Source organism: Biomphalaria glabrata, chromosome 16 (assembly GCF_947242115.1).
Source record: "Biomphalaria glabrata chromosome 16, xgBioGlab47.1, whole genome shotgun sequence".
In the NCBI taxonomy this organism is placed as follows: Eukaryota; Metazoa; Mollusca; class Gastropoda; family Planorbidae; genus Biomphalaria; species Biomphalaria glabrata.
The window spans coordinates 22,612,372-22,717,112 of record NC_074726.1 but is presented as its reverse complement, the minus strand read 5'-3'; the positions used below and the strand labels follow the sequence as shown (position 1 = coordinate 22,717,112).

Genomic DNA, 104,741 nt, shown 5'->3' with positions numbered 1-104,741 from the left:
GAGGCTGCATGCAACCAGGTGCTCTCTTCTATGTCAGCCAAAGTAAACGCCTAAGCTGGTCTTTGAAGCGTTTCCGTGGGGCGCCTCTGTTACGTCGACCACCTTTTAGCTTACCAAACAAAGACTGCCTTTGGCATACGTTCATCTCCCATACGGGATACGTGCCCTACCCAGCGTAACTGCCGGACCATAAGAAGTCCCTCTATACTGTCCATACCGGCGTTAACAAGGACATCGCTGTTTGTAGTGCGGTCTTGCCATCGTATGTCCATGATGGAGCGCAAGCATCTTTGGTGGAAGCGCTCAAGAAGTTGTAGTTATCTTTTGTATAGTGTCCATGTCTCAGAGCCATATAGAAGAGTTGAGAGAATCACCGCCTGGTAGACATTGATTTTTGTAGGCAGGCTGAGCGATGTGATGTACTAAACAAATAAAAGGTGGTGGGAGTTTTTCATTTCTACCTTTGGAGATATACATGGTATTTAGCCATGTAGAGGTGTGGCTTTAGGTGTATACAGGGGGCGGCCTTCGCAGAGTGCGAGTGCGAGTGTCATAAACACAGCTTGGTGTTGAACCGAATAGATGTTGGATATCAACAGCCAGTGCTTTTTATGACTGAATAAGAGACATTATTATAAGAGCACATTCTTAAAAGCATGGGATGAAACGACATTATTAATAATCATCTTTTCGTTTTAGGACACATTAGGAAGTAATATTTAAGCATTGGTTTCAAAATCAACCACCGCAAGAAAATAAACAAATAAACTTGGAATGGATGGTTTTGAGGTCATACGATGAGAATACGTGAAATTGGCATCGTATTGGTTTCAAAATCAACCAACGCAAGAAATGAAAGAAAGAAAAAAAAACTTGGAATGGAAGGTTTTGAGGTCATACGATGATAATACGTGAAATTGGCATCGTATTGGTTTCAAAATCAACCAACGCAAGAAATGAAAGAAAAAAAAACTTGGAATGGATGGTTTTGAGGTCATACGATGAGAATCCGTGAAATTGGCATCGTATTGGTTTCAAAATCAACCACCGCTGGAATCCGCTGTTGGAATAATTTAAATCGGCACTCGCTGAACCTCCAAGAAAACATATAAAACATCTATATTTCATTTGTCCTTGACAAAAATTGTTTAGTATGACGTTCGAACCCAGAACTTGTGTGCCACTAGCGAGACGCTCAACAACCAATCATTCAAATATGTGCAGCATTTTATCTTTGAAATTAATGATTCAGTCTTTAGTCTTTTACAATACCTAGATCTGCATGTGTCTAAAATGTTGTTACTAGAACCTGGTTTATTTCTTTTCTCTTCTGAAACATATTGTCAAATTTGAGTTTGTGATTTTGACCTATAGCCTTCATGACCAATCTCCCCGCTGTCTCGCGCCCCCATCCCCAGGAGCTTAACGTGTAGGACAAAAGGTTGGTTGCCACCTAAAACTAACGAGTTCTTACTGCTCGAGAGAGAAGGAAAACTCAGAATTTAAACTTCCGCTGCCTCCAGATAAATATGATTTTTTAGATTCAGGCATATTTGAAATGAGATACAGTCGCTTTTTTTTTGTCGGCGCTATTTTAAAGACACCAGCTCGTCGGCGCTACATTGTCGTACGAATGTTTGGCGTGTAACCCAATACTCCAGTTATGTGTGCCTCTTAAAATAAGATTAATTCTAGGCAGTGCTATTTATTATTCAAGTCTATCTTTGTTCGTCCATGCTCGGTATGAGTATGAAAAGAAACACATAATGTTGCTGTCTCTTTGTTTCAAGTCTAAAACTATAAACTCCAGAGGCGGCCTTATCTGAGTGCGGGGCTCTGGGCGAGTGTCTTTTTCAGGGGCCTGAACTGTATATAACGTACCACATCACGCTAACGGGCTCGTCCGCTTCTAACGCTGTAGGCTTTATTTTTACTTGAATACATAGTACCTTACGTAGGTAGTGTACGATTGGCCTTTCACTATTTACATATTGTATTGGAATTGTTCTGCATGAAATAGTTCGCCTTGTATGATTAATAAACTTAACTAAGAATTCAGAAACATTTTGCATGAAGAATCGTCGAACTAGCAATTTATAATTTCTGCTACGCAAGCTGGAAAGTAACTGCTAATTGCGGCGGAATACCAGGAGACTAGCAATAACCAAATAGTTGATTAGACGGCCATAGAAGGATTCAGTCACGGAACTTTCCTGGCTTGTTGCTTTGCACTAATAATAATATATTGTATATGTATGTATCTTCTCTCCCGATGCGCGGTCCGAATGCCGAATCCAAATTGATGTTCTTTACGAACAAGGTGTGCGATAGAAGCTACAGTAGTCCCTTGACGTTTCGCGGAAAGTCTACACCACGGGTTTTCAAAATAAAGAATGAAAAAGAAATATCCCCGCACACACGGCGACCTGATGTATATGCACAGTAGCCTATTGTAAAAAAAAATTTAATCCGTCATCGCCAAACATTCTGGGTGCTGATTGATTAAAATTTTTTTTTTCAAAAGTCGCAGTTATGTAACAACACTATAAATAACATACGACTCTTTCATGTAGAAATAACTATAACTGTTAATTCTTCGCTTCCGGCTACTTGTTTTTATTAATGCCAAGGTGAACTGTTAAACAATGATAGCCTGTTAGAATCGACAGGTCATAAGATGCTGTCTTAACCAAAACTGAACGGTATTTGAAACCTAAAATGTCGTGTTAAGAGCTTGAATGGTAGGCCTCATTGGTATAGAGATGCCGGGAAGACTTCCAAAATATTGAGTAACAAATCCTAGTTAATGTGAACTGATCTGGATTGCGAAGCAGAAGGTGACAAGGACATTACGAGCGCGGGGCTCCCATCAGGCGCGGGGCCTGGTTGGTTGCCCCACAACAAAGCTTATACCAACAAAGCTTATACCAACAAAGCTTATACCAACAAAGCTTATACCAACAAAGCTTATACCAACAAAGCTTATACCAACAAAGCTTATACCAACAAAGCTTATACCAACAAAGCTTATACCAACAAAGCTTATACCAACAAAGCTTATACCAACAAAGCTTATATCAACAAAGCTTATACCAACAAAGCTTATACCAACAAAGCTTATACCAACAAACACTGGCTATATTTCTCTCTGCTGCACTGCAATGATGATCCCCATCCCGCAACATCTATCTCTCTCTCTCTCTCCTGCTCTTTCTCTATACTTCTATATATATCTCTCTTTCTTTCTCTCCCACTCCCACAACATCTCTCCTTCTCTCTCTTCTTCCTTTTTTACTTCTTCTCTCATTTTCTTTCTCTCCTTCTCTTCTCTCTCATTCTCTCCTGCTTTCTCATTTTCACTCTAACTCTACTTGTCTCTCTCCTTTTTTCTCTCATTATCTCTCTCCATAAATCTCTTTCCCTTCCCTTCTCTCTGTTCTTTTTGTTCTCTCCTCCTCTTCTATCTCCCCTTCTCACTCTCTCTGCTACTCTCTTTCTCTCTTCTTCTCTCTCATATTCTCTGTCCTTTTCTCTCTCTTCTTCTCTCTCTTCTCTGTCTCCTTCTCTGTTTCTTTTTCTGTCTTCTTCTCTCTATCTCTCACATTCCCCATCTTTCAATCTTTCTCTCTCCATCTCTCCCATTCTCATTGTCCTTCTCTCTCTCCATCTCTCTCTTTTCAATCTCTCTATCTCCTTCTCTGTCTCCTATCTATCTCCCATCTTTTGTAACTCTCATTATTTTTTTAATCTCACCTTCTCTATCTCTTCTTCTCTCCTTCTCTTTTCTCCTTCTCTATCTGGATCCCCAACCAGCATACCGTAGTGTTCTCCGACATAGACTTTTGACAATTGTAAAGATCATTTGTATAACGCCACCTCTCCCATGACAATTCTCAACTTAAATACGTGTTATCCCTTACTTCTAGTCTCAGAAAGTAGACGCTGTATATTCTTCTTCTTCTTCTACTTCTAGCCAGCTTTATTGCTGCTGAGCTGTGAGCTCTTTTGCAGACTGTGCCAAGGAAAAAAAGTGTGCTGTTTTCTTCAGTTGTTCAGCACTGCCGTACAGGGTGTTGGTTATATTGGACTGTAGTGGAAGTAGGGTCTGCCTAAGGTGGATTAGGGAGGGGCATTCAAAGAGGATATGGTTTACGGTTTCAAAGGGGTGGGCGCAATGTCTGCAAAGGGGTAGTTGTGTGGAGTTTATTTTGTTCAGGTGGTAATTTAATAGTGGTGTGTGTCCTGTTCTTAGTTGGAAGATTGTAGATTGTTCTTTGCGGGGGAGGAAGTTAATACTGTCCAGTTTGTTAGGCGTAGTCATTTCTCTGTACATGGCTCTGCCTGTGTTTCCTGATGCCCATTGGTTGAGCCACTTCTCTTTGTGATTGTTGACTAACATTGACCTTAGGGTGATGTAGTTAACAGGTCTATCTGGTTGTTCCATAGATGAACCTGCCTTTGATAGCTTATCTGCCTTTTCATTTTCCATGATGCCAATGTGTCCAGGGATCCACTGTAGTGTGATATTGATATTTAATTTTGATATCATCTGGTGGATTATCACAATGAGTGTTGTCAACTCTCTTGGGCTGTTTGAGGTGCTGCTGTTAAGTGCTTGCAGAGTAGATTGGGAGTCTGTAAAGACAACAATATCTGATGGTGGTTGCACTCCTTCATATAATTTGTTTTCCACTGTCTGGAGTGCTATGGTAATTGCCTCAATTTCGGCTTGGAAGTTGAGCAGTAGACGCTGTATATAGAAACTAGCAGGAAAAGTGGACAGACTTTTTGCCTTTTATGGAGCACCATACAATAAGCTTTGTATGCAAATGTTTGAAGCTGTTTTTAAATGACTTAACATTCAACAGCATTTTGAAATCAAAAACATAAACCAATATGGCGGATTTCTTAGTTTGAGCCCCCCACAAAAAGTTTGCTAAAAAAAAAACGCCTAGAGATTAGAAAATGGTCGAGAATATTTACCAAGATGGGACAAGAAAATTCTCACATTTTAAGTAGTGAAATGAAGCCTTTTTTTTCGACGTTGCTGAATGCTTAAAAAAGGGTTACTATCAGTGATGGAAGAAATGTGTCATGGAAATAAGAATGCTGTTGAATGCGGTACGAAAAGCAGTTTAAAAATCATAGAAGAGATACCTTCTATCAGGCGCGTGCATGGCCAAGACCTGTTCAAAGAAGTCGTAGAGGATGTTTCTATTCTTTGAAAGAAGTGAGTGAGAGTGACTACTGATACCGTCAGAAGTATGGCTAAATGACATATTTAAAAAAATGTCAAGTCACATGGAATCTCTGCGGCAAGGTGTTGAATCAGAACCATGTGTTGATGTGTTTAGCACTGTAAATTTTATCAAGCGTTGAACCACAAAACGTCTAAGAATTTTCTGACTAAAATAGAGTCTGAACATAAAGACGCAAAGATTATAACACTTTACTTTTTTCTATGAGACATGAAACAAAAATTTTTTTCTATGACGGTTAAATGAAGGTAACGTCCATAAATGGCTGTGGATAAACTTCTGACATCTCATGAACTAATGTATGTATTATATCCACGTGTTAGGCGTGCTGACTGAACTAAGGGGTACGGGTTCGAATCCTGACAAAGACTAAGATTTTTCATTTCGGGATCTTAAGGGGCGCCTCTGATTTCACTCAGCTCTAATGGGTACCTGACGTTAGTTGGGGGACAAAGGCGATTGGTCTTTGTGATGGCTAGATGACACCCTCGTTAACCGTGGGCCACAGAAGATGATTACCTATACATCATCTGCATTGAGATACCCCCCCCCCCTTTCCGATAGTAAGTTCTGAAAGAGAAACTTTAAAAATTATATCCTCCGGTTTCTAATAAAATGCTTTATTTTTTTATTTTAATGTTTGTGTGTGTGTATCTTGTCTATGATGTGGTTTAGGACACGAGTGTTTGAAATTCAAATGACCCAAAGGCCGAATAAGCTTCTGCATCGTTCTATTATCTAATTAACTCTTTCTCTCCGTAATTATGTACCACATTCTGGTGGGATCAACTTGGATATCGTCAGTTAGGAGACATAGAGTTAATAGTTGAATGAAACATCATAACAGATTTGGCTATTATCTAATTTCATAACATCGAACCGAACCGAACTTGAACTTTAGATCTGACCGAACCGGACCGAACCCGAACTATACTCGTCATCGAACCGAACCGAACACTAAATCTCTGTTGTTATAGAATGTGTTGACATATTTGTGCCCACATTCCTATTCACAGCTTTCTTATGCATGTAACACACACAAACACACACACAAACAAACAATTACACACTTCGAAAACACTACACTTAGAAAACAGTCAACTGTAGCAAGCGGTACAATCGTTATCAGAAGTCACTTATCGTGTCCAGTTACTGAGATCTCATTGGTGTGCTTGTGTGTGTGTGTGTGTGTGTGTGTGTGTGTGTGTACGTCTAGAAGGTGTGTAGTGTCAGATATAATTTACAATATGTGCAATCATCGCCATCTTAACACGTCCTGTCACTGTTCACCCTTCAATTTTTTGTTTCTAAATGTTGTGTAGTGGAAATAATAGATTTGTATTTCAAAATGGATGTAGGTTATAGCAATTCTTTTATTAGCTGCAGTAATTGGCAGTAATACTCCGTGGACACTGAATATTCATTTTTTTAAATAGTTTTAACAGAAGGAACAATATCAGGAACTAACTACCTTCAATTAGTAAGTACTTAAATAATGATATGAAACTTAATAAAACATATCATAGAACATCAATTCAATATTCACTTAAGACTCTTCTTCTTCTTCCTAGTTCTCATTGTTATGTTGGATCGATCAGAAAACTAGATCAATATATGAGATGAACTGCGCAGTGCTTTCCAATTCAGGAAGCTCTCCATATATTCTTCTTTCTATTGGGGTATTTTGGGGCCAGTGTCTTGTACGGGCCTAGTGGTAAAGAGAACAGTTTTGACAGACATGGTCAGCATTCTCTGGTGACACTCCACATGGGCAGATTTCACTGGTTCCAATTTGGAGCTTCTGGTACATATGTTGTCTCATTCTGTTGTGTCCGGTTCTGAGGGGAAAGATAAGATGTTGATCATGTCGGGATAGCTTATAATAGGAATCATCTTTTTTGTGATTCGGATGTGACCTTGTCCGTTTCTCATTTATATTATTCACTATTAGTTTCTTCATTTCTTATGGATTTAATGCTATGTTTAGTTTTGTGTTTGTTCTCCCACACTTGGCAGTGTGTCAGCCTTCTCATTTCCTTCTATGTTGTTTGCTGTTATTGTATAAAACTCTGACTATCCAGATGTTTTATAAGTTTACTAAGTAAAAACAAAAACAGGCTGTGGTTACCATATCACTTGTAGTTTTGATATGTACAACTACAACATAAAGGGATTCAGTCTGCGCTCTTTGTTTTGTCCGTACCTTATCTCCACTGGGTGATAAAATAGTTGTGAATCAAAGTGTTTTGATACGATATGTGTGATTCTAAGCTAGACTATGTCAACTCAGCCTGTTATATATTTCAACGTCTAGGAGTACAGTCACAGAGAAACGCGAATACAGGGACTTTCAATACTTCACTGCATTACAATGTACACAATATGTTATTGATTAAAAAAGAATAAAGTTACACATTAATTGTAATTAAAAGAATCCTAAATATACAGTAATCCTAACAAAGTACAATATATTCGGAAAAGGAAGTAATTAACTACCCTAGTTTGAACACTATCACGCATTTACAATATAAAAAGAATAGAAGGAAAAGAGGGCAACAAGGAGGAATATTCATTAAACAGTTGTCGTGAAATGGTTCGAAATTATAGTTAGACCCACTGAGGTGGAAGAAGTCTTTCAATTAGTTTCATGTCGAAAAAAAAAGCCCCTTGAGAGTTAATTTTGACAAGTTATTGTGTTTGTTGTGAGTTCTAGGCATTTTCCATAATTAAAATATCAGAATTGAGAAGAATGTTTGACATATAGTTGTTTATATTTGTTAAATACATATATTAACACTTGTGGGCAGAGAAAGCAAGATAAAAATAAATGAAAACAAATGATATGTCAAGCTCGTGGCTGGCTATTCGCTTGTAAAACTGTTATAGAAATTTTCAAATCAGCGGACTGTCAACGTTATGTATTTTTATTTAAGTAATTTCAATTGTTTCAATTTCACATACGTGATTGTATATCTGGAATAAGCTTTCAAAAAAGTAAAGTTACCCCTTTTAGACCTTGTGATCTATAGATGATGTAAAGTATTTTTGTTCTGTTGACAACGGTTAACGAGGGTGTCATGTGGCCAGCACAACAGCCAACCCTTTTTAATTTTTCCCCAACTAATTTCAGGTACCCATTAGACCTGGGTGTCCTATGGTTCTCCAAATTAAAAAGTTCCAGTCTTCACTGAGATTCTAACCCGGGACCCGGGTGTGAAACAAAGCCTTCTGGCATAGCATGTGAGCCTAATCTGTTTCTGTGTCCGAGGGTTAACGTGGGGTTTCATGTTGCCCGCACAACGACCACACACCTTTACTTTGCCCAACCAACGTCAGGTACCCAAAAGAGTTAATAACACTTGAGATCTTTTTGAAATCAAGAAGATAGCTATATACCATTCTTTCGGGGATTGGAAATCTTGTAAACCAGTGATGCCCAAGGAACGGCCCGCGGGCAAGATGCGGCTTCGACATGGTTTCATTCGGCCGCAGAAATGCAGATACAGACTGTATAAAATTCCCTCTCCCCCCCCCCCAATAAAAGGTTGAAAAATGTAACTTTACCTAAGTTAGGGCCCTTATTTTTTTTTCAAATTGATGGGTACCACGATCTATTAACTTTACTTTAATGTCAAATGTACCTAGAAAAGTGAATGGATCTGTACTTTTTGCGTGGAACATGATAATAAGCCAACATATTTGTGTTATTAAGAAAGTGTGGCTGTTAAAAAACAAAACAAACAGCATATAAACAACATTATGACACACAATATCTCGGCATTGATTGGAATATTTGACAAAAAGAGACACGAAGAGGAGTCGGTGGTAAGGCTTTCTAAAAGAGTGCTCATATTTAAAGAAGAGAATAAACCCTTTTTCCGACGCGTGAAAAAAAAAAAGATAACCTCAAATATACCATTAGTGAAAAGGCCTTGGCTATGTTTTATCACGCTCACATCTGCAATATTTTAAGTTTTAATATGGTTGCCTGGTATGGCAATCTGAGCATTAAAAATAAAACTAAACTCCATAGAATCCTAAATGCTGCTGGTAAAGTTATTGGCAAAAAAAACAAACCCCATTTGGGCAGCTGTTTGAGACAAACATCCATAAGAATGCTAAAAATAAAAAAAAATAATTAAATAGAAATAAATTGAAATAAACTTTTCACATGTAAATTATGAGTGAGTCAAGTGTGAATGTAGATTTTGTTTTTTTCCTAGTTACAATGTTTTGTTTGGTGTAATGCACAAATTGTAACACATAATTACGATTATTATTATTATTATTAATTAATTAATTAATGTGAGTACTAGATCCACTGGTTTCTCATAAAATTAGTTTTAAGTTAATTTCATTTCTTTTTTTTTTTACCTTATCGGTCATGTGGCCCACGAAACGAGTGTCGAAAATTAAAATCGCCCGCAGTTCGAATGAGGTTGTGCATACACTATAGCACTCAAACCCATGCTCTGTTATGATCAAGAAAGTAAAGCTTCCCGTTCAGAGCTTGTAATGTATAGGGCATATGCTGTAACTCTGTTTTATGTTCCATCATGGACATACGGTGGCAAGGCCGCACTACAAACAGCAATCTCCTTGCAAAAGCTGGTATAGACAGTAGAGAGGGAATTCTTTTGGTCCTAAAGTTACGATAAGCAGGGCATGCATCCCGTATGGTGTACGAACGCATGCTAAAAGCAGTCTCTTTTTTTTGTGGTGAGCTGAAAGGTGGTCAACGTAACAGACGTGCATCACGAAAACCCTTAACTCTTTCTCTTTGTAATTATTTACCACATTCTGGTAGAATTAACGCTGGTATCGTCAGTTAGGAGAGAAAGAGTTAAAAAAGACGAGCACTAGCGCCAACTTGTTTTAACTGACAGAAGAGAGCACCTGATTGCAGGCGGCTTCAGAACGAGACAGCTGGATTTAACATACACATTTCAGACCAAAAGAAAATCCGCTGCCGAAGGCAGACGTAGACACCTAAGAAGAAATATAAATTAATCACCGGCGGACAATGCATCGATAGTGGTAAAATATGTAGGTCACAGTTGGGGCTGCGTAGCCACTAGAAATACTGCATTCCTCCTTAAGCTTCGGTCTGGAAGACACGCTTTATTATTGTTATTATTATTACTATATCTAAATATTTTTTGTGTTTTTAACCTTTAAAAAATCTTTTTGGTAGTGTCGTGTAATAGATTTAAATAGACAAGAACATCTGTCATATGAAATAAGCTGCCATTTTGTTGTATCAGAGCACTGATAAGTACATTACTAATGACACAATGTACTGAACATTGGTACTATACTACGTGTGTATCGTGTGTAGTGAACAACCAGCCACACCGTGTTTCATGTACGAACACACTTTCATTCAAGTGTACATGTATGTGTACAACTAGAAGTACAGACCACTTGTGTATCAACAGTTGATCATGGCCTTGCGGGGTCACTTCAAGTTAAAAATTACAATATCCGGGAAGTCAATGAAAACATATGTTACAAACCGTACATAAAATTCATAGATCTTATAGTCTAGCAAGGTAAGAACTCTTTTTTGGTATTTTGAGTTTAATTCAAAATACTTGTAACCATGGGCGTAGCAACTGCAATAAATAGGGTCCATTGAACCTGGGCATGGGGCTACTAGAAGCTTAAAGAGCCTTTAAAAAAACGTTTTATTGTATGAATAGACATGTGTCCAATGTCTTACTAGCTAGAAGCCCGTACATAATTGAATGCTATGACGCTGTAGGAAATGTTCAAACATGGAGGAAAAACTATCAATAGCAAAGCTTTTTGGTGTATCGGGGTATAAAATAAAAAAGTGCTAATCAGCTATGTTTTTTTTTTTTAAATGTACATGAAATATTTTTTAGCACTTTTTAGCACAGTAGAATCAAATCTACTAAAACTCTTCCATTTGTAACACAAAGTAAGTTCAATGTAGAGAGGTCACTATACTTGCACTCCTGACTTAAAACTTAACTAAAAAAAAAGTAACTAACTAGCGGTTATAAAGAAGAATTGATATCAAGATGCACTCCACGCTTTGTGGTTCAATTCTTAACTCAATTTTTATTTTTCATTTCGATGGCAAAAGTTAAGTTCAATTAAGTAACCTTGACATTTGATAAGTTGACCTTGAAAATCTCCAATAGGGTAGTACATGTATTGGAATGTGTATTTTGTAAATGAATCGATACACACAGGATAACTACGGGAAGGGGCCCCACCACCATCCTATTCATTTAATAAGGCAGGGACTTCTTGCTACTGCTCGGAGTTAAAAAAAATCGTGAACAAAAATTAATGGAAACTATGTCTGTCATTAGTGTCAGAAAACTGGCCGAAAGGGGAGGTTCTTAAGTTGGCCATCATTCTGCTTAAATATGAAAACAGTATTTCAATCAGGTGCAACAAAACTCAAACAATATGTGGAGGAGGAAGAGTTACTTTTTGTTACAAAGTTACATTTACTTTTGTTCCCAAAGAACTAATCCAAGTTTTTTCAAGTTTTTTTTTTATTACATAATGTGTTTTTTTTTCTACACCAGAACTCGTTTTAATTTACTGTAAGGAATTATGTTATTGATGTCTAAATATATACATTTTGTTTACAGATATGTCAGAATCGAACACCGCACCGACTCGCTCGTCATACCGTGTCGTTTTGCTAGGCGACCAAGGTGTGGGAAAGTCCAGCATCTCCCTCAGATTTCTCAGAGATGAATTCCACGAGCACAATGCGCCGACAATTGGGGGTAAGTATTTTATATATTTTAATCTGTACACAATTCTTTAAACCTCTTCAATCACATAAACTTAGTTAAATCTTCTGTACATGGCTAAAACATGATTTAAATGGTGTCAATCAAGCTAGAAGGCACTAATTCATGAGAATGGGAATTTTCGTTATCCTAGTGTGGATTAGTACTTCCTCAATTACTTGAAACTGAGTTTTTTCCTCAACAACATTGGGTACTTTTGTTGCAGTATTTTCGGCCACAGTTTCGTCACGTTGTGGATATTAGAGGAAAATAGAAAAGAAAAAAAAAACAACAACCTAAGTAAGCTCAAAAAAAAATTCTTTCTGTTTTACTTATTGGGTTGTTGAGGCAAATAACTTTTTTTTGTGGAGCCACTATAGAAATATACTGTAACAAATCTAGGGCGAATACGCATGTAGGAGTCACTGTACTGCCACTGGCTTCCACTAACATACAAGGTTCACTGTTGCTGCCTATATCTTAACGTTCCTACAAGGTTCACTGTCTTGCCATTAACATACAAGGTTCACAGTTGCTGCCTATATCGTAACGTTCCTACAAGGTTCACTGTCTTGCCATTAACATACAAGGTTCACAGTTGCTGCCTATATCTTAACGTTCCTACAAGGTTCACTATCTTGCCATTAACATACAAGGTTCACAGTTGCTGCCTATATCGTAACGTTCCTAAAAGGTTCACTATCTTGCCATTAACATACAAGGTTCACAGTTGCTGCCTATATCGTAACGTTCCTACAAGGTTCACTGTCTTGTCATTAACATACAAGGTTCTCTGTTGCTGCCTATATCGTAACGTTCCTAAAAGGTTCACTATCTTGCCGTTAACATGGGGTCTCAGTACGTGCCGCTGCTCACTATCTGCTCGTTGTCTCAAGACCAAATAGTCTTCATAAACTAACAGAAATGTGTTCCAATGACAGGAAAGACCGTTGCTGGCTTCCTCACAAGACTTCATCCTGACGAGAAAACCTACATTGCATCTCACTTGCTGGCCACACTGGAAGCGATCCGTTCTACATGTAACTCGGGCGGCTCTAGTTCTGTTTCTCTCTATCTACTTAGCCGGAAATAGTCAGCCATTTTGTCTCTACATTTGTTCACACATCTTTAACTGTGCACTTCACACGTAGGGAGCAGAGATATAACAATAGATATACCCTTAACTAATGAGAATTTATATTTCTATTGCAAACAAAGTGTATGTCATTTAGATGGCATGTAAATTATAGACAACTATATGTTATAGGCCAGTGATGCCCAAAATACGGCCCGCGGGCCACATCCGGCCCTCTGTGATGAAATCCGGCCCTCTGTGATTAACGTCGGCATGAAGTGTAGAAAATCACCTCTCCACACAAAAAAAAATAAAATAAAATAAAATTTTTCCCTACTTTAGGGTAAATGGATTGGTACAGAGAAAGAGGGGCTCTTTTTAAAGAACACTCAACAGCTTGATGAAAATCATGAATTATAATGCAATCACTAGATTTACTTGTTTCTAATAAAAATGGTTTATTGTCTCTTTCCTTTCTCTTTAACCTTTATGTTGATTTGGTCCGAGACACCAGTGTCTGAAATTAAAATGGCCCGCCGGTCGAATAAGGCTGAGCATCACTGTTATAGACCATCTCTGAGACATTTCTTGAGATACAATTGTGGTGACAACATTTGTAATCACAAGGCGCTGTAGCACTTTCACCCTACTTTCTACTTCTGGTGTGTACTCCTTCTAAAATCCATGACCATTCATTTTTTTTTGCTTGCTCTCCATCTGGATATATCCAGTGCTTCCTTTTCCAAAATGTTTGTGTCAATTTTATGTAGTTTCATTTCATGCTTGCATAAATCAATACAACTTTTGAGACCGACGGCTCTCCCAGGAGTCGACCTTGTGGCATTCTGTGAACACGTCCAAGCCAACCAAGGCGTCTACTGCTGATAACAGTATATTTAAAAAAAAAGGGAGATAGGTGTCACTGTAAACAATTAATGATTTCTCTCATCAGCATAGCTGACGAAAATATTCGATAGAGTGATACTATCCTAGCTGTTAGTAATAGCCTCTAGAACAGGGGTTGTCAACCTGTGGCTCGCGACCCCCCTTTGGGGTCGAATGACCAATTGTAGGTGGTTGTCTAAGACCACCGGAAATTTTACATTCTATCTATTTATCATGTTGTTGTTTTATTGTCGTTTCTTGCAAGCGTATTTGTACCATAGTTGGTATACATTAGATTTGTGAGAATAAAACTGTGACATTGCTCAGATTAATTTTCTTTTAGTAAATTATGAAACGATTGTCAAACATAAATTTAATAAACTCAAAAGTGAAGGTGACATGTTGAAGACGGCGGATATTTTGTTGGAGACACTTTGAGTTAGTGAGTGTTACATCATTGTTTAAAGGTAGACATGTTTTGTTTTTTTCCATTGATACTTACTTCTTTGTACTGAGTTTGATGGGTTCAACGTGTTCTGCTATTTTACACTGATGTAACGAGGTGGTCGAGAGACAAACTTGTAAAAAAATATTTTTTTAAAATCTCCGTCAAGAAGTTGTTTTTTTTTAAATCAGAAAGCAAAAATAAGTAACCTAGTCCACCTGGTAGACATCTTTGTAATCTTAAAAAATTAAATTGTTCAATGGTTGGGGTCGCTGCCTAGAAAGGAATCGTAATAGGGGGTCGCGGCACTAAAAAGGTTGAGAAGCGGTGCTCTAGAACCTACATATTATCCAGTCTCAATTTTACATCAGTAGTGCCCCTACTGACATACTATTATCTCTAAGACTGCAGCTGGAGAAATTTCAAGAGTGACAGACCCCCCCCCCCCCCATACATCATATTTGTTGATATAGCGAAAGTCTTTGACATGGTATGCAGAATTGGCCTTTTCAAACTCTTTACAAAATTGGGATTCCCTCCCAAATTACTCAAATTCAAGAGAGCCAGTAAAATTTAAGGAAACCCAATCAGCAGGTTATAAAGACATCAATGAAGTAGCATTCCTCCATACAAGATCTTCTGAATAACGCTCCCGTGTGTCCAGATTGAGGAGAAACAGCAAAGACATGGACCATGCGTTTAAAATAAACTGTTTTCTTAGAATTTAATATCGATATAAAGATTGTAGTGTAACAATATATCGTCACCATTTATCGCACATATCTATCTGTCAATCAAACAATCAGTCTGCCTGTCTGTCTGTCTGCCCGTCTATCTATCTATCTATCTATCTATCTATCTATCTATCTATCTATCTATCTATCTATCTATCTATCTATCTATCTATCTATCTATCTATCTATCTGCCTAACCCTAACCCTACCTCTCCAACCTATCTGCCTTCTTGCCTACCTACGTAATATATATATATATATATATGTATGTATGTATGTATGTTATTTCTGCTTATGTAGCTGCATTTATTTATTTAATAATAAAGGCTCATTCATCGTCGTGTGAGTCTAAAGATAAAGGTAGTCAGGTTTTTATTTTCTTAAATATCCAGACGTAACCTTCATAGTTTATCACAACTGGCACATACATTAGTTAGGATAACAATCATAACATACTTCTAAAGTACTTTTGTACACTAGTAGTATCATAATGTTTTAAATGGGTGACAAATGTATCGTTAGAATTTATGTAATTATTTTAAGCGTTTTTTTTTTGTCTTTTTTTGTACCGCAATTTATTCCTACTTGCATTATTGGGAATTACACTTTATTTAGGTTCATGTTATGATTTCTGTGTTTCAGCGGCGTACTTGACACAAACTCTCAAGGTGGGTGACAGAACGGTAAAGCTTGACCTCTGGGACACTGCCGGACAGGAGAGATTCGCTTCTTTAGCGCCGATGTACTATAGGACAGCGCAGGGCGCCATTGTGGTGTATGATGTTTGTTCCAAAGTAAGTAATGGGTTCAACAGATTGAAAAGGAAAACCAAAAGAAAACTTAATTTTGGTTTGTATATCTATCATAGTATTGGAGCTATGATTTAATTCTGTATCTGGAAGCTTAAACAAGTAAAATAATATATATATATTTATATATATGCATTGTATACATCCACATAATAACAAATCTACTCATATTTATTATATATATCTAAATACCTTAAAATAGAGAAAAAAAACTAAATCATTTATACAAGGGAAAGAACTGCATAATCACTGACATATCTTTCAAAACTGCAAGGTTTACCTCCACTTCTGTATGTAATTCAATAATTATCACTAATTGATAAAATAATTATAATGCATTTATTCATGTATTGTCTGTAACTGTGAATAATTTTGCAAAATTTCCGAGAATGGGAAATGGGCAAAACAACCTGTCAACGATGTGAACGAATCCACCAAGACAGACACAGTGAGTTCGTATGATTGTTCTTTATTGAGTGAAAAAAACTTCTCCATTAAACAAATACATTTATCTTCACAAGCTCTCAGTAGCAGATTTGTCATAAAGCGGCCTTAAGGAATACATAGGCAGACCCACTGCCCATGAAGGAGAAAGTGTATCTCTGCCCTGTAAATGATTTCAAGTTGAGGCATTAAACATTGTTCACATTTGTTCTCCATTCAATTCATCATTTATTCGTAAGTTTGTATGTTTAAACCAGTGGATACGAAGAATTGAATTTAATTGCTGGATACAAATCCCAATTCACTATACAACAAATAGAGTGACATGTTCACATTTAATGCCATTTCTTTTGTTTTTGTTTGGGATAGTAGACGTCGAAGATTGAACACTTTGCCTTTCGAACGAAACCTGATGTAGATGCCTTCGTGCGATCGCAGCCTCATTTGATCCAAGATTACAACAAAGGGCGGTACTGCTGCAGACCTGCCACATCACCAGAAAATTTCTCGGTGAAAACTGATAAAGGGACTATGATGAATTTTGTTTCCCTTTAACGAAACTCGACACTGGCTGCGCCACAGAATTTCTAACATAATAATAATAATAATAATAATAATCTCTATTGTCCTTATGGAAATTTTAGGGCATCTATACATTGTAATGTTATGTGTATTTCAAAATTCATTATAATTGTCTCTCAATGTCATTTAGGCTTCATTTGTCCGAGCCAAAGATTGGGTCAAAGAGCTCAAGACACAGGCCCCTGCTGGAACTATCGTCATGCTGTGTGGCAATAAAATTGATATTCCCGATGGTAGGGAGGTCTCCATCGAAGTAAGTCAAACAATACACTTAAGTTATAGAACAAAAAAATTACTTTATAAAAGATCTAAGGGAAAGAACTGCTAATTACTGCCATTATCTAAAAATTGCAAGGTTTAGCTTATTCTTTTTGCTAAATAAAACAAGATTAATTAATTAGTGCTAATTGATTAACTATTTGGTTAATTGATTGATTGATCTGTGTATTGTCATCGATTTAGAATAAATAAGCAAAACTTAATCCCAGAAGTGGAAGAAAAAACTTGTCAAAACGTATGAAGGGGATGAAATCTATATTTACATCCACATCTCTCATTGAATAGCATTTATTCCCCTTATTTTAGTATCAAACAAAATTAATTAATCACCAAAAATAAATTTACTAATTGTTTATTTTTTATTGATTCAGATTGTGTCAGGTTCAAATGTGCAAAGTTTTAACTTGATCCGAGAATGGAAAAATGAAGAAAAAACATGTTCAAACTTTTTTACAATACAGACAGACACACAGACAGACAGAAAGAGTAACGTGATACAAGCTTTGCAATCACTATTAATGAAGTCATTGCAGCTGACACAAAGATTCGCCAAAAAGAAGTGTTTCGTGTATGGTGACATAAATGCATTTCTCACAAACGTAGGGTTTCGTATCAGGTGCTTTTTACAAGGAATCCCAATAACTATTGAAAAAGAAAAAAAAACAGAAACTGGAATATCATTTTATTTTAACTCAAATTGGTTTTGGTTAATTTCAGCTTTTACTAAATGTGAGAATGCTGACTTATGCATTAGTTTAATTTCTATTTCTAAAATATATAAATAACCAAGTAATTCAATTCGTCTATTGTACGTACAGACAATCTTCTCATTACATTCCAAATAATTTTATCAATATATTTCAATCCTAGGATGGTGTGCAGATGGCCAAAGACAAAGGTTTGATTTTCGCCGAAGTGTCTGCCAAATCTGGCCAAGGTGTTAAAAGTATTTTCCAGGCTATAGGTATATAGATATATTTAAACAAATTTAATGACAGATAAACATAGTAAGACAATCAATTTTTTTTCGAAATGTGTTTTAAGAACATTGCATTTCTCTTGTTTGAAAATGTTGACTACCTAGGTATTTCAAGGGAGGTAACATTTTTAATGTATATGCGCATGTTTTGTTTCAGTAGCCAAAGCCATATATTTTTTTTAGCTTATGTAAACTTTCTAGATCGTAAAGACTAAGGCCGCTATTCAAAAATTAAAAGGACTTATTCCTTTCCTTTTAAGTTGATAATGTCTTCTTTATTTCAAATTCATATTATATATATAATGTAAGAACTATAAATGAATAAGTAATTTACATATAAATTGTTAACAACATACTTTTTCTTAGTTGCTGTCGAGTTAATAGTATTAAAAACAACTGCAGTTTGTAAATGATAACAAAGGCAGACATGTTTGCAAAGTATTCATTATAATAAGTTATATTATCTGGTAATAGTCTTGTGAGATGTATATTCAATAAAAGTTCCCGTGCGACCTGTTGTTACTAAAGAGTTCCTATGTGAACTTAAGTTATGATTAGGTTATTTATGATTAGGTTATTTATGATTAGGTTATTTATGATTAGGTCCCTACTTTTTATAGGCTCCTACTTATATTCCTTGCGTTAAGTATTACCTCTAGGTATATAATTACACTACTCGATGCAAATCTTAAGACTTAGCCAAGGTAAACATATACACAAATAGTATATTTACAATAAGAGTCAAATAAATGTGGCCGTAAACTCACAGGCCTTCTCAACAAGAAGTAAACAATCTTTAAATTACGCACTCCAAACTAACATGATACATTGCAGAGCCATACAAAAATCATCACATAACAATCATATGCCATATGGAAAATCCTAGAACACAAAATATGTTGCAACATCATAAACCACTTAGACAAACATAATGTCCTCACCCCATACCAACATGGCTTTAGGAAATATAAATCACGCAAAACACAACTAATAAGGCTAATTGATAATTTTTCAAAAGGGTTAGATTATAATGAGCAAATAGATGCTATCTTATTACATTTTCCCAAGGCTTTTGAAAAAAATCACCACCAAAGTTTTCTTTAAAAATTAAAAGATTTTGGCATTCATGGTCCATTGCGTCAGTGGCTTAAGGTTTTTCTGATAGGGAGAGAACAAACTGTAATAATAAATGGCTATAAATCAACTCCAATAACAGTAAACTCAGTTGTACCTCAAGAAACAGTTTTAGGTCCACTACTATTTTTAATTTACATAAATGATTTATCAATTGCATTAGTTCATGAGCAAAAGTCAGATTATATGCAGACGAATGCATAATATATAGAACAATACTAACAACACAAGGTACATAAATTTTACAAAGCGAATTAGATGAATTACAGAAATGGGAATCAAATTGGAGCATGTCTTTCTACCCATAAAATGTCAGTTATTAAAAAATTAATTGCACTTATCTTATTCATAGTAAACCAGTAACACAGACTAAAAACGTAAAATACCTAGGGTGTTATAATAAATGAAAAACTGTCATGGAATCCACTTATTGATGAAACTATATTAAAAAAAACAAGATTACAAAGAGAGTTTGTGTTACACAAACTCAGAGGCGGCCCCCGTCGAAGTCGGATCCCTGTCGGATCTGCATATTCGCAAATAATATTCAAGAGGTGATTTAATTTTGATGTAAAATGTTTTACACGTTTCGGATGTTCCTTCAGAGTTGAAGATAATTACTTCCTAGTCCAAACCTCCCGCAGGACGACGGGGGATGGGAGCGGGCAGGGTTTGAACCCTGGGCCATCCATAAATCTGAACGACAGTCCAGCGCGCAAACCGCACGACCAGGCAGCCATCCGATGGTCAAAAGTAATAATGTTTCAAAGATTCATTTGCCGTAAATTTAAATTTAAATTTAATAAAAAAATAGTAGATTAGTTTTAGTATATTAAAACATTACAATATTGATCAAAACGTTTGGAAATGAAAATCTACACTTTTTTTTTTACACTTTAAGTTTAGAAATTGAAATTCTACATCTTAATCTAGTCTATTTTAGTCTAAACTAGATCTAGAAATTCTAGATCTAGACTCTAAAATAATTTTAATTAGAATATAAATCCAGATCTAGATATACTGTAATAAAAATCTAGATCTAGTTTAAAAAATCTAGATTAGATCTATATCAAGATATCATTCCTTTTTTAAACGCGAGTCACATAACGAGGCTTAAAAAAACATTACTATACCGAGTTCTTTTTTCATTTCATTTGAAGAATTAATTCCATATAACGTCAGAGGGAAAAAAAAACACTACGTCACACGGCCTAGCTAGAATAAAAATCGCCTTCATCTATAAGAGCCATTTATCGAGTGTTCATAGACTTTGGTGCACCGAGTGCGTTCTTTAAGCATTTCATTTAAAGAATTCATTCCATATGACGTCAAAGGAAAAAAAAACACTACGTCACACGGCCTAGCTAGAATAAAAATCGCCTTTATCAACACGAGCCATTTCTCGAGTGTTCATAGACATTGGTGCACCGAGTGCGTTCTTTTAGCATTTCATTTAAAGAATTCATTCCATATGACGTCAAAGGAAAAAAAAACACTACGTCACAAGGCCTAGCTAGACTAAAAATCACCTTTATCAACACGAGCCATTTCTCGAGTGTTCATAGACATTGGTGCACCGAGTGCGTTCTTTTAGCATTTCATTTAAAGAATTCATTCCATGTGACGTCAAAGGAAAAAAAAAACACTACGTCACACTGCTTAGTTAGACTAAAATATGTTTTCATTGATACAAGCAATTTTTTCGAGGGTTAATAGACATTGGTGCACCGAGTGCGTTCTTTTAACATTACATTTAAAGAGTCCAATCATATGACGTCAAAGAAAAAAAAATCCATTACCTCACAATAGGCTAGTACCGGTACCATAAAAAAAAATGTCTTTATTTACACGAGATATTTAACGAGGGTTCATAGACATTGGTGCACTGAGTTCTAATAGATATTATTTAAAAAGGATCAAAGCCACATTTTTGCGTTTTGTCTGTCAGTCGGTCTGTCCGTTATCTTGATATAAAAAAAACAACTAAAAGTTATTAAAAATTGATTAACCTTTATTTTACGTTTCAAAACATCGCAATAATTTTTAGGTATGAACACAATTGAAAAGTTTATATAATAGATTGTTCCGGATGTTTGTATAAATAGTAAAAGAAAAAGAGAATTTCAGATAAATGTAATACCGTTAATTAAATTTTTTGGATGGTCTCGTATAAAAATTAGATGTACTACAGCCACGTGGAGAGATTTTCATACCTTACTTTGGTGTTTGGATTCTGTTTCCCTTAAAAATCGGAACATAATATTAACGATAATTAGATTTTTTAATGTTTTAGGTAGAAAGTTAAATGTACTGTAAGAGAGTAGTGAGTTAAAATATTTTTCATAAAAATCCGTAAAAACATTATTTCGTAAATGAGAAGATTATTTGTTTATTAATTAGAAGAGGGAGTTCAAACAATTGTTTGGCGTTAGTAGATTTTTAAATAAATTCGGAAATTTCTGGCGACGATTTGTAAGAAACAAAATCCGGAACTTTCTTTATCGATTACAAAACTTCTATGTTATGTTTTACAAGAAAATTACATGTCTAAAAAGTAATTTTCAGTAATCAATTCTAGTAAATTACTTTTTTTAAAAGCCTTATGCGATTTCAAACAATCATTAGGCATAATTCATGTTTTATAAAACAATATCCGGAACATTTTTACACTTAATGAAATATAAGTCAGTATAGAGATTATGATTTAGCATTAATATGCTATTTACATAAAAAACGGAACAACATTTTATTGATAATGTGTTTTTGCAACGTTTAAGCATGGAAATTGAATGTAATATAAGTTAGAAGAGCAAACAAACATTTGTTGGCGTTGATTAGTTTTGCACAAAAAAATCCGGAACAATCAATTTTAGATACTTAAAACTATTGAGATGTTATGGGAGGAACATTAAAGGGTAAATCAGATTTACAATAGCTTTTAGAGTTCTAGTTTTTTAAATCTAAACGTGACGGACAGACCGACCAACAGACAAAACGCACAAAAATAAGCTTCTTTTATTCGGATGGGGGCACTAAACAAAAATTAAATAAAATGTGATTTTAAAAAAAGTTTAAGGAATTGGTTTAGCACCTGATCATGTTGCGACGTTACGCTACTGCACGAAAATCGCTGAATAAAAAGTCCATTTAAAAAAATGTGCGTGATATTTACATACAAAGTGCATTATTAACCTTTATAAACAAACAGAAATGTTTTCTTTTAATTTTAGCTGCTAGTTGACCAGAAAAAACATCTTTAACTATTATTTGTATTTGTTGTAAACATTTCCTGTACATTTTAAAAATATATTTGACTTAGTGATACTGAAAATACACAAAAATTGTCCATCTTTGTTAGCATATTGTAACATTGCCTCCCTTACATTTACATAATTGTTTTAGAATTGGTGTATTTTTATGAAAAAATCGCTTGCATAATTAATTTTATAAATTAAACGGTTTGCTTTTAGAAAACCAAAAGTAGCCGTTGCACCTAAACTTTTCAAGCCGGATTTAATGATGAAATAATATTTTTCATATCTCTTCTAGTTTTCGAGATCTGTGTGTGACAGACGGACAGACGGACAGACGGACAGACGGACAGACGGACAGACGGACATTTTGCACAAACCTAATAGCGGCTTTTTCCCCTTACGGGGGCCGCTAAAAACATTAGGGTTTATTAAAAGAAATTTCTATAAATCAAATAGGAACAGAAAACTAAAATGTTATTTAACCTTGGTTAGGCCAATAATAGATTATACACTTTCTATTTGGGACCCTTCAAATCAAGAATACGTTAAGAAACTTGAACAGACACAAATTAGAGCAGTGAGATTCATTACAAACGAATATTCACATTTGACTAGAGTAAAACCTTTAGTAAAATCACTAAAATTAGAAAGCCTTCAGAATAGAAGACTCAAAAGTAAAATAGCAATTATACATAAAACACTGAACCATAATCTTCAAATACAAAACAAAATCTAATAAAATACTCAGAAATAAATAAAGATAAAGGCACATTCCTCGTTCCATATGCTAGGACAAATTTTTACAAATGATTCTTATTCCCTAGTGCTATCAGAGCATGGAATGGGTTGTCTGAGCCAGCCAGGAAAACCAGTGACTTGGCAGAATTTAGGTCATTGGTTAATATGCATGACTAAATGCATGACGCGTAGGACGTAATCACCATCTTTTGTGAAGTAACGTCTGTATTATAGAAGATAAGAAGATCTAGTGTACGAAAAACATTTTAAAAAAAAGGAAATCTAAAGGGGAATAACTGCGCCCTTAAAACTATATCCATCAATAATGTACACGTAATTTCCCTTACATGACATTAAAAAAAAAAATAGTTAATGACCAATAATTAATTAACTAATTGAGTATTTTTAAAAAACATTGATTCATGTTTTTTTTAGGTACAATAAATAATTGTTGAAAGTATCAACTTGATTGGAAAATACGTGAGGGAGAAATAGAGTTAACAATTATTAAAGTGGACTAAACCCTACAAATTTAGCCATATTGGTTAATACTGAAGCATTAGTTTCCCTCGCTAGTATTAAACAAAATAATCAACTACAACGTATTATTTTTTTTATTGGTTACTTTTTAAAAAATTGGTTCATTTCTTGTCTAGGCCAATAAATGATTGTGCTAAGTTACAACATGATCCGAGAATGGTTGTGGGAAACATAACGCGTATACACTTTTATTTGACAGAAAGAATGAGTTAATAAAATCTTTGTGTACTAAAAATCTAAGGTTAAGGCTTCATGGTGGCTTTATTTAATTGAATAATACCAGTCTTTAAACTTCTGGTATTAATTATTTTTTTGGATAAATTTAGGTTAAAAAATAAAAACAAAATGTATAAGTTTTTGTTCTATTTATAATAACGTTTTTACAAGGATAATACTCTAATATATATATTTTATAATTATATATCAAATACAGTAGATTATTGGCCTCTAATTAGGCAAAATTCACATTCATAAGTCTTCAGATTGTCGTTGATTATTTTATTAGTTTGGTATATTTTGAAACTGTTTTTTTCGAAATTTGCATTGCAATAAATTACATAGTGAATTTTATAAAAATTTAAATTTCTTTTTGTTGGACTAAAATAGGTGAGTTTATTTTGTATATATGACATACAACGAAATGCATATAATGGACAAGTTTCCCTTGTTTTGCTTTCTAGCTGAGAAAATTGTAGCTAAGGATTCTCACTCTGCCAATTCTGCACCTCCGCAGGATAAAGGCATTCGTCTGTCGTCCAATGAGAAAGCATCATCAGGTTGCCGCTGTAGTTCACAGCAAACTGCCTAGTTCTTGAAGTTTAACAGGATACTTTCATTGTAATAGTTCTAATGTGCAATTTACCAAAAATTGTTGATTGAAACATTATGTAATAAGTATTTCATCATCGATGGATGAGTGTTAGTGAATTTGTGAACAAATAAACAACAGGCAAGGCCATTAGTAACAAAGAAAGATTAATGTATATGTCAATGGTAATACGTGACTTTAAATAAAAAAGGGTCACATTTTAACTTCTGCTGTTTGTATTTTAAAAAATTTTTTTTTTACTCTAGAGTTCGCTCTCCTTGCCTATTAATATTAGCATTCTTGGTTTAATAGTACCGTGTGCAAACCATTGTTGATTCTTCATTACAAGATGTAGATTTGTGTAAGAAAAAGTATTAATATTTTTGAGTTTTCAATTTCATTTTTAAATGAATGTCGGATGTAGAGTACAATTTCACATGAAAAAAACAACAACATATTTTCTTGAGAAGAATTAATGTCGTGACATTTGTGTTTTATGTCGCTACTATGACTTTATATGTTGTTATACAAGTGTCATAATATTTTAACCAATATGCTTCTCATATTGTTTTCTTAGTATCATGTCATATTTACAGAAATTGCTTTCATAACCAGCATGTGTCAAATGCGTGAGTGTGTCAGATCTCTAGTCTTTCAAATTTATGTGATAATTTTTTAAAAAAATTACACTGCAATATTTTTAACAAATACTCTTCATTCGAACAATAAATATTTGTATATTTTGTTTAGGATATCTTACCGTATTTATGGAGCTCAAAGCTAACAATGAAAGATGTTTCTAAAGTTAGCATTCATTGTGTTATAACTCAGAGTTGATCCCTTGTATCGAAACAATTTTTTAAATATTTTCTTGACCACGAATTTGTATATATTTTGCATTTTCCTTGTGTGGCTGAAAGCATACACCGCTTGGATATATATCTGGGACTCTGGAGTTTGAAATGCTGCCCGCGTTGGGTTATATTTGCCGAGTTACAATAGACACATTACGAAACAACGATTGCACCAAAGCGAAACGAAATATTATACACACGTTGTGCCCACCATTTTGTTCTGTGCACAGATGTATTCAATAGTGGTAAATGTGTACATTATTCAACATTTTTTAATGCACTTTTTAATGAATGACACAAAAGTAAGATTTTTAGTTACTTTAAAAAATGTTCAAATATTATCTATTTAAACAAAAACATTTTTATAGAGATATAATCGGTAACAGTAATTTGTGTATTAAAAAGGTAAGGGAATAGTATACAGTTTACCCGAAAATGAACAATTACGTGAAACCCAATACAATGTTTTAATATTGTCTATAATGATGCTAATGAATATAAGAACAACAGCCTAAATTTTGCTCATGTCAAAATATAAGAAATGTACTTTCTAAAAATTGTTGTCCTTTCACTTTACCATCAATTGTTTTTTATCAAAATTATTATTATTATTATTATTAAATTGTGCAATGCTTTTATAAATTTCAAGATTTTGTTTTCCGTTTTTTATATTTTTCAACAGACCATTTTAAAATATTTATAATTCTATTTTTATCCCACACACGTGTGGAAGTGGGTCATTATAAAGCCACCGTTGACAGTCTCACAACTTTCTCCCAGATTTCTCTGTGTCACTGAGTCAGTGTACATTTGTTTTCATCAAGCCTACCAATGATCAGTCCATTTCTAGGGATCCAAACGTCTTTCTCGTTATCTTCCTACCGGTTTTGGATCCTGTAATATCGTTTTAGAACGGCATTAAGACCTTCCAAATGTACATTCAAGCTGTGCTCATTCCAAATTTTATTTTGCAATTGTCTTCATTTCGTTGAATCTTTAATGCATGAAATATTTCGAAGATTGTGAAAGTATTTTAACACTTAAGAAAGTTTTCCTTCAAAACAGCGCGATGTCTCTAATAAAATTGTGATCTGTATAACATTGTTTACAGTACGTCCATTCCGTGTTACATGGTTTAAAAAAGAAAACCACGACCCTAACACAATGGACCTCATTCACCAATCGTACATAAACACATTTAGCCCACGTCATAATATTGATAAAACAATGAAAAATACGTATCACGTGAAAGCCTTTTTGGATTACATAATTTGAATATTGTTACGATTCTCTCCTAATCAGGCCTTCTGTTAACACTGCTAAACACAACAGCACATCTAACACAAGAACTTGACAACAAGATCTTCAATAACAATGTGGCGGTTTAATGACAAATACATCAACAACAGCCAATAGACACAATTGGCTACACTAATTTCAAATACTTTGCTACACAATAGAACTGCCTACTAAACACTTAAAGTCTTTCTCTGTCTACTTCTAGACTCGTACAGCAACATTTTCGAGGACTCACTTCGTAGCACACAGTCCTTACTGCTTGCTGTCCTGGACTCTACTGTCCTTTCTAACACATTGTCTCTCGTCTGTAAAGGCTTTTTGGTTACATGACCATAACATTGGTCATATTGCATGCATTAGCAGTAATGTCCCTTGTTCAACAGCCCTTGACCTGTGTGATTGGCCTGAATCATGTGTGTCAGTAGGCCGCACACACATTAACCCTTTCAGTCCGCCACTAGAGTTATAACAATATATAGAATCACGTGGCTAAATGCTGTTTGTTTACGATTGGTGAATGAGGTCCATTACTTACTATAGTTTTATAGCTTTACAGCAAGCTTATATTTATAGCTTAATAATTTTTAACAATATAAGCTTCAGATAGTATGACAGCCGATGCAAAAATTTGATTAGAAAAATATTTTTTTTTCATGGCTTTCTTAAAACCTGGTGAATTTATTTTTCATGACTATTGATATGAATGTTTTCTTCTCTGGTTTTATTAATCTATTAAGAAAATAAAACTATTAACATGTCTCTGTTACATACGCCTTGGAAAATCTTGCCATGCACAAAGTAAACATTTAAATCCAATATTCATCTTCTGTTATTACAGTTGTTAATAAAACACGATGTTTATTCTCTGAATGTTTAATGTTCTATCATGTATGCCATCATCTTCAAACTCCAATTGAATGAGAGCTTGAGAGGTTCCAATCCTCTCTTGCAAAAAGCCCTGGACTGAAACCTTGTTATGCGTAGTACATGCATGTCACCATACAGGTCAAGAGTGCGATTTTCCAAGAAGTGTCAAGACGGAGATCAGCAAGTCTGGGGCAGTCAAACAGAATATGTCTGGGGGCAGTCAAACAGAACAAGTCTGGGGCAGTCTAACAGAATATGAGGCAATGTTTCCTCTTGCTCCCTGCAGCGCCAAACCGTGAGTCGAAGTTTGGCCTTTTACCGTGCGAAAAATGAGCCAACGGGAAGGTGGCCTTTCCTGCACTGTGCAGCTTGCTTAGGCTTGGCACCTTCCAGGGCACCTCGTATGCTCAAAGTCTCTAAGAGCTTTTGGGACTTTTCCCAGCATTCCAACCATTTTTTTTATTGTTGTTGTCAGTGCATGATGACAGAATCCTGGTGTTGTTTCTTCCTTGGCCAGGATTCGGCAACGGCTTTGCCAGAATGAAATTAGATTGCCAAATATTTCTATCAGGTCGGATCTCATCTACTCTTGTTGGCTGGTCATGTATATCTAGAGGCAGACTGTATTCATATTGGTTTGTCTTTGAACCTGCTTTCTGCCGTCCCCTCTTTACTTATAGGAAGTTTGGGAAGGGCGAAAAAAAAAGTATTTCTGAGGACATTTCTAAACACGTTGTGAAGTCGGTGTAATTTTAATTTATTTAAATAATTAAGTATTTATAGGTGGCACTGCCAGGTCTATGGCAGGGGTGGGCAAATTACGTCCCGCGGGCCACATGCGGCCTGCCGAAGTGTTTTATGCGGCCCGCCGACATGTAGAAATCAGGTGCGCCCACGGTATATACATATAAAAATGCAAATATTAAAAATAATATCTATATAAATTATTGAAACTGTCTCATTATAAAAGTTTTAAGTAAACGAAGATTATGCTTATTGGCTATACATCAATACACTCAATTCAAGACACAATCTCTGAGTGTTGGGTAGGCTTGGAACAAGATGGCAAAAGTAACAACTGATGGTACTTGATCTAAATAGATATCCCAACCATAAACTCTAAACAGGAAAGTTTGTACAAAGTTGCATAAAATTTCTTTAATGCAACAATGCAATGTAACGCTAGCTTAGCACGGGCAAGGCAAATGAGAAGAATATAAAATCTCAAGGAAGAAATTGTTATATTACTTGAAGGACATTGACTGTGACTTTGATACCAATATTTCTAATGAAGAGTGAAAGACAGATATCATGTCTTTTATAACGGCTATTGCTATTGGTTGTTTATATATAAAATATAAATGCATGTTTATTCTTTTCAAAGAAGGCTTTCCCATTTCTACAGGCAAGCAAAGGAAAATAGTTTTTGTCATTTTCCTTTGCTGAAAGGTGAAACTATTTTTAGTGAAATAATTAAAAGTACAACACTTATTAAGATTCCTTAATTGTGCAATTTATAAAAGCAAATTTTAAGACATCAAGAACCAGTTTTAAATATTATCAGCTCACCATTTAGCACAGAAGCTGATTCAGCTCCAGAGGACATAACTCCAAGCAAAGAGAAGTTCCAGTCAGTACTACCACGGGAGTCTTATGGTGCCAGAAGCTGTATTTTCAAAATTAAAAAACCTCTGCTGCTGTTCAAAATATTTGGGTACACATACATCTGTTCTTCTTCTTCGTTCTCATTTTACATGTTGGAGGGTTCAGATCAGTAATCCTATATCTGAGATGAACCGCGCAATGGTTTCCAGATCAGGCAGTTCTCCGAATAGTCTTTGGAGAGTCTTGTTCGGGTCTCGTGATTTAGTATGCACCATTGAAGGACATGGCCAGCATTCTATGGTGATGCTCCATAAGGGCAGGTTTTCCTCGTACCGACTTTTAACTTCCAGAACATATATTATTGTCTCATTCAGTGAGCAAACATTATTTTGTGGAATCTAAACAAGTATAATCACTGGTCAATGTTGACCGGCTAATTTGACACCAGTCACAGAGGTAACAACTAGTAAGACAGTTTCAAAGTTCCGGAACATTATGCACGAGTGTAAAAAGTAAAATACTGCACATTAAGTAAAAATTTATATTTTTGGGAATATTGTGATATATAAAGACAACAGCAAATTTTAAAAATTAGTAAAATTGGTTTCAAAAACTGCTTAGTCGCGGAGTGTGATAAAAAAAAAAGAAACGCGAATATAATACAGTGTAAATATGAGTTAAAAGACATTCTACACAGTTAGCGAGCGTATCTTTTTAAGATATATACATATATGCGGCCCGCCATTCCCAAACTTTTTAAAAATGTTGCCCTCGATACAAAAAGGTTGCCCACCCCTGGTCTATGGGATTCTAGTAGCGAACCATAGATTGGGGCAGATTCAGTCTTTGGTTAACAGACACTCACAAATCTCTTCAGTTTAAAATAGATCAATGTTTAATTTAATGTATGAAAATGTAAAAATAAAAAAAAAGGATAATAATGTGAAGTAATATATTTAATTATTTATTTAATTATTTAATGTATGAAAAATTAAATCCAAATTTGACAGCTGATGGAATGGATATATATGTTCAATTATATGGTCGAATGGTAAAGCGCTTGGCTTCCTTACCGGAAGTTCCGAGTTCGAACACTGGTGATGACTGGGATTTATTTGTAGTTTAGGGAGTGCCTCTGAGTCCCTAGCCCAGCTCTAATGTGAAGAGTAAATTTGGTTGGGCCACGGTGACAAATGACCCTATAAAAACTTAGCCCTATGTTTCAGTGTCCAGTGGACGCCCTATGATGATGATTTCCACTGATGAGAATGCATGGTCGTTAATAATTATGAGATGTTAACTAAAAGATCAAGTCATAAAATAACAAAAAAAAAAAACCAGCCCTACGTATTGTGTAGTTGGAGTACTAGGGGATTGTGTCGACACTTCATTATCTTCAATTAAACTAATTCGGGCTCTTTAACAGAAAAAAACGCCATAGGCCATGGAACTCAAATACAAAAGAAATACAAAACAATCAACATGAAATAAAAGGTGGAGGTTGTTTGACTGAGAGACCTCTTGGATTGCCATCAAAAGGGCTTGAATTCAAATTTCTACTCGATTTGTGTTGTGTTTTTTTTTATTAGCGGCTGAAGGGCATGCAAATGTTCTCCCTGATGACTCCTTTCACGAAAAAGAAGTGGGTTTAAACTCAAAACCCCTTTGGCTACGCTCATAGCATTTTGAGGTCGTTATTTGCTTTTTTATTATATTGAAGAGGGGGTTTTTCACTGTAAACCCTCTAGAGTGGGGTTTTAAACACAAAACCCTTTTTGGCTATGCTCATATAATCTGGTGACTGATGTATGGATAGTCATATATCGTTAATTTCTGAGAGGGGTTTTAAAAACCAAATCTTAGCTATGCTCTTGGAATTTTGGGATTTTCGTTTGCTTTTTTTATTTTGTTGTATAGAAGAAGGGGATTTAACTGCTAACCTCCCTGGTAGAGGTTGTAAACTCAAAACCCTCTTGTCTGCGCTGGGGCAAGTGATGGTTTAGTATTAAAAATCAATCACTTAACTCCGATCCCCCTCCCTGTGGGGGGATTTCATTTCGGGGTATGAGGTTAAACCCAAGAACCCCCACCCTGGCTACGCCTATGGTTGAAACCCACGCTTGCAGAAGTCTTCATTGCATTTGTCAAAAATAAAAATTCTTAAAATATAAATAACTTACGTTGGCAACACAAACCTAATTCAGAGACAACCAATGGCAGCGTGAAGATTGCTAGTCCACTTTACTGATGTTTATAAAATTTAATCGACTTGTATTATACAAGCTAATCAATTCAAAACACTATTTACCTTTACAAAATGCATTTTTGTTTCAAAGCTGTGACGTTCTGTTAGCAGACACTGTACTACATATTTAGCATAATACTTTCACACAAACTGTATGTCTAACCTTTTTTTTTTACATTTTTATATAAACTTACTTCGTCTGTCTGGTACAATTCTCCTACTTCCCATTCTCTGATCATGTTGGAACCTAACGGAACAAAAATCAATCAAAATATTTACGAATTACTTTAATTAATTGGTGGGTTTTAATTAATTTTGTTTGATATAGAAGAAGGGAAACAAATCATAAAATATTGAGAAGTGTGAATTAAAATGGGCAGTATTTTTACTTAAGTTCGTTTTTTTTTATTTTCTTTTACTTTCGTATGTTTCTTGTTCTGTATTTAATTTACATAGATTTAGAAAAATAATTGATGTAGGTGATGAAGTTGTGAAATTAAAAATCAATACGTAAACACATGTATGACATTTGTGGTCTACAGACTCTTGAATAAGTTAGCAATAAGGAAAAGAATTAAAACAATGACTTTTACTTATATATACAATTATATAATTCATCACTATATACATCAATTTTAAAATAACTTTTATAAATCTTACTAAACAAATGTTACATTTTCTCTTCATCTCGAGAATATGTCAGTTATTTGTTGAATACATTAACAAGAGCTCTCATTTTATAGACAGCGTAAAAAATTGTCCCAGTAAGCTGCTATTATATGTGCTAGTCTTATCACACAGATCGATAATCGTTCGTTGCTCACTTTACTTTCACGCCTGTAAAATTGTCTCAATGTTCACCAAATCTGCAGGGAATCTTGAAAGTAATATAGGTGGAAGGAGATCACAGAGATTCTTCAACGTCTAACATCATAGTGAACACCTCAGCACACAATTAACTGACAATGATAATAAACATGCGGCTTTATATACATGTTTATTATCCACGCTGTCAGAGTTTTTAAGTATGTTTTTAAAATATATTTTTGAACAAGAAGTGAGCCAATGAACTATGAAATATGGTTTGCAAACCTTACATTTTCATCGCTACCCTTCTGGGTTGACTACGCTACAACGCCTTGAATAAGAGACTTCTGTCAATGTATTGACTTTCAATTAGCTGCTGTGAATTTAATTACCCAGCGTCGCGATATTAATTCTATCTAGTTGTAAGTATTCTATTCCATTGTCTTAAGCCTTACACAAACTGGATATATAGATTTTTTTCTTGCAAGCGGGTATATTTATGCCAGACAAAATTGTTAGAACCAAATTATTAGCAAAGTTATGAAATGGTTGCAAAGAAAGGACAGAAAGGTAATTAGGAGACAAAAAAAAAAGAAATGCATTTATTATACAAGCAAAAATATAATGGACTTTATAGATAATGTTATTAGTTCAAATCTGTCATTTTACAATACTTGAAAACTGTAATATAAAAATGTAAAAAAAAAAAGCAGCAATTAAAATGGAACCGATAATTTTTTTGGAAAATAAATTTAAAACCCAAATGATCCTGAATTTAAATATAATGAAAATATTAACATCCTTAAAATGTACGTTTAAAAAAAAATACGATGTTTAAAAATATTTCGGGCAATTATAGGCCTACTTCTATATGTTGAAAGTTTATAAAGAAATGTCATTTTTCGTTTATATTTTAAAATAAAAAAAAAGTTAAGTGATCATTAACTAAAATTTTGATTAACTTAAGTTAGTTTTTTTTCCTATTTCTTAATTTACCTGTAGCCAATCGTTGCATCAGCTTGTAATATAAATACATATATAAACATGAGTGAAATAAATCATTTTTATAAACGTGTACATCCAGTAAATAAATCGACTGTGTTTTTTTTTTTTTGTAATCAAGAAATCTTTCCAGAAAAACTTGTCTATTTATATATAATGTTTCCAAACCCTACCACATGAAAGCATCTGTTAAGTGAACGGTAGACAAAATTCTACCAGCTATGATACATCGTAGTTCGAATGATGACCACTTTGTCATTCAGGGAACTGAGACCTATGTGAGCCCGGAATGTTCGGCTGCTCACTGGGCAGGTTATTCCAGCTAGTGTCATTGGCCTTTCTTTTCTTCTCTAGTGTTTTTCTTCTGCCAGCGTTGTTCTCTTTTCCTCAGCAACCTGTACGCCATCATGTCAATGGTTCCGCTCTTTTTTCTAAAGCTGCAGTCGTTCTGGTAGTAGTCCATGTTGTAGATGTTGCATGAGCAAATTTAGTGGGATGCGTGCGTGGATTTTCCCAGCAATAGAGAAAAGAGATATTCCTCTGTGGTTTTCGCAGATTTAGCGATTCCCTTATCGCTAGTATAGATGGACAATTGTGGCATCTTTAAAGTCTTGTGGTAATGAACCTTGTTCCCACATAATTAAGAACAGCTATTGAAGTCTTTCAATCATGGCTAATCCACCTTTTTTGTAGACCTCTGCGGGAATGGAGTCAGCTCCTGGGGCTTTTCAGCTTGCAAGCTGTTGAATGGCAAGATCGAGCTATGATGATGTTGTAGAGCATTGTAAATATAAACGAAACTATTTTGTACTTTTATAATTGATCTGAAAGTGTTTTCTAAGTGTTCTTTGAGGTGCTATATAGACATGTTTCATTGGAACAATGTCAACATGAGCATCTAACACATTGGTTGACTGCCTTCATATCTGTCTCTTGCATTGATAGAGCACTGTGAAGTTTTAGTGCATTTTATGGCACAATGTGTTGCAGCCCGTGGAATTTTATAACTTTCAAAATCTTCACTGACCAAATCATTTTTGTGGTTCTTTACACCTCACTATCACATGATCTCTTTAAAAAAATTCTGGAGTTCCGATAGTCCGAAATAGTTAAGGCCGAACCAATTTCGTATAAACTAATATCACTTGAAATTATTACTAAAATTATGAAATAAAGCTTTGATGTTGCTACGTAAAACTTCAGTCCGCCTCGCCCCCAGCGAATACGTCGTTTCTGAGGCATTGGCGTAATTTTCCTTTAAAAGAGAGGTCTTCATCTCTTGAACAAAAAAGGGAACATACTTTTTAAAACATTAATTCTGTTTTGTTCATGACACTAAATTTCTTTGAAACGTACTGTAGTTTTTAGTGCATAATACAATTATTCACTCTTTCTTTTTTGTTTTTTTATTCCTAAAAATATCCTAATTTTTGTTTCGGATTAAACGGACTTTGAGATTACCGAAGTTCGGCAATGTAAATTGATAGCCATCGACTAGACTGAAGTGACAAAATAGGGTATTAAAAAAGCTTTTTGTGGAATTTTTTACAGAGGTAGATGATAACTTGAACAGTTCATTCTTCTAATAACAGCATGAATTATAGCAAGGAGGATGAAACTGAACAGTTAATCTCCAATGAGTGGACTCAGGTCATTGAATGCCTTAACTATGTCGTCATTACGCCAGCTGTAGCTGGGGCTGGGATTGTTGCTAATATCGTTAATATACTCGTCTATTCAAAGTGAGTATAATGAACTAGATCTTGACGTAAGGTTTGAGTTCTCTTTTAGAAATGTCTCATGAGAAGCTGTTGGATGTCTTTCCGTCAGGCTAGTAGAGCACTGGTCAAAGTGCTAAACCCTTTTAATGTCTTTTTACAAAGCTTATATCAACTCACTCTGTCTGTCTATCTGTCACTAAAACGTTTATACACATTATTACTCCAACATCCAATATCGGATTAAGCTGAAATTTTCAATAATTATTTCTTTCACCTGACAACACAAGAATAAAAAAAACAAACTATTGGTAATTAATTATTTTGTTATATTTTATATCTTGAACAAGGGAGCAAATCGTACTTGACAGATGTGATGATATAAGTTGAGAAATCTTGAGCCCCGATTGAATATTTTTAATGCATTTAAAAAACGATCATGTAAACATTCACCAAGACATCCCCTATTCACTTCTCCTTTCCCAACAACAAATTGATATGATCAAAGAGCATTGAGAAAGCTAAAAAGCTTAAAAATAATTGGCAAAAATAGTTCCATCTCACAGATTTATATGTCAATTCAATCATGCATACATGGCATGACTAATCCAAACGAATTATAATTACACTTGTTTAATTATGTAGGAAGGTGATCATCCGTTTATATCTGTTTTTCATATTTATTCATGGTATTGTTTACTACTATAAAGTTAAACATCAAAATGGTGGTGCAATTGGCTAACAAAGTAGAGACAGGCTCCACACTTACATAAATAGAAGCCGGAGTTTAAATAATTAACCAGATCAATTAGATTTCTGGGAAGAAGAAATAAGCACATTATTCTTTAAATATCAGAGATACTCCATTTTAATTATATATATGTAATGTTTCTGTTGCGAATTAGAGACAAATTTTTAAATAAATAATCTCCCCTTTTTTTCTGCAGTATATTTTTATTTTTTTGTTCCGCTTTACATTAAATAATAAAAAAAAACTGTATTATATACAAAGAAAAGCAAGTGATATGAACAAATGTGGTGGCACTAGAAGTAACCTAAATCAACGAGAATGTTTGGTAGGGAATTAGATGAACTTAACAATGTGAAGGATACCATATCGAAAGCTCACTTCTGCTAAGTAAAAAAATATTTTGAGCTTCTAGAAAAACGACATTCATAAATAGTTTATCATTTATCGTTTAAAATACATCGCTTATAAAAAGTTATTTATTCTGTACACCAGAAACACCAAAATAGCTATTTATAGCTATATTTAGCAATTCACCATGAATATAAATCTCCAACAGAAGAATGTGATCAAACAATTGTATGTTATTACGAGAAAAGTAATTGCTCTATAAGTTGTATTTTTTTTTTAATTAATTTTTTTTTCTTGCTAATATATCTTAACACCTTCTGATTTCCTACAAACAGGCATGGACTAAAAGAGTCGTCAAATATAAATTTCTTTGTATTATCCATAAACGATGTTGGATGTCTGCTAACTGCCATTATGTTCGGCATTTTCATTAACCCGCTGCTGACTGGCATGAAAGATCTGCCCCTGGATCCATTGGCTGTTGGCTATATTGTCGCAGGTAATGGTTTCTTGCATAGAATGCTTTCGATTTGTATTTTTAAACTTTATTAGTTCGCTATAAGGTGTTATGGAATTCAATCATGGGTGGTGATTCCTAATTGTCTATGGTGATTCCTCCTTGTTTGTGGTGATTCTTCCTTGTGGTGATCCCTCCTTATCCCTTTTTTATTCCTCCTTGTTTGTGGTGATTCCTCCTTTCCTAGTCTGTGGTGATTCCTCCTTTCCTTGTCTGTGGTTTTTCCTCCTTTCCTAGTCTGTGGTGATTCCTCCTTTCCTAGTCTGTGGTGATTCATCCATTCCTTGTCTGTGGTGATTCCTCCTTTCCTTGTCTGTGGTGATTCCTCCTTTCCTAGTCTGTGGTTATTCCTCTTTGTCTGTGGTGATTCCTCTTTGTCTGTGGTAATTCTTCTTTGTCTGTGGTAATTCTTCTTTGTCTGAGGTGATTCCTCCTTTCCTTGTCTGTGGTAATTCCTCCTTTCCTTGTCTGTGGTGATTCCTCCTTTCCTTGTCTGTGGTGATTCCTCCTTTCCTTGTCTGTGGTAATTCCTCCTTTCCTTGTCTGCGGTGATTCCTCCTTTCCTTGTCTGTGGTGATTCCTCTTTGTCTGTGGTGATTCCTCTTTGTCTGTGGTAATTCTTCTTTGTCTGTGGTAATTCTTCTTTGTCTGTGGTGATTCCTCCTTTCCTTGTCTGTGGTGATTCCTCCTTTCCTTGTCTGTGGTGATTCCTCCTTTCCTTGTCTGTGAAGATTCCTCTTTGTCTGTGGTAATTCTTCTTTGTCTGTGGTGATTCCTCCTTTCCTTGTCTGTGGTGATTCCTTTTGTCTGTGGTAATTCTTTTTTGTCTGTGGTGATTCCTCCTTTCCTAGTCTGTGGTGATTCCTCCTTTCCTTGTCTGTGGTGATTCCTCCTTTCCTTGTCTGTGGTGATTTCTTATTGTTTTTGGTGATTCCTCTTTGTCTGTGGTGATTTCTTCTTGTTTGTGGTAATTCCTTCTTGTTTGTGGTGATTCCCCCGTGTCTGTGTCCTGTCTAATAGGTACCTGACTTTAGTTGGGGAAAGTAGAGACGATTGGTCTTTGTGCTTTAACGGTGGGCCTCAGAAACAGATGACCTTTACATCATCTGCCCCATATATCACAAGTCTGAAAGATCAACTTATATGAAGTCTAAGCCCTGGTAGAAATAGATATTGCACGCACGACAGTTGTACAAACTGTGTCTTTGAGATATACAACAAATATTGAAAGTGATCATCCATAATGGAAAGAAGTGAAATATTTGTGCTTCTCTATAATCTACAGCAGGGGTTCTCAACCTGTGTGTCGCGACCCCCTTGGGGGTCGATTGACGATTTGGCAGGGGTCGCTTAAGACCATCGAAAATATGGATTGTTATTGTCTACTCTTCTTTTGCTGTATGTGTGTGTGTGTGTGTGGGGGGGGGGGCGCGGCAGAGTGGGGGGTGTAAAAAGGAGTCGCCGAGCATAAAAGGTTGAGAACCGCTGATCTAAAGGCTCTAAACTGATGCTTTCCATTAAAAAAAACATGTGCTTGCGCTAATCGCTGTGCGCCTTTTAACTATGCACATACACTTTAAGTACAACATTGACATCTTCATTTTAGAATAGCTTAATAGCACCATGCATATCACAATAAAATTTTCAGTAAAAATAATACATATAATCAGTATTTTAATGCTATATATTCCATATTACTAGATAACACATTCAACTTCATCTCCCCCAATCCCTTTGTCATTTGAACAGTTGGGGCACCACATTAGATCTGTTGACTGTCTCTCTCCATTCCTCGCTGTATTTTGCCTTGGATTGAATTTCTCTCATTGACAGGCATGTCTTTTCTTTTATGTTGTCTTCCCATCACTTTAAAGTCCTGCTTGACTTTAAAACTTAAAAGTTTTCCCTGAGTCATTTTAACGGGAACATACCTTTCAGGTATAATAAAGACATCGCCTTGACATCTGTCAATAAAGTCACTACATTTTTTGTTCCTTATATCAATGATTGCTGAAGCCTCCCTTGAGAACACTGGCGGATCCGGGGGGGGGGGGCGGTAGGGGCGATCGCCCCCCACCCCCACTCGGGCGCCCCCCCCCCCCAAGGGGGGGTGGCGGACGAATTTTAGTATAGAATTCACACAATTTGTATACAAATTTATTACTTATGTTAATAATATATACTAATTATTTATATTTCAACCTATTTTTTTTATTATTTCGCCCCCTCCTCTAGTATGTTGACCGATTTGGTGGGGTCGGGAGGGGGCAATGGTATCAATCACAGCTTGCTAACAGAATCAATTAAATATCTATATGATTAAAACTTGTTATTGATATTTTAACCGATCTTTATATTATGTCGTTCCCTGTTTACCGTTTGGGGGGGGGGCGAATACCTCTACTGCCCTTCCCACCTAAACCATTTGAGTGGGGGGGGGGCGGTCCTACTTTTATGGAGAAATCATAGTTTGTGAACATAATTAGTTGAATTAATCTATAAATTTTATATTATGTCGCTCCCTTTCTGGTATCTTGGTCGATTCGGTGGGGTTGGCGGGAGGGCGATTGCATGTACTGCCCTTCCCACTCTAGCCCTCTGAGTGGGGGGGGGGCGGCCCTATTTTTATGGAGAATCATAGTTTGTAAACAAAATTAGTTGAATATCTATATAATATAAACTACGTATTGATATGTGAACCCATTGTATATTATGTCGTACCATACTCTAATCTCAAATTTTATCATTAGTAAATTTAAATGAAAAAGGGTTGCACCAGATGGGAAGGGCGATACATGCAATTGCATTTCCCCCATCGGACAAACCAATACTTTTTCTTTTAGTATTATAGTTTAGAAATTACAAAATGTAAAAAATCTGCCACTAATATAATTTATATATACTATAAATTAAATTCTAATATCGAGTCGCCCTACTTCTACCGCCCCTCCCATTTCCAGAGTTTATGTAATTCCACATGAATTTATCATAATTATTTTAAGAAAGACTTTGCATTGGAAAAGTTAGAATTTAAACGAAATTTTTCAGTATAAGAATCATGATTGAGATGAGTTCTAAACCGAAAAAAAATCCATTTATAGTCGCCTTTTCCCAACATTTACTCAATCGGATATTTTTCTAGTTAAATAAATTTGGGACTATAACTCACAACTTATACTACAATGTTATTGAATATTATTTATCGAATAATTTTTTTTCAGCGGCGATCCTCAAAGCCAAAATCTAAATATGTGGGGTATCTTATCTTTTTAAGGAACAAATCGGTTTTATTTGCAATGTATTAAGGGCCTATAAATTCATATTAGAATATCTTTCAAGTACAATATTATTCAAAAGGTCCTTTTTTTTAATAGTATGAATAATGAGCTTTAGGTCAGGAGAATGCGTTTCTGCAGTGAAAAATGCCAGAAAACGCTTTTGGCGTCGGGGCTTCGCCCCGAACTCCATTGATGAATAAGGAGCTGTAGATGTCAGGAAAATGCGTTTCTGCAGTGAAGAATGCAAGAAAACGCTTTTGTTGTCGGGGCTTCGCCCCGAACTTTATTGATGAATGATGAGCTGTAGATGTCAGGAGAATGCGTTTCTGCAGTGAAGAATGCAAGAAAACGCTTTTGTCGTCGGGGCTTTGCCCCAAACTCCACTAGGAAACCTTATAGCGTTGCCCCACTTTTTCGGCGAAGGTTGAGAAATGCTGCTTTTTAAAATTCTTATATATATATATATATATATATATATATATATATATATATATATATATATATATATATGTGTGTGTGTGTGTGTGTGTATGTGTATGTGTGTTCTGTACACACGTTTATGCATAGGGTTAGGGTTTACTGGGCGTTAGGGTTAGGGTTTGGAAAATAATCGTCCCCCCCACTCCAAAGTTCTGGATCCGCTAGTGGTTGAGAATAAATCAAATGACTCTTCAAAAGCAAACTTTTTGAAAAAAAAAGTTAACTAAGATTATTTAGCATTTATATATAAGACAAACGAATTCAAAATGACTTTAATGACCTAGGAAATGATGAATAAATCTGTATCAAAATAAAATCTTATGAACTGTAACAATGTTACATATTTATTACAACCTGAATGTTGTATTCTGGTGGGCCTAATGTAGCCTGCATATCATAGTTCTTCCACTTTACTTTAGAGCAGTGGTTCCCAAAGAGGTCCTTATGGACCACCAGTTGAACCAATGAATTTTTACTTTAGGCATTTTAAATGTTACTAAAGAGTCTTTTCAGTCAATACTTGAGACTTAATATCTAAATCAGACTAAATATGCAATTTTAATCTAATATGGATGACCTGTTTAACTACGTTCAAGACAAGATTATGATTTACTTTACACTTACATCCTCCCATATTATGCCCGTAACTGGGAAGTAAGCAGAGTCCATAGAAACTGGTCTCTAGCTTTGTTTGCAGCTTCTTACCACTCCCATGAGATCTTTTATGAAGTTTCGGCGCCTTTGTTACACAAGGACGTCAATGTCTGTGTTTTCCTCGTTTTGGCCTCTTGCTATATCATATTCACAGATATTACTTAATTTAATTACTTACTTTTTTTGCATTTATATTGGCCTAGATTTTATTTTTTACTCTATCTGTAATCTAGTTCGTTCATATCTTGTAGGTATGATTTTTTTTACTAAAGCCTCGTGTAGGAAACTATTACATCTCCTTTTTTCGTATCCACAGCCTGGCCTAGAGCTTTTTTCTCTAAGATAACTTGCTTCATTACAGTGTACATTACTACTGAGAGATGCCTTTGTGTCATGTCCCCTCTCAAAGTCAGACAAATCTTAAGTCCAGTAAGAACTGTCATTACATTGAGCTTGCTCTACGTGGCCATGACCTTGATACACTTCATTCGTTTCTACATGGGGAACCTCTTTCTGACCTACTACACTGACAGAGCACTTAACAGAACAGTGCTAAGCGTTGGAGTCAACGTCAAATATAGCATGGCAGACGTCATTTCCGGAACTGCTAACACCGTGGCGTTCTTCATCCCGTTTATCACTTCCATCCTGGCAACCTTGCTCCTGACTCTCGAGCTTCAGCAGAAATCTAAATGGCGCAAAGCGGTTGGCGCTTCCGGTGTCTCGAACGCGACGGCGCTATCCAGACGTGACCAATCAGTGAGCAAGGCCATTGTCCTGCTCTCGACAGTTCTCATTGTCAGCTACATTCCAAACACGGTCAACTGTATCATCCCGACCTTGCTGGACGGCTTCAAGTTGTACGGGAGGTACAACAATGTCTACGTGGTGATGTGGTCTCTGGCCTTCGTGTTTGAGAGCATCAACTCCAGCACCAGCTTCATCATCTACTATTCCATGAGTACCAAATACAGGCAGACGTTTGATTCCATGTTTCGGAGATGTAGAAGAAAGAGCCGGAACCTACCCTCATTAAGAGAAGGAATTCTCTCTACGTTAACACAGAAAGTCTAAGACGTAATAAAAAATAATAATTTCAACTTGGAATTGTGTAAAATTTGTGTGTGTTATAAATTGCATTTGTTTAAGACTCAAATTCATGCCTATTGTATGATCAGTACACTACGTTCCAATTTCTTTTTAGGACTTGTGGTTGAGGGGTTTACTGGACGAATGTTTCCGTGCTTCCTCTATGTAATACCCCTTTGTGGTGATTTAACAAAAGGAAATCTATTAATTAAGTAATTATTAGTATTGATGTTGTAAAGTCAATGGGTTTGTAATGGCACCATGGACCAGTGCGAATTAGATGTTAGGAAAACGTACTTACTGGTAGTATAAATTATGACAGAGAAATTACATTGTATAAAATATTTAATGAGATAAAAAGGAAAGGCTAAACAATGCAATGTATCTAAATATGAACATGGAAATTGGTGTGATAATTTAATCATTACACTGCTTGCCTGATACATTTATATAAGTGCTCTATTGTTTATATCACTTAACTCTAGATCAGTTGTTTGCTCAGTTGCTTATCCCTTATCTTGGTGCCGTAGGCTGGTCAGGCCTTCTAGCATAAGTCTCACCGTCGGGAAGTGTAAACTCAAACTGTAGACTTTGGTTGAGATAATCATAGCCTGGCCAGTGTTGTGCGCTCTTGAGGTAGAGAGGAAGTGACGACGGAAATGAAGCTAAGTAAGAAGACGCAGGTTCGGGTGCAGAGAGTCAACTCCAGGTAATCGGTGTTCGCTTGTATTCGCTGATGTAGAAGTTCCTACCTCCAGACACGGATTTGTAAATGGGTTCTTCCGCAACCTGCTGATATAGTAGCAGGCTTAGCCGTCGATCACAGAGATGATGAAACTAACGAAATGTCATGAAGTTTGAATAGGAGTTCAGGAAGTAGGAAAGGTATAACAGGAACTGGAACAGAAACTGATATAGCAGGGATCTAGGACGTCTTAAGGACCAGAGACAGAAACTTAACGGTGTCTCTAGCTGCAACCAGGTCCAAAGGTATAGAATGAATGAGGGAAAACAATAAACATAATCTATGAATGAACGCCCCTTAATGTTCAAGATAGAATGTAGTGAATGTACCTGACTGAGAAAGTTTGAACCTTATATTGGACTTTATTTCCCGCTTGGAAGGAAATGAAACCGGGTAAGAAAATATGTGATTGGTCAATCACGTGATAGGTCATGGAAAACATTTCCAAGGTGATAAAGTCCTAATGAGACAAGAAGTGAAGACCAAGTTTGCTGACTCCACCTTTTTTTTTACCTGACGGGAGGTCAAGAGTGAAGAACGCGTATAGACTAGAGTCGCTAGTCAAAGGGGAAAGGGGTGCACAGGCCGCATTGTCACGCTGACCTTAATGACTAGATAGTCAGACTAGCAAGATAAAAGCAGTTCGTCTCGCGCTATCGGCCAGTCCTCAATGTCCTCAATGTTGATAGACGGTATATCTAAATAGAACAAATATGCATTTCATTCATTTTGTATACTCTACCATTGTTACTGTATCTGTTTTTTTTAAAATATAAATGGAAAAAACTGTTAACTGATTAATAGTGGTATTTTATTTAATTAATTTAAACCGATTAATAATTGTTTAAAAAAAGTTATTTAGAATTCTGATTTTGAAGTATGCATATTGTCACAACTTTGTTTTGAAGAGAGCTTTTATTGTCTCCACAATCACATGACATATACGAATTCGGGGATGCCTTTAAATATGCCTTTAAATATATATATACAATTACAATACGATACTAGGATACACTGAAATAACCCCGCGCCAAATATAACTCTTTTGTCTTTCATGCCTTCATATATATACATATATATGGGAATAGGAATAGTAAATCTTACGTCAACTGAAGAACTAATTGGAGGCGCGGCTGCCGGGCACTAAAGCGCTTGGCTTCCGAAACGGTGGTCCCAAATCCTGGTGAAGACTGGGATTTTTAATTTCGGGATCATTGGGCGCCTATGAGTCCACCCAGCTCTGAAGGGTACCTGACATTAGTTGTGGAAAAGTAAAGGCGGTTTGTCGTTGTGCTGGCCACATAACACCCTCGTTAACCGTGGGCCACAGAAACCAATGACCTTTACATCATCTGCCCCCATAGATCGCAAGGTCTGAAAGGGAAACTTTACTTTACAAGAACTAATAATTTACAAGAGAAATCTCTTTCCTGAGTCTGCCCATTACTTATGAGTACAACAAGCCATTATTAGAAGCACACCATTACATCGAGCGAAGCCGCTTAGATACAATATAATTTAAGACATTATTAACACTTTTAATTAGCAAACAAACTAAATGAGAATAGAATATCAGCTATGACAATAAAGAGAAGTCATTATTATCTTCAGTGTTATGAGTTGTTTTTTTTTTTTTTTTTTTTATAATCTCTATAACATAATAAGAATAATGTCTAATAGAAATAGAATGTTATAGTTAGTTTCTAAACAAACAAGGAAGATAGAAATCATTTTTAAAAATCAAATGTTTATTCAAGTTTTAATTTCCATTTTGAAATTATATTCAATATTAAGTAATTGAAAAAATAACACAAAAAAAAAAAAACTAATTGCAAATTTGAGATATTGACTATAAATAATGATTGACAATTTTTTTTTTTTTTTTTTTTACTTTCATTTTCAAGGTTGACTGAAATATTTGTTTTAGTGACAAAGAGAAAAAAAATCAATGTCTGCACTTTGTTCTAATTGGATCGGGTTTATTTACATAAAACGGTTCAGAAAATCATTTTAAATTTCCTGATAGACTATCCTAAATAAAAGCTATATGCTACTCTACATGTTAAGTCAAAGAGGGCTAGGTTAGCAATATAGAACTAAGCTGTAGATAGAGCAGAAATTATTAAGTTAAACAGTTCGATCAGACATGAATGTAAGTAATGGCGTACATGCCGAGTCCTCTAGAGACCTGGGTCCAGTCATTTCCGATGAGTGGACGCAGTTTGTTTACTGGCTCAACTACGTCACCATCACACCAGCTGTAGCTGTGGTTGGTATAGCCGCCAATGTTGTTAACATCATCGTCTATGCCAAGTAATTAAAAAAAAATAAATGTTTAAGTAATTAGCAAAGTATTTTAAACTATTTTTTTACGATCATTTTTTTTAAAAGAATATCTGAAACTTGTGGAAAAAACAACTTAAACTTCAGCATGGAGTGATTTGTGCTATGCCCTTGATGCAGCAATCTGATATGGAGCTACTGGTTCACCTTCTTGCCACTGGCCAGTCTTCAACAACTCAGTGCCATGCCTCACTTTAGATCCAAGCCGTCTTAACGCTTTAAAGCAGTGATTCCCAAAGTGGTCTATATAGACCCCCAGGGGTCTACGAAGACTTTCAAGGGGTCTACGAAAGTGAAAAAACAAATTGGGGGTCCATGAGATGTCCAAGGGGGTCTATGATAATAGATATCATATAGCAGGTCGTGACTTTAATTTTTACATCCCATTAATGTAATTCTTCACACTATATATAATTTGTAACTTAGTTAATCATGTAAATATTTATCCTGCTATTCAAACGAAAAATTGTTGTATTTAATTTCAATACTTTTTAAAATAACTTTATTTTGTCTTCATGTAAATAATGTTTAACAAAAAGAAATGTAGACTGTCTAGCGTTGATTATATAAAATTGTTCATTCTTTCCTTGTCAACCAAGGGGTTACCGATTGCCTTTTTTATGACGATATGAAATTAATTACGCTTGAGGATCATCTGCGACAATATCACCCAGATAAAAAGATATAGATTTGAAAACTTTTGAACATTCAAAGATAAAGTTCAGAATAGACCCACAAAATCTCTATTCAACATCATGTAGAGAAGATGGTGGTTTATGAGTCTTACAGTATCTGTTCACTTATAGCAAAATAAGGGTGTGGTGGTAGTGGTTAAGCGCTTGGCTTCCGTAATTGGGGTCCTGGGTTCGAATCTCTGTGAATTTTGAATTTCAGGATTTTCAGGGCTCCCCTGAGTCCACCCATCTCTAATGGGTACCTGAATTATGTTAGTAAAAGTAAAGGCGGTTGGTCGTTGTTCTGCCCACATGACACCCTGCTCGTTAACCGTTGGCCAAAGAAACAGATGACCATAACATCCTAACAATGTCTGAAAGGGGAAATTTACTTATTTATGGCAAAATGTGGAAAACACCATAGGTAAAACATTGATTTTTATCACCCGTTGTAGTTTTAAAACCTGTTTTACACAAACCCACATCTGATATTATTTAAAGAATTTCTTTAAGCAGCAATACAGTTCAAGGTTGCTTCGATGGCATGAGTTATAAAATTAAAAGCTTCATATGTAATTCTTTCCAAACTACATATATAAGTTTGGGCTCAGCAGCGTCACAGGTTCTGACAGGATGTAGTGGTGTGTGCTGCAAACTGCATTATGGCTCCTTATTTTTCCTCAGGTTAACCCACAAAACCTTTCCCATGTTTGAGTTGCAAGACAGGAGAGTTTTGAATTCAGTTTTACTTCTGCTAGGTGGGTAGCCAGCCAATACTAATGAGCCCTTCATGCTCGAAGCTTACTGGTTTAGGCGACAGTCACTCGCCTTCGCTCTTTCTCCTGATAGTGATAACATCTTCGCGCGGACACAATATTTGAGCAACTCGTGAAACGTCAACAAATACACGAGAAACTGCTCTTTGCGAAAACTCTTACAATGATACTTAAGGTCATTGTGTTTGGAGATTCCAGCAATACATATTGCTATTTTAATTGGTTTTGAATTTTATCAATAAAAAAGAGAGATCTCTAAAATCTCTAATATGTAGCTTTAAATTACTTTTTCACTTTTCAACTCTCTACAGATAGAAATTAGGAGGCGTTTTGGCTGAGCGGTAAAGTGCTTGGTTTCTGAACCGCGGGTCCCGAGTTTGAATCCTGTTGGATTTTTAATTTCGGGATCTTTTGGGCGCCTCTGAAGCCACCCAACTCTAATGGGTACCTGACATTAGTTGGGGAAAGTAAAGGCTGTTGGTCGTTGTGCTGGCCACACGACACCCTCGATAATCGTAGGCCACAGAAACAGATGACCTTTACATCATCTACTCTATAGGCCACAAGGTCTGAGGGGAACTTTACTTTTTGTACAGATAGAAATTAGTTTTAAAAATGTTGTATTTGCAAAAATTTGAAAGTTAAGCAGGGGGTCTACCGATAACCAGAAAACATGGCAAGGGGTCTACGAGACAAAAAAGTTTGGGAACCACTGCTTTAAAGAGTGAAGCATCTTTCAAAATAGAAAACAAGATGAACACTATCAAGTTTCCAAATGATTCTAGGGGAACTCTTTGAGCAGAGACGTCGTTTAGATTAGTGTCAAACGGTGCGGTAAACTAATGGTGTCACTGCCTCCTCAAAATAATCCCGAAAGAAACTTTCCCGCTCAGATCTGTGGATGAGTTATTGTTTTTGTTAAAAAAGAAACAGCTAATGACTATTTAAAATTGATGAGTCCACAACTGTAAAGTGTGCACTAATTCTCTTTTAATACATTTTTTTAAATGTATCATGTCTTACGATGCGCTCCCTGGTCATGGCCTCATTATTATATGCTTGTGAGTCTTGGACGCTGACTGCGGGGCTAAAGAGGAGGATCCTAGCAATGGAATTGAGATGCTACAGAAGGATCCTAGGTATCACATTTAAAGACTGCATTACAAACAAAGAGATTAGAGACAGGGTTACTGCAGCGATTTGACCCCACGATGACCTTCAAACTACTATAAAAAACTCAAACTAAAACTCTTTGGCCATATAAAAGGCTTTCGGGTCTCGCAAAAATTTTCCTTTAAAGGAAACGCACCAGGAAGATAAAGAAGAGGCAGACAGAGAAAGCGATGGGAAGACAATATAAAAGAATGAACGGACATTATTCAAGGCCAAAGACATAGGAATGGAGAAAGAAAGTCGACAAATCTTGCGTGGTGCCCCAACGGTCCAAGATTCTAAGAGATATGTGAAGGTGAAGGTGATGTATGGGTGTCCGGTCCGGTTCCAGTCGTTTGTAAATGTTTCTATAAATAATCAATTCTTTTAATCTTCAGCATTGTCGTACTATTTTTAAAGAAAAAATATGTAACATTACTCGTATTTAAAATTGATGGTCAGACATTGAAGAATTTGTTGAACAATTAAATAGCTTGAAGTATATCACCACAGGCATGGAATGAACGACTCTTCAAACATCAATTTCTTGATGCTATCAATCAATGATGTCGGATGTCTGGTTACAGCTTTCGTCTTCGGTATCTTCATTGATCCAATGCTAACCAGCCAACACGACTTGCCTCTAGATCCAATGGCTGTAGGATACATTGTAGCAGGTAGACATTTTTTTTTAACATTTTAATGGAGATGTGTGACTGAAAAAAAAATCATTATTCATAAAAGTACGTTTGACAGCTAAGATGTCTTTAGAGTTTTAGACACTAAGAGTGTACATGGTGATAATAATTGTTTTATTAATAAAAAAGACAAAAAAAATGATAGAGAAAAAGTGATATGGTGGGATCGACCAGGGAGATACCCACTACATAGCAAGATGTCTTGGGTAGGGCAGGTTCTGTTCACTCAAAAGAAATGAATGATAGGAAGCCAGTCGGTACTGATGTAAACGTTCTGGCAAGTACAATAAGAACACATTATAGAGATTTTATCCTATCACGATTCTTTATCTTTGAGTTTTTCTGAGTATTTTTGTAAGAAGTGTTTTTATTTTATTATTTATTTTTGTATGTAGCATTGTTCTTGTTGTACATATTATACCTCCCTTACTTTTAGACTTGTGACCCTTGTGACCATGTTTACTTGGTTATTGAAAGAAAAGTCGAAGAAGATTCTAATACATTTTTGTGTTTTCCTTCTCAGCTTGGCCTCGTGCATTCTTCTCCAAGATGACCTGCTGGATCACGGTGTACATAACTGTTGAAAGATGCCTCTGCATTGTGGCACCACTCAAGGTGAAGCGCGTCCTAACTCCGCTAAGGACTCTGCTCATACTTTCCACCCTCTACCTGGTCATGACTCTCATACACTTCATTCGCTTCTACATGGGCACTCTCTTTCTGACATTCTCTACGGATAAGGTCAGCAACAGGACGATTCTTGGTGTCGGGGTCAGCGCCAAGTACGGGATGGCGGACGTCATTTCCGGTACCGCCAATAGCGTAGCGTTTTTCTTTCCCTTTTTCACTTCCGTTGTAGCGACATTCATCTTGACGGTTGAGCTGAAGCAGAAGTCAAACTGGCGTAAATCGGTTGGCTCTTCCGGTGTGTCGAATTCTGAGAAATTATCTAAAAGAGACAAGGCGTTGAGTAAGACGATCGTTCTTTTATCCGGGATTCTGATTATCAGCTATATCCCCAACACGGTCAACTGCATCCTCCCGACACAGCTTGATGGCTTTAAGCTGTATGGTAAATACAGTAACTTCTACATGGTCATGTGGTCTTTCTCATTTGTGTTTGAGGCTCTTAACTCCAGCACAAGTTTCTTGGTTTATTACTACATGAGTACGAAATACAGGCAAACATTTCACTTTATTTTCTCACAATGCTCTAGAAAAACCCAGAAAACACTAACCAAAAAGGAAGACCAAATAAAGACCTAATCCATCAAAGTTATAAAGTTAGAGAAGGGGGGGGGGGGGTATTTGGTTCAGTATTACTATACATAAGGTTTAGTTTTCTTTCACATGATTCAGATTTTTGAAGATCATTACATTCTAGCTCAAACTTTTACTGGACGGCGGTAGATGATGGAGGACAATGCTAGAACCCAGGACCACCGAGAACATTGAAAGACTGTTGAGACCCCATAGAACAAACTAATGAGACTCAACATCCAATTGTACACGAGAATTTTTGAATAGCGAAAAATAACTACGTAACTCCTTTATGAGGAACTGGATTTAAGGAATCAAATTTGAAATCATAATCTTAATAGACAGACACAAAATTTAAGTAAAAATACAAAATACAAAACCAATGTCTGCCTGGTCACATGGTATGCAGTATGAAGTATCATCACGATTGTTGCGGGTTTGAACCCTGTTTGCCGCCATCGTCACCATTTTGCAGGAGGTTTAGTGAAACATGTCTGAAGGAGAATCTGAAAAAAACTGATGACAAATGAAACGGTCACCTTCAAATCCATTTGGAATCTTTCTGAGCAGACACATTCGAAACTACAGCTCTCCAATAACTCCTTATTTAGTCTGCTATAAGAGTATTGTATCAAAGTTTATTTTCGAACGAAATAAAGCCGTGCTTTGGTTACTTAATGAAGAATAATTATTGTTTTTAAAAAACCTTATATCAACTCACTCTGATTTTCTGTCTGTATGTCTGTCTGTCCGACTGTCCGTCTGGTAAAAAGTCTGAACATGTTTTTTTCTCCCATTTCCCATTCACGGATAACAATTATTCATCAAACCTGACAATCAGCCACGGAAAATGCTGCATTCTTCACTAATCTCCGGACACGAAGACAAGCCTTATTATTATTATTGTTTCTCCAATGCTGTACATAAACTGTCTTATATCTTGGACATCTTAGAACCTTTTTTTAAAGTATCAGTCCAGTTTACCGTTTCCTTCCAGTGTTATTTTTGAAACCATGAAAGGTGTGTAAATTAATTAGGGGAATTGTAACATAAAAATGTTTTTATTTTATCTAATACACTATATATATAGATAATAAATAAAGAAGAATTTGTATTTAATTTTCAAGTTTTATGACATTTATGACTAAATTTAAAAACGTTTAATCACAACGTAGAACCATCTTATAGCACAGTTTGATTGTTTGGTTTGAAGAGGACTCAGTATTTATCAATTATATCTGAGCTTTAATAATATAGAATTTATGCACTGATCTATATTTTTCATAAGGTGTTGATTTTTCTTCTTTTAATTGGTCTGGGCTTATTATCCGTTGCCATTTTCAAGTAAGTGAAACAATTATTGAAACTATTTTAATAGCACCTCTGAATGACAAAGAGGAATGCTTATAATATGGAATCTAATTTCGTTTTAATTGTAGAACAGATTTCCTGCTAACTTTGGATCGGACAATTTTCTTTTGAACCTTTAAAACCTTACAATTTAAAAGAAAGAAAACAGACTAATTATACAAATAAATATATCTATATTATATAATAATGAATGCACAAATGAATTAACACATATAAATAAAATACTTTTTTGCTATGTGACTTTGTTTCCGCTTTAAGAAAATGTCTATTATAATATTAGATGTGCAACGGATCTAAGCCAGTGCTAGTGAAACTTTGATTGAATTGGATGAAATAAGTTGAAAGACATGAATTTGAGTCAGTCATGTGATAAGTGTATGCCCGCTGATAGCGGTTCGGGCTACGACCTCTCTGATGGTCTAACGGAGTCTATCAAGTTGATCAACCATGTTATTGTTACCCCTATAGTGTCTCTGTCAGGGATCTGTGCGAATATTGTTAATATTATTGTTTATTCAAAGTATGAGACCATACGTTTTATTATGTCATGCCACTTATATAATTAATATTTATTTTACTTAAAGTGAGATCTGTTTTATTACAATGTAATAGGAATTTGAACGACTTTTAAAAATAAAAAAAATTAAACATATATTTATTACGTAATTAAAAAAAAATTAAACTGCCCCTTTCAGACATTGTTCTATTCAATGAGGATGTTATGTTGTCAACATGTCTAAGTTAGGCTCCTTCAAATCGCGAATTTTTAAAATCTGTTTTCACTGGGACCCCTCTGTCGGAAAGCCTTTCGCTCCACAAATCATGTACATGTATCTACATACTTTGCGTATTTAGTAACTTGTTTTATGGCCACTTGTGTTCTTGAAATGACTGAAAGATTTAGTGTTACATAAAATCGTTTAGCAAACGAGGGTACAATAGAGCAACAAACATCATAAATAAAAAATCTTTAAAAAATAGAAAGCTTATCTAGAGGGTAAGAGCTCCGCCCTTAAAACTGTATAATAGGACTAAACCCAACAAATTTAGGCATATATGTGAATACTGTAGGTTTTGTTTCCCTTCATTGTATCAAACAAAAATAATTAATAATTACCAGTAAATAATTGACTGATTACATATTTTTCTTTATTGATTCATGTCTTGTTAATGCCGACGAATAATTGTGCAAAGTTTCAGCTTGATCCGAGAATGGGTGTGAGAGAAATCACCTGTACACACTCTTTACCAGAGAGACAGAGTGATTTAATGTAAGCTTTGTCATGAATGATTTATCGTTCTTGGAAATATAAATTAAACAAGATGGCACATTGGAACGAAATAGCTTGAAACTTCGAAAGTTTGAGGGATATTGTTTACCAAGATTACACTTGGGGAGAGAACAAACTAGATCTGGTAAATGAGTGACAAACTACGGCACTTAAGCCGTATTTGGTCCGTGACAGGTTGCTGTGTGATAAGCCTTGTCTTATTGATGCCTGTCTGACTTCGACAGATTACTATGGTGTTCCTTCTACCCTCGAGCCTAGTTACAGTAGTACGACCCTTTGCCTGAGCAAGCGTTCGGCCAGCGGTGTCGCCACTGTGATAAGCCTCTGTCTTGTAGTTGTTGATGTCTGTCTGACTTCGACAGATTACTCTAGAGATGTCTGAGTTTCTAGTACGGGTGTATTCAATGCAACTAACTAACAAGAACATAGACTCACACAAATTAACAATTGAAGAACGTAAGTCCCAAACCTTTGTAAAACACAGATGATGGTTTAATACTGAAAAGGCCACAGTCGAGTCTTTGTCTATAAAGCACGTTGTCCCTAAGTAATCCTATCACCTATTGACTTTATGTACATAGGTAATCTCTAACCCAACTAAGTCGTGACGTCACTAAGTCGCGTTCAATGTCCGTCAATTGTGGTGCGTCTCTTAACAAACTAATAATATTCACTGTCTGACACTGTCTTCTCAAGGCGTATACCTAAAATGCGTCTATGGCATAGAGTATCGCTTCCATTAGACGCGGTGTGGTGTACTGTAACACCTGTCAGAAATGTATATGGTCACTTAGGACAACAATGTTTGGGTACTACTATAGTTAGTCAAACGTATGGGATGCTTGGAAATTTGAATACTACTGACTAATGGGTGTGGCTTAGTAATGTTTTGTATCGACGATATGCGAAGTCAGTCATGGTCTAGTGAACACCTGATTGATGGAATCTAGTCGAAATTGAAAAGAATGACGTTTTACTTGATTGTAAGGTTTTCTTTTTGAGATAAAAATGAAAACGAGCCTGGCGTAGATCAGTTTGTCTAAAAAAAATTCATAGGGTATCTATTAATGCTTGATCTTCTTAAGGACAAACTAAGTTACTGGATAGTGAAATTTATTTTTTTTATTTTTGCTTTAACTTAATAACTATTGTTATATTATATCATATGACAACTCAAAAATAAAAAATATATATTGAATGTTGTCTAATGTTTCCGGGTTGCCATGGTAACGGCAGCCATCTTGAAAATAAACAAAAATTAGTTCATATAGGAAAATTCTAAAATTTTTCAAAATAGATACATTTCAAAGCTAAAAATACTTACACCTTAAAGTATAAAGGTGGCTGGAAGAAGCTAGCTAGATTTTATACATTTTCCCTTAGTATTTTGCATTTTATGATTTTTTAAAAAAGGGTGATTTTTTTCCTGTAAAATGCATCCACATTTTTTTTCCCAAAAGATCATATATTAAAAACGTCTTCAGCTAAAGTCATTAAAACTAGCTGATTCTCTGTATTATTTATCTCTGAATATGAGTACCAAATTTGACACATTTATCTCTATTAGTTCTAGAGATTTTAGAAATATGTTACAGGGGGGGTCACAATAAATGCATTCACTCAAAAACAGTGAATTTGTATTATAAAAAATAAGGAAAATAGTGTTCACCACGCATCATTAAAATGCTTTTTTTCAATAAAAAATGCTATTTTTTAGAAAATTTTTGGTGCCAGTTTATAAAATACATGTCCACCTATTTAATTACACCAAAATTGAAAAATCAATTTTTTTACCCAAAATCGGATCCAGTAACCCCTTAATGAATGTGTTTTCGAAATGTTGATTCTGTTTTTGTATACAAGCATAAAAAAAATGTATATTATTGTTTTGGTCCTCGAATTGTCCTTAAATTTTGGAAAGCACAATTTACTGGTCTTTGACCAGTCCTGTGGGTTTCTTGTTCAGTTCTAGCAACTAATCCAGATTTCAAAACTCTTTGGTACATATTCTCGGAAATCAGCGACCACTAGCAGTTGATTCATTCAATCTGATTATTTGAACATCCTGCTCTCAATTTTTTATTTAGGATGATCTCCGTCATAGACACGTATTCAAATCATTCCGCAATGCATTAATTCATCCTATTAAAAAAATTCAGGTATAGGTTATCTTTTAAAATCAGGACAACATCTATGACTCACTCGGTCTTGAAAGAGACAGAAGAGTCAAGATGAATAATAATAATAATAATAATAATAATTAATAATAATTTTATTTATAAAGTGCTGTTAACAAACAGAATGTAGGCTCAAGGCGCTGTAATAACATTACAAATACAAACACGACAGTAGAAATAAAAAACGACGCGAATACCTGTAATGTTTCTTAGATAAAGAGATAGCAAAACACACTTGCCTAATAATTCCTCTCTTGGCCTTGCTGGTGGGGTCCACATACTTAAGTAGTACAACTCGGAAGAGATGAAAAAGAAGTACAACTCGGAAGAGATGAAAAAGAAGTACAACTCGGAAGAGATGAAAAAGAAGTACAACTCGGAAGAGATGAAAAAGAAGTACAACTCGGAAAAGATGAAAAAGAAATACAACTCGGAAGAGATGAAAAAGAAGTACAACTCGGAAGAGTTGAAAAAGAAGTACAACTCGGAAGAGATTAAAAAGAAGTACAACTAGGAAGAGATGAAAAAGAAAGTCACAATTAAAAATCCAAACGCCATAGTAGCTCCACTTAACATCGTCAGGCAGCGTGGGTTTGAAATCCGAGTTAAATACAGCGTTTTACTAAGCTGAATAGAATGCCCACGGATCTCCACATTTTAGAGTCGCCAGGTATTCGATTTTAAACCTTCACTTGTCAACAGAAACAATTTCGCATGCTTAATATTTAAGTCATGCATCAGAATTGATTGGCAAAAGCTTTTCGAGACTCGTGTTAGGAATATTTTGTAGACAGCATAAGCTTTAGTTTACCTGTGAATACCAACCTTTAAACATCTTCATCTATTGAATCCTATATACAGAAAATAAAATGTCAATAACTTTGAAATTTGAAGAAAATATACACATCTCCATTTCCCTTCACACAGACTGGGTTTGAACGAGGCTTCCAACATCAACTTCCTTTTGTTGTCTATCACAGATGTTGGTGGACTTGTCTCTGCGCTGCTTTTCGGAATCTTTATCAATCCCTTGCTGACTGGCCTTCAATTACTACCGTTCGATCCGCTGGCTGTGGGATATATATTTGCAGGTAAACATTTAATAATCTACGATTTCTGTTAACACATTGAAAGATAAAAAGACCGTTCATTAAAATTTCATTCTTTTCATTTTACAATATCCCTCCTTAAATCTGGTCTTTTGTACGTATAATCTGTTTATTGCTTCTATAGGTCTTAGAGGTTTAGTAACTTTGTAGTTTCAAACTCGTTCTAAACGACAGGAGAGAGTAACGCCAATCTACACTATAAACCATATGGCCAGTAATCCATCCTCTTTCTATATTATGTGGCACTATGAAAGCCACTCTCTAATTGTATCGGAAAAGTTGAATATGATTGTTTCGTTATTGAATTGATGTATTCTATGTTGAAACCTATTGGTAAAAATTGTACTGCAACAAAAGAATTCACGAAATACTTGACTATGTCCTCGATGTATTGATGAAACATTTATATAACTTAAACAATTGTTTCATACTATTTAACAATGTTTTCAACTTTAAAAAAAAATACCTCTATGAAAAGGCTAAAAAAAAACTTTATCTTATAAAATTTGATTATATAAAGTACTGCTTTTTATGGATTCTCCCCACTCGCAAGTAGTCGCAAGACAGATGAATTTATACATTGACTTATCATGTCTATCCTGGAGCGGCTTATTTCGTTACAATGCATTAATATAAACCTGTTTTAGGTCTAGCTAACTTGTTTAACACTGGCTCAGCCCTTTTGCTCTCTTCGAAGCTTACCAGAACGCATTGTCTGTTTTCATTCTATCAGATGTAAGACAATATCCAATAGAATTTATTTAAGATATACGCTTAGATAGAACAACATTAAATATGTAATACTCTCATTCCCATTCACCAAATATTGTAAATTTTATGCTAAGAAATAAAAACAAACTAATTTTTCTGTATAGCATGGCCAAGAGCGTATTTCTCCAAGATGACGTGTTGGATCACAGTTTACATAACAGTGGAGAGATGTCTGTGCATTGTATCCCCGCTGAAGGTCAGAGACATCTTGACCCCAAGCAGAACTGTATTTATTCTAACTGCTATCTACGTATCCATCTTCTTCATCCACTTTATACGATTCTTTATGGGCACGCTCTTTCTGACTTATTACATAGACTCGGTGAACAACAGGACCTGGCTGGGACTTGGTGTCAGTCCCAACTACAGCGACGGTGACAAAATATCAGGCACCGCCAGCACCGTGGCATTCCTCGTCCCCTTCCTCATCTCCGTGGTGTCTACCTCTGTCCTGACGTTTGAGCTTCACCAGACAGGGAAATGGCGTAGAGCAATAGCTTCCCAAGATGATTACAAAACTGCCAAACTAATCAAGCGTGATCACTCCATTAGTAAGACCATCGTGCTGCTGTCTACGGCTCTAATTGTAAGCTATATTCCCAACACAGTCAACTGCATCCTGCCGACAGTGCTGGACGGCTTTAAGCTGTTTGGAAAGTACAACAATCTGTACATCGTCACGTGGTCATTTGCTTACGTCTTCGAGTCCATCAATTCCAGCACGAGTCTCATCATATACTACGTAATGAGCAGTAAATACAGAAAAACTTTTAATTCTATTTTTAATTCTCCATAATAGACCATAAAATACATTTTAAAGTGCAGAGAATGTGACCTGTTTCAATTCGTTATATATAAAAAGACATTTAAAATAATATTTAAACTTCCTTTTCTATTTCTTATTTTAATTTTTGGGACGCTCTTTCGGAAACCTTAAGTCCATTCTTAACTCTTTCTCTCCGTAATTATTAAGAAATAGGTCTCACCAGCCACATGAGGCACAAAACCCCAGTGCAAAACCCTCAGTCCCCTGGATGAAAAAAAGTGGCCATCATCGAAACACGATGGACGAACTATATATATGTATATATATATTTTATTTTCTTCGTTTCGATAGTTTTATTCGTTTTTCTCATTTATATTTCACTATCCTGTTATGTTAAAACTTCAATAACGTTTTAGTTTGTTATCAGAAAATGTTATAGTCGGTATTAAATGTTAGGATAAAGTCTATAAATCCAAAAGTCAATTTAGTTTAATGGGGATCAAATCAACGTTGGCATCGCCAATTAAAAGAGAAAGAGTTAAACCTCCTGCAAGATGACTGGTGATTGCAGAATAGAGAAGGAAGGATCCCAGTTTGAAACCATCGCGATAAAATTAGTGCTTATCACAGGACAGCCACAGGACAGCCATCAAAAGTAAACAAAAAAAAAAACAACAACAATGTAAAGTTCCTCTTTCAGACCTTGCGATCTATAAAGCAGATGATGTTAAAGTTCAGCTGTTTCTTTGGCCAACTGTTAACGAGCAGGATGTCATGTGGCCAGCACAACGGCCATCCACCTTTTTTTCCCAAACTAATTACCCATTAGAGTTTGGTTGGACTCAGGAGCGTCCTAAAAATCTAGAAATTCTAAATTCCAGTATTCACCGAGATTTGAAACCCCGGACTCAAAGCTCGGTAGCCAAGCGCTTAACCTATCGGTTACCTGCTTTCCCTGAAACCAAGAGGCCATAGAAAGTTTAATGAGCACAATTCTCAATCTGGATCTTTACGAAACGAGATTTAAAACGTAAGTCTTAGACAAAAACAAATGGCTAATGACTTATCATGGTACCGCTGCTGCGGATAGTTTTTCTTCGATCGTAGGCCTATACATGTGCTCTTAAGAGCTCTTTTATTCTGGATTCTGTTACAGCAACACCACAACGAAAGCAAATGGTACAGATGGTGATGATGATGTCCATGTTGATGACAATGATTCAATATATTGACTGCTAGTCAAATTGAGACATTTCTAGTAACGCCTAGAGGGTATAGAACAAGACATATATAAACACAAATATTTTTTTTTTGAAACAAAGCTTATACGAAGTGTAGTTTATTAATTAGTTTGAATCAGCCATGTAATTTAAATTTTTAATAGATCTAGACCAACAATAATAAAGCTGTTCAATTAGAAATATTTTTACCTATTGTTGTTTGTTTAGCGCTATATCATGCTTTTAACTTTCTCAATAAGCTATGATCCTAACACTTGTCTGGACCAATAGTTAACGAGCAAGGTGTCATGTGGCCAGCGCAACGACAAACCGCAGTAAAATGGATACCTGTGCGAATTTAACCATTATCGTTTTTTTTAAAGCATAAAAAAAAAATTGGGGGGGGGGGGGGGGGGGGGGAAGATCGACCTGAATTCGTACTCATGGCTCAGCCTCTTGAAGCCGACATACTGACCACTCTGCTAGTGAGATGCATATGAAAACAGAAGATTGTATAGTTATATAAATAAATAAATAAATAAATAAATAAATAAATATATATATATATATATATATATATATATATATATATATATATATATATATATATATATATATATATATATATATATATATATATATATATATATATATATATATATATATTTACAAACTTACTTTAAAGCGGCGACCTATAGAGGGACACAAGATGGAAAGAAAACTTAAATAGACCGCCAGCGGACAACGGCTTTGTCTGCAGGAGATGCGGGAAAATATGCAGTTTGCTAATGGGTTTGAGTAGTCATAAGAATCACTCACACATCCTAAATATTCGGAAAATATTGCCATTATTATTCTTATCTTATATATTACAGACGTTACATCAAAAAAAGAAGATTATTGTGTCCTACGCATTTCATGTGTCAATCTAGTCATGTATGTTAATCAATGACTTCAACTCTGCTAAGTCGTTGTTTTTCATGGCTGATTCAGGCAACCCATTTCATTCTCTAATGGCAGTATAGAAGAAGGAGCACTTATACGAATTTGTTCTAACGTATGGAATAAGAAATGTGCTTCTATTATTAGAATCAACAATACTGTTGTTGTTGTTTTTAAACAATTCTATATTTCTCTTCAAATAAAATTGCCCAAGACAATATTCGGCATTTCCCGTTTATATTTTAAAATCAAAATTTTTCTTTTCAACTTTGGAATACGCGTTCAATACATGTTTAGAACATTGTGTGTACTAAAAGTGTTACTTTATATTATACTGTTTCTTTTCGGGCTAAGTATAAATTAGTGTGCCAATTAATTGATGAAAGATAGCATTTACCTTGAGTTAGAGTTAATCTCTGGTTGTAAATGTATTACATTATTGTCTTTCTTAGGCTCTTGTGATCACATTGACAAATAATTTGCAGTAACTTCAACAAGTTCTGTTGGAACTAGATCTAGATCTAGTCTACTTACTGACTAGGCCCTAGCCTCTGACTCTAGACTACTACAGAGTTAAGAGTTTCATGTTATGTTTCTGTTCACGTCGCTCATGTAGTTTTGAACCCTCAGTCGGATCCACATCCTTGCTGTAGTCGATCTACATATTTCATTTTCAGCTCTATATCGAACTAGGTTTTTTTTTTTTAATCATATAGGTATTAGCATGTATGTTTTTAATGGAGATATTCTTTCAAAAAGGCAATTTTTGAAGCTATTGTTTGATATGTAAGCTAGAATGGTGCTCTTCAAGAACAGTCCAATTCACCTCTGGACAACAGGAGTGGTCATCATATTACGACTGGACAGTATTCATACGATGGGTAGGCTTTTTAAAAATTCCATTTTTTTTTATTTCATTGTAAAAATTGGCTTCGATGCAGGGCTCATGCTTTTGGGGCTGTACAAAGTACATGTATGATGTCATCCATTGGCTTTTAATATTTTGAAAGTGTTTATATTATTTAAGTTTTTTTTTTCACGTTGACTGGTCACATATTTACTTTCCATGCCATAGAATAGTCTAAGGAATCACTAGAAGAGCTTGTTATGGTTTTAATTTGACTCTTTATCAGTGTACTATGCCGACAAAAGAATCCTCACCAATAATATTATCAGTAACTATAATACAGGGCGAACTATAATACAGGGCGAACTATAATACAGGGCCAACTATAATACAGGGCCAACTATAATACAGGGCCAACTATAATACAGGGCGAACTATAATACAGGGCCAACTATAATACAGGGCCAACTATAATACAGGGCCAACTATAATACAGGGCCAACTATAATACAGGGCCAACTATAATACAGGGCGAACTATAATACAGGGCCAACTATAATACAGGGCCAACTATAATACAGGGCCAACTATAATACAGGCGAACTATAATACAGGGCCAACTATAATACAGGGCCAACTATAATACAGGGCCAACTATAATACAGGGCCAACTATAATACAGGGCCAACTATAATACAGGGCCAACTATAATACAGGGCCAACTATAATACAGGGCGAACTATAATACAGGGCCAACTATAATACAGGGCCAACTATAATACAGGGCCAACTATAATACAGGGCCAACTATAATACAGGGCCAACTATAATACAGGGCCAACAATAATACAGGGCCAACTATAATACAGGGCGAACTATAATACAGGGCCAACTATAATACAGGGCCAACAATAATACAGGGCCAACTATAATACAGGCGAACTATAATACAGGGCCAACTATAATACAGGGCCAACTATAATACAGGGCCAACTATAATACAGGGCCAACTATAATACAGGGCGAACTATAATACAGGGCCAACTATAATACAGGGCCAACTATAATACAGGGCCAACTATAATACAGGGCCAACTATAATACAGGGCCAACTATAATACAGGGCGAACTATAATACAGGGCCAACTATAATACAGGGCCAACTATAATACAGGGCCAACTATAATACAGGGCCAACTATAATACAGGGCCAACAATAATACAGGGCCAACTATAATACAGGGCGAACTATAATACAGGGCCAACTATAATACAGGGCCAACAATAATACAGGGCCAACTATAATACAGGGCCAACAATAATACAGGGTAACGTCAGGAGGACGGAAAACAAATTGGGTCATTTCACGTTTTTTTTACAGAACATGTTAGGTACTTTACGGTTATCGGCATGTTAGGGAAAAGCAAAAATCGTTTTAAGATTTGGGTTTTTGTCGGTCCTGTTGATGTTGCTGTTAATAGTTGTTAATGATATGCTGTTGATGTTGCTGTTAATAGTTGTTCATAAGCTGTTTGTTTTGCTGTTAATAGTTGTTCATATGCTGTTGGTGCTTATATTGCTGGTTTTCCTGAATTAGTGAAGGGTAAGGGGATTGTTATTATTGTTGAAATTATTATTAGTTCCACTTTCAGACCTTTTGGTCTATAGGGTAGATGATGTAAAGGTCATCTGTTTCTGTGGCCCACGATTAACGAGGGTGTCATATGGCCAGCACAACGACCAACCGCCTTTACATTTCCCCAACTAATGTCAGGTACCCATTAGAGCTGGGTGGACTCAGAGGCGCCCGAAGAATTAGAAAGCCCAGTATTCGCCAGGATTCAAACCCTGGACCACGGTTCGGAAGCCAAGCGCTTTACCGCTTAGCCACCGCGCCTCCTGACATTAATATTACTATTTCTTATGATGTCCTTATGATGTTCACTGTGCTGTTGGCGTAATAATGATGACGAAGCTTAAAATGTTTCCGTTGCAATAAGTGGCCTACGGTTACGCATCAACGCGGCTAAACCCTGCCATCTTCAGATAAATGACAGTAATTAGAGGTTTTTATTTTTTCCTTATCATAACTTTAAAAAAACAACAAAAGTATTTTTTTGTTAGCTTGTTTTTAAAAACCTAAACCCTAAACCTGTTCTGCCAACAGTATGTCCTTACAACTGGTTTGGTACTAACTGCAGAACGAAGTGTAATTGTAAAAGACTTTGTGAGAACTCTTTGGTATGTGAAGACGGGGATAACTGTAAGGATGGCTATTTTGGAGATCTATGCCAGTACCGTGAGTTTCTCTCTCTATTACTCTCTCTTACTCTCTCTTGCTCTTTTCTCTCTCGTTCTCTCTCTTTCTCTTTCTTGTTCTCTCTCTCTCTCTCTTTCTATTTTTCTCTCTTTCTCTCTCTCTAACTCTCTCTTTTTCTTTCTCTATTTCCCATTCTTTCTATTTCTCTCAATTACTCTCTCTTTTCTCTCTCGTTCTCTCTCTTGTTCTCTCTCTCTCTTTCTATTTTTCTCTCTTTCTCTCTCTCTTTCTCTCTCTCTTTCTCTCTCCTCATTGTTTCTATTTCTCTCTCTCTTTCTCTCTATCTTACTCTCTCTTTCTCTCTTTCTCTCCCTTGTTTCCCCCCCTCTTTCTTTCTTTCTTTCTTTCTCTCTCTTTCTCTCTTTATTTCTCTTTCTCTTTCCTTTTCTCTATCTCTATCTCTTTTTATCTTTTTCTAGCTCTCTTTCTCTCTCTCTTTCTCTCTCTCTTTCTCTCTCTCTTTCCCTCTCTCTCTCTCTCTGTTCTTTTTTCTATAGCTCCTCATACTCTGTTTACAAGATCAGTACTGTATGCAAGTCACAACTTTTTGGAGCCTTGAAAGGGACATCAAAAATGGCTCTAACAAGTTTCGTTGATGTATATTGCAGAAAAAATAATGGCCACAGTGAGAAAACTCTAGTTATAATTTTTCGAAGTTAAAAAAAAAAGAAAGAAGAAATTGGCTAGATAACAAGGTCTAGATCTAGATCCAACATCGGTTTGTAAGGATTATCTTGATTTTTGAAAGGACTATCGGGTTTGAGAATTTCCGATTGATTCAAGAGTTTAGTAAATTAATGTTCAGGAAAATTTTACACATCGACTCTAAGCCTAAATCTAAAGGCCTATCATTGGAATTTTTATGAAGTCTACTAGATCTATACATTCGCTAAAACAGGATCCTTTCAACGGAGGAAGGGAAACCGGGAGGTGGTGAATGGGGCGGGGTAAAAATGTTTAATTGTTTTTTAACCTAAAATTCTTTGGTTATTAAGAGAAAAACAATCCCTCTCTCATTTTCTCTTTCTAGCTCTCTATTTTTTGTCCTATGCGCCCTCTAACTCGTACTTTCTTTTTTTTTCTTTTCACATATATCTTTTTTTCCTTTCTTTCTCTCTCTTTTTCTCTCTCTCTCTCTCTATCTCTCTACCTCTTCCCTCTTTCTCTTCTTTCTCTCTCTCTTTCTTACTTTCTCTCTCTTTTTTCTTTATCTCGCTCTCTCTTCTCTCTTCTTTCTCTGTTTTGTTTTCATCTATTTCCCGAGATACGAATTCGGAACCATGACGTTAAAAGAACTCAATAAATCAATGAAAACTGATATACGCCAGATGATTTCTAATTACTAATCAATATTTATTATAAAAAAGGGTATAGTTCTACCTAGAAAAGAACACGCTAAATGAAATCTAATTTATGTATTTACCTTAGTAATAGCGTAAGCCTATGACATATGTACAAGCAAAAAGGTTCAAATATTCGAATTGCTGGTATTTCATATAAAGTTCTATTTTCAGACCTTGAAATCTATAGGGCAGATGATATAAAAGTCATATGTTTATGTTGCTCACGGTTATGTAGATTTCATGTGGCTACAACAGCCTTTACTTTTTCCCAACTATTGTTAGGTACCCAATAGAACTGAGTGGCCTCAAAGATACCCAAAGATCCCGAAATTTAAAATCCCATTCTTCACCAGAATTGGAACCCAAAACCCTCGGTTCAGAAGCAAAGCGTTTTGACGCTTAGCCACCGCGCCTTTGTGTATTTCATGTAATCCATTGGTAATTTCTATGCTTAGCGCCCAAGACGCTATACATAATTCTGTTTCCGCTCTTGATACGCACAATAAAATATTTGTCCTAGGTGACCTTGCCTTCCATATGAGATCCCAGTCGTTTCCCATACTCACAGACAACGACAACTCCACCTGCATCACTATTTCGTCAACTACCAGAGTGTCAGTTTTTATGGGCGCCGAGAGGTTTTCGTTTCTCATTCTCGTTGCAAAAGTGAACTCTGAACCAGGTAAGACATACATGCTACACAGCATTAGCTTTCTCCCATTACATGATGTGCAAATGTTACGTAGAGTTTTGACCAATACAGCAGAAATTGTCTTCTGACAAGCAAAAAAAAAAAAAAAGCTTACCTAATGGAAAGAACCACTAATTACTGTAAATTAGCTCCCTTTCTGCCATATAAAACTAAATTAATTAAATAGTACTGATTGATAAGCTTATAGGTTACATTTTGGATTGCTTCGTGTATTGTCATCGACTATGAATAATTTTGCTAAATTTCAACTTTATCCGAGAATGGGAAGAGGGAGAAAGAACGTGTCCAAACGTAAAAAGGGGACGAAATCCATATATACATTGAAATGTCTCCTTAAGTAGTAGTTATTTCTCTTATTTTGATATAAAATAATAATTAATCAACTACAATTAATTAACTAACTGGTTACTTTTTTTTTATTGATTGATGTCATATTGGATACTATGAATAATTGTGCAAAGTTTCAACTTGATTCAAGAATGGGAAATGGGAGAACAAAATGTGAGTGAGTTGATATAAGGTTTGTAAAGATACCCCCGTTTTCTCTTTATACACTCTGAAGCAGTAGTTCCTTAACTACTGTTTGCCTCTAACCGTTATTTCCATTAAAAGAGAAACGTTACCACACCTTTGTTAACAGATTTAAACTCAATCGTTTCAATCGTATCAAGTGTCAATCACAATAGCCATACACTTTTCCATATGTCAGTGTTACTGCGTATGTTCAGTGGCGTAGATAGAGTTGTAGGTGGGATGAATGGAGGGGAGGGGAGAATCTGAAAATCACCCCCGGGCCTTCACTTGAGGGATCCCCCAAATGATTGTTTGAATTGTTTTTTTTACATTAAATATTAAATATTACACAACAGAGTAAAGCCCCCTCTTCGAATTCCAAGCTACGCTCTGCAAATGTCACGCTTTACAGCACACGATAGTTACTGACCAATGGTACACAGTCTGTCCGTATTACTAGGTCATTTTGCGAATGTGTTGGATGTGCAGAGGAGGAGTAAAAAAGAGCTTGGCTTTCAAACCGGGGGTCCAGGGTTCAAATCCCCCCCCCTTTTTTTTTTCAAGTGAAGGCCCCGGGGATTTTCAAATTCTTTTCCTCCCTCCTCCTAGCCACGCCTCTGGACATTTCCTTCATATATATAGAAGACTTTTGTTTCACAGGTATCCTAGACTCAATTAGAATTGAACTCAAGCTTAGTAACGTCAACATTCAATGCGATTCTGGGAACTACAGTTTAAGTTTAGCTAACAACACAAGGAAGTATGTCTGCTCAACCAGATCGAACGTGTCGGAAGTCGAGCTATCGGGAAGTGGAGTTTCGTCACTTTGTACTGTGAACATCGGCGGAGGTAAGACTATTCTATTGCAATGTTTATTGCTGCTCCTGGTGGAAGAAGTTTGAGACTTATATGCTGCTTGAGTCACTAGCGGATCCAGAACTTTGGAGGGGGAGGGGCGATTTTTGTCCAAACCCTAACCCTAATGCCCAGTAAACAATAACCCTATGCATACACGTGCGTACAGCATATATCTATATCTAAATGCCATGCATTTTAACTCTAATATTGTAAACTATTTTGCTGGGAGTGTGTTTGGGGCGGAGGGTATTTTACTGTAAAGTTCAAGTGGATGATAATAATTCAAAATTTGCTCACCTATGTTAGATACCGAAAAAATAAAATATCCTGAAGAATTTTCATTTTAAGAACAAACACCTGTTCACATAACAGATGGATAGATCTTAAATGTTATGACAAAAAAAGAATTATGCAAGAGGTTGACATTGATCGAAATAGATGTTTTGGAAACATATTGTTGTTTTTACACATAGAGCTTGGACCACAGAAACGTTCCGAATAGAAGAGTACAAATAGTAAACTTTATTTTAGTAAACTTTATGTTAGGAAACTTTCTTTATTTTAGGAAACTTTATTTTAGGAAACTTCCTTTGAATGTACGATCTGTTACGTAAATAAGTGAAACAATTGGAAAGAAGTCATACCCAGCTTCTTGTTCATATCGATGTATTTTGGCTTTCTCGAGAAAAATCCTTAACTCCGAAAGGGGGGAGAGGTTCTTAGAGTTTAAGGGTTATACATTGGCCAAAAGTTTGGAAAACAATGAAATAGGGAAATTGTCCAAAGTCGATGTCCCTTATCAGCAAAGTCTGGAATGTCTTCTAAAAGAATATAAGTATTGATACCACCAAGTCCTACCGTAACTGCCTTGATTTCTGTCACTACTTAAGCTCCAATCTCTAATTTTCTTACAAATGTAAAGAATGTATGTATAAGTTGTACTTGATGTATTTACAAAGTACATTGATAATCCTAGATGCTTTTGTATCTTGTATAGTATATTACTGATGCGAGTTCTATTGCTAAGACATGCACCTTGTAACATACATAAAAAAAAAAACAACAACCGGGTCAATGCACAGTAACTAAGTTCACTTGAGACGAAATAGAACAACGAAATTAAATACAGAATGGGCCACAGTCGAGTCAGTCACTAATACGATGATATCCCTCCAAGATCCTAGCAGTAACTGTGGGAAGCGTGGTCGAGAGGCTACCTTGGCTTGTCTTGGCTACCTAAAAAGGGGCTCGAGGTTCGACACCCGACTCGGGCAAGGGCAGCACGGAAAACCAACTCCTAGATATCCCCCCCACTGGTCCACAAATATGATTGGACCAAAGCGCTCTGAGTATGCCATAAGCATGAAAGTAGCGCTATAAGAAAAGCTATAATAATAATAATAATCTCTAACCCAATTGCTAGAAAAGGTTGCATTCAAAGTCAAGGAGACAGACCGTTTCTAAGCTAAACAAGTATCTAACACAAACCAACGCTCTGTTAAAGTCTATAGAGTTCTGTCAATACAGTATCATTGACATTGTTTAAATGTATTTCAAATATTGCTCCCGGACATCATTTCTTTTCTTTCTTAAGACTTTCTTTATTTCGTTTTTTTACCAACTCATTTCTTCACATTGATTTCTCTTCTTTATCAACGTAAACAAAGCTTAAATTAAAAAATAAAAAGAAACAAAATATATATATATACATACATGGTCGTTGATAATGAAACTCCTCTAAGATGCGATGCATAGAGGCAGATGATGCAAAGCTAATCTGTTTCTAAGGTCGACAGTTAACTCCTGTGTTACAACGACTAACCACCTTTAATACACATCGACTATCAGGTACTAATTAGAGTTGAGAGGACTCATGAGCGTCATAAACCTCCCGAAGCTGATAATCCCAGTCTTAACAGGAATTCAAACATGCGATTCTTTGCTTTAGAAGTCAGCTGCTTTACAATTGGTTCTTATAAAGTGTCAACAAGTTTCAGATTACTAGATCAATTTTTTGTGTGAACATTTTAAATTACCTGGTGCTCCTAGTTTTGAATTGTAACCATCCCGAATTGCCTGGTGTTTCTACTATTGTTTGTTTTTTAGTGTAAACATCTCTAATTGCATGTTTCTATTTTGTTGTGTAAACATTCTAAATTGCCTAGTTTTTCTATTTTTTTTAGCGTAAACATCCCCAATTGCCTAGTGCTTATGGTTTTTAGTTTGAACATTACACCTGGCCTAATTCTTCTAGATTTTTAATTGAGTGTTTTTATAAAAATATAATATTTGTTTTCCTTGGAGAAAAAGTGATTTATTGTTGTTTATTATTATTAATACATATATTTTTTTTGTAGGTCGTAACCTCGCATTGAAACAGAATTACATGCAATCTTTACAGACCGATGGAAGCGCCTCTGGCGAGGGTGCAGTCGATGGAAGCTTTCCATTAGGGCGATGGTTCGACAACTCCTCATGTTTCTACGCACGCACGGGAGCAGCACCCACTTATTTTCAATTGTTTTTTAACGAGCCTGTAGTTATCTATTATTTCATACTCGTCAACGCTCCAGGTAAAAACAAAATGATCGTTACATTTTAGAGTTAAGTTCCCATTTCAGAGCTTGCGATCTATGGGCAGATAATGTGAAGTTTAACTTCTGCAGCCCACGGGTTACGATGATGTCATGTCGCCAGCACGACGATCAACCGCCCTTTACTTTGATATACAGAGTCTACAGCTCAGTATCCATCCTATAAAAAAAAATTATTAAAATTCAGTAAGTGACATGAAGTAAGTGGTTGATGTTAGTTTGGTACCTGGTCGTTGCAAGAAAGAGTGTTATACGATTTATAAAAACAAAGTCTTTCTCTAATTAGTTGCGACAATTTCTTAATTTTTAAAAGCAAATCAAGCAAAGATTACATCTAGATTCTAGATCTAGATCTAGACCTTAAAGAGCTCTAAATCATAAGTCTAGATCAAGATCTAGTTATAGATGTCTATACAATGAAAGTTCCAGTAAATACTAAAACAGTGACAATTAAACAATGTAGCTCTGGATTAATGGATAGAGGTTTATAGAGCTGACCATGCCGAAGTACGAGTTTGACATCCCGCTAGAACATTTTTTTTTAAAATAAAAATTGGTTTTCCTTTAGTGATATATCATCGGATTTTACCTAACCTACCATATAGAGTGTTTTGATAAACTTCGCTGTTGATTTGTTTCTTCCAAGGCTGCGTGATTTAATAATAATAATTATAATAATTATAGCTTTTATATAGCGCTACTTTCATGCTTATAGCATGCTGAGAGCTTTATGGTCCGATCTAATTTGTGAACCAGTTGGGGGGGGGGGGGGGAAGAGGGGACTGGCAGAGGGTTTTCCGTGCTGCCTTTAGGCGCTCAGTAAACACAACTCTGCTCGAGCCTAGTGTCGAACCTCGAGCCCCTTCATAGGCAGCCAATACAAGCCAAGTTCAAGCGTACTTCAACGCTCGTACTAGGGTGTCATATCCTCCGATTTTATTTTTCAGACGAGATGTATTGGAACAAAATGATCAATTTTGAACTGACATCCTATGATGAGAATAATAATACAGTCATGACCTTCAAGGAGAACGGAGACCCGCCCGGTGGAAAGAATTCTTATGTCATATCTCATAATACACGTGAGGTTGCAATAGCCTCCTTTAAGTTGGAGATGAGAAGCAAGCCTGACAATTTCCTTCAGTTTTGTGAAATAGAAGCATATGGAGGTATTTTTTCTTTCCTGTTTATGAGTTATCGACAAAATAATAGTTCAGTTTAGTCCCTTAGTATGTTCCAACTGTTTGTATCTTTCCATTGTTTTGGCAATACCTCTATTTGAGTTAGTACGTCATGGAGGAACCTGGGTTGTTGGGTGGAACCTGGTTTTGTGGGTGGAACCTGGGTGGATACGGATATCTAAAATGGCTATAAAGATTTTCCTGTAAATTATAATTGATGTATATTGTTAGGAAAAAATACAAGCTCATTCGTTTATAACGGGAAAGTTATTTTTATAATTTTTATATATTTTCAAAGCTAGATCCGACATCGTTTTTGAATGAGCTATCGCGTTCATGAATGGTCTATCGCTTTTAGGAATTTTGAAATGTAAGGCATTATAGATTCAAGAGTTTCATAAATCGAAGAATAATTGTATGCATCATCTGTTAATGAACATCAAGTTTTAATGACGCAATAAACACTTTTTTTTAATGAGATATACATCTATACAAAACAATTGCTCTGTAAGAAACAAAGACTATTCAATCAGAGGAGACGTGCTGCTCTATAAGCTCCACTTCTTATTCATTGTCGGACTCCATCACAAGTCTTATTATAAGTTGTATAAAGGAGATATTGTATTTTTTTTAAATTATATTTTACGCTTTACTTGTTCTGTTTTTTTTTTAAAATTATTTTGACAGTGTTTGAATCTCTTCCATCGACAGGCTCGTCAATGCCTTGATATCGTCTGCTGTTATATTCTTTCTCCAACTTTTTTTGCAGTACTGTTATCTGTTTTGACTGGCCATGGCTATGACGTACAGTCATTACTTTGTTTTTAACAATGTTCAGAATGTCAATATGGTGTCCAATTGCAATTGTGATCCTGCATATGTTTTACTTGTATGTGATGAGGTCACTGTATATCATAGCCGGAGTGCTAATCTGTACATGATAACTGAAGTCCTTCTATAAACTCTTTCTGTCTAATTCTTTAGTCCAGGATTGGCAAACATTCAAGAATGTCGCCGTAACCAAATAGTGCATATCCAGGATGGAAAGATATTCAAGAATATCGGTCGCCATAACCAAAGGGTGCATGTCTAGGATTGAAAGATATTCAAGAGTGTCGCCGTAACCAAATAGTGCATGTCCAGGATTGAAAGATATTCAAGAATATCGGTCGCCATAACCAAAGGGTGCATGTCTAGGATTGAAAGACATTCAATAATGTCGCCATAACTAATGAGTACACTTGTTGATTTTTGAGCTGAAAGCTATGCCTTTATTAACATATTGTAGTGAGCTGCTCAAAATGTTGGTGTAGAATGGGCGACTTTGACCAGTATTTCAGGTCTGGTTCCTTCTTTTGAAACAAAGATTTCGAAATATTCAAAAGAAAAATGATAAGTCCGAAAATCCTAATATTGCAACGTACTAATCAACCTATATAACAGCTCAACTTACCATAGGACTCCTTTAGATAAAATGAGTAACATCTACCAAGAGTATTTAGAGATCTCAAGGAATAAAGTGTGGCTAACGATCTAGTAATCCTTTTCCCAACGGTATACATCAACTTTCTAATTTCTATTAAAACAATATCATTACAGAACCGTGTCCGACTTTAACATTTGAAGTATTGTAAAAATAGTTTCAATCTATTTTAATTTACTTTTTAAACATTTTGACTTTAAATATCATAGAATGTTGTGACTGCTATAAATCTATAGATCTCTTTAGATAGATGCTATATGTGCCCTTAGATACCACTGACACAGCTGCACCGTAAAAGGATCCTCTTTGGGAAATCAGAGCGCAAACTTTTTGTTTTTCTCACGAGTGGATGAGAGCTCCCAAGAGGCTCGCTGGCGATACTGTTGAAATCCAAATAAAATCCATTGTAAAAGACAGGGGCGGAAGATGTAAAGAAAACGTGCCCCCGTGGACCACGACTTTGTCTGCACGAGATGAGGAAATATATTGTTATAACCTTGCCATGCACACTTCTAACCAAGTGTGCAGTGCGCACACTTAGAGACTAGACAGGGAAGAAATATTGTCATTAGAAGTAGATAACGATAGAACTAATGAAGAAGCTTTGTTCAAGGCAGAAATTGTAAGATGTCCCGTAAATAAACATTTGTATTCTTCGGGTCGCCTCCATTCAATTTTTTAACAATTGATGTCAGAAGTGAGATTTTAGCAGCTCAACGAAAAGAAAGAATGACATCGCTGAAGAGATTAGATGAGCTAAGAAACTTACAGTTGAAGAAGGAGCTTAGAAACAAAGAGCTGAAGGTAGGCTAGGCCAAGGAAAAGCAAAGACCATATCATCCGCTTGCTCTAGTTGATAAAGGGGAGTATCTGGAGAACTACTTGCATGTGATGGATCCAGATATTGGGGAAACTTTGAAAACAATTCGAGAACAAAAAATATATATATAGGTAACCAAATAACAAATATGAATTACTCAATGAAGGAGGAACTTAAAGGCATGAAAGACAAAATGAAACTAAGGAATTAGGAACTAAAGAACTAATCGAGACATAAAATGAGTTTTACTCAAACCTTTGCGTTGGGAAAGAAAAACGAACTGGTGAATACGAGGCTTTAAAGAAAGTTGCAACAAAGAGCCGTTGATGCAGTCCTATGAAACTCTGAACTTATTCTTAATCTTCTAAATCAAAGAAATTGCCATGATCATCATTATTTGTCTTTATGAACACAATTTCCTGTTACAGAATGTGCACCAGGGACGTACGATTTACAATGCTCGCGTCTGTGTAGCAGTCAGTGCACCAACACAGTCTGTGGCTTGATGGGCGAGTGTGATGAGTGCAATGAAGGCTTCTACGGAGACAAATGTGATCGCAGTGAATAACCTTTTTATATCAATGAATAAATTGATTGATTAGAGATAGATAGATAGATAGTTAGATAGATAGATAGATAGATAGATAGATAGATAGATAGATAGATAGATAGATAGATAGATAGATAGATAGATAGATAGGTAGGTAGGTAGGTAGGTATGTAGGTAGGTAGGTAGATTGATAGATAGATAGATAGATAGATAGATAGATAGATAGATAGAGATAGATAGATAGATAGATAGATAGATAGATAGATAGATAGATAGATAGATAGATAGATAGATAGAGATAGATAGATAGATAGATAGATAGATAGATAGAGATAGATAGATAGATAGATAGATAGATAGATAGATAGATAGATAGATAGATAGGTAGGTAGGTAGGTAGGTAGGTAGGTAGGTAGGTAGGTAGGTAGGTATGTATGTATGTAGGTAGGTAGGTAGGTAGATAGATAGATAGATAGATAGATAGAGATAGATATAGATAGATAGATAGATAGATAGATAAATAGATAGATAGATAGATAGATAGATAGATAGATAGATAGATAGATAGATAGTCCAATGTTAATTTGGGACTCTAGACCATCATCACTACATTCTAGTGACAATCCAGCGTGTCTACTATATTACCAGATATCTGTCTTCTTAGTTGTGTTTAGATTTCTTTAATAAATATATCTTACTTAGCTTGTACTAATTGCCTGGACTCGATTTGTCTTAAATCAAATGGAACCTGTATCAATGGATGTAGTCAAGGATTTTACACTGCAACATGCGATAAAAGTAAGTCTGATGATTTATTGAATTAGGTGGGTAAGAAACAATTATTGATAAAAACAACTGAAGTCTTAGGGTTATTAGTTCGTAATATGACTTCCTCTTCCTCTCTCCCTCTCTCTCCCTCTTCCTCTCTCCGTCTCTCTCCCTCTCTCACTGTCAACTTCACTGATGCTTCTGTTGCTAATGTTGTTATTTCAAAACGGGACAAGAAAACGTCTCAGGTTAAAAAAGGAATGAAAATGTAAAAAGAAAAATAATAAATTTACTAAACGTAATGAATAATTGCTAAAAAAAAAAAGATGCGGCGAAAGTTATCGATAAAATTGCAGGAGTTAGGGAACTTAATACTGTCCGGATATGAAGGAATGAGAGAGAGAGAGAAAGAGGGCGAGAGAGGATGTAAATTGATATGATCTAGCAAAAGAACTAGGTCATAAGCAAGAGTAAGATGCCCCATACTTATAATTGACTAGATGGAGATTAGTGTCACTGGATCATTTCCAATAACACGCACTTTTAAATATATCTATATCATTGATCATAGGTTCCTGTTTTCAAACCTTGGTGAAGACAGGAATTTCGGGATTTTTAGGTCGCCCTTGAGTCCACGCAACTCTAATGGGTACCTGACATTAGTTGGGGAAAGTAAAGGCGGTTGGTCGTTGTGCTAGCCATATGACACCCTGCTCATTATCCGCTGGCCACAGAACAGATGACCATGACATCATCTGCTCTTTAGAGCGCAAGGTAGAAAGGGGAACTTTTTCAGTTTCCAATATCATGGAAAGTAGTGGACTTAAGTGGAATCTCAAATATTTCCTTACAGATGTGAATAGAAAAAAAATGAAGTTTCAGCTTTAAGCGCTTTATGTGCTCTCTAAAATACTTAATTACTATATTAGTTTTGACTCGAAGTGTATAAAATAAACTCTTTTGTTATTAAAAAATGCATATAACCTACAGAAAAACATGAAATACACTTTGGCGTTCTGTGTTTTATGTTGGAATGTTCAGATGACTAATCCAATATCAGATGAACCGCACAGAACTCTCCAATAAGTTTATTCTTCTCAGATGTTTTTCTAGAATCTAGACCATGTGTTTTGTTAGGGGTCTCTTGATAGATTATACACCATACATTGAAGCATATTGTTGGCGTGTTCTATTGATACCCTTCAAGTGTCAGTGTCAATGCTCCCAAAGTTTAGCTTCCGAAAGATGTTTTGTCTCATTCTGTTGTCAGAAACAGTTGGGCACAATTTGAAACGTTTGTCGTGTCGACAGCATCAACATTTACATCGTTTTTTTTTTACTCTCGTATTTTCTTCACTTCTTCCGTAAAAATGGAAGTTTTAATTCTTCATTCATTTCTCCACATATCTTCTATTTCGTTTCCTGGATGGTATTGTTGAGCTTTACAAGAGCTGTCCTGAGTTGTTTTATATATTAATTATCTGAGTTTGTAATACATTCGAACATTGGTTGTCTAACTTTTTCCTAAACGGAACGCTTCGCACATTCTAAGTACTTAGCACAACACTTTGCTTATATTTTTTAGAGAGATTAATTCACTTGGTGGCCTACTACTTGATAGGTCCAGTAGTTCCAGGAACACCTATTCATGCCTTACAGAACACTCGGTTTCACAGTCAGGGAGACAATAAGGCTATTCGGTGTGCTTGGTTCGTTTACTAGCGTGTTAGCTTCTAGCTCGAGTGCTCTAGCACTCGTCTTTCGGCTTTGAGGCTCTCAGAGACATTGCCAGTTGAATGAACTTGCTAGTCTATCTTCTTCGGGCAATTCATTTTTCGGTTTGTTTTAATCCAAAGAAGCTCATTCTAGACGACGTCATAATTAGTTTTATTTTTCACGACTTGGGAGGTTCAATTGAGCAGATTGGTTCCATCAACTTCCGGTTTGTATTTCTGAAATATTTACATGTTTTCTTAATATTAGATGTCATCGTTTATTATAATTAATTGTGGACTTTGTGTAACCTATATCTGTTGCATCCACCACAGCGTGTGGACTGTGCAGTGAAAAGGGCACGTGCAATAATATCACTGGTGAATGTCCAAAAGGTTGTGATCCCGGATATTTGCCACCAAAATGTATCACCGGTAAAACAGTTTATTCCTTAAATCCACCATACAATTTAGAATGTATAATATGTAGTGGTATTTTGATAAGTTAGATCAATTTGAAACGCTGTAAAAGAATCCTAGGTATTACATAAAAAAGAAATCGCATTACAAATTGATTACAGATTAGACAAATGATTACAGATTAGACAAATGATTACAGATTAGACAAATGATTACAGATTAGACTAATGATTACAACGGCTATTGGGCCCCGCGATAAACTGACTACCACTGTCACAAAAAAAAAACTAAAACTGTATGGCCATGTCAAAAGGTCCCTAAGGCTTGCAAATACCTTCCTTCAGCGAACAGTACCAGGAGAACGAAGAAGAGGCAGACATATAACGATGGACGGACATGTCTACTCCAACCAAAAGACAGAGATGAACAAAAAAAGATAGAAGGTCAACAGATCATGTGTGATGCCCCAACTAAGAAATAGTTGAAAGTGCGATAAATAAGAGAAACCGTCTTTACAAAAGAACAAAAATAAGAAGATGTGAAATAGCTAAAATATCGATTACTCGAACACACACTATTAACATACAATATAACTTAATCTCCGTAATAAATTTACCAAAGTATATAACTTGAAATTTAAACATTTACTTATATAGTATATAACATATAAGTTTGTCTTCACTTTGTATCATAGATTTTTTAAATAGAAACATCTCGAAAACTTGTTTATTTCTAAATAACTCCTTTCATCCTGTTTTAGAGGCTCTTGGTTTATATATAGGAACGTGTTAAAACGCTTCTTGTTTACACTTCTCGTGAGGCATTCAAGTGTAACCCACGTGACACTTAGTAGATTCCGAATTTATCTAGGACGTAATAATATACATTACTTAATGAACGTACGAAAACACACACACACACACGCCCACACATATTTATAAGCGTAAACTTTTACAGATATATAATTTAAAAAAAAATCTTTTTTTTTTTAGAATGCCCAATGGGTAAATACGGCAATAACTGCAGTTCAGAGTGTAGCCCAAACTGCCAGAGTGACTGCTCTCATGTTAATGGCAAGTGTTTTAATTGTGTTGATGGCAAGTTCGGGAACAACTGTGAACTGTGTAAGAAAAACTGACCTCGAATGGTCCAAAAACATGCCTAAGATGTCAAATTTTTTTTTATATCATACTATTAGCATGATACTATAAGCATGTATGGACAAAAAGAAAATAACAAATTTGTTAAAATGCGCCGCGTGGTGTAAATGTGATATATTTCGAATGCGCGTAGAATAAAAACAGGATTTTAAAAAGAGTTTGTGTCAAAGCACAAACTCAGAGGTAGCCCCTACCGAATCCGTCCATAGACAAGAAAACCAAGTTCTCTTTTCTTTTGTTTAAAGTAATAAAATATATCAGAATTATTTAACATTTTGTTGCACTAGAAAACAAACTGGACAACTTAGTATCCTATGTGCGGCTTTGAGACATTGCGGCAAGAAAAATTAAAATTGAATGAAGTCGAGGGTTTTTTAAAGATTCATTTTAGCGTTTTTTTAACTGAAAAAAAAATAATTTTTGAACATGAGATTTCTGATTATTATTATCTTGATTTGTTTGATTTTTCTTTTTTTTTTTTTTCGAAATTAACTTTTCAATATCTTTGAATCTTTTGATCTAAACGTAAGAGGCAACAGAAAAAATGATGGAGGCTTATCATTGCAAAGAGAGGGGAGGGGCAGGCTTATCATTGCAAAGAGAGGGGAGGGGCAGGCTTATCATTGCAAAGAGAGGGGAGGGGCAGGCTTATCATTGCAAAGAGAGGGGAGGGGTAAGAAAAAAAATACTTTGAAATTAGAATTTTAGCTAAAGCCTCCTTGATACACAAGTAATTTAAAAAATAATACAAAAATAAACAATCGCTGGCATCAAGTTTTGTACTCAAGACTCAGTCGTGACCTACTTATGCACATTTTCCATTCCGACCAAAGGTTCTCCAAAAAAGTAACTGAATTTTAACAAAGTAGTTTCTAATTTCATTATTCTCTGCATTATTCCTTAGATAATATCTAGATCTGCATTTAGATTTTCATTACTGAATGTTTTATTGAGCTATAGAGTCACATCTAAAGCGAATGTTTGGATTGAAAATCATACAACACATAAGACACATTACAAGAATAAACATTTAACTGAATATTTTACTAATTAAGGTGATTAATAACTGAAAAAAAAGAGCCATTAAAACAATTATCTTAGGTGCTAATTTTATTGTACCAATAAGTGAATCCACGAAGGAAAACTAAGGTATTTAAGAAAGAAATAGTCACAAATTGTAAGAGTTATCTTCCTAGAAGTTGTTTTTCTTTAAGGTGGTGTTATAGTTTTTTTAAACTAAAATTTCCCTGGGCACAATCCCTTTAGGTGCTCACTAAGGTCGAGTAAGTATTCAAGCTTGAGCCTATCTCGATAGGTAGCTAAATTGTGTAAGCCACTGATCCACACATAAAGACTCAAAGACAAAAACTCAAATGGTCATTTCACGCTTATATCATGCTTAGAGCGCTTTTGGTCCAATCTCATTTGTGGACCAGTTGGGGGGGGGGGGGGGCGGGGTATCTAGGAGTTGGTTTTCCGTGCTGCCTTTAGGTGCTCAGTAAACACAACTCTGCCCGAGTCAGGTGTCGAACCTCGAGCCCCCTTCAAGCCAAGTTCAAGCGCACTAGGCCTCTCGACCACGCTTCCCATATATATTTCATATATTTCATTATCTTGTTCCTTTACAATTACAATAAGCATTACATTTTTTTATAACAGCTATTTGACAATAAAGTTGTACTATCTTGGTTGTCTTTGTTTAGCATGCAGTGAAAACTGCGGTGATAAAGGATCGTGCGACATCTCGCAGGGCTATTGTCTTAATGGATGTAAAAAAGGGTTTTATGGAACAGAATGTATAATAGGTAAGACTTAGCAGCTTATATTCTCTCATAATATGGGGTGTTCGGCTGCAGGAGATAAAGTGTTTAGCTACCTCACTCGGGGTGTGTACGGGGGAATCCTAGAATACAAACATGGGAGACACGGTGTAGAATAGACATAATTATAATTATCTGTTTCTTTTTAAACTAATACTGTTATTTTCTAGTTCTAATTTTTTCCTGTATTTCCTCATGTAGCTACAACATTGTATTACTTTTCTAAAAAGTAAAGCTAGTAAAGTTCCCCTTTCAGACCTTACAATCTAAAAGTGCAGATGATGTAAAGGTCATCTGCTTCTGTGGCCCATGGTTAACGAGGGTGTCATGTGGCCAGCGCAACGACCAACCGCCTTTACTTTTCCCCAAGTAATGTCACGGCCTGTTACACAGGTTTTCCTGCTTTATTTTTTTTTTTAACAACCAAAACATCTCAAATAACGTATTATACCACTGTATTTTTAGAATGCAGCAAAAATTGCTCACGCGACATGGACTGTGACCCCTCAAATGGTTTCTGTATCTCCGGCTGTAAAGTGGGCTACTCTGGCTCTATGTGTGACACAGGTGGGTACTTTCACAAGCTGTTTCCCCTAACACGTTAGTTTACACTTTTTAATAACCACGTGACAAGAAAAAACAATTAAACAAAAAGTGAAAACATCAATTGCTGGTGTATATCTCAATAATAGGAATAAGCTCCTATTCGAGTGATAGTTTTGTTACTAAGATGTGATGGTTAGAGTCGATAGAATAAGATTGACTTTGTTGTTGTTGTTTTTTTCTGACTACTATAGAATTTCGGAGTATATAGGGCACCTATGAGTCCTACATCTAGTTCTTTAACTGAATAATAATTTTTAAAAATTATATTGTTATTTTTGAAGTTAAATAATGGAGGTATTTTCTTCTTAAATAATATATTTAAAAAAGGTTTTTCTTGTTTTAATTCCTTTTTGTAGTTCATTCTATTCAAGACGATTTTATAGCATTTTTGCAATAAAATTAATATATAAGAGCTTTCTATGAAAATATAACAACATCTAATATGTAATACATTTTTTATAACATGTGTAATATTTATTTTGTATTATGTAATTATTTATTTATTTATTCATTTATTTAGAATTTTTGTTTTTTGCCAAGTAACAAATTTGAAAACTTCGCTTCCTCCATCAAAAAAAAAAATACATTAAAAATGTTATGCCCTTTTCCAATGCAGATTCAAAGTTTCTAAGCACTTCTGTTTCTAAGACACATTATAATTTGAATATGGAAGAAACATTAGACATAAAACTTACAAAAACATATTTAAAAAAAACAACAACAAAGAAAATAATGTTTATTGTATGTGCAATTGTATCAGTTCGGATCAGTCATGAGATTAAAGTTTTAATAGATCTAAACTAACAAAAATATATTTGTGCTATTACAAATATTTTTACAAATTGTATTTGTTTAGCCCAATTTCATGTTTTTAGCGTTCTCAATGCGCTATGATACTTCAGAAAGAAATGGTGGTGGTCGGTGGGGGTAATGGCGTGAATGCTACCCAAATCGCTTTTTTATGTGCATTAAAAAAAACAACAACGTGTTTACTCTGGGTTCAAGCCTCATCAAGGGGACTAATTGAACTTTTACCACCACATCTGTCAAGTACGATTTCTTTCCCTTGTTCCAAACAAAATATTTAATAACACATTGTTAATTAGCCAATATGCTATATCTTTTTTTTTAAAATATAGATTCTTGTTTTGTGAGGTACAAGAAATAATTGTGCAAATTTTCAAGAGTTGGGGTGTTTGAGAAATAAGGTGTACACAATTGTTCTCGAATTGACAAATAGAAATAGTGAGTTGGTAAAAGTAAAGAAATAGTATATAGGAAAAGAGATTGAATAATTATGGAATTACGTTGCCACTGTGGCTGTATTTTATTATTTTGTTTGCAAAAATAACGTTCAATTTTTTATTGTTAGTTGGGTTGCATTATATTGAATATCTAAAATAAGAATATAATTTATCATGGTATCGTCTGAAAGCAAATAAAAGCTCTAAAGTATTTCCATTGAAGAAGTTATAAATAGACTTTTAAATGACATTGCAAAATCACTACATAGAAGTATTATCAATGTTTTGGAAAGATTGCTTAGATCATTTTATTTCATAATTACAGTATGTCCTAGTCATTGCGGTGGAGAGAACAAGTCTTGCGATTCTGCGACTGGATGGTGTTTAAATGGCTGTATGCAAGGCTTTGGGCAAGACGACTGCAGCGTTCGTAAGTTATTTCAACACGTCTTTTAATCTATCGATCTATCTATCTGTCTATCTATCTATCTATCTATCTATCTATCTATCTATCTATCTATCTATCTATCTATCTATCTATCTATCTATCTATCTATCTATCTATCAATCTATCTATCTATCTATCTATCTATCTATCTATCTATCAATCAATCTATCTATCTATCTATCTATCTATCTATCTATCTATCTATCTATCTATCTATCTATCTATCTATCTATCTATCATCTTCCTATCTTTCTAATCAGTGTAAATTTTTGTTCTGAATGTTTTTAAGAAACAATGAAGACTGCGTCCATTATAATGTATTAAGTTATGTAACACTCGATTTAAAACCACATAGTAATTCAACGTTCAAATCTTTGTGAAAATCTTAACTTTTTTTTTACATGTACAATTGATAATAATTAATTTATAATTAATGATTTTGTTTGTTGTTTTGTATTTTGATGGCCTAAGCTTTGCTCTATTTACTTTAGCATGTAAAAACTGTGTTGACGACCTATGTGAGCAATACTCTATGAACTGTACTAAGGGATGTAAAGAGGATTTCCATGGAGACAACTGTTCAATGAGTAATTCCATTACATAGTTTACTTGATGGCTAGTTAAACGATAGAGGCGATTATTGTTTTGGTTCAACATACTGGGAAAAATGTAAGAGTTATCTTTTTAAATGAAAGATGATAAAAGTTTCATCCCGAGCTCACTGTAGCAATCTTGTATTTCTCTACTATATAATGACAATCTTGTATTTCAAGTTTATTTTTCTGCCACTCACTTGCCAATGTATGTCACATTGACCATATTTAATTCCTTTCAGAGGAATTAAAATTCTGTATATGTACTTTATATGTAAGATAGATAGATAGATAGATAGATAGATAGATAGATAGATAGATAGATAGATAGATAGATAGATAGATAGATATAGATAGATAGATAGATAAATAGATAGATAGATAGATAGATAGATAGATATAAAGATATAAAGATATAAAGATAGATAGATAGATATAGATATAGATATATATATATATATATATATATATATATATATATATAGATAGATAGATAGATAGATAGATAGATAGATAGATAGATAGATAGATAGATAGATAGATAGATAGATAGATCGATAGATAGATATAGATAGATAGATAGATAGATAGATAGACAGACATAAATACATACTACTATATCTTTAACTGTTCCTATCCAGGTGTATCTACATCCTCGCCCCTGCATGATGCATCGACTCTGGTGATGACGGTTGGTTTGCTGATCTTGGTGACTGCTATTGTACTACTCACTACATGTTTTCTACGTAAAAAAGTCCACCCACCCTTACAAATACAGGCTGAATTTTGATGGTATTGAATGTGTCAATGTTTGTTACTACTTTGAATATCAAACGCATGTGTGTTTATTTTATATTTATGTCTGAGTTGCAGTTAATAAAAATATATACATAAATTAAACTAAATAAAGAGTCAAGTATTGACGACAAAACTGTGTGGATGATTGTTGAATGTGCTCGACGGTCGTTGACTTATAGCACCAAACTGCTGGTAGACAACTAAACAGTTGAAATCTTATTAATTTCGACTCATAATACTTAAAATAACTGGAATAATTTCTTTGTTAACAAAGCTTTTATTACAATATAAACAAATTTAACTTAAGATGAATGTAAAATATGTTGAACAAATATAGCTCACAATAAAAACGAATTCTTAGACTCTTCCTGAAGTCGTCTGGCGTACTTAACTCGGCTTACGACAGCCGGTTCTGGCCATGACGTTTGCATATGTTGCACACAATTTAACATGTAGACATATATAAATAGATAGATAGATGAGTAGATATATAGATAGATATATTAGATTAGTTTAGATTAGATTAGATTAGTTAGATAGATAGATAGATAGATAGATAGATAGATAGATAGATAGATAGATAGATAGTAGGGGTGCACCGGATAATCCCTCCGGCTCCGGCTTCTGCCGAATATCCGGCATTTTTTACTATCCGGTGCTATTCGGCTCCGGTCGGATATCACTACCGGATAGTAAACCGGATAGTAAAAAATACACCTATTTAATATGCATAAAGTGGACCTCGTTCCATTAATGTCTGTTGTAGAATGTATTAATGTTTATATTAAAACAAAATAATGTGCTTAAAAATAGAGCCATTATGAATATGCACCAAACATCGTTTATTATAAAGACAAGGCGTGTTAATAACTTAATATAAATAGAAATGAAACTTTACATCATAAATGCGCTTTACATACAGAGCAGCAATGGCTGACACTTTTTTCAATTTGTCTTGACCTTTGAGTAGGTTAGTTAACATGTTAAAATGCTACATTCCTTGACTACGTCATGCTGACCAGACGTCTGTCTAGCTGTGCGAGTATATCTCCAGAGGTAGAGATGAACAACTCCCACCCCTTTTTATTTGTTTAGTCCATCACATTGAGTTTTTTTTATAGGCAGTTGACCACAAGTTAAATACGATGGACTTAGGTTTAATGTCAGCGTATTGACACTCTCTAGAGGTCACACCTTTCTAGGGAACTGAGTTTGTTTATTTAGTAGTTAATCTTTATTAGGGGGGCTGGACTACAAGAGCCACACCTCTAAGGTAACCAGGTATATTTCCAGATGAACTCCCTCCCCCTTTTATTTGTTTAGTCCATCACATTGAGTTCATTGATTGACAGGTGACCCCAAGTCAGATACGATGGACGTAAGCACTCTCTAGAGGTCACACGAGGGAACTATGTTTGTTTACTTAGTAGTTAATCTTAATTGGGGTGGGGGGTGGGGGGGGGTGGACTGGACTTAAAGCAAAACATCTACACGGGTATCCGGACAAAGAGTTTGCTTATTTGGAGAAAAATCTTAATCACTTGGTTGGTCTAGAGGCCACACCTTTTCAAGTGTGCTACGTTACTTGAACATAAATCTCAATTAGTAAGCTGGACTAAAGATCACACGCACCTAAACGAGTGACATTTACCTACACAGAACACAAACCGTGAGATTATATAGCCCAGTAAGCCAGTAACTAATTATTTTGTAGAAGACACGACCAGGGCTATCTTTAAATGGAGAGCTAAACACCCCCTACTCTTTTTTTTTTCTTTGGTCCTTGACACCCAATTTATTGATGGACATTGACCATTTTTAAGCCAGAATGAAAAAAACACAACGTGCTAACAAAGGATATTACACTGTCAATAAATATTAACGTTAAATAATTTTTCTAACGTGTTAACTTGAATATTACTCCTGCAGTTAAGTGTCTTGATTTGATAACAATATTCTTAATAATTTGTGACAGTCAATTAACTCCTTGTTATTATTTTTTTTTTACTTAAGATGCGTACTTAGCTACTGTGTATCAGGCGAGGACGACTTTTACACACCTGACATTCATAGGATTACTATCGTTCCCTTTTGTAACAGTTACTGAAACCACGAATAAAATAATTAATAAGTAATAATTAAGAAAGATGTTTCAAACATACGTTCTTTGCATTTAATGTTTCTTACGTACGTTCTTTGCACTTTAAAATAAAACAAAGATCTGCATGTTTGCGTGTGTGTATTTTTGCCTTGTATTAAAACCTCTAGAAAGAAAGCTAATTTTATTATTTAATTCTTTTGACTTAATAAATAACGGAAAACCTTACAGTAAATTTTTAAATCGCATAAAATAAATTGAACAATAGTACCGCAGTTAGATCTAGCAAACAAAGAAACAATATGCTGGAGTGTAAAAAAACAACAAAGAAAACCTTAACATCTAACTAGTGGACGGGTATAATGTATCTATATGCTTGACTGACCATGCCAATGTGTTGTCTTTTTTGACTGACACCCAACTCTATTGCGTGCGTATGCTCAAGGAAAAAACAATGCTTGATGGTTAACACAAACAACTATACACACTACTCTAGGACTACATGTGTAGACTCACTAGGTATATCTGACCAGGTTGTTGCTCTGAAATGCATGAACACATACATCCGACCACTATATAAGGCAGATTGCACTTGACTTATGAGAGATTTACATTAGTAATTAGTTAAATATATACTAACATTATTTACATTGACCTTCCTACACATCCTTTACAGTTGGTGGTATCGTACATACACACTCATGCTACACAGATTTTTAGAAATACTGTTAAGTTTGAATAAATCAATCAGTAACAGAGTTTAAAACAATAAGGTATATAAAAGGAAAAAAAATAAAACCAACCAATATAGGTATGTTATTTAACAGTTTCGTAAAATGTTCAGCAACACAAGCTATTAACAAGACACTTAGGTATCCGGCTCCGGCTCCGGCCCCGGCCGAATATCAAATTTTACTATCCGGTCATATCCGGCTCCGGTCGGATATCAAAAAGTACTATCCGGTGCACCCCTAATAGATAGATAGATAGATAGATAGATAGATAGATAGATAGATAGATAGATAGATAGATAGATAGATGTTATGTTCTTTTGTTGCTTAGCTCAATAGGGGTTACTCAATACCAAAAAAAGTAATACTAGATTTAATTCAACTTCAACTCCAGATATCCACGAATATCAATAATTACTTTAATATTTAATAAAGCACACGATGACATCAACTCTCAATAAATATTAATACACCAACACCAGTCCAGGAAGCGAACATCCATCATTACTGGACCGGGAACAAAACCTCACTGACTAACACACTCTCTCACATTCAACGAAGACTAAACCATTCAGTTCATAATACGTGCAAGACTTACACTCATAACCTGGGCCTTGGAGTACATAATCAAATGGATATAACTATCATACAAAAATATCATCAAAGTAACATTCACTCTCGCCATATCTCCCCCTGACAATAGATAGATAGATAGATTAAATAGATAGATAGATAGATAGAAAGAAAAAGGAACGCGTAGGTTAAAATCATCTTCTTTTTTTTATAAGATAAGAAAAGAAATAATTATGTCTAGGATACACCGAGAAAGTTATGAGTCAGCAAACAGCGTTTATTGACATGAATATAATAGAATAATAAGATTATGTTGCACTTTTAAGCAACCAGCAAAGTACAACAGGACTAACACAAATATACCCAACTAATAAGAGAAATACAAAATACAACCTGCATAGAGAATTCTTATATCCATATATGCTGTCCAGAAATTAGTTACAAAACGAAAATACTCAAAGTCCATTGAATATAACGGGGCACACAGGTCACTCTCCAGCAAGACGTCAGGGTAACAAAATATTAAAGTCAATCTGTGTTGGTCAGTATGTTCAGGTATTGTCTTGACTTTAATTCTACTGACACAATCAGGTGTGTGACATTTAATCAATACTAATACATTAAACATATAATGAAGATTGCATAGAGATAGTGTGAAGACAAGATCAAATGTTCCAGCAACAAACACACACACATAATCAATCGTTTATTGAGAAACAAAAAAAAAACCCTCTATATTTACAATTGTAACTCGAGAGAGACGATTTTTACACATCGCAATAGTTCTAATGTTTCTTTAAAGAGCCATTCTAGAGCCACATTTGAAGTTTAGGTTTGTACTCGAAGTGCAACAAAAGCTGTAACATTTTTGCCTTGTTCTGTCCCTATTCATAACTACACTTCTAATGGACTTTTCAGAAACGATTACATTCAGCAAAACGTAATTTTTATTTAGCCTCTATTAGTTTTGTGTGTTTTGTTTGTGAGTCCGTCCCGTCTAGATTATAAGAAACTAGAAAAGAAAATAAAAAAATACAAATCTGACATCATGATACTTTAGATCATTCAAAGTTCTGATGCAAAGTCTAAATGTTTTTGTATTCCAAAAGTGAATCATTTAATTTTTTAAAATTGTATTATTATTTTTAAAAAATCCATCATTTTTAAATGGAAAACTTTAGGTAAGTTTTTTTATTAAAAGGTCACAAACTTCTTTATTGATAACTCAAGCTTCATTCATACTCACCCATTGGTACGATAAATTTGCATCTAGGGTAACAATGGCAAACGTATCAATGACTCATTATGATATACATTTCCATTTATAAACAAAGTCAAGGAATGAAATACTGATCCAAATGTTGTTTTAAAAAAATTAAAAAGAACTTAGCTTTAGTTGTAAGTTTAAAAAAAAGTAAACTACTTTTATTTCGCGTAGTTTTAACATATCTTATCTTTTCTTATATGATTCAGAGGTTACTTAAAAAAAAAAAAGATGAATACGTCCTACACGTCATGCATTTAGTCATAAATATTAACCAATGATCTAAACTCCGCAAAGTCATTAGTTTTCCTGGCTAGTTCAGGCAACAATTTTCATGCTCTTGGGAAGAAGGAGCTTTCGTACACATTTGTCCTAGCATATGGAACGAGGAATGAGCCTTTATCTTTGTGTCTTTCTGAGTATTTTATTAAATTTATTTCGTTTTTGTATTAGAAGATTATGGTTCAGTGTTTTATGTATAATTGCTACTTTACTATTAAGTTTACATTATATACTTGACAACAATACGACTAAATTGAGGCCAAATCTAGAGCTAGATATGAGTGTATTAATATTTTATTTTAATGTACATATATGAATTATTAAAGTTAGGGGTGCAGATTTATTTATTATGTAAACAGTAGTATCAAACTTAGAAATGCAGCTGATGCGAACAGCATAATACACCCTAGCCAGCAGCCAAAAGGCCTACTTTTTATCATAATATTGGGCTAGATCTAGTAATTTAAGATAAACGTTTAAAGTCATACGAATTATATTCTAGATAAAGGTATCACATCAAGAATCTAGATCTAGTTCTCTTGATCTAGCTCTAGTTTTAGATTTAAATCTAGGTCTAGTATAGTTATAGATCTAGATATAGTTCTAGATTTAAATCTAGGTCTAGATATAGTTCTAGATCTAGATATAGTTCTAGATCTAGATATAGTTCTAGATATAGATCTAATGTAGATCTAGTGTAGATCTAGATCTAGTGTACATTTAGGTAGATCTATAAAAATTACAAACTCAAAATACACTAATAAAGCCTATATGGCTGAAAAGGGCTTGAACAAATATATCCAACCGCACTTAATTTATCAATCGTATGACAAGTGGAAGGGTAGATATTATTTTTTTTTATTTGCGAGAGGAAAAGCCTTAATTTTTGTGACCCAAGTTATTTCTAGCTCATCACCGGAATTTAAATTAAGTTGTGAAGTAGGTCAAGAATATTTTGTGTTCGTTTTGACAATTTTTTAAAATTTTGCAACAAGAATGAATTACGATAAAAAAGCGACCAAGTAAACAATTACAATTAATAAAACCAACTTGATATTTCTTTTCATTTAGAGAAGCAAAGACCAAGATAAATGTAGAAGTGGGAACGGGAATGGTGTCGTTTTGGCTTTTGTTGTTGGCGGGGTTTTGGGGGTGGAGTAAATAGTAAATTTGCTACTAAAATAAAAAGGGCCCAAAAGAGGACAGCGTGCATGTGTCGGAGGCGCATTACGAATGCTTGTCTTTCCAAATCAAGTCAAACGTTTAGGTGGGAGAAATTACGGCGCGCAGGTTAAAAACAAAATGTGGGTTCCAGAGAGCGAGAGAGAGAGAAGGAAAGAGAACGGGTCGTGTAATTTCATTGTAACAGTTACACGAATTCACGGACAAAAAGTGTATGTAGGTTGATAGTTAAAACATAGCCAGTTTATCTTTTAAAAAAAGAAGAAAAGAAGGGTGTGTTCCAAGAAAAGAAGGGTGTGTTCCAAGAAAAGAAGGGTGTGTTCCAAGAAAAGAAGGGTGTGTTCCAAGAAAAGAAGGGTGTGTTCCAAGAAAAGAAGGGTGTGTTCCAAGAAAAGAAGGGTGTGTTCCAGCAATAACAATTATTAAACCTGGCACCAAATCAACGGGCTTAGCCGGTGTTTGCTGCTAGTTTAAGTCTTTCTCTCCTAATTGACGATGCCAGCGTTGGTTTCAACCCATTTTGGGATTTATAAACTTTAATATGTGTTGTGTAAAAAGGTCATACATTCTCCTATAATAAGATACCAAATATAAACATTTATCTAATAACTAACAAAAAAATTATTGAAGTTTAATATGAACAGAATAGTTAAATTCAAATGAGCAAAATTAATATTACTATCGGAACGCGGAAAATAATTACGGAGAGAAAGAGTTAATAATATTCCAGTAGTTGTTTAGTAATATCATTTCATTCACAAAACCGCATACTCTTCAACCTGTACATTATTCAAAGTTTGTTTTACATTTCGCATAGAAAGCAGGAATAGTATAAATAATTGGATTTAAAGCTGAATTTATTGGTAAAACAAACACAGCAAACCAAGCGTAAACATCGCGGTCAAATGTGTGCCCTTTCATTGAAAAATAGCCAATAACGCCGATAGGAAACCAGCACAGAAAATCAGACATGGCGACAAATGCCAGTTTTTTGGCTACTGCTAAATCTTCTAATCTTCTTTTACGACAATTCTTTAAGAAAGACATAGATTGTTTTCTTCTGTAAATGTTGACGAAGATGGCGACTTGACCAACAGCTATGACTATAAATAAAACAAAATTGACTCCAACATAAACTACTAAAGAAAACTCCCAGCCTCTAAAATGATTAGAACTAAATGGCAGAGCCAAACACAAACTGTTTGAAGAATAAATTTCCCAATTCGATATTATTAGAGGAACAGCTGCCAGGACAATGCCAACCAACCAAGCTAATGTAAATAGTACACGAGTCAAGAGTTTTGGCAATCTATATTCACCAAATGGATAAGTTATTGTCAAGAAACGGTCTAAAGTTATCAAACAAATAAAGAATGTTGATGTTTCACTAGAGAGAGTTGATAAAAACCCAGAAATCTCGCACAGCATCCCATTTCTCCAATGTGTCTCTTCAAAAACATACACATCTTGATAATAAATATCTACACTTGAAATGATCATTAAATATATCCCCATTAGAAAATCGGAAAATGCCAGCCCTGTAACGTAAAGTCCAAAAGCTTTTTTTAATATCTCTCTATTCCACACAAGTCTGTATGCTAATACAATCCCATTGCCTACTATGGTAACCAAGCCAACAATCCATATGACAAATCTCTTAAATACATCACCAACAAGATTTTTACATGAAGAGATGACATCAATGGGTCCATGACATTTGTCTGAGGATATATTAGAATTTAAAACTTGAGGACAACATAACCGAAAGTCACTTGTCCGTAGTCCAGATCTAATGGTTAACCCTTTAAAGAAATTTGCTTTTATACTGGAGATTTTCATTTCTTGTATATACAAAAAGTCTATTGTAAAATATTTTGGTAATCCTATGTCTCTAAATCTAGAGATATATGTATTTTTTAAACTTAGTGTTTTTAAATGTTTTATATTATTAAAAGCATTAAGTGGTATTGATGGAATAAGAGTATTTGACATATCTATTGTTTCTAAATGTTTTGGAAATCGAAACTTTTCATAGACTCTAGTAATTGGGTTGTATGAAATATTCAAAATTTTTAAATTTCTCATTTGAGTAACTGACTGAAACATTTCACTACTTTCTAACTCATTAAAACTTAGATCTAAACTTGACAAATGAGATAGATCCCAATACTTCATTGCCATATCGAAATTTTTCAATTTGCATTCACAAACTTGAAACTCTAAAATTTTCAATTGGAAAAAAAATATTGTAATCAAGTTTGGAAAGATAACATTAGAAAAGTTGTAAAGTTCCAGGCGCATTGAGAACATTTCAATCCTCGAATCAGTCTCGTTATATTTTATAATGTTTGAAAAACATTCAAATCGATGAGGACATTTTTCAGAACAAATATAGTGCTCAGAAAACAAAATATAATCATCTAGATTGATGCACATCTCTTGCATCGTGCCGATGACGTTGCCGTAGCAAAACTGTTGTTTCAAAATAACTTCATCTTCTCCAAAAAGACAATCTTTAATGCCATCAGCTAAGTTGTCCAATTTGATACAATACGATTGCGGGCATTTGAAAAAGTTTTTCGGACAATTGAAAGTTTCACAGTTTTTTAAATTGTGATTAGAATTTCTATATCGATCAAAAATACATTGATAAGGAGGCTCAATGTTGTTTTGACACTGAACGTCTTCAACAGATAAACTGAGAGAATTATTACACGTCGTAGACTGACTATCACATTTTTCAACCTGTCTTTGTAAGACACAATAGATTGGAGGTGCTTTCTTCTTTTTGTTTCCCTTTTTACTGGTGTCTGTTTTACAGTGCTTATTGTATAAACATTTGGTTAAACTTTTGTCTTTTTCATGCACAACGTAAGAATCAAATTGAAAATAAATCGGTATCGGGCGTTGAAGTAAAGTATCTACATAAGTTGATGTATTATTAAGCAGTATTTGACATGCACTGGATTCTTGAAGAAGATCAGAATCATTAATATATTTACATTGTGTTTTTTTAAAAGCACTAATGCCCAGTTTTTTAAATGTCTTAAGAAAGCCACCCATAAACAAATGTTTTAAATCAAACAAAGATACAAAACTTATTAAAAAATCTGACTTATTATCATAAAACACATTGTCAATTAATTGATTTTGTAATGCATGAGTATGACATTCACACATAACGACGGAATTTCTCATTTTATCTCTGCAATCTATTTCCTTGATATAAATTGTTTGATTAGGTTTACTGATGACAAACAGTTCATAGTGCTGATCATACTTTTCGGGCGTCAGGACAAAACAATATTCCGGATACCACTTGTCGCCAGGGCTTAGAGAACAACCTTTATTCTCTGTTTTAGCAAAATGGTGTAAAACAAACGGAAATCCAGAGGACCAATTAAGAAAAAACCAACAGACAAATCTTAGTCCAAGGTGTAAGTGGAGCTCACTTGAGATAGTTAGAAGCGACGTATCGTGAAGATATTGAAATATAAACTCTAACTCTTCTATTGTTTCTAATGAAAGCATGTAGTTGTTTGGAATTTGAGAACAATACTGACGCGCTTCTTCCGAGCTAATTTCTTGAGGCTCTAACTTGATGTGATAAAACGAGTGGAGTACATTCTTGGTTGTGTAGGAGAGATCCTGCGAGGGACAATTTGTATCAGCACAAATCGTAGAATAGAATTCAGCCAGAGAAGTGATATCTTCTATATCTTCGCTGTGCATGAAATTACGTTTGAAGCAATAGAAACTATCTAACCAATTAGTTTCTGCGCCACGATATATGAAAAAATAAATATTTTAATGTTGATTTTTAACAAATTCTTCATTAACATTTTCATACAAATCGTTGCAAATAAAAGAAGAAACATCCATAATAAAGGCAATCCTTGTGGTATTAACATTTTTCTTACACCAAACTTTAGATTCTTGAAATGCGGTATATCGAGGGATGGTTTCACTGCAATTCGCCGTTATAAAGTTAGCTAAAGATGCATCTGCAATAAGTTTTGACTCACTTAGTGTGTATACACCGTTTTCTGAGAATGCCATGTATGTAATGTTAGAGATCTCCCACTTTCTGTTTAAGCGAAGATACGTTTCTAATAAATGTATATCCTCAAGTTGTTTCAATACATATCCTCTGCAATCAATGAAAATCAAAAGTTCTGTTGCTTTTGAGGCGCAATTCAGTATAGGGAAAGTAGAAGAAAAATCTGTTTGAGAAAAAAAAAAAAAGAAAACATTTATTAGTTTCGTGTTGTCTGTTGTTAGACATCTTATTTATAGTATTGGTTATTTAGCGACGCACCATAGAAGACGTATAAAAAAAAAGAAAAATCTCATTTTGAGTAAAGTTAGAAAAAAGGAGACATAAACACATTATTTTGGTTTTAGAACTCATCTCCATTGTTGCTCTTATACTTATTAAATTTTGTAATGAGTTCTAAATTTTTCAAAATATTTTCTCTAAGTAATTATTTTAAATTCATGCGCAATTACATAGACTTTATTGCCATATTTGACTAATGTTTTTAAAACGTCATGTTTTCGTCGGGGCCTGTAGAAAGAATACGATTTCCATGTAATAGCCTTCTCTTCTCTCCTAAATATAATAATGTAATTTATAGCCTGTATAACGTATATTATTGAGAGATATTTTTTTTTGTTGTAAAATTGTGTAATGTCTCAACTTTAATACATAAGAAAACGTATTAGTCTGCCCGGTGGGGAAGGGGTGATAACATCTATCGCTCCGACCAAATGGTACAACCCTCTGTCATTTTATAATTACTAATGATTTATTTTGAGATTAGAGTGTGATGTGACTTAGGTTCGAATATCAATAAGTAGCTTATATTATAAAGATACTTAACTAATCTTCCTCACAAACTAGGATTTCTGCTTAGAAATGGGACCGCCACCCCCAATCAAAAAGTCTAGAGTAGGGTGGGCAGTAGATGCAATCGCCCACTCCACACCACAACAGGGGCGACCAAGATACAAGAAGGGGAACTGCATAATATAAAATATAGTTAATACATGTATATGAATAAGTAGCTTTTATCATATAGATATGTAACTAAATATGTTAACAAATTGTGATTTCTTCAAAAAAAAATGGATACCCCTCCATTCGAAAGTTAAAGGTGGAGGAGGGTGGTGGTGAAATTGATGCAATCGCCCCCAACCCACCAAGTCGGCTGAACTTACCAGAAGGAGGGGCTCTATAATCCACAAAATGATTTTAAAAAATAAATAATTAGTATACATTTTTTTACATAAGTAAAGAATTCGTATATAAATTGTGTGATTTCTCTAAAATATGTCCAACTCGAAGGGGTGGGGGTTCGAATGCCACCACCACCTCTGGATTCGCCAGTGTTTCGATTTATAGTTAAACACACTTTTGTCGTAATGCAATGCATTCTTCACATATCGTAAACACAAAGTGCCAAAGTCCTCATGGGCCATATAGGTCATGAAGTCGGGCTCAATGAAGCCCTTGCTTCCAGGATGATTACACTACTGTATAGGATGCAAAACATGCACACTATTATAATAATACATAAAATTTATTTGATATTACAATACGAAACACTATATTTAATAAACTCTATATTATACATTACCATTGAAACACTTCCTACTATACATACGAAGAGATAAATTCGATACACTACATTACGATACGATAAGATACATACCAAGAAATAAATGAAGCAGAAGCCAGGGAAACAGCATGGTTGTAAACATTTTTGTTAAGTGAAATATATTTTAAAAAACAAAAACAAATGGCTTTTGAATATTTAGATACACACACACACCAAATCAATGTGATGATGTGAAGAGCTTCTAATTGACTGGTTTACTAGTGGGACTAACAGCGTTTTTATACATATGATTTAGTTTATAGGTCATACATTAAATATTCAACGATGAACTTTTTGTGGACGGAATTCGGGTGTTATCGCCCATTGATTTTCAACATTTGTTTGTACCGGAATGATGGATCATGGGATGGACGTAAAATATCATCAAGCCCACTGAAATTCATTTAAGTTTTTACACTGTGAGTTGGGTTTTTGAATTACCAGATTGTACTGCACCAAAGCAGGCTTGGTAATTGCTGTCTTCATCTTTAGTGTTGGGCTTTTTACAAATCTATATAGCTCCAAAAAGAAAGTTAGTCTGTGGTTGTGACGGTTTATCAGAATAATTGATTGAAATGAAGTTTTGATTAAGAGAGAAAAAGTAATTGTTTATTGTGGTTGTAACTTTAGAGGGTCTTTTTATGGGGGGGGGGGGCTGAATTGAGATTGAATATGGGGGAGTTTTGTCGGTATGATCAGCCTCATACCAAGCGTTTACTTCGGAAATCAAACTAGCATGGAGAAAAGATAACTACCCGGAAGAAAGCGACTTTGCCTTCGTAGAATGTGGATAAATATGTAGGTCACGCTGGGGTCTGCGTAAACGTAAATGATGACAGGGCACATCAGTGGAAAAGCTTCTTATGTATTTCTTTGCAAATGACATATTTAGTTTGGGATCAACTGCATCACAGGCTAGGACAGGGTGTAGCGCTGTGAGATACACACTGCCTAAGGGTCGCCGTCTCCTTATTTTCTTAGGGTTGACCTACGAAACATTTCTCATGTTTGGATATAGCTGCAAGGCAACATGGGTGTTCCTCCTGTTAGGTGGATAGCAGGTCAAGGCTAACGAGCTCGCCTGCTAGGTGGGTAGCAAGTCAAGGCTAACGAGCCCGCCTGAAGCTGACTGGTTTAGACTACAGTCGCCTTGGTCCCGTCTCCTGTTAGAGAAAACGGTTCTGAGGTTTAGCCACATGTGAAAGATCAAGAAACAAAAAGAAACTGCTCTTTGCAGAAATTTGTACAATGATATTTAAGGCTAATTAATTAATCAAGTAATATTTAATGTTTGAGGGACTATATGAAACATAATATTCATAGCAACGGAGGATAAACCTGCAAAAAAAAAACAACAACAACAAAATTTCCAGTGTGTTTGGTGATTCCAGTAATACATATTAGTTGTTATTTTAAGTGGTTTAAATTTTGAATTTTATAAATAAAATAAAGATAGATCTCTATAACTTAATATGTAGCTTGAACTATTTCTCTCCTAATTGACGATTGATTCGACCTCAATAAAGTAAATCAATGTTTGATGTTACAAACTTTACTTTGTGTTTTATATAAAAATACATACAAACATGCATTCCCCTTTAATTCTAAACCAAATAAAACAGCGACAGTTAGAAATTAGTTTTAATAAAATAATTGAGTTCATGAATTTGCAAAAGCATGGGGTCTACCGAAAACCAGAAAACATTGCAAGGGGTCTACCAGGCAAAAATGTTTGGGAACCACTGGAGTAAGACATTAACAAAGGGTAGAGAAGGGGAGAGAATAAAAGAAAAAAAAAAGGTTAAAAGACACAGCAGAAGGGAAAAAAAATGAAACATTGAGATATGGACAGAAAAAAAAAAGATTTAGTGCAACATAGAGAGAAATATAAAGTACGAAAAGATAAAGAAAATTTAAGAATATTAACGAAAGGAAAATGAAAAAGAGAAAGAGTTAAAAATAATAATAATAAAGATTTCAAAGACTGTTTATTTTATCAAATGTCATACATATTTGATTACAATATATGTAAAGATAAAAACACTTACCAAATACAATGTCAACTCGTAAGGACAACCTGCACCTATTAAACCACTGTTACATAAGATCTGAACGAAGTGGTCTTATCCTTTCCATTAGGACTAAAACTGAAAGATTTAAAAACTCCTTTATCCCACTTTCGGTCAGAGTGTTGCAAGATCAGAACGATGTCACCCACACATCAGTTCCCCCCTCAGTACTCATCTGATGTATCCAAAGGAACGGCAGTGCCGATACAGTTTGGGGTCAGCGGCGTCGCAGGTTCTTCCAGAGTGTAGCACTGGGTACTGCAAACTGCCTTAGGGTCACCAGCTCTTGTTTTTTTCCTCAGGGTTGACTCTCGAAGCCTTTCCCATGATTTGGTATAGCTGCACGGCAACAGAGGTTTTAATTTAGAGTTTTTTTTCTCCTAGGTGAGTAGCCAGCCATGGCTAACGAACCCCTCCTTCCCAAAGCTCACTGGTTAAGGTGCCAGTTACTCGCTAATGGAAATCAATCCCTCAGTAATAATAGATATGGTTGCATATGTCGGGTTTTGTCCCTTAAATAATTAGGCACGTTATTTTTCCCACAGCAATTGTCAGCTACTAATGTTTTTGGCTTAAATATGTGTTTAAAAATGTATAACAAACAGATTTTTTCACTATTTTATACCGAGACAAACAAAATATATATTTCTTCTTCTGTACGTAAAAAATATGTCTTAACACAAGCACTCACGCAAAACATAGATATGCATAATTCTTTTTAAAGAAATAATACAATGAACGTACATAATGTATTTCGAGCCAAAACGTCCCTAGCGCCAAAACGGCGGCGCCAAAACGACCTTCGCGCCAAAACAGCGTCGCCGAAACGGCGGGGCCAAAACGTCCTGCTTCGGGTTGAAACTTTAAGCAAAGAAAACATGAATCAATTAAAAATAAAATTTTAGCCAATTACAAAATAATAAATTAGCATATTTTGTTTGACATCAAAAAAAGGAAGTAACATCTACATTCCTTATTGAAATAATTGTAAAGGCGGAGTTATCCCTCTTAGATAAGCATTGACAAGGAAACTTTTAAAATAATATTTGCAACAATCCGTATGCTGTCTAATCCAATAATTGATCCTAGAAGAAAACATCAACCTGGCAGCAACGAAAGGTCGATGCACTTTAATGCATTCTCTCAATAGTGGTGGGCTACTATTTGTTCCCATGCAAATTTTACTGCTTTGTATTTGAACGTATGGCACTATACTTTCTCCAGCCATAGAAATTCCATTTATTTTATTGGTGAAAGGGAGAGTTAATAATATTTCCACTCGGTTATCCGGAGACTCATTTATCATTAAAAAAAACAGACTCCGTTCCGATTTAATCCGTATAAAGACGTTCCGGTTTATCTGTCCCTCATATCGTATTCTTTCTAAAATGATACATTAAGTTAAGCAGATAGATATAGTTTATCTTATCTTATATAATACAGACGTTGCTTCAAGATAATTACTTCCTACGCGTCATGTATTAAGTCATGCATATTAACCAATTACTTAAACTCTGCCAAGTCACTGGTTTTCCTGGCTAGCCCAGACAACCCATTCCATGCTCTAATAGCACTAGGGAAGAAGGAGCATTTGTACTAATTTGTCCTAGCATTTGGAACTGGAAATATACCTTTCTCTTTGTGTCTTTCTGAGTATTTTATTTTGTTTATGTATTGAAGATTATGGTTCAGTGTTTTATGATTAAAATGTAAACTAACAAATGTTGTACACATTGTTACATCAGAGTTGTTGATTTTTAATGTTTAACTTTAAAATCTAAATATGCACAAACAGTAGTTTACTATAATTCATTTTGTTACTTAAAGTACTATCAGCATCACATGGTAGTAGGTTCTCATTAAAATATATTATATATAATTTACAGATAATTGTGAACAAAAAGAGGTCCTGAAATAAAAATTCTAAAAAAAACAACGAAATTCTACAGTCAGATAGTAAATATAAAGAAGAGCAAATAAAATAATAACTGCGCAAATGTTGAATGCATTTTTTTTTTATATATTTCATGTATAAGAATATGTGTATGACCATACTTCTGTATTCTGAAGACTTAGCGTCTGAATGATATCGTCATTATTTTTGCATAGAAAAAAATCCTGATTCTGATTCATTCCTTGGTGTTGGCATCACGTTGGGAAATGCCCCCATATTTTCATTTTGTGTTTGTAGCGAGGGAGTTTCGTAAACGTCGTTGTCAGATGTCATTTGTTCTTGAGAACTAGTTTGCATACTTCCCAAGCACTTCTCGTCAGCTGTTTGGATGTTGGTATTCTCACTCTTGCTTTCTGTTGCCAAATGATTCAAGTAAGAATTATCAACATCACTCGACGCTGACAACGTAGACGTTTCTGGTTCAATGTTGCTCTGTGAGGATGATGTGGAACTCAGCTCTGCTGTTGAGTCTCCGTCGCTGTTGTGAGATTTTAAGAAAGCTGGTGCTTCTAATCGGTCACCGAAATTTGTATTTTGCAAATCGCCTGGTTGAGACTCGCTTTCGGCGTTTATTTCCCTTGCATCATCCTGGGATAAGATTTGAACATTTCCTGTTTCTTTTTGACTCCCCTGAGATACATTCTCAACATGTCTTGTTTCTGAAAGACTCTTTTGGCATATATTTTCAATATTTCCTGTTTCTGAATGACTCCCCTGAGATACATTCTCAACATGTCTTGTTTCTGAAGAGCTGTTTTGGGATATATTTTCAACACTTCTTGTTTCTGGTGGACTCGCCGGGGATATTTTCTCAACATGAATCGTTTCTGTTCGACTTTCCCGGGATATATTTTCAATAGCTCTTGTTTTTGATGGACTTTCCTGTGATTGATTTTCAACATTTCTTATTCCTGATTGACTTTCCAGGGATATATGTTGAATATTTGTTATTTCTGTTGTATCTCTTGTTTGAGTTAAACTGCAAGCATCTTGTTGCTGTATATTACAGGTAACATCTTCAAAGGCATTTTCTGTTCGATTATTATCAACATCATTTGAGTCAGTTCTGTTTGAAAGCAAGTCCTGGTTAGCTTCATTAACACATGCAGTTGATACAGTATAGCTCAGTAAAGGTAGAGAAAACATATGACGAATAGGCTTAACAGAAGACCCACAATTTTCACAACCAACATCTCTTGTTGCAGTTTCTTCTATTTTTCTAAATAGTATTTCATAAATAGATTGATCCTTACAAGCCCGGAGAACGTGGTCATCAACACGAGCTCCAGCTGTCAATAAATTCTGAACTGCGTTTATGTTTGACTCTCTCACCGCAGCCACCAAAGCTGTCTCACCCGCTTCGTTGCGCATGTCCACAGGGCAACCGAGAACCTGACAAACCAAAACTACTAGTGACGGTTCCTCAATGCTCCGTGCAGCTCCACAAATTTGACGGAACATGAATGACTCATCGATAACAATCTTTTCTTTTCCTTCTGATTCTTCTGGGAACCTAGGGATTATAAACATGACATTATTGTATGTAAAAAAAATATGAATAATTCTTTGTTTAAATGTTCTACATTATGAGACATCGAATTGAATATTTAAGAATGTGTATTGTGGTATAAAGTACATTATAAAGTGTAGTGAATAGTCATCTGAATAAATTGAAAAAAAAAGACTAAATGTGGCTCAACAAAGAGGGCTAAGACGGATTTTAGGAGTTAGTTATAGAGATCGGGTCTCAATCAAGGAAATCCTATGCCAACTGGGAGTCGACTACTTAGTGAGGTTGTGACAGAGCGTCGCATGAGGTTTGCGGGGCACGTTCTCCGTCAAAATGAATTACGCACACTAAGAGTGGCCTTGACCTGGAGGCCATTACGAGGAAAGCGCAATCAGGGACATCCTAGTACAACTTGGCGCCAGACTTTCATGGAGGTCCTCAGAGCAGTGCACACCAGGTCTGAAGAGGCTTCAGACATTGTCAGTGACAGATTTTTGTGAAGGTAGTTTGCCGCCAAATGCGTCGAACGGTGAGGCAGTATCTAAGTTCTAAGTAAGTAAGAAAAGCAGATTAGGTTTTTAAACTAAAACTTTTTAATAGAAGGATAATGCTTTGTAGATACATCAGAATATGCATTTTAATTTTAAATACCGGAAATAGTGCTTAGAGGCTCCGTTCCTAACCCCGCTGAAGGAGCTCACAGCGCTCCCCCAGAACCCCTTGCTGGCAAGGGCGGATGTCTACAATTTTTCCACTAACTGTAGGAAGAACCCTTTTCTAGGGTGCAATAAACGTCTTCCGAATGAATGAAGGGACAAATGTAATATTAAGTATGTACGCACACACAAACACACACATATATATATGGCCGGTCGGGGGGGAGAAAAAAATAACCCCACGATGACTTGCTAAGGTAACAAAAACCGTAAACTAAGACTCTGCGGCCATATTCTAAGGCCTTCAGCGCTTGCAAAAAAGTTTCCTTCTGTGGGTAAAAGTTAGCAAGGGTGTCATGTGGCCAGACACTTTTACTTTTTCCCGACTATTATCGGGTACCCGTTAGAGCTGGGTGATATAGGCGCACTAAAGATCCCTAAAGTACAAATGCCAGTCTTCACCAGGATTCCATTTCAGGATCCCTTGTTCGTAAGACAAGCACTTTAGCACCCAGCCAACGTGCCCTCCCTGTTACAATGTAAGTATGAGTAAAGGTGGCGAATGGTATGATTATGTATGCAGAAGAGATTCCATAGAAACAAGCAAGAGCGCTTTGGCAGTAGGACCTGCATTTGTAGTGAGTTACATCTTGTTTAAAGTACATCGAATGCTTCATTAATGAAAGGTGTGTATATTTATAAATAAAAGTTAAATTTAAGTTTGTTTTCTTTTAAGTTCTACATTACAAATAAATTACGATTTTTTTTATTTTATCTTATATAATACAGAAATGGCTGCCTGGTCGAGCGGTTTGCGCGCTGGACTGTCGTTTAGATTTATCGATGGTCCCGGGTTCAAACTCTGCCTGCTCCCATCCCCCGTCGTCCTTCGGGAGGTTTGGACTAGGAAGTAAACTATCTTCAACTCTGACATGTCAAACAATTTACAAACAAAACAAGACGTTACTTCAAAAAAAGAAGATGATTACGTCCTGCGCGTCATGCATTCAGTCATGCATATTAACCAATGACCCAAATTCTGCTACGTCAATGGTTCTCCTGGCTAGCTCAGGCAACCCATTCCATACTCTAATAGCACTAGGGAAGAAGGAGCTTTGTACAAATTTGTCCTTGCATATGAAACGAGGAATGTGACTTTATCTTTGTGTCTTTCTCAGTATTTTATTAAATTTAATTTTTGTATTTGAAGATTATTGTTCAGTGTTTTATGTATAATTGCTACTTTACTTTTAAGTCTTCTATCATGACGGCTTTCGAAATTTAGAGATTTTACTAATAAACCCTAATGCTTTGTTTGATTTTTGTATAGTTTTATCAATATGGGGAATCCATGACAGTTTTTCTCTAGTCAAATGTGAATATTCGTTTATTATGAATCTCACTGCTCTATTTTGTGTATGTTCCAGTTTCTTAATGTTTTCTTAAGTGGAGGGGTCACAAACAGAGGATGTATATTCTATTATTGGCATAACCAAGGTTAAATTTTATTTTAATTTATGTTATTATTTGATTTATAGAAATTTCTTTTAATATACCCTAATGCTTTGATTTTTTGATAGTTTCATTCCTACGGGGATTTCATGACAGTTTTTCATTTATTATAACACCTACACCGGTTTAGTTGGAGATACAACGACCGAGTATCAACAGGGATGTTAAAATTGTCAAAATAATGTGTATTTTGCATAGGCTATATATGAAGTTGGCATCACTTATGAGGACTTCACATACAATGATAAATTAACATGCACGAGTACTTACTTTGCTCCTAGCTCGATAAGTCTTTTGGTAGCCACACTGTCATTGTAGATCTGAGCATACATTAAAGGCGCAACACCAAAGCTATCAGCGGCGTTGACATCACCTCCACGAGATAGATGCTGCTCTAAGTCTCCAGGTTTGAACGTGGCTAGCATGTAAATGTAAAAGGACGGAGAGCCCTGACATTCTGCTGGTTCAGGTGCAACTGGCGCAATGTCCTCCACTATCGAATTATCAGAGGATGGAAAGTTCTCTTCATCGTCCTCATCATCTTCATCATCTATACCATTTTCGTCATCACACGATGAAGTGATGTGATTCAACAGCTCGGCATTAATTGGGCTATTTGCGCTTTGTTCCGATATGTGTTCGGTGTTGCTTTCACAAAGCGGCGTATGTTTATCCTTGTCAGGGCAAAAGTTGTCAGCCAGTAGGTCAGGCGATACAGTGTCAAATGTACTTAGAGACACATCTTCTCTTAGCGTACTTTCTGAAGCATGATTTTGAGGTCCAAGAAACAGCGAAATTCCATTATTAGTGTTTTGATTTAAATTTCCGTTTAATGCACATTCATTATCCGTGTCGTGATTAGAATACGTGTTTAATACAACTTCATTACTCGTGTCTTGACTAGATTTGACATAGAAATCACAGTCATTCGTTGTGCCTTGATTGGATTTCGCGTAATCACAGTCATTAATGGTGTTTTCATTCGGCTCCATTTGTGATGAACTTTAGAACAGATAGGTTTCAAGGATTCCAGTATGTCAAACATATAAATGAAGGGGAAATGTGTCTTATCTGTGTGTGTGTGTGGGGGGGGGGGTAATTTTTTTTTTGTTTTTGTTTTGGCCTAACACTTAACAATATCTTTTGCTGAAAGACACGTTTAATAGATTTTAATTGCCTTGTTCAAGGAAAGTCGATGAACACACCTCACTTCTGAACACTGAAACAAAATGAAAAAAAATAAGTATTAAAGAGATGTTTATTTTCCATGCTATTCAAAATACAAAAAAAAATACTGAATGATACATGTATATATACAGACACTGCAAGGGAATACGACTCCTAATGAAATAGCGTCGAGCTGTGCCCAGATTACCTTGCCTGCTCTATTTCTGATTGTCACGTAGGCTGAGTATCCACATTACCTCTAAATGTACTAAAGGTCTCTAATGACACTAATGAAAAATAATTGCGTCTTCCTTCTGGAATACGCCGAAGGCAATATTAAAGAGAAAAAAACAGTAACAATTAAAAGGCTTATCAATTTATCATGCGACACAATTATTGTACGTTTGAATAAGCAAGATATAAAATAGTTGGAACTCACTTAAAAAGATGGCTTAGCTTTTTAACTTACCAGATGACATAAAACCTTTCATTAAAGACAAATAAAATAATAACATTATAATTTAATCTCCACCCTTATGAAAACAAAAGTTATTTTGCAGTCATATTTTTAGAAATGTAAATAAATCTATCCGAATTCTATTCAGTGTGGACTTCTTCTGTTTCTTTTTCTTTTCACTCCTTAAGTATACATGAAAATAACAAACCAAGCAACCTATCACGAACATATTGATTCATTGTTATCAGTAGCAACTACTGTTTGCTTCTTTCGTAATGGCATTTTCGACGAAAATGATTAAAACTTTTGACTTCTATTTATAGATTCTAAATCCCCAAGATTGTATTTTATGTGTTTAGGACAACCGTTTGACATACCAGGTCATTGTGACGGCCTGTGTTGTTACCCTACACACCTAAAGCACAAAGCATTATACTCTAAAGAAGTTAACCAAAATAATCAATAAGCTTCCTAGTCTACGATTCCGGAAACTACTGTGTAAAGAAATTTCCCGTGTCTACGCAGCCCCAGCTGTGACCTACATATTTGCCACATCCAGGGCAATCTTCAAAGAGGCGGCAGCGTATTCAAATTTGTTGACTGCGATCTTGAGATCATGTTCATTGTGAGCTAGCAGGGCGCAATCATCGGCATAGAGAAGCTCAGCTATGACCATTTCTTTTGTTTTATTTATGGGATAATATATATGGCTCCTTTTGTCTCGAAAGGCAATGGATGCGCCCAAGTGAGTCACTGGTTTTGGCTTAATCTTGAGACGGGGCAGAATCTGGTGTGGCTAATCAAGCCAATTCTAGAACGGCAGACTTTGCCACAATTCGTACATTTGTATGCCTCTGATTTAGGGCTAGCAGACAGGGCAGCTTTCTTTTTTTCTCTCTTGATTAAAGCCGCTTCAATTCTTTTGTTCTCAGCAAGGGTTGTCCCAGCACGCACAGTCTGTCTCCATGCACTCCGGTCTTTGGCTATGTTTTCCCACATACTTTCACTGATGCCTGAGGCTCTCATGTCTCTCTTGCAGACATCTCTATATGTTAGTCTTGGGCGGCCCTTGGGTCTGACTCCTTCCACAAGCTCAGCATATAAGATATCTTTCGGGATTCTACCATCTGGCATGCGGGTGACATGTCCGAGCCAGCGTAATCTCCTTTGTGTCAGGAGAGCATACATGCTGTTCATATTGGCCAGTCTCAAAACTTCCTGATTGGAGACATGGTCCCTCCAAGAGATGCCCATTATGCGTCTCAGGCAGCGCAAGTGGAAAC

The 104,741-nt window shown here is 35.3% G+C and overlaps 5 protein-coding genes across 8 annotated transcripts; all 5 read left to right on the top strand.

Annotated features, from left to right (window-relative positions):
- The first annotated feature begins 6,433 nt into the window (after nt 1-6,433).
- On the top strand, nt 6,434-26,245 carry LOC106073645 (uncharacterized). Of its 3 annotated transcripts, none has more exons than XM_056014139.1 (6): nt 6,434-6,738; nt 11,891-12,031; nt 15,819-15,970; nt 17,142-17,264; nt 18,161-18,254; nt 24,669-26,245. In XM_056014139.1, the coding sequence occupies exons 2-6, from the start codon at nt 11,893-11,895 to the stop codon at nt 24,671-24,673; spliced, it is 513 nt and encodes a 170-aa protein (XP_055870114.1). In that variant the 5' UTR covers nt 6,434-6,738; nt 11,891-11,892; the 3' UTR covers nt 24,674-26,245. The 3 variants fall into 3 exon arrangements, with proteins under 3 accessions (XP_055870114.1, XP_055870112.1, XP_055870113.1); XM_056014137.1 differs by having other exon boundaries at nt 24,616-26,245; XM_056014138.1 differs by lacking the exon at nt 6,434-6,738 and adding an exon at nt 10,660-10,810 and having other exon boundaries at nt 24,616-26,245.
- Nucleotides 26,246-36,576: 10,331 nt separating this feature from the next.
- Nucleotides 36,577-42,471, top strand: LOC106073637 (FMRFamide peptide receptor frpr-18-like). The gene is made up of 2 exons (XM_013234243.2): nt 36,577-36,738; nt 41,485-42,471. Exons 1-2 carry the CDS (start codon nt 36,654-36,656, stop codon nt 42,240-42,242), a joined length of 843 nt encoding a protein of 280 aa, XP_013089697.2. The 5' UTR covers nt 36,577-36,653; the 3' UTR covers nt 42,243-42,471.
- A 2,584-nt stretch (nt 42,472-45,055) lies between these two features.
- LOC106073635 (FMRFamide peptide receptor frpr-18-like) lies at nt 45,056-51,361 on the top strand. The gene is made up of 3 exons (XM_013234242.2): nt 45,056-45,315; nt 48,461-48,624; nt 49,169-51,361. The coding sequence occupies exons 1-3, from the start codon at nt 45,149-45,151 to the stop codon at nt 49,909-49,911; spliced, it is 1,074 nt and encodes a 357-aa protein (XP_013089696.2). The 5' UTR covers nt 45,056-45,148; the 3' UTR covers nt 49,912-51,361.
- A 3,688-nt stretch (nt 51,362-55,049) lies between these two features.
- On the top strand, nt 55,050-57,421 carry LOC129923457 (uncharacterized). Its single transcript, XM_056014372.1, has 3 exons — nt 55,050-55,249; nt 55,673-55,836; nt 56,730-57,421. The coding sequence occupies exons 1-3, from the start codon at nt 55,050-55,052 to the stop codon at nt 57,419-57,421; spliced, it is 1,056 nt and encodes a 351-aa protein (XP_055870347.1).
- A 2,434-nt stretch (nt 57,422-59,855) lies between these two features.
- LOC106073639 (uncharacterized) lies at nt 59,856-82,447 on the top strand. 2 transcript variants are annotated; one of them, XR_008775160.1, is made up of 15 exons: nt 59,856-60,434; nt 62,568-62,699; nt 64,584-64,745; nt 65,949-66,137; nt 68,504-68,719; nt 69,688-69,909; nt 72,653-72,784; nt 73,477-73,572; nt 75,591-75,689; nt 76,667-76,798; nt 78,538-78,639; nt 79,120-79,221; nt 80,830-80,934; nt 81,444-81,621; nt 82,187-82,325. XR_008775160.1 is itself a non-coding variant. In XM_056013376.1 (15 exons), the coding sequence occupies exons 1-15, from the start codon at nt 60,350-60,352 to the stop codon at nt 82,333-82,335; spliced, it is 2,019 nt and encodes a 672-aa protein (XP_055869351.1). In that variant the 5' UTR covers nt 59,856-60,349; the 3' UTR covers nt 82,336-82,447. The 2 variants fall into 2 exon arrangements, 1 of the variants encoding a protein (XP_055869351.1); XM_056013376.1 differs by having other exon boundaries at nt 81,444-81,539; nt 82,187-82,447.
- The last annotated feature ends 22,294 nt before the right edge of the window (nt 82,448-104,741 follow it).

Coding starts and splice junctions, on each gene's coding strand:
- LOC106073645 (XM_056014137.1), top strand. CDS start 11,893: ATGTCAGAATCGAACACCGCACCGACTCGCTCGTCATACCGTGTCGTT. Junction 15,971..17,141: donor TGTATGATGTTTGTTCCAAA/GTAAGTAATGGG, acceptor AATGTCATTTAG/GCTTCATTTGTCCGAGCCAA. Junction 17,265..18,160: donor GTAGGGAGGTCTCCATCGAA/GTAAGTCAAACA, acceptor TTTCAATCCTAG/GATGGTGTGCAGATGGCCAA.
- LOC106073637 (XM_013234243.2), top strand. CDS start 36,654: ATGTTCGGCATTTTCATTAACCCGCTGCTGACTGGCATGAAAGATCTG. Junction 36,739..41,484: donor TGTTGGCTATATTGTCGCAG/GTAATGGTTTCT, acceptor TCGTATCCACAG/CCTGGCCTAGAGCTTTTTTC.
- LOC106073635 (XM_013234242.2), top strand. CDS start 45,149: ATGAATGTAAGTAATGGCGTACATGCCGAGTCCTCTAGAGACCTGGGT. Junction 45,316..48,460: donor AACATCATCGTCTATGCCAA/GTAATTAAAAAA, acceptor ATATCACCACAG/GCATGGAATGAACGACTCTT. Junction 48,625..49,168: donor TGTAGGATACATTGTAGCAG/GTAGACATTTTT, acceptor TTTCCTTCTCAG/CTTGGCCTCGTGCATTCTTC.
- LOC129923457 (XM_056014372.1), top strand. CDS start 55,050: ATGAAAAAGAAGTACAACTCGGAAGAGATGAAAAAGAAGTACAACTCG. Junction 55,250..55,672: donor TCGGAAGAGATTAAAAAGAA/GTACAACTAGGA, acceptor CCCTTCACACAG/ACTGGGTTTGAACGAGGCTT. Junction 55,837..56,729: donor TGTGGGATATATATTTGCAG/GTAAACATTTAA, acceptor TTTTCTGTATAG/CATGGCCAAGAGCGTATTTC.
- LOC106073639 (XM_056013376.1), top strand. CDS start 60,350: ATGGTGCTCTTCAAGAACAGTCCAATTCACCTCTGGACAACAGGAGTG. Junction 66,138..68,503: donor TACTGTGAACATCGGCGGAG/GTAAGACTATTC, acceptor TTTTTTTTGTAG/GTCGTAACCTCGCATTGAAA. Junction 81,540..82,186: donor TGGAGACAACTGTTCAATGA/GTAATTCCATTA, acceptor GTTCCTATCCAG/GTGTATCTACATCCTCGCCC.